This window comes from Odocoileus virginianus, chromosome 30 (genome assembly GCF_023699985.2).
Source record: "Odocoileus virginianus isolate 20LAN1187 ecotype Illinois chromosome 30, Ovbor_1.2, whole genome shotgun sequence".
NCBI lineage: Eukaryota > Metazoa > Chordata > Mammalia > Artiodactyla > Cervidae > Odocoileus > Odocoileus virginianus.
The window spans coordinates 29,420,046-29,560,847 of NC_069703.1; the positions used below are offsets into that span (position 1 = coordinate 29,420,046).

Genomic DNA, 140,802 nt, shown 5'->3' on the forward strand with positions numbered 1-140,802 from the left:
GCCAAAGTATTGGAGTTTCAGCTTCAGCATCAGTCCTTCCAATGAACACCCAGGACTGATCTCCTCTAGGATGGACTGGTTGGATCTCCTTGCAGTCCAAGGGACTCTCAAGATTCCCGTATTGGAACTTGAATAAACAGGAGCATACAGGATGTTCCGTTTTCTATCTGGCTCCCTTCACCCCACAATAATACCTAGAAGATTAATCCCTGTGTTAGTAGCTCCGTCTTTTTCATTGCTGGGTGATATTTAACAGCTTGCTGGCTATTCACGATTGCCCTGTAGTTCTAAAGTCACCCTTCTTGCCTACAGACTGAAAGTGAAGCTGGGCCCTTTAAATTTCCCCCCGGTCAAACAGCAAGCTCAACCTCAGCCGGTAGTGGGCGCTGGAGAGGCGCACTGTCCCTGGCTCGCCCCGCCCCCTGGCTTCGCGCGCGCAAGGGCCTCTGAGCACGTGCAGCGTCTCCCGTGCGCGTGCGCGGCTCCCGTGCAGCGTCTCCCGTGCGCGTGCGCGGCTCCCGTGCGCGTGCGCGGCGTCTCCCACCAGGTCTCTGCGGCCGCGGTGTAGCAGCCGGCATCCTGCACCCCTTAAGGGAGGTTTGGTCGTGTGGTGACTGGTGAGACGCCTCCTGTGAGCAGCCCGTGTTCCATTCCTCAGGGCAGACTTCCGGTGAGTCCCCCAGGCTGGATTTCTAGCAAGTTCCGCGGGTGTGCGGCGCGGATCAGCTTTCCGCCAGAGCCGCAGGCGTGCCTGTTGGTGAGGCCTGGATGCCTGCGCCGGGGTGTGTGTGGGCACTGCTCTGGGGCTCCGCTTCAGCCCAGGGGCTTCTCCTGGGGGTTTTACTTCGGCTTTCGGAGGCGGCTCTGACTTGGGGGCTCTGTCTCAGCTCCGGGTGGGAGGTCTCCTCTGAGCCGGGGCTCTCTCGCCGTTGAGGGTCTGTCTCCGCCTGGTGGGAGGTTTGTTTGGGGGCTCTCAGCTCCGTATTAGCCCCGGGGTCAGGCTGCTCCCCCAGAGCTCTGTGTCGGCCTTTCTTTAGGGATGTACCTCAGTCCTGGGACTCTCTCTGGACTTTCACCGAAGCCCCGAGAGGCTCTCCCCTGGGGGCTGTGTTAGCCCTGGGGTTCGGTGGTGGACACTCGGAGGCTCCATCGCAGCGCTGTGGGTTGTGCCGCTGCTTACTATAGCTGCTGTTCTCACATTCGCTGTGGTTCTCTCTATTAGCCGGGGTTTGTTGGCTCAGCCCCCTGTTACAATTTAATAATTCTTCATTTCAAACGTTCCCTGTTAAAATTACCGTGTGATTTCTTTTTCTCAGTTGGACCCAAACCAACATAGAATTGGTTTCAGGAGAGATAACAGGAGATTGACCTGTAAATATGAGATTTATGGATTAGTTTCCTCGTGTCTTTGGGCTTGAGCATGAGCCCTTGCTAATAGGAAATGGAATGCGGGTAACCCAAGGCGTGTAGTGGCCATACAATTAATGGAGATACGACGCGTGGTAGATAGAGATAAAGCGCCACTCAGGCACATACTTGGGAGCCTGAGTGGTACTGCCCTTGACTGTTAGGGCAGTAATGATGGCTATAAGGACTGTGGGGTGGGGTGGATTCTTTGAAGGGCTCTTGAGTACTTACACAGAGAAAAAAAACAAACTCAGGTCCATTAACTGTCTTCTCATCTGGTGTGAGAACCAGAGAGCTCCATGACAGCCCCTTACAGAAGCTCTTATTTCTTGCAGCCCCAGGGCTGATATTGCTGAAAATCAAATAAAAAATTTAATTGTGCTGGTTGCTGAATTATAACCACAGTTGAATTCATGTCTTGACAAATTGCTCATGTGGAAATTAGGGCATTAACTGGGAAAGAAGGGGGTCCTGAAACGTGGGGGTGGGGACGTCTGTGGGACCCAGGTGAAGCTGATGGTCTCAGACTCCCAAGTGGCTGTGAGCACCCCATGTGGGTTGTGGCAGTTTTCTTTCCAGTGTCTGAGGAGGCTGTTCTTCCTCTGCTTAAAAACCGGGTGATAACCTCAGCAGGGGCAGGTACTTTGAAAGGAGATGCCTGTTTCCCTTAAGATTCACCATAACCAGCCTCTCTTGTCACTAGACTTTAAGGGTCAAATCTCAGTCCATTCCTTGGTGACTGGGACTCAATAGGACCAATGAAGGAAAATACGAAAGAATTGCTGCACTTTGCTAATATATATCAGCAGAAACATGGGAAATGTGTGTGGGAGTTTATTATAAGAGGTTTTGACCCAAGGGGGCAGGATATCACAGTGGATTGGGCTGAATCCATTGCTGTGGATGCCCTGACTAGAGATTCTGGGTTTGATTATTAGCATGTGCAGCAGACGGTGGCTCTGACGGTTTGCTTGGTTGACTCACTGAAGTCTGGACTCAGTAGTACAGTTAATGGGGTTGTGATGTGGAAGAGGGAATTCAAGGGCTTGGGGAGACAGGAATGTTGGGCTGGATGTATTACATGAAACCTGCAGTTCCCAGATCCAAGTTGATACACAGACCCAGAAGCCCTCTGGAGGCCAGGTCCTGTGGAAGAAGGAGCCTGCATCATTGCCACAAGTACTTGCTGTAAATATTCCTCCAAATCTGCCCCACAGGGACTGGCAGCCATTTATCAGAGTGGCTGTGCACTGGGGCACAGGAAATGCCCACGTGGTTCTTAAATTACTAGGCACAGGCTCTGAATTCACACTAATTCCCAGGGACCTGCAGGGCCACTGTGGCCCATACAACAAAGTGGGGGCTTATGATGGGTAAAAGAAAGAGTCTTGGCTCCCATCTGACTCACAGTGGACCTGTTTGGTCCATGGACGCACCCTGAGGTTATTTATGCAGTTTCTGAATGAATACATGGAATAAGCGCACTTTGCAACTGTTTTGTTTTCTTGCCTATCCAGTTATATTTCACATGCAAGTTTTTGGAAGCTAGCTTTAAAGTATAGTCTTTAGGCAACAATATTCCGTGGAACTGTGACTGAATGTGACGCATAATGCAGTCTTAGGACTGTGGGGCTGTTGGTTTCATTCTATGGAGAGAGTGAGAACTTTGCTTGTAAGGATAGCTGTGTCTTCTTAGGTGGAGATACAGAGTTGTGTTGTGATACAGGAGTTCGGTTCCACGTGAGAAGGGCTCACGTGGAGGCCGACTCATCAGAGAGATGGGTATGCTGGATAAACTCACCCTTCTTGGCTGCGGACTGAAAGTGAAGCTGGGCCCTTTAAATTCGCCCCCTTCCACCCCCGGCCACACGGCAAGCTCAGCCTCAGCCTGTAGGGGGCACCAGAGAGCCGCTCGCCCTGCCCCGCCCCCTGGCTCTGGCGCACGCAGGCGCGGGCCCCTGAGCACGTGCAGTGTGTCCAGTGCGCGTGCGCAGCGGTTCCGCGCCGGGTCCCTGCAGCCGCCGTGGAGCAGCCGGCAGCCGCCGTGGAGCAGCCGGCACCCCCCCATCTCTTTAAGGGCGGTTTTGTAGTGCGGAGACTCTGGTGAGACGCCTGGTGTGAGCAGCCCGTGTGGTGTTCCTCAGGGCGGACTTCCGGTGAGTCCTCCAGGCTGGATTTCCAGCAAGTTCCACGGGCGTGCGGTGCTTTCCGCCCGAGCCGCAGGCGTGCCCCGCAGTGAGGTCTGGGTGCCCGCGCCGGGGCGAGTGTTGGGCATTCTTCCATGGGGGTTCTCCTGCCGTCTTGGGGAGCTCCTCTTGGGGCACGCACTTGTCCTGGGCGAGGGGGTGCTCCAGGGGGCTTTGTTCGGTTCCGGCGGTGGTGGTGGAGGCTGTTCTTCGGGGTCTCTGTGTTAGCCCGTGGGCGGGGGTTTCCTTGGTACTGTTCTCTGTAAAGTTCTCTTTTCTTCTTTCTAGCCAGGCCTTGTTAATGCAGCCTGCTGTTACAGTTGATAATTCTTTATATGGAACTTGCTCTGTTTAGATGCGGTGTGCTTTTTCCCTCCTGGTTGGAAAGCGATATACGTTGTACGTATAGATCATAAGTTTGTTTATCCATTTTCATGTTGATACTTCCAATTTAGGGCTCTTATGAGTAATTTGCCATACATATTGTCAAATGGACAAGATTTTCTCTGTGATACGTTTTCATATTGCTTGTATAGATACCTTGAATCAGTTCCATTGTGAAGGCCAGGCTAATGGACTTTAACTTTGGAGGGTGCTGAGGAATTACTGGGAGTTTTATGGTGTTTTTTTTTTTTTTTTGTAGCAGTGATGGGATTCGTTGTGGGTCTAGAAGGATTGCTTGCCCCTGTGTGGGTTGTGGGGGCACCACCCTTCAATTCCCTGAGATGAAGTTCGCAGCTCAGCTTAGGGGCTCTGGCATGTGCTCTGTCTTCTATTTGTAAATCTGTGAAATGGGAATGTTCTCATGCATCTACAGAATTGTTGGCAGGACTGAGTGGGATGATGCCCATGGGGCCTTTGGCATGGGGCTGGCATGGGGTAGTTGTGCCTGGGGCATTGTAGCCACAATGCTGGTTTTGTTGGGTGTTTAAGCTGGGGTTTTCCGGTTTCTCCCTGGCACGAGCTCCCATGTGTCCAGAGATGGAGCCTCGAGGGGCAGACAAGGGTCTCAGCACCCTGCCCGGAGGCACCTCTGGGCCTAGAAAAGGCAGAGCTCCGCTGCCCACTGCTGATCAGTGCCTGGCACTTTTCGACACCTTCTTGTGGCTTCCCTCTGGGGAGTGGACCCACACGGTGGCCTTGGGTTCTGGGCTCTTTGCCCAGCCCCTTGACAACCACCTTAGCTGGCACCCTGCCAGCCTGAGCCCCGAGCCTCCGCACCCCAGCAAGTCAAACGGCCATGATTAGTCAAATAAAATTTCCATCTGTTGAGGAATTTACAAGAGTTATTACTGGCTATAAAACCGATCGGAGGAGAAGGATGGCTCTAAGGGGGTAAGTGCCTCTAATTGTGCGGTAGTGACTTTTAAACAAGGTTGCAGATGTTCTTATCACAGTGATCCAGATCCCGGTGGTGGGCCAGGCCAGGGGGCTGGGCTATGCGGGCCTCCTTCACTGCAGAGGGAGGAAGAAGAGGGCCTTCTGCATTCGAACCTTGGGGGGGTCGTGGCATTTCAGCATGATCCTGGATGCACGCTGCAGGCGCTTAATGAATGCACATTTCTGCTTTCTCTGCTACCCTCCGTCTTCCTCTGGGGCCTGAGGCAGGCTCCTGGTCAGAGGCAGCAGTCTTTCTGGGCCAGGGTCCCGCTGTAATAGACTCCGTGTGACCAGCTGTGTATAACACCCCTGGGCTTCCATAGCTTCATCTCTGAAATGGGACAATTAATTACGAAGTGTCCATCCCAGAGGAACACCGAGAGGAAAGGTGTTTGAGAATGTGGGCCCAGCCTCGTTCTCTTATAATATACGGCTCTGCTCTGGTGCCTGGCTCATCTTATCCCCTCTGTGTCTGGGGTTGGAGGTGACATCTTTCGTCTTGGATGGGGAGGTTCGAGGTGGCCGAGGGACTCCTCTGAAGTCACTGGGATGCCAGGGGCTCCTGAAGTCCAGCCCTCTTCCTTCGTCCTGCCTGAGAGACTGAGAGCAAGACTGTGCTTTGGGGGCAAACTCGAGTTCCTGCTGGCTGGGGTGAGCTGGCGAGATGGGGGTCTTGCTGAAAAGGATTCAAACAGCACTAAGGGTGGAGATAAATTACCTGACCCAGAGAGGGTGGTTCCCAGGGTCCAGACCCCCAAAGGCAGAGCTTGGGCCTGCGACCTGAAGACACACAGTCTCCGGCCTGCTAGGCCAGAGGTCTCTCCGTGGTCACTCTCCGTTCCTCCCTGGCCTTCCCTGCCCACCTTCCAGTCAAGTACAAACTCGCCTGCCCCTCGCTCTAGGGCCTTTTAAAATCGGGGGCACACGCCTGGGCCTATAGCTGGCCGCGCTTTCTTTCCTTAGAGCTGGTTGTCAAATAGCTGACACCTGCGGCCAGGAGCCGTCGACTCCGCCCTTGCTGGCCCTGGCTCCCCTCCGGACAGGTAACTCTGGCGCTGGGCCCCCTTCCCTGCCGGGCACTTTGAGGGGGACCTCTTAGTTGGAGTGTCTGGAGTCCGTTGGGGATGGAGGGGCCGATGCTGATGTGCAGAGCCGAGCCCTGTGGTGGGGCCTGTCCTCAGGGACGCCTTCTCCCTGGGTACCGCCTCCCCCCCCACCCCAGACTGGGTGTTCCTGCAGCTTGTTCCTTTGGGCCGCTGGCGGCTGTGGAGGGGGGAATCCACCACGTGGGGCTTCCGGCTCAGCAGCAGCTCCGTGATCTGCTGCGTGGCCCCGGGGCTCGGTCTCCCATCTCTGGGGCGGGGAAGGTCAGCCTGCCTTCTGGGCTCCTTCTGAGTGTGCGGGGGAGAAGCTGCTGGCAGGAGCAGGTCTCCAGCTCCCTGTTTCCCCGTCTGAGCACGCGAGGACGTCTCTGGGGAGGGGAGGCTTTGGGGCTGGAGTGAGGATCTAGAACTTTCCCTGATACTCCACTAGGGGATGAAAGACCCTGTGATGGAGTAGGCGCCAGGGAAAGGCATTGGTGCCTGTGAGCTTTGAATAACAGTGGGCTTTGGGTCTTGGCATGAACTTCCATTGTGCTGATGACTTCATCCCCAGAGGGGTCTCAGGGTGTCTGAAATAGTGGGGGGGGGGGGCGCTTTGTCAGTGCAACGCCTGTGGTGGCCCTGGCTTGGCCCTTGGCACACGCCTGTGCCCCTCGTCTGTGCCCCACCTAGTCCCCTTCCATTCCCCCTCCCCCCAACTCCTACTCCTTCTGACGTTCATATAGCGACACAGCCATCATCACGCCTTTTACAAAGGATGAGACAGGCCTAGGGGCTGGGGCTGCGGTGGAGAGAGTTGGTTTCAGGCCTGGGAGCTCGGCCTTCCTGTCTCTCTGACATACAGTGTTTACCTACTGAATGTGCCCGCTGACGCCCGATGCTGTAACAGGCAGGAGAAGCCAGCCCATCTGGTGCCCCTGGTGGGTGGGGAGACGGGCAGTGAACAAGCCAACCCAGGCGTGGAAGGATTGCAGGTTATAGCAGCGCTGAGACCACCAGAAGTGGTTGGCGTGGATGAGGGGTGGGGCGGGGGGCCCTCCGCGTTCCCTCAGTCACACTGCATGTTCTTGTCCCCATGGTTCTCCCATCTCAACCTGGGGAAGGACGGGCTTGGCGGTGGGAGCCCCCGCCTGGAGCCTGGCCACTCCGAGCCCCTCCGGGTCCCCTCCCCACCTCCCTTCCCTGGGACGACGACAGTGTGGGACCTCTCGCCTGGAAGGAGAGTCTGGTGAGTCACATCTGGAAAGGATGGTTTGGACGGCACAGAGAATCCCCCTAAGGCTTGGAGTGGCTTTTCTAAGGGTCTGATTTCATCTTTTCATCCCAATTTCTCATTAGCTGGAGGCCTTCTCCGGGGTTTCTGGGCTCATGCCCCGGCCTTGGGCACTGGAAGGCTTAGAGCAAAGTGTTCCTTCATCTTACTCCTCTGTTTTCCCTTCTGCCCGCCACCCCCTGCCCCAAAGAACAGGGGACTGGGGGCTTCCAGCTGAGAGGTGTAGTGGGTGGAGGGCGTCCGCCGTCAGGAAACCCGAGTTTGAGGCAGAGCTCTGTGCTTTACCAGCGGATGGCCCAGAGAGTCTGGGCCGTAGCTTCTGTCTGCTAAGTGGGAGCATAAGCTCCCATCGCCGTCAGCAGGGTTAATGAGACAGTGACTTCTCTCGCACTGTCTATCACGATGACAGTGATTTTTGGCGATGTGTTCCGGATCCGGTAGCAAAGGATGGAAACAGAGCCACGAGGCGTGGAGCCAGCTGAGGCTCCGGAAGCCGGCGGCAGGGCTTGCCGGGTTACCAGGGCCCTCGATGTGCTCACGGCCTCTGGCTGGCCCCTCACTCAGGTGGCCGGCTTTGGTGTGGGGCCCCTCTGTCTTTCCCTCAGAGTCTGGTGCTCATCGCGTTTATCGGTGTCCTCCCCAGCTCTGGATTTCCCCTCTTCTTTTTTGAAAATTGTTTTTTACTTTTGGCCGTGCTGGGTCCTCGTCGCTGCGCAGGCTTTTCTCCGGCGGTGGCGAGCAGGGGCCGCTCTGCAGCTGCGGTGCCCGGCCTGCTCCCTGCAGTGCTTTCTCTGGCAGAGCACGGGCGCCAGGGCTCAGGCTCAGCAGTAGGGGGTCACGGGCCTAGCTGCTCTGCGGGCCGCGGGGTCTTTCTGGATCAGGGATCAGATCTCCCTTGTCAGTCTCCCACACTGGCAGGAAGTTGCCGTGGATTTCCCTTCTTGACCAAAGGAAAGAGTGAGGCCCCTTTCAGTAGGACGCAGAGAAAGTATTAGTCACTCAGTCGTGTCTGACTCTTTGCGACCCCATGGACTGCAGCCTGCCAGGCTCCTCTGTCCATGGGATTCTCCAGGCAAGAATCCTGGAATGGGTGGCCATTTCCTTCTTCAGGGGATCTTCAGACCCAGGGATTGACCCTGGGTCTCCTGCACTGCAGGCAGATTCTTTGCCATCTGAGCCACTCATTCTGTTGCAAGTTCCCTGAGGGTGAAGGCTGGCCTGGGCAAGCAGGTGACTGCACCATGGTCCTGCCTACAGCATCCTTAGTTGGGGTTAGAGACCATGGAGCGCGACACGTGTGCAGCTTCCCCTGGGTGAGGAGTAGCAGGGAAGGCTTCCTGGAGGAGGCTGCATCTGAGTGGACTCTAAACATGAACTGGCAGAAGGCAGGCAGACGAGAGGATTGGAAGAACGACAGGCCAGGAACCAGGAAGGCTTCTGGGCTGGGGCGACCCGTGCTGTGTTCTGCTGGAGGGTCAGGCGTGGGGCAGGGGATGGTGAGCGTTGATGGGGTGGAGCCTTGAATGTCAAGACACGGAGCTTGGGCCCCTGCCGAGGGCGATGGGAGCCAGGGGCGGTTTGAAGCGGGGACAGCGGGGTCAGGCTTGTTGTGTTGTGGCTTTTCTCTCTCCAGCCCAGTCTTCTTCACTGTGTTTTGGGGGCTTTTTTTGCCCTTAAGGGGTCTTTGGTTGTCAGAACTTGGGGGCAGGGGTGCTACTGACACCTTCTGGGTAGAGGCCAGGGATGCGAATAAGTCTGTCACACGGCACAGTATGCCCTTCCCCCACGACAGAGACTTACCTGGCCCCAAATGTCAATATTCCCGGGCCTGTCGATAGCCCTCAGTAATGAGGATTACTGAATGAGTATCTGGGGCAAGGCTGGGCAACTCATATGAAGTTAGCCTAAAATTTGGGAATTTTCTTCCGCTTTGCGTGTTTGTTCCTGCTGCTCTGATGGGTGTGGGCAAGACATTACAGATTCCCACAGGCAGGCCTGTTTGAGACTGGGTGCCCTTGGCCGGGGCAGCCTGTGACCGCAGTGGCGCAGCCTCCGGGGGCGCCCCTCGGCGACCCTCCTTCCGATGCCCCGGTTCCTTCCAGCCGCCGCCTCCTCGCCCCACCCAGGCGCAGCTGATGGTCCACCAGCCCCGCTTAGTATGCAGCCCAGGCCTCGCCTGAGAGCCAGAGCCGGGGTTTTAATGGCTGAATATTTCTTTAAAAAAACTCTGCTTGTCTCCAGGCCCTCATTCCTCCGACTCTGCCCGCTTGGCTCCCTGTGGGAGTTCATGCAGAAACCCGTGTGTTAATAGGACCGCAGTGTGTCTGGGCTGGCTCCCACTTAGCCTCCTGCGGAGAAGGCCTCGCTTCTGTGCCTCTCCTGAGCCCCTGCCCGCAGCCTGAGCTGTGCTAGATCCCAGGCTCCTGTGCAGGCGCTGGGGGCTGGGTGGGCACAGAATGTCCGAGTCTGCTGGGTGCCATGAACGGCGGGCACCGGGACTGCCAGGCCCTGGTCCCGTCTAGGGCACGGTCGTCTATTTGTGACTTGCCCGGCCACTCCCCTCTCCATGAGTGAAATAGACGGAGGCCTTCAGGGCTGTGCTGGGGACAGATCAGCCCATTGGCCCGGCTCTCAAGGCCCTGTGATCGGCCTGCCTCCAGTCCCTCCCACGTCACTGCAGAATTCCTGGGATGCTGCTGAGCTAGGCTCCTGGTAACCTCGTGTGGCTCAGTGTAAAGAATCCGATTGACGGGCAGGAGACGTGGGAGACAGCAGTTTGATCCCTGGGTCAGGAAGACATCCTGGAGGAGGAAATGGCAACCCATTCCAGTATTCTTGCCTGAAAAATCTCGTGGACAGAGGAGCCTGGTGGGCTACAGTCCATGGGGTCACAGAGTCAGACACGACTGAGCAACTGAGTGTGTGCACACGCTTCCCCCCCCCCCCACACACAACAGCCTTATGTAATAATGGGCACACTGTTATTTCCCCCATTTTACCAGAAAGCTGAAACTTGGAGGGGTCACTTGCCCAGGGTCATACCTCTGTTGAGTGGTGGTCCGGGGCTTGGACCCCGGTTGCCCCCGCTGAGCCTGCCACCCTCAGCTGACCTTCCAACCCTAGCAGATCTCCCGTGACTTCCCTGCAGTTGGATGAAATGAGGAGCAGCCTCAATCTGTGGAGTCAAAGGGCAGGATTGGCTTGTGAAGCGGGAATGATGATAATGAACTCACTTAGTCGTGTCCGACTCTCTGCGACCCTGTGTACTATAGTCTACCAGGCTCCTCTGTCCATGGGATTTTCCAGGCAAGAGTCCTGGGGTGGTTTGCCCCCAAGAACTTCCTAGCAGTGGAGCAGTCTGCCTGTGTGCTGGGCTTTCGCGTGAGGTGGTGAGCACCCTCTTGCTGCGGGTATGCAAGCAGGGGGCCGATGGCCATTGTCCAGGTGGGTCAGAGTGGACTTTGCTCATGTGTGTGAGGGCCTGGACTAGAAGCTGTCTGAGATCAAATCCTCTGAGCCTGGAGTTCTCTGCACCGTGGAGTCAAGGCTCCCATTCTCAGGCTGAGGAATTGCACCAGGTTGCCTGTCCTGCCCTTCCCTTCCTCTAACTCCGGGGCAGGTCCAGAGCCGGTCGCCCCTCGCGTCTTGTGCAGTGACTGCACTCCGGGCCTTGGGAGGGGAGGAAGGAGGCTAGGGTCTGGTTCACAGTGTCTGTGTGCCAGGCCCGGGGCACTCAGGGCTCGGGGGGTGATGGGCAGGCAGGTCTGCGTGTGGTCCTCTGGCGTCCAGGTCTCCCAGACCTGCAGAAGCTCCCCCGTGGGGCGGGGCCCGGGCTCTGTGTGTGCCACAGGCTGCCCCGGAGGCCGACGCTGAGGCCTCGATTCAGGGGCCAGGACACAGGTCTCAGCGGGCAGCTGGGCGCTGGTGTGGGGGAGGGCTGCCGTAGGGGCCCAGTTCAGAGGCCAGTGGGATGAGCCGGAGGCTCGTGGGAGGGACCGTGACCCAGGCCTCGGCGGGAGCTGTGCCGGGCGGCCTTCCTCCCGCGCAGGTCCCGGGGCCGGGGTTTGTATCTCCTCCACTTCACCGCCACGTCTTGGTGATTGACCTGGGTCTGGGACAGAGGGGCTCACACTCCATCAGGGGACAGCGCCCTCCTGGCCTCCAGACCACAGCCTCTCCTTGAACCCAGTGGACGAGACCCGGAGCTCACGCCTTCGTGTCTGTACACTCTTCATGCCCCGGGAAGGAGGCGTGCTCTCCAGGAGGGAGGCACGCTAATTATACCCATTTGACAGACTAAGAAACCGAGGCCCAGGGAGGGGAGGGGGAGGCCCAGACCTCGCTCCATGGCTGGCTCCTCCTGCTCCTTTAGGGCTCAGCTTCGGTTTTGCTTCCGGGATCTGTCCTGAGCCCTGGGCCACTGACACAGACTTCAGCCTCCTCGCTTTGTCTGTAGCATGTAGAAATGTCCTGTCTCTCCTGCCCTGGAAGGTGAGGTCTCTGAGGACGGCAGAGCCCGCTGATCTGATGTGACATCTAGGTTCTTTTCTTTCCTGTCGCTTGGCCTGACGGGAGCTGTGAGTTCATTATGACATCGGCGTCATTTTCCCGGGACCCTGATGAGAGGCAGAGGTTCCCCTGTGAGTTTCTGCCCCCGCTCCCAGGTAGTTAAATCTCACCCCAGGTTTTAGATCAGCCGAAGTTCACGCAGCCAGCCCTCCCGAGGGGTAATTACTGTAATTTCCCCTGCATAAGCCTCAGCTCTTGGCTGATATTGTGACCGAAATGTAAGGAGCCGTGACACTCCCTGCCCTTGTAATTGAGGCTTTGGAAGCACAGCCGACATCTCCAAAGGGAGATGGGGGATCATGGCGTGAGTTGGAAGCGTCGTCACCTTTGAACTCTGGCTTTTTGACTTCATGGCTGCTGTGTGCGTAGAACCGTGACTAAGGGGTGGGTGCTTTGGTTCACTGCCCCTGCCCTGTTGTGTTCACGAGGCTGGTCCAGCTTGGGGTCCTGCGGCAGCCCCGTGAGCCCAGAGGGCGCTTGGCCCGGACGGTCGGACGGAGAAGTCGTGTGTCTCCTGAGCTGCGCAGCGTGTCAGCGGCAGCGCCCGGCTTGCGCTGGGGTCTCCTGTCCCCCATCTGGTGTTCCCCTGCTGTCTACCACCCCTTCTTCCCAGCGGCCCCCTTAGTGAGGACCTCCTGAGGATTCTGCCACCCGGCTGACGTTTGAACAGTCACATAAAAGCAAAAATCATAACCTTGGGCAATCATGGCTCATCAGGCACCATCCGCTTCGCCTTGTATAGTAACGCATCTCATCTTCGCAGCCCGCCGTGGTGGAGGCTGTTACTGTCCCCAGTTTACGGAGGAGAAGCTGAAGCCCAGAGTCGGTGTGCTGACCCGGGTGATGGGGCTATGGGGCTGGAACCCAGGCAGTCCCCAGGGCCAGGCCTCGGATCACCCTGCCATGTGAACGGTTCAGAAGGCCAGCCGTCCTGGATGGACTCTGGTTTTTCTTCAGGGACTCCGTTCATTCTCTCAGCCCTTGTTTATGGGTACTGACTGTGGCCCAAGCATCGCCCTCTGTGTTAGGGATTCAGTCCTGAATGGAACAAGGTTCCTGCCCCCGTGGAACTTCTGTTCCAGCTGGGGGAGACAAACCATAAGCAGATGGACAATTCCATCTCAGAGTGGGAGAGCCGTGGAGAAAGATGAGTTAGGAAGGAGGCCCCGTGATGGGTGAGGGAGACCCTAGCTAGAGGGGTGGGGGTGGGTTAGAGACCCGAGGGGAGCCAGCAGTGGGCCATGAGGACGTGATGGGGAGGAGGCTTCCTGCAGCGGGAACAGTGTGTGCAGAGGCCCCGTGGTCGGGCTGTGCGAGGTCCTGCTCAGGGACCCATGTGGGGGTGGGAGGAGGTGAGGTCGGAAAGATGAGAGTGGGGGGTGCTGGGTGGTGGTGGGGGCGTTCGGGCAGAGGAGAACGACCTGACGTGTGCTGCTGGGGAAGGCTGGGGGCGATGCGGCGGCAGAGGAGACAGGCAGAGGTGGTTGCCATGGTCGGGAGGAGACGGGAGGTCCTGGCTGCCTCGGCCACGGTGGTTCTGAGCACGCTGTCCTTAGACACCTCTCCTCTCCCCCTCCTCCGGCGCTGGCTCCCAGCGGCCCTGCCTCGTGTCGGGCCTTCCCTCTGCTCTGGGGAGGCGGGCTGGCTGCCTGTCTGCCCGGGCCCCGGAGCTGCTCTTGTTCCGGACGGTCTCGTCCTTCGGTCTCTGCGTTCCCAGCCCTGTGCTCGTTGGACACTGACTGAAGATCCATGCGTGCTGTGTTTGTCCTACTGGGTCCTCAAGTTTCACTTTCGACACCTGCAGAAATACCTGCTTTATGTGTAATCTGCTCAATTACGTCTCGTTGTTACCTTTTATTTTCTCCAAGCAAGAGGTACCACGCCCACTTGGCTTCTCGGTGCGTTTAGATTCTGTTTGCTGACATGGGGAAATGAAGCTGTGTTACTAAAGCCATTGAAATCCTGGCTTTCTCTCGAAAGCATGAAGGTTGTGGCCTCTGTGTCTACACGGAAGTGGTGCCCATGAGCCCCTCTGATAGGTGTCTGTGGGTCGGCTCTGGGAAACATGTGGGAGCCATGTATGTGACGGGGGTTCTAGCGAATCAGGGAGGGCTCTTTTCTGCAAACTTCAGCAGAAAAGGAATTGACCAGAAGCAAGTTTATGGGATCAGGTTGAACTGAAGGACTGGCTTTAAAAGGCCAGGAGCTCAGGTAACTCTAGGGAGGTGGTCTCTTGGCAAGATCTGTTCAAAGTCTCTGGGACCCCCACCAGGATGGGCACTGTGTATGTGCCCAGTTGTGTCCGACACTTTTGACCCCGTGGACTATAGCCTGCCAGGCTCCTCTGTCCATGGGATTCTCCAGGCAAGAACATGGGAGTGGGCTTCCATTTCCTATGCCAGGGGATCTACCCAACCTAGGGGTTGAACCCACATCTCTTAATTCTCCTTCATTGGCAGGCAGGTTCTTTACCACTTGCACCACCAGGGTGGGCATCCCCAGCTTTTAAGGACCAGGCAGGATGGAAATCCATGTCCTGGGAGAGACAGATCTAACTGAGGGGGCTTTGAGTGTGTGACCAGTCCAGGCTTGGGGGCATTTGGAACTTTGTGATCAGTAGTCCCACCAAGGCTGGATTTTGGAATGGAAGATCAGTCCTGGACAGGAATTTGGGGTGCTGGTGTCAGAAGAAGAGCGGCTGGGCATGTGGCCACTATAAAAGCTAATGTCCCCTCAGAGGATCTCAAAGATGTGTGAGCCACATCCTTCAAGATGCTAAAGGCAGTGGGTGGCGCCTTACGGAATATTAGAGAACAGGACCAAATTTCTCCAGGCGAATGAAGGAGCAGAGGTCAGGGTGGACAGAAGTTGAGGGGCTGCGGGAGGTTGTGGGAACCCTGAATCTGGGTGGTCTTGAGTTGGAGGGGTGAGTGTGGGGAAAGGTGTTCTGAGCGAGGCTCACCACTTGGGTTAAGTCTCAGAGGCGGGGATGTGACTGCCGCATTTAGTGGAGGTGGAGACCAGCTGGTGATCACACGCTGGTGGGGAGCGGGGAGTGTGGCCGGAGCTGCAGGTGGAGGGTGGAACTGATTAGCAGGTGAGGGAGGGTGACTGGCTGGCCGGGGTGGGAGCGGGTTTTGAGGATTCGTAGGTACACTGGTTTATGGGGGACCTGGGGGCTCAGACAGTGAAGAGACCACCTGTGATGCAGGAGACTCAGGTTTGACACCTGGGTCAGGAAGCTCCCCTAGAGAAGGGAGTGGCTTCCCACTCCAGTGTTCCTGACTGGAGAATCCCATGGACAGAGGAGTCTGGTGGGCTGCAGTCCCTGGGGTTGTGAAGAGTCAGACCCGACTCTTGCCTGTGTGCCTGACACTCTGCCAAGTGCTCTGTGTGGCTTTGTCTAGCCTGCACGGCAAGATGACCCAATAGGGCTGCTGTCCCTCCTGCCTGCAGCTGGAGAGACGGGGCTCCGAGAGGTTAAGTGAGCTCGCCGAGGCCACACAGCGAGCAAGTACCAGAGAGGGGATCTGAGCCAGGCCCAGCCGATGTTCTCTGCTCACCTGAGCTGCAGTCACCAGCTGTGAAGTTGGGGGCTGCCTGGCCGCCTGTCCTGGGCTGCGGCCCCATTCTTTCCCCCCAGCCTTTTCTCCCTCCGTGTGCTAGACAGCATTGGGCACGGCCGTGGGCCAGCAGGGGTGGTGGGAGACGGGGGTTGGGGAGGGTCTGAGGAGACATTCTCCCTCTTTCTGCAGAGCTTTCCCTCCTCCTTCCCTGCTCCCTGCAAAGAGATGGAGCGAAGCTGGCAAAGTTGGAGTCAGCAGAAAAATCTAATTTTTACCTTAGACACGTTTATAGCTGACAGATATTAGCCCAGCATCTTGGCTCTCCTTCCAGACAGGTCTGAGCTGAGTCCTGCCGTGCATGTTGGGAGACCAGCTTTGTCATGAATCTACTGTTGCATTTTAGGCACAATGTTTTTCCTCTGTAGGTCTTGGTGTTTCTACCAGTAAAATGGGGGTGCGGGTCCTCGCGTGGGATGTCACAAACTCGGAAGCCTGCAGGGACCCTCCAGGAGAGAGAAGGTGCGGAGGAGGCCGAGGACAGGGGCCTGACATGCAGGTGCCTGCCTGCAGGGACGGTTCCTCGTCAGCGCCAGCTGGTTGCTGCTACCTAGGGTTGCTACCACCCTGTCTTGAGGTTCTTTTCCAAAAAAGGCAGAACTCTGAATTGTGCTGGAAAAAGATTTCAAATTTTAAATGCTAGCAACTTAATTAGAAATTTTGTGGAAGCCAGTAATAGCGGCTCCATGGTCTGATCCTGGCCTGTGGGTTGCTAGCTTGCAGTGCCTGGGCTGTTTTGTTTGGGTTTCTTCTAGCTGGCTGAGATACGGCTCCATTTAATATGCATATAAATAAAAATCAAATATTTGCCTTCCAGATATATTGATTTGTATTTATGGATGAGCTCTGTGGTTTATAATGTGCATCTAAGCTCAGAGTTAATAATGGGGCAGAAACCTCGTTGAGAAACTTTAATCTCAGATTAGGGACCCGTGTGTCTGGACCTCCCTCTGGAGTACTTCCGCCTCTAACGTCTGTCTTTAATCCTTCCTGATGCAGATGTAGCCTAGCCTAGTTTCCATGGCAACAGAGCATGCTAGCGTCTCCCCTCATCCTATATTCACAGCGAAGAGTGGGGAGGGAGGCCTTGAGATTTCCATAACCTGGACAGCGGTCCCAGGGACTTCTGCTTTCTGCTTCTGGGAGACCGTGGGCAGGATGGGTTTATTCTAAGCCAGTGGGCAGCCCGAGAGCAAGATTGATTGGCTCTCATAAAGTTTTAGAGACCTCTGGTGAGAGCTGCTGACTTTATCATATTTGCTGCTGTCCCTGGACTGGAGGGTGCTTGTGGATCGATTTTTTTTTTCTTTTAGTATCCAGAGAGCAGTGGGTTTATAGGCCTATTTAAGGGTGGACTCGGGAACGACCGCAAAGAGCCACAAGGGTTAGACGAGGTTTCGGGGTCACAGTGGCCCCTGAGCTGGCCAGGTGTTCTGGTCATTCCCACGAGGCGCAGCGGAAGCCAGGAGGGCTGATGGGCGCGGGGCAGGTGCGCCACGGTCCGCGGCGTGTGACAGACGTCAGCCCCGGGCTCCGATGGGACGAGGGGCGTGGGTGAGACGCAGACACGGGTCACGTTGTCCGGGTCCCAGTCTGCGCTCCGCCACCGAGAGGCAGCTGGGCGATTGAGCTCCTACTTGTTGTCTGTAAAGTGAAGGTCGCAGTAGTCAGCTCCCCGTGGGTTATGCTGAGGATTGAGATGGTACGTGTAAAGCATCTAGAATAAGAACCTGCAAACTGTTCCTGTAAAGGTTCCAGATAGTAAACATTTGAGCCTTTTTGGGCCTTGGAGTCTCTGCCAAACTCTTCAGCTCTGCCGTAGTAACTTGAAAGCAGCTGTAGCCAATATGTAAATGATGGACAGGGCTGTGTTCCAATAAAACTTTATTTTTATAGACACTGGAATTTGAATTTCATATACTTGCCATGTGTCACCGGGGAGTCCTCTTTTCCGATTCCCTTCCCCTAACCATTTAAACATGCAAAACCCATTCTTGGCTCACAAGCCATACATGTAAAAACAGACAGGCGGGCGGATTTGGCCCACGGGCCAGAGTTTGCTGATTCTTGATGTAGAATAATGCCTATTATATGTTTGTTAAATGTTAGTCACTGAAATTATCTTTATCTTCTTCATCATCCTTTTCATCCCTGGAGGGTGGGTTAAAGGCAGTAAAATATTTGGCCCAGAAAGAGCCGTGGGGAGCCAGGGTGCGTGGTGACTGTACTCAGGGAAGGACAACGGAGTTTGTCCCCACAGCCCCGTGGGGTGTCCTCTGGCTCTGATGACTTTTTGGATCTGAGGCCTCCAGCAGCTCGAGGTGCCTACAGTTGGAGCAGAGTGCCTTGGGCGTGGTGGGCTCCTGCCCCCAGAAGTGCCCAAGCAGAGGCCGGATGCCCCTGCCATCCTGCTGTGGGGTCTGGTCACCGGGAATGGACGCACAGGCGCTGGGGTCTGAGCTGGGTTCCTGCAGCTCTGGCCAGCGACAGGGGAGGTCGGGCAGGTTCCCCTTCTTCCTGGTCCCCTTTCCTGATCTCAGAGCACCTTGCTCTCTTGCTTCTTGAGTAATCTGGACCTGGCATTGCTCCTCTTTAACAGGAGGGAGCTGGGGGGATAGAGGATGAGCTGGCCACATGGCTGGGCCTGCCAGCTAGGCGGGGTGGGGGGCGGGGGGGCAGGACGGGAGCCAAGACTGTGGTCACGGAGCTGGCTCAGACCCCGGCGCTGCGGCTTCTTACCTGTGTGAGCCTCTCTGAGCCTCAGTTTCCCCATCTATGAAGTGGAAGTGTATTACCTCCTTGACAAGGTGGTCACGAGGCTGGAATGGGTGGTGGTTGTCCAGTCGCCCAGTCGTGTCCGGCTCTTTGCCGACTGTTTGCAGCCCCGTGGACTGCAGCACGCCAGACCTCTCTGCCGCTCACTGTGAAATGCGTGAGCGCACGTGAAATGCGGCGTCCCTGCTGATGGACGCCCGGGGCTCCAGCTCTGCCCTCCTGTCCACTCTGGGCCCAGGCTGCTGGGGTGTCCTGGGAGGGTCGGGGGAGCTGCCATTCGGGACGTGGCCGCTCCACTGTGGTTGGCTGTGTCAGTCCTCTCTTGGCCTTGCATGCCGGCATCTTCAGGGCGCGGGTGGGTGGTAGGGATGAAGGGCCTCCAGCCCAGCGCAAACCTCTCTGGGCCCACAGGGCAGTGGGGCTGAGTCTGGGGCAGAGAAACTGACTGAGTCAAGGGTGACGGCGGATGGGTCTGCTGGGTGGGGGGTCCCGGGGTTCATGTGCTGGGCCCCCTGCACACGCAGGACTCCATGGGGGAGTCCGTGAATCCTCAGCTGCTCAGTGAGGGGTGTTTTACCCCATCATGTGGATGCACATGTTGAGGCTGAGCCCAGGTACCCCTCTAGGGCCGCAGAAGAGCAAGGGAGAGCTGAGATTTGAATCTGGGTCTGGCAGCAGGAGCCTGCACCTGCCAACCCGGCATCCGCACCCCTGTCCATCTTTCAGCTGCCGCTGGAGTTTACGGGGGCCTGGTAGTGAGTGTAGCCACTGTTTTGGGGGTGGTGACAGTGCCCCAGGCATTGAGCTAAGCAGCAGTGTGAAAGAGTCGCTGGTCTGCTATGCTGGCTGACTTTATAATCGCCACAATCACTCTGAGCTGTTCCCATTGTGTAGCTGAGAATGAGGCGTGGAGCGGAGGTCATAGCTTGCTCGGGGTGCAGAGTGGAGCAGTAGAGCTGGGACTTAACTCTGAAGCCTCTTCCCACTTGGCTGTCCTGCTGTCACTGGGCACAGGACAGGTGAGCCGTCAACATAAAAACCCAAGGCTGCGGCCAGCGTGACATTACTGGTGAGTCTTGACCCGCCCTGGGCATCATGTTCCCGCCTGTGTGACGGGCACGTGATCCCCATCCTGCTCTTGCCTCACAGGATGGTTTGTGCATGAGAAGAGCCACCCCTTCTCTGTAACAGACCCTTCGATTGCCTCAATACCATCGTGCTACATGAAATCACACAATAAAATCCACAGGGCTTATGGGGAAATGGGGTTAAGAGCACAACAGTCAAGCACATAAAAAATAGAAATCAAATGAAACGGCAGCCGTGTTTTGTCCACCGTTAAGGTTAGGAAACACATAGATGTTAAGCTAATAAGCACGGCACTTCATCTCGAAGGACACCTGGCGTTTGCTCGTGGGCGTGTGTGCCGTCCTGCCTGCTGTCCTCCCACCCACGCAGGTTGCGCGCCTGCCACCAGCGTGCAGGAGGAAGGAAAATGAAAGCAGATGCCGAAAGACAAAGGCAAGAGGATGGAGAGAAAAACATAAACTGGGCCAAAGGGAGAGAGTGGGGAGGGCGTGAGGGGCCCTGGGAAGCGATGGGAGGGAGGCTGCGGCCCCGGGTGTGGGTGGCCCCGTGGTCTAGTGAGGTGCACGGTCTGTCCTCCTACCTGGCTCAGCAGGGTAGGTGTTCTACCGGCTGTTTCTTGTGCGTGAAATCTTGTGGAAGCAAATGTAAAATCTGCACGATGCTCAAATTGTCCCCTAATACAGGGATTGCCCTGGAACAGATTTGCGTTTTCCGAACAAGCGCTCTAGCCGAATTGGCCAGACTTTGAAAAGTTGGGTGTTAGGAGGCGTGGGAGGGGCTCCTAAGTAGGGACTTCCTTGTAAGTGTTGCCTGCCCCCAGGTGGGGGGCTGGCGCTTTGCAGTTCAAGGCTGGGGTGGCCCGGGGGCTTGAGGGAGGTTGCGCCTCCCCTAACATCTGTCTCCCCTGTGACTCCCGTCAGCTGGTTTCTCAGATCTCAAGGTCCCACACGGGGGCCTCTACTAAGTCCAGCCCCCCTCACGCGTCCCCAGCTCCCCGGAGCCTCTGCCGGGAGGCTGGCGCGCCCGGGGCCCGGGGCGTTTCTCCAGTCAGGCCCGGGCCTGCTGCGGTCTGCTTTCCTTATCAGCAGAGCCCACCACAGGGCCTCCACGTGGGCAGTGAGGTCTGGGACGTGGCTCCTCCTCGGAGTGAAGAGGGAGGAGAGAGCACAGAAGGATTGCCCAGGATTTATTAGTCTAATTACATTTTCCTAATGTGGTTGACCCCTGCGCGCAGCAGTGCGCTTATCCAAGCCGCAATCACACCGGCGTTATTGGAGTTTTAATAGGAATCAGCCGGTTATTGTCCTTGCCGCAGCGGACACTGTAGGCGTAACCCCCTCAAGCCCCTTGGGGAGGCAGCAGGCTTGCTTTCTTGGCCAGAATATTATTTTCATCAATAGCAAGGATTAAGCTCCGGCTTTACGTGTTCAGGAGAAGCAGACTTCGTTCAGGCAGCTTCCTGCCACCAGCTGGGTGCCTGCTGGCGCCCCCTGAGGTCAGGAGAGTCCTGGGCTGGAGTTTGGAAGAGTCTGAAGCCGGGGTTCACTGCTCCCCGCAGCCTGCTGCGTGAGCTCAGGCGCGTGGTCACACCTCACCGGTCCCTCATTGACGTGAGAGCCCTTAACAGTGGCAGTGAAGTGAGAATGCCCCGAAAGCACTTCCTCTCAGGTGTGAACAGGTGCTGGCTGTCTCAGAAATGGCTGAGCAAAGGGGTAGCTCAGCCCCACTCACACGCGTGTATTTGTGCCTGAAAGTTTCGCAGCGTTGTATCTGGAATGAGCTTTTCTAGACTGCTGGTTTCTGTCCTAGTTTGCGCCATTTGGGGAGTGGTCTTGCTTGGAGGAGAAAGAGACGGTGTCCCAGGGGCTCTGTGTGGCTCTGGGCGCCCTTCTCAGCCTCTCTGCGCCCAGCTCTCCCTGCCTGTGGGATGGAGGGAGGAGGAGGAGCTCTCCCACAGCGTTAATGGGAGATTAAATGAAGTGGCAGTGCAACGTGGGAGCACAGTGCTTGGCCCAAGCTGGTTGCTGGGGGATTGACAGGGTTTCGAAGCTTCCATTTTCTGGTCAGTGATGCCACCTTTTAGGATGATGAAGAGGGCATGGTGCAGTCGTGTCTGTGTGGTGCCTGGCACGTTGCGAGTAGTCAGAGGTGGGGGTCCGTTCTCACAAGGACCCCAAAGGCGTCTCTTCATTCGCTTTCACAGACGAGCACCATCTGAGGTGCAGACTGCAGGCTGCAGACGGGGAGTTAAAGTCTGGGGTTCTCTGAGCCCCAGGCCTGGACTCACTTGGCTCCAGTGGTGGGGGCAGTAGGGGGCTTTCATGAGCAAAGGCTCAGCGGCCTTGCAGATAGTGGCTTCCTGTATTGGTCCTGGTCTTGCATTTCCCCCTTTGGGCAAAGGGGACACTCTTTGCCCAGCTGAGCAGCTGTGGTACCCTTGGTCTCAGCCACCCTGGGCATCTTGGTTTATTGCTGGCTGAGAGCTGTGCCAAGGCAGGGGTGTGGACTGCCTGGCCCACTGCTACGTCTTCAGGGCCAGACACAGCTCCTGGTACCTAGTAGGTACTCAGTAAATGTCAGACAGACAGGCACCCTGCTGGTGTGGAGCTTCCGGGATGTTGGATGGCCGTCAGTGTAAAGGGGGAAGATGCAGCAGGGAGTGGGACTGGGATTCCGGAGAGCATTTCAGGAAGCTTCCGATTTTAACTCCCCAGGGGCACTGAGAGGGTGCCGTCTGAGTCGAGGCTTCAGAGCGGGGGGAGGCGGTTCCAGCAGCAGGGGCAGGAAGCGCAGAGGTCCCGAGGCAGGCGCGTGCCTTAGCGCGTTTGAGGAGCACGTGGGGCCGGGGATCCTGGGATGCAGTGAGCGGGGTGACGCAGAGCACTCCCTGCTTTGACAGCCGCTGGGGGCACCAGACGGCTTCAGGGGCGCTCGTAGTAAAGAACCTGCTTGCCAGTACAGGTGGATGTAACCGACGCGGGCGTGGTCCCTGGGTTGGGAAGACCCCCTGGGGAAGGGCATGGCCACCCACTCTGGTATTCTTGCCTGGAGAATCCAATGGACAGAGGAGCCTGGCGGCCACAGCCCAGAGGGCTGCGAAAAGTCCGACACGATTGAAGCAGCTTCGCGTGCTTGGGAGCACTGGACTGAGTGGTGATGGCGGCAGTCGGTTCCCAGGGGAGCTGGAAGGAGGCTGAGGAGCACCTCCTGGAAGTCTCCTGCCAGCATCTTCATCCAGTCTCTGGGGACAGGCGTCCCCTAGCGGAATGGGGGCAGGAATGGGGGTCCTGGGAGGGGTCTATGCATCCACGGGTGCACCCTGCCCACCCCACCGATGGGCTTCCGGAGCCTCAGTTAACTCGATGGAAGTGAAGGAAAGAGAGGTGCCTCTTGGGGTGGGGGTGGCCAAGAAGTTCATCAGTCAGCAGCGGGCTGGGCAGGCAGGAGGTTTTGTAGGTTTTGTAGAGAGAAGTGGATGTGGGGTGCCGGAGGCCGGGCAGAATAGTTGGCAAGGTCTGCGCAATCAGCGCAGGCATGCCCGGAGGTGACTCTCAAAGGCAACCGTTGGAGGCTTGGACCAGGGCAGACCTTCAACAGGCTGCAGGCCCTTGCAGGGGCTGTCGCCTGTGACTGTGGACAGAGAACGCTCACAGCCCCTTCCGTTCCCAAAGATACTGCTCTCTGGGCAAGGTGATACTCCCTGACTTAGCTGCACGCCCTGTGTAGGTCTGAGCACTTCTCTCTCGGAGCCCCTTGGGGTTTCTCCCAACCTCCCTTCTTCCTAACCCTCACCTGCCCCGGATGTGTCTCTCTGGTGCGGTGGACAGACAAAGCCTCGTAAAGCCAGCGTGGGGTGGAGAGGGGCTCTTAGAGCTAGAAGGGGCATCGTCGGACAGCGGGGAAGCCTCTGGTCTACCTGGAAGAGTCAGGGAGGGCTTCCTGGAGGAGGCGTCACTCAGTGAAAGGACCGGAAGCAGAAAAGTTACCTGGGAGTGTAAGGTGGGGTGAGAGGAAGGTCACTGCAGGCAGAAGGGCAGTGATAGGAATACAGCGTGTCTGAGAGATGACAGAAGGTTATTCTCTGAGGCTTGGAGAAGAAGAGTCGTGGGAGGTCTCGTACGGACCGATGGCAATGACGGAGAGCCCCCGAGATCTGGTGTGCAGGGAGCATCGCCTCCCGTCCTCAGAGCTGGGAGCAGCCGTCGTTACCCCTGCTGCGGAGATGCCGAGGGGCAGGTGCTGGGGTCACTGGCCACGGCCACACAGGCAGGACGTGACAGGGATGGGGTTTGTGCCTCTAGCCTCTGCTGCCTGACCAAGACTTGGGACCTGTCCCTGAGGCCCACAGGGAGCCACGGAAGGCCTTGGAGCTGTGGACAGAAGTGACAAGACCAGGGGAAGGTCCCAGGGGCGCGACCTGCCCAAGCAGCCTTCCCTTGCCCTTCCCACTGGCTCCGGAAAGACCCTCTTCGGGAGGCGCTGCTGTGGACTTCGACAATGGCAAAGATGATGGCTTTGAACCAGACCCTGTGTCAGCCCCTGGGGCCGTGAAGCTGGGAGGCTCGGTCCCTGGAGTGGCTGCAGGAGCCTCCGTGTTGGTCCTGAGCTTGCCGTGCTCCTGCTCCAGGCGTCCTGGCTTCCCTTCCGCCTCCCCACTTCTTCCTCCTCCCTGCCGCATGTCCCGGTGGCCTCGTTTCCCCTCGCAGGCAGGCGGCACCATCTGCAGCCTCGGCAGTCTGGGCAATCTCGCGCTCATCCTTTTGCCTGGCGCACTTGTGTGAGGGTATTATATAAGCCTGGTTCTAGTACCAGTCCTCATGGTGACCTTGCTTTTCACGTTTTCCCTCCAGGGGGACCTGTGTGTCCCTGTCCTTTTCCTTTTTCTAAGCCAATAACCTAACCACAGCAGAGGAAGTGAAAAATGCAAGTAATATACATGTTTCACCCTGCCAGACCCTCCAGGAAGTCTGAAATTCCGTGTCCTGGCTCTCAAGGAATCTCCTGGCCTCTCCGGAGTGCCACCTGGTGTTGAGCGTCGTGCGGACGCCACCTCCCCCTGCCCATCACCCCCGTGTACCCAGCAGCTCTTGCTCAGTGGGAGCTTGGAATCCCTCTTCCCAGGCGCACTGCCTTCCACGTCTAGGCGCGTCCTGATTCTTTCACTCACGACATCAGACAAATGTGTGCCCAGAGGTGAAAGGCAGCCCTCGTGTCTGAGATCCGTGGCTGTGATGGCAGGTGTGAAAAGTGGCTTTCTTCTCATGCGCCGGCTCTGATAGATGGCCGCTGCTGACCGGAATGGGCTGTGCTCAGTAGGAGAGGGTCCTGTGATAAGTGATGTCTGTCGCGACTGCGAGGGGGGAGCAGAGTGGTGGACGGCGTACTCGAACCTGCCATCTGGGCTGGGGACCTTTCCTCTGGCCTTTTCTTCCTTCATCATGTCTGTGCTGTGGAAGCTGGTGCCACGGGTGGAGGTGCCCGTTGGCTGCTTTGAGAGCTGAATGGGAGACAGGTTCAGGTTTGGGGGAGCAGTTGGGAATTGCTGCATTCTGAGATACATGTTTATCCAATAGCACATGTTCTGCCAGCAGCCAGCATACATTTCGGGGTGAACAGGAAATGGTTCCCCGGGCACCAAGCCTTGAGATTCTTCTAGTCTTGGTGCACAGGGCCTGCTGTCTTCTCAGTGGAGCCTCACGGCGCAGAGAGGCTGCGAGGCTGAAGCACTCTCGGGCCACACCCCAGGGTGTCTTTCAGGCTCCCGGGGAGTGTGGGTGGGGAGGAGCCCGGGACTGGCGGAGCGCAGGGCCTGGTTCTGCCGGGAGCCGTGAAGGCGTCCAGGCTCAACATTTGCCCCTGAGATCCTGGGTCATCTTTCCCCTCCTTGGTGCATATTAAGCCAGAACTGACAGCCAGTCGGTGGACGGTGTGTTGTTGGGTGTGGCTGCGGAATCCGCCAAGGGCCAGGTTCCGGTGAACCATGTACCCCAAGGACCCTGAGATCTTAAGTGGAGTAGTAAAAGAAGAGCTCGCCGGGGGCCCAGTCCCCACGCTGTGCCGTGGGTTTGCTGTGAGGCTTTAGGCAAGTTGCTTCCCCTCTCTCTGCCTGTCTTTCTTCTCTGTACAAGAAGGGGGATGACTAGAGATCTGAGGCCTTTCCTGCTCTGACTGCGGAAGTGGGCTGTCCTGGGCACACGTGGGGTCTGACTGCCCTTAGGTGCAGTGTCTGTGGCTTGAACCCAGGAGCCAGCAGTGGTGAGTCCTGGGAGCCCGCCCTCCCCATCGCTTGCTGACACTCCTGTGGGCTGCAGAAGTGCCACAGCTGAGCGGCCGATGGGGAGACGACAGATGGACCGACGACAGGCCCTTCCGGGTCAGGACAGACATGTCTGCAGGCTGCCTTGCCCCTGGTTTTCCAGGCATGACCTGGGAAAGCCTCTGGTCGCCCCTTCCCCCGCGGGGGCTCCTGTCTCTGCCTCTCCAGCCCTCATCTCCCTGCACCCCTCTGAGATTCCAGCCACGTTCGACAGTTCACGGCTCCGTGTTTGATTTCTCCTCTGGGTATTTGCGCCTGCTGATTCCTCTTTCAGACCTTTCCTTCCTCTGCATGCGTCCGTCCCTTTATTCAGCCGGGGCGGGCCTCGCTGGGAAGCTGTCTCTGCCCTCTGCCCTGCGCCTGGCACCTGGCCTGCGTTAGAGGCAATCCGAGACCCCCAGCACTCACCCCCTTGCTCATTCAAATCTTTGTCTCACTGCTGCATTTTTTAATAAATTTTTTAAGCCTCCTGGCTGCCCTGCGCAGGGGTCAAGGCCATGCCCTCCGCATTGGCAGTGCGGAGTCCTAACCACTGAACCGCCAGCGAGTCTCGGTCTCACTGGACTTGACTGCTGTCAGCGTGTGAGTTTGTGGAAGGCCCCTTTGCTTTCTGGACTTCCCTGGTAGCTCAGACGGTAAAGCGTCTGTCTACAATGCGGGAGACCTGGGTTCGACCCCTGGGTCGGGAAGAGCCCCTGGAGAAGGAAATGGCAACCCACTCCAGTACTCTTGCCTAGAAAATCCCATGGACAGAGGAGCCTGGTGTCCAAGGGGTCGCAAAGAGTCAGACATGACTGAGCGGCTTCACTTTCCCGTTCCCTCACTTCCTGCCCAGACTCCTCATCATCAGGTGAGAAACGGCACCCTCGTCAGCCAGGCAAGGCCAGGGTGTGCTGCTCTGATAAACGTGTCCTGGGGCCTCAGTGGCTGAGACAGTCAGGTCCGGCTCGCCTGCCCAGGTCTGAGATGAACCGGGTGGCTCTCTGGGGTGGCTCCCTCCCTCCTGCTTTGTAACTCAGAGACCGAGGGTGGACCCTGGTTCCACCATCTTGGGGGGCGCTTCGTTATTGTGTGCTCACTCAGTCGTGTCCGGCTCTCTGCGACCCCATGGACTGCAGCCGGCCAGGCTCCTCTGTCCATGGGATTCTCCAGGCAGGAATCCTGGAGCGGGTTGCCGTTTCTTTCTCCGGGGGGTCTTCCCGACCCAGGGGTCAAACCCGGGTCTCTTGTGCCTCCTGCCCTGCGGGCGGGGTCGTTGCTGCTGCGCCCCTGGGAAGCCCCAGGGGCTCCCGGGGTCACTGCTCGGGGGCAGCAGGTGGAGCTGACTCAGTACCTTTGCCCAGGAGGGACGGCTCCTGCTCACGTGTCACAGGCCAGAACCGGTCTCGCCCCGCCCAGGGCTGGGACGTTTCTTCCACGTGCCCGGGGAGGGGGACTGCATCTGGATGAGCCCCGAGGACTCTCATCACAGTCCGGAAGTCCAGATCGGGTCAGTGGCTCTGATTTCGTGACTGGCAGCAGCCAGGAAGGGACATTAACCTGAGCAGACTTGGAACACCTCTGTGTCGTGTTACAGACGGGAGGGCTGCAGTCCAGAGGGGCCGGGGGTACTGCCCGAGACGGCCCCTGGGGTCTGGGGGACAGGGAGCTGTTCCCAGTCCTCCCGTTGTCCAGACACTGTCCTCTCCTCCTCACGGTTCTGATGTGTCGCCTGGTAGTCCTGCTGTCTGATCCTGCTGTGTGATGCAGGCGGGGATGGAGGCGGCGTTGCTGCGGCTCTTGTGAAATTATTTTAAGACCTTGGAAAGCAAATTAGAATTTCAAACCATCCGGCCCTCCTGAAAGCAGACTGGGGGTGTGTTAGAAGTAATTTAGTTTTTACTTTGTTTATTAATAGGATGTGGGAGGGGAGGGTGTGCGTTGGGGCTGAGGGTGCTGGCTTCAGAGCCTGGGTGGATGGAGTCGGCGTGAGCCCTGGAGCAGGGCGGGTGGGGCGAGGGGCACCCTGAGGCTCCGACCGAGAGGCAGCCACGGGGCGTGTCCCGGGGGCTCTGGCCTGCACACGCGTATTCGGGAAGTGAGAAGTGTTAGTCACTCAGTTGTGTCTGACTCTTTGCAACCCCATGGACCTTAGCCCGCCAGGGTCCTCTGTCCACGGGATTCTCCAGGTGAGAGTGCCGGAGTGGGCTGCCATTCCCTTCTCCAGGGGATCTTCCTGACCCAGGGATCGAACCCAGATCTCCTGTGTTGCAGGCAGACTCTTTACCATCTGAGCCACCAGGGAAGCTGTAACGGGTCTGTAATACTTTTCACACAAATAACATTTAAAAACAAACACACAAAACATTTTTAATCTCACGGTACAGTACCTTGCAAAGTACAGTAGTACCAGCTACATCAGCCTCCGAGGTGGCTCAGTGGTAAAGAATCCGCTTGTCAGTGCAGGAGACGTGGGTTTGGTTCCTGGGTTGGGAAGATCCCCTGGAGGAGGAAGTGGCAACCCAGTCCAGTGTTCTTGCCTGGGAAGTCTGGACAGAGGAGCCTGGCAGGCTGCAGTCCATGGGACAGCAGAAGAGTTGGGCATGACTGGGTGGCTGAGCGACCGCTCCCAGCTGCATCACCGTTGCTTCCGGACACGCTGGCTCGAAATAAAGATGCCACCCTGCTGTCCTCTGTGCGGTCCCGTGAAGGACGCCACGGCACAGCCGCTTGCAGAGAAGGCACGCCCGTGACCGTATGTCCGCCAGGCTTGTGAGCTGTTGGACCTGCCAGTGCACGTTTGAACCTTTGAAAGTTTGCAGCTCAAAGGTTCATATGTGGGGGACTTACTGTATTTCCAAATAAGGTCATATTCTGAAGTTCTGGGAGGACGTAGGATTTGAGAGGGATACTATTCAGCCTGCTAGAGAGCCCAGTCACGGTAGGCCTCAGGAGGGCGCAGGCCTCCTAGAGCCATCATGAAATTCAGTGTCTGTTTCCCCCTAGGAGGACACACGACTTCCTGTGATTTGTCAGCCCCAGGATGAGAGAGCGGCAGTCTTGCAGGACCCAGATCTGGCAGATGGGACCGTAGGTCAGAGGACAGGTCGCGGGAAACACAGGAAGAAGGGGGGTTCTGGGGAATTGGCCGCCAGGGAAGGAGCCTGCTGGCGCTAGAGGAGCTCGGTAGAGGGTGCTCTGGAGGGCCGGGCACAGGCCCCCGTTCCGGGGGCCACAGCATCTTCACAATACTGGGACTTCCCTGGCTGTCCAGTGCCGCTGGACTCTGCGCTTTCACTGCTGGGCCCAGATTCAGCGCCTGGTCAGGGGGCTGAGATCCCTCGAGCCACGCAGCATGCCCCCCGACCCCCCAAACATAAGAACATGATTTTCTCACTGTTGTCTCCAGGAGACGGTACTTCCTAGACACGCCTGCTTTGGTGTGTGACTCAGTTCACCTGTGCCTGCCCCACCCTCAGGCCCGTTCCTGGGTTTCCAGAGACCTCAGTTAGGGCCCCCGCTGGAGGAGGAGAGCTTGGAAGCAAGAGGGAGAAGCTGCAAGAAGCACGGCAGGCGGTGTAGACGGCTCGGGTGGGGTTTACGGCAGGCGGTGTAGACGGCTCGGGTGGGGTTTACGGCAGGCGGTGTAGACGGCTCGGGTGGGGTTTACGGCAGGCGGTGTAGACGGCTCGGGTGGGGTTTACGGCAGGCGGTGTAGGCGGCTCGGGTGGGGTTTACGGCAGGCGGTGTAGGCGGCTCGGGTGGGGTTTACGGCAGGCGGTGTAGACGGCTCGGGTGGGGTTTACGGCAGGCGGTGTAGACAGCTCGGGTGGGGTTTACGGCAGGCGGTGTAGACGGCTCGGGTGGGGTTTACGGCAGGCGGTGTAGACGGCTCGGGTGGGGTTTACGGCAGGCGGTGTAGATGGCTCAGGTGGGGTTTGGCGGTTAGGGGCCAGTGGTGGGAAGCCTTGCCTCTGCTTCTGGCATGAGGATTACAGGAGGTAACATGGGTGAAAGTGCTCCCAGGTTTTAAAAGCTAAATTACGTATTTCATCTCTTTTTTGTTAAACTGTACAAAGCATTATCTGTTCACAGTAAGAACACATGCAGATAAGCCCCGAGAAAGAAAATCCCTTTAATCTCATTCCCTGAAGATCGCCCCGGTAACACCTCTGACCACGACCTTGGAAACCTTTTCCTCTGTATTCTGTTTGACAGGAAGGGGATGATAATATTCATAATAGTTTTATGCTTTTAGTAAAGTGTAAAACTCACGCTTTAACCTAAAATATTAAATACTTCTTCATGGGAAGAAATGATGGTCACGAAGCATCTTTTCTGACTGTATAGGATTCTGGTGTCTGGATGTGTGGAGCTTAACCAGTCTTCTGCTCCTGGGGCACGTTGCCCTGTTCCTGTCCTTCTTTGTAAACAATTGTGTTGTGAACACCCTTTTAGCTTTTTTGTAGATGTGCCTCTGTGCAGGGACGTGTGTTGAAAGCCTTGAGCGGTAAAGTGTTCTATGGATTTCCCATCTCAAAGCCTTTATTTGACACTGGGTCTGTGTCAAAAAAAAAAAAAAAAAAGAGCAAGAGAGTTCAGAAAAACACCTATTTCTGCTTTACTGACCACGCCAAAGCCTTTGACTGTGTGGATCACAGTGAACTGTGGAAAATGCTGAAAGAGATGGGAATACCAGATCACCTGACCTGCCTCCTGAGAAATCTGTATGCAGGTCAAGAAGCAACAGTTAGAACTGGACATGGAACAACAGACTGGTTCCAAATAGGAAAAGGAGTACGTCAAGGCTGTATATTGTCACCCTGCTTATTTAACTTACATGCAGAGTACATCATGAGAAACGCTGGGCTGGAAGAAGCACAAGCTGGAATCAAGATTGCCAGGAGAAATATCAATAACCTCAGATATGCAGGTGACACCACCCTTATGGCAGAAAGTGAAGAAGAGCTAAAAAGCCTCTTGATGAAAGTGAAAGAGGAGAGTGGAAAAGTTGACTTAAAGCTCAACATTTAGAAAATAAGGATTGTGGCATCAGGTCCCATCACTTCATGGCAAATAGATGGGGAAACAGTGGCTGACTTTATTTTGGGGGGCTCCAAAATCACTGCAGATGGTGATTGCAGCCATGAAATTAAAAGATGCTTACTCCTTGGAAGGAAAGTTATAACCATTCTAGACAGCATATTTAAAAGCAGAGACATTACTTTGTCACCAAAGGTCCATCTAGTCAAGGCTATGGTTTTTCCAGTGGTCATGTATGGATGTGAGAGTTGGACTGTGAAGAAACCTGAGTGCAGAAGAATTGATGCTTTTGAACTGTGGTGTTGGAGAAGACTCTTGAGAGTCCCTTGGAGTGCAAGGAGATCCATGCAGTCCTTCCTAAGGGAAATCGGTCCTGGGTGTTGATTGGAAAGACTGATGTTGAAGCTGAAGCTCCAATACTTCGGCCACCTGATTCGAAGAGCTGATTCATTTGAAAAGACCCTGATGCTGGGAAAGATTGAGGGCAGGAGGAGAAGGGGACGACAGAGGATGATCTCATTGGACCATCACTGGATGGCATCACTGACTAAATGGGTCTGAGTTTGGGTAAACTCTGGGAGTTGGTGATGACAGGGAGGCCTGGTGTGCTGCGGTTCATGGGGTCGCAAAGAGTTGGACACGACTGAGCAACTGAACTGAACTGTGTGGTGGCGGGGGGGGGGGGGGCATCCCTGGCGGCTCAGCTGGTTAAGAACCCGTTTGCCAATACGGCAGATGGAAGAGACTTGGGTTTGACCCCTGGGTCTGGAAGATCCCCTGGAGGAGGACAGGCAGGCAGCCCACTGCAGTATTCTTGCCTGGAAACTTGCATGGGCAGAGGAGCCCACGGGGGTCACAAAGAGTTGGGCATGACCGAGCACGCCCCCCCATGCTCTGTGTGGGGAATGGGGGCGCCCAGAGCCGAGGGTGACCCCTGGGCTCTTGTGCTTCCTGGGGTCCTGGCTGGGTCTCTGTGTCAGATCACGTGCGCGGGGGCTCTCTCTGAAAGTGGTGGTTGTTATTTTTAAATTTTCTATTGAAGTGTCATTGATTTACAATGCTATGTTAGTTTCAGGTGTACAACGTAGCGATTCCGTGTTTTTATGGATCACGCACCACTTAAAGCTGTTGTGGAAGGTTGGCATTCCCCGTGCCGCGCCTTTATGTCCCTGTGTCTCGTTCATCTTACCTCCAGTGGTGTGTGCCCTCCTAGTTGTACCCCTTAGCCTGTCTTGCCCGTCCCTGCCCCTCTCTCCGTGGGCAGCCGCAGAGTCGTGCTCCATGTCTCAGGGCCGGTCTGGTTCTGTTTTGTGTTTAAAGCATTCATTGCTTTCTGCCTGCGGCCTGGCCTGGCCTGGAATAGAGGAGGCGGCGCCCCATCCCCGCTGACCCTGGCCCCCAGGGTGTCCTGGAGATGAGTCCTTGCTCTCTCGTGAGGTTTAAGGCTCCAGAACTGCGTGGTCACGGCGCGAGGGGTCCCGGCTCCAGGCCTCTTCTCGTGTACGCGTCTGTGCGTGCTCGTGCCCCGCTGCTTCAGTCGTGTCCGACTCTTTGCGACCCCTGCAGTGTAGCCCACCAGGCTCCTCTGTCCGTGGGATTTTCCCCGCAAGGATACTGGAGTGGGCCACCATGCCCTCCTCCAGGGGCTCTTCTGACCCAGGGGTCAAACCCAGGTCTCCCGCGCCTCCTGCACTGGCAGGCGGGTTCTTTACACCGAGCCACTGCGGAAGCCCGTGTGAGTGCTCATTCCCGTTTTAAAGAGAAGTTCTCTTTTCCAGGGGTATGTGTGTCTTGGGTTCCACTAGCCTGGAATTCTGGAATGAACAGTAGCTGTTAGCCTGAGCTGGTTAAAGGGGAGTCTTAGCCAGTTGGCTGAAAGCCTTTGAACTGTTAATCACTTAGAACTTAAGGGTTTCTGGGGTGGGTCCTCTGTCACCCTCTAGATCTAAGTAGGAGTCCGTCTTCCATCCTGCGTCGCGCTGTGTGGATGGGGCAGGTGGTTCAGCCATTCCGGGCCTCTGTTGTCTGGTCTCCGATGTGGGAGGACGGCCTTTCCCTTACGTGCCCGGTAGGAATGGGTAGGGGCTAGTCTCCTTGAGCCCTGTGTGTGAAGAAAAGGGCTGTAGGCTTGGAGGAATGATGTACGTTAACCCATTTCTCCCAGAGTTCAGAAATTGTACTTTTGTTCGTTTGGTCTTCACTGTTTGGAAGGTCCATATAGTCAAAGCTGTGGTTTTTTCCAGTAGTCATGTGCAGATATGAAGTGCTGGACATGAAAAAGGCTGAGTGAATTGTGGTGCTGGAGAAGACTCTTGAGAGTCCCCTGGACTGCAGGGAGATCCAACCAGTCCATCCTGAAGGAAATCAACCCTGGATATTCATTGGAAGAACTGATGCTGAAGTTGAAGCTCCAACACTCCAATACTGATGCGAAGAGCTGATTCATTGGAAAAGACCTTGATGCTGGGAGATTGAAGGCGGGAGGAGAAGGGAGAGGCAGAGGATGAGACGGTTGGATGGCATCACTGCTTCGATGGAGCCGAGTTTGAGCAAACGCCAGGTGATAGTGAAGGACCGGAAGCCTGGTGTGCTGCAACCCATGGGGTTGCAGAGTCAGACACGACTTAACAGCTGAACAGCAGTAGGAAAGAGATTTCAGCACTTCCCAGGTGCTCCTCCAAGTGCTGTCTGTGCATCAGCCTGCCTGCTCCTCAGGAGCTGAGCCCCTCCCGTCTCCCCGTTGTACAGATGGAGGAGACTGAGGCCAGGGCAGCAGCGTGGATGCTGAGCGAGGGCTGTGGCTGAGAGGAGACCCAGGGCAGGGCGTGTGCCCTCGGGGCCTCCGTGAACTGGCCGCGACCCCTGTGCTTGCCGGGTGTGCGGCACTGCCCCACGGGAGCGGATCCGTGCTGCAGGGCACTCTTGCTGCTTGCTTTTTTAAGGCTTGGACTTTATGTGTTGACTGACTTTTGCCGTGCTAAGTCTTCCTTGCTGCTCGGCCTTTCTCTGATCTCGCTCCGTGGGTTCCTCCCTCGGCGCGGTGCGCGCTCTTCTCGCGGCGCCTTCTGTCGCCGAGCACCAGCTCCGGGCGCGTGGACTCCGCGGCTGCAGCGTCCAGGCTCCAGGGCACAGGCTCAGGAGTTGTGGTGCATGGGCTTCATCATTAACAGATGACAAGATTTAGAGGTGGGAAACAACACACAGTTACTATTTCATGGTTTCTGTGGCCAGGAGCCCAGGCATGGTTAGCTGGGCCTTCTGCTCAAGGTCTGATGAGGCTGCAGTGAGGTGGACCGGGCTGTGTTCTCATTTGAAGGCTTGATCAGGGAAGAATCTTTTCAAAACTAGTTTGGGTTTCTGGCAGAATGCAGTCCCCTGTGGTTGGATGACCAAGGATGTAAGTTCTTTCCTGGCTGCTGGCTGGGGCTGCCCCCCAGACTCCCCACAGACCTGGGCCTGTGGCCTCTCCACGGGCAGCTTACAACCAGGCACTTCGCCTCTCCCAGGCCAGTGGGGGGCGTCCCTCTCTTAGCCTGCTGAGACAGAGCGGTGTGTCTGAGACACACCTAGGTGTGAGACAGTCCTGGGTGTACTGTCACACCAGCTTTGTGACTTTGGTTTGTTGGTTTAGCTTTGTCTGTTGGTTAGAAGGAAGCCTGCCTGCCAGGGGAGCGGATTATGCCCTGGAGTGGATCCCTGGGGTCGCGTTCAGGCTTGTCTGCCACAGTGGGTTTGATAGGCTTATTAAAATTGTATGAAATAAGAGTAATTAGCCCAAAGCACTTTCCTGGGTAAAGAACATATAATCCTTTTTGGCTGTTAGATCTCTTTTTGCTTTGTAGTTCCAACCTGTGTTCTGGAGAGTTAAGGGGGCCAGATCAGTAAGGTATTACTTCTTATTTGGAATCTTTTTGCTTTTCTTGTCTGAATTGTATGACCCGAGAGGAAGAGTGAAGAAAGTAGGGGATGAAAGCAAGCATGAAGTCAAGAGGAATGAAGGAGGGAGGGGAACAAACATGAGATTTCCTTGCACACAGAAGTAAATTCTTTTCATAGGCAGTTTTATATAAATGCATAAATATTGCATTATACATTTTGGTGCAATTTTCCTTTCTTTTGTTTATCCCAAATCTTTTGTTTATTGCCCTAACCAGTGACCTCGAGAAGAGAACGACTTCCTGCTCCAGTACTCTTGCCTGGATAATCCCATGGACAGAGGAGCCTGGTGGGCTACAGTCCGTGGGGTCACAAAGAGTTGGACACGACTGAGCAACCGATGCTAACCAGTGACATAAACCTCCCTGATTCCCACTCTGAAACCATGCTAATGCTCTCATGTAGATCCTTTCATATGTCCCCATCATCTCAAAATCATATATAAACATCTTAAATGTTTTCACATTCCTAGATCATCACTCTTTCAAAAGTACTTTGTGGAAATCCTTCGGTACCAAGAGCTACAGTTCTAGTTCATTCTTTTTAGCAGGCGGATAGTATTCCGGAGCCTGGATGTCCTGTAATCTCATTGGCTGCTCCCCCATCAATTGTCATCATTTCCTGTTTGTTATTATAATAAGTAGCGTGAATATAAACATCCACCCACACGCACATCCTTCGGTTTTATTTCTCTGGGGCCTGATTCCAGGAGTTAAGTCACCAGGTCACAAGGTTTGTGTACTTTCAGTTTCAGTAGCTGTTGCCAGCTTGATTTCCCCAGGGGCTGTAGCACTTTCACCCCAGTAATTGGAAACTCATCTTTTCCCTGAATCCCACCAGTAAGACTTGTTATTGGTCTTGTTAGTTTTGCCCAGGTTGAGAGTTATGAAGTGACAGCTCATCATTAGTTTCAATCTGCATCTCCCCCACGAGCAGTAGATCTGAGCTGCTTTTCATCTGTTTGGCCGTTTGGATGCAACCGCCGGTGAATTGCCCGTGTGAATCCTTTGCTCATTTTTCCGAAGGGTCATTCGTCCCTGTCGTGCCGACTTGTCAGCTCTCTGTGTCGTGTAGATATTGACCCTCTTCTGGCCTCTGCGGAGCACTTCTTTTGCAAGAGATGCTGCATTTTCTAAAGTTAACTCTGTGGTTTCTTTTGCCATACAAAAGTTTAGAGTTATCATGTAGTTAGGAATGCTTGTCTTTTTTAAAATAATTTTCTTAAGATTTTTGGTGTGGGCCCTTCTTAAAGTCTTTATTGAGTTTATCACAGTATTATTTCTGTTTTATGTTGTTTTTTTTTGGGTGCAAGGCACGTGGGAAGTTAGCTCCCTGAACAGGGTCGAACCTGTACCCCCTGCATTGGAAGGTGAAGTCTTAACCACTGGACCACCAGTGAGGTCCCAGGAATATTTGTCTATTTGTCTGGGGTTTCTGGGTCTCCACGGTCTTCTTTGGTTAAGAAGGCTTCCTCGCCCGCCCGTGTTTGCTTTCTTTTCACTTCACAGTAAAGTCTAAGAAGCATTTGTCAAGGGTACTACCCAAGCCAGGGGGAGACCGGGGGTAGAGAAGAGGCGTCCCCACCCTGAGGGAGCTCGGTGTCCCCGGGGAATTACAGAGCGGAACACAGGCCAGGGGCTCAGGCTGCTCCCTCCACTCAGAGCCTCCAGTGAGGCCTCAGGGTGCGGGCTTGCCAAGGCCCAGTGCCCTCAGCCCTCAGAGCAGACAGGCGGGGCCTGGAGGGGCCCAAGCCCCCAGGAAGGTCGCTGCCCGCCGTGGGCAGCCGCATCCACGGACCCCGCACGAGTATCATTTTCTCTGTGTTGGATGTCGTGGGGTTGCCTTGGCTGATGCTTTGGGGATGATGGCTGAGTTGGCCAGGTGAGGAACGGGGGGTGCAGGTCCTGGGGGGCAGTGGGAGGGTGCGGCAGGGCTTGTGCTCCCTGAGGGGCCCTGACTGGTGGGAAGAGTGGGGTGCAGGGGAGGCTAGGAAGCTGGAGAAGGGTGCCCAGGACCAGGCCTCAGAAGGTCAAGTGCAGAACAGAAGGAGGCCCAGAGCTGATGCCCAGTGTCGGGGAACGTGGGGAGAGAGTTGAGCAAACGTGACTCCTGTCTGCTGCGTCTGCTGCAGGAGCAGGTGCTTGCCAGCTGGCCTCCTGGCTGGCCTCGGGCACCTCAGGGCTCCTGAGCAGTGGTGGCCAAGTGGGCTCTGTGGGTGCCCAGGAGGGTGTGAAAGGAACCACGGAGAGTGGGAGGCAGAACTAGAAGTTCAGTTCTATTTATATCCTCCTTCCTCCTCTAAAGGTGTATTTTTGTGTGTGTTTAATGATGTACATAAAATTAAGAAGGCAGTGCATGGCTATAATGATAAACATGCACACGGGGATGTGATGCACAGTCACGACTTTGGAGCACGTTGATCTTCGTGGGATGAGTGACTCTGGCCACCCCCAGCAGCCCCAGGAATGAGAGGACCCCTGACACAGACGGGAGGGCTGTTGGCGTGGTTGGGGAGGTCGGGAGTGATTGCGGGAAGGAAACAACTCCTCCCACGCCCCTGGAAGGCTGCCGCTTCTCATCTGTCACCTCCTTGGAGCAGCCCCCTTCCAGTCCCTCTTAGAGTTTATTTTAGCTTCTGTTTTCTTTTTCTTCAGAAAATCTTTTATAATTTGTCATTACTTGGTCTGTTTAACTTCTTGCCTGTGTCCCCACTAGACTGTCAGGAGAGGCCCTGAGAGCGAGAATCAGTGTCTTGAGTCCTGGGGGTCGCGCAGGTGGGTCTCGCTGCCGTCTGCAGCGTGGTAGAGGATGTAGCCAGACGCAGGCGCAAACTCCGGGAGTGAGCGAAGGAAGGGAAGCCTGGCGTCCTGCAGTCCACGGGGTTGCAAAGAGCCGGCTGTGGCTGAGTAGCTGGGCAGCAGCGGCAGCGGCGTTCTCCCTGCCCCCGCAAGGTCGACGTTGCCGCCCCCACCCTGTAGGTGAGGAACTTGGCCTCAGAGGGCGAGTAGCCCGCTCTGGATCTCACAGCCGTGGGGCGACGGGAGCAGGAGGCGGGGGCTCGCCTTTGTGTCTGAGCGTCTGACCCTCGCTGTCGGCTCTGAGCGGCCTGTCGCAGAAGGGTGGACTGAGGCTCGGAGCTGGGAAGTGCCCTGCCCGTGGCCACGCAGCTGGGAAGTGGGAGAGCTGGGGTTTGAACTCAGCTCCGTGTGGGGCCCAGGCATCCTTTTCCTGGTAAAGAGCTCCTTTACCAGAGAAAGCGTCCTCTTTCTGCCCTTCACGGCAGTCCCTTGCTATAACCATCGGTGTGTGGTTGACTTGGGGCTTCCCACGTGGTCCTGGTGGTAAAGAACCCGCTTGCCAGCGCAGGAGGCATAGAGACGTGGCTTTGATCCCTGGGTCGGGAAGATCCCCTGGAGGAGGGCACAACCGCCCCCTCCAGTGTTCTTGCCTGGAGAATCCCATGGACAGAGGAGGCTGGTGGGTCACAGTCCCTAGGATTGCAGAGAGTCAAACCTGACTGAAGCGACTTAGCACACAACACATAGTCGACTTACTGTGTTGTGTTAGTTTCAGGTGTATAGCAGACTGATTCAGGTATATGTGTCTGAATATCTATTATTTTTCCGATCCTTTTCCCTTATGTGGTGGTGGTGGTTTAATTGCTAAGTCATGTCCCACTCTTTGTGACCTCATGGACTGTAGCCCGCCAGGTTCCTCTGTCCCTGGGATTCTCCAGGCAGGAATACTGGATCGGGTTGCCATTCCGTTCTCCAGGGGATCTTCCTGACCCAGGGATCAAACCCAGGTCTCCTGCACTGCAGGCGGGTTCTTTACCAGCTGAGCCACCAGGGGAGCCCCCCTTTCCTTCTCGGTTATTAGAAAATACCGAGGACAGTTCCCTGCGCTACACAGGAACCTTGTTGGGTGCCTGTTTTATATCTGTATAGTAGCATGTATGTGTTCATCTCAGATTCCAAGCAGTTCTTTATTCACAGTCACCTCGGGCTGTGGAGTCCCTGAGGTCTGTCAGGGGCACAGACGGGCTCAGACTGAAAGGCAGGCACTCTGGCAGACACCTCCCTGTGGGCAGGTGACGAGGAAGCCGGCTGGATCGGGCGCCTGGTGGAGGGCGCTGATTCGCGGGCACCAGGCCCTGGAGCCCGGCTGATTTGCCTGCTTGACGAGGAGGGTGATGTTTTATGCATGGCGCCTAATTTTGCCCCGGCAGTCTCTGGCTATATTTAACACCATTAATCATTATTGTTGGCTCCCAGGGGGATGGATCTCTGATTACTGTCAGAAACACATCACACAAGGAAGAGAGGGAGAGAAAAATAAGAGCTTGTCCCCAAGCTGGTTCTTCTGAGCTGGAGATGGGAGGCGTGTTCGCGGCCCCCTTCTCGCTGCCATCTGTGAGGTTCGTGACTCGCGGCTGCCTCGGGCTGGAACCCTGCCCCTCCGTGGCTGGGCTGCAGCCAGGCCCCACTCCTCGGGACCCCACTTCTCCGCATCAGAGCAGCTCAGTTGACTGAGGACAGCCGCCTCGGTCTGAGCTCGGTGAAGGGGCAGCCACACACTTACGGTGCCCACTGTGGGCACGTGTCCCTGCCCAGGGCCAGCTGCCTGGACCCTGTCACTCCAGGTCTCTCCTTCCTAGGAGATGCATTTTAACTCTTCAGTGAAAGTGAAAGCTGCTCAGTCGTGTCCGACTCTGCGACCCCATGGACTATACAGTCCATGGAATTCTCCAGGCCAGAATACTGGAGTGGATAGCCTTTCCCTTCTCCAGGGAATCTTCCCAATCCAGGGGTCGAGCCCAGGTCTCCCACGTTGCAGGCGGTTTCTTTACCAGCTGAGCCACAAGGGAAGCCCAACTCTTCCTAGAGGATGTGACAGATTGGAAACTGAAGCACAGAGTAGGGTTGCACGGGGCTGTGACTGGTTTGATCAAATGTGGACCCCCCCTCCCCACCCCCCCCCCGGCCATTTATAAGAGCTGTTTGAAAGTGATGTGATCGTGTGACTTTGCTTTCAGATATCTGGAAGCGTTTTCTGGTTGCATCAGACCCAAGAAAAAGCCTCATCTTTCTTTTTAAAATCTTTTATGCATTTTCAGAAAAGCCTGCTTTTGAGGTGCTGGGCCTTTACTGCTGCAGTTGCTTCCTGTGCTGCAGCGAGCGTGCCGCTGTGCAGGCTCCTCTCTGCGGTGGCTTCTCGTAGAGGGACGCGGCTCCAGGTGCGTGGGCTTCAGGAGCCGTGGGGCACGGGCTCAGTTGCTCCGAGGCATGTAGGATCCTCCTGGGCCAGGGGTGGAACCCATGTCCGCTGCACTTGGAAGTGGAGTCTTAACCCCTGGACCACCAGGGAAGTCCAGCCCCGCGTGTCTCATCATCAGATGTAACCTCCATGGAGGCCGGGTGGGAGGGCTGCATTTGTTTTCTGTTCCTTTCTGGCCTCAGGTGGGTGAGTGGAGTCTCACTCATCCATCTCCACCGAGCTCCTACTTTACCTGCCCTGTCCTTCCTGCAGGGCCCTGCTCATCCCACCACCACCTGTGTGTTGACATTGGGGACAGTGGCTCCCGTCTCATCCCAGAGTTCACGGGGGCTTCTGTTGAGCAGTGTCCACCCTCCTGCTCGTTTATTCACATAGCCAGTTAACCGAGGAGTGTTCGTGCTTTGTGGGTGAAGGTGGGTTTGAATTTTCCCACCCTTAGTGAAATTCCTTTGTGTTCTCTTCCTGGGCCTTAATGTCCTCAGGTAAGTTTCGCTCTGTTCTGTCCCTTCTAGTTATTAAATTGTAGTCCAGTCTGTTTCAGAGCTGTGGGTCTTGTGCCTCATCTAAGGCTATTCCACTCCCACCACAGGCTTTGCGGCTTTCCCCAGGAGGTGGGGAGGAAGGGCCTACTCTCTGCGGGACCACCGGCTGCAGTGGGCGGGGCCGCCTGTGCTGCCGGGTGGGTTCTGTGCCCTCTGGCGGGCTCCGCCCTCTGACAGCACCCCCTGACGCCCGCTGCTCGGCGACCGTCATCTCCTTGCCTGTCACCTCTCCACGGCCAGCACGCTGCTGTCTGTGAGGCTGCGCTTCTGGACACAGCATGTCAGGAGCGTTGGTGTTTGGGGCTGGCTGTCCTGCCTCCTGGCAAGCCCTGGCAGGGGACAAGAAGGGGTGGTCTGGCCCAGGTTCTAGCAGTTACTTGTCAGCTGTCTGTTGACTCTTAGGGTACTTGGTCGTCCTTGTCTCTTGTTTTGGTTTTGGTGTAATCCCAGGCACCAGGAGAAGGCCCCTCACGTTCTCTTCTTGCCACTTTCTTTCCGTTTCTGGGATTATTTCCACGGGCGGGTGAGGAAATAGAAGCTCAGGGAGGTGCACTTACTCACCCAGGTCTCAGCAGCAAGTGGCGAGTGAGATTTGAACCCAGGCGAGGCTCACCTCAAACCCTTGGTTAAAAGCCTGGATTATGACGCTTCATTTCCTGGATTGGAATCTTGGCTCTGACATTTCCTAGATGAGTGACCTTGGACAGAGTTATTAACTCTGCCTTGATTTCTTTAGCTGTAAAATGTGGATGACAATTCACAGCAATACCAAGGGTGGCTGGGAGGATTGGATACTTTATACTGCAGGACTCGTTATTGCACATTGCACTGGCCCCCGCCCCGCACAAGCTCCGTGGAGAAATGCCCTTCAGGCCTGGGAGTGGCTATTGAGCAGTAGTCACCATGTGGAGTGTTTCCCTTTTTGCTTTGTCTGCTAGGAAGCTCAGTCAGAGTGCTGCAAGTGTGTATAGGCCTTCCTGATCTCATTCTGTTTTTTTCTACGCTTTTTTTTACAGTGATTTTTTTTTTCCATTATGTCTTATTTCCTACCATAAGAACTTATATGACGTTTCCTAAATTCCTCTGTGAAGCTCTGGTTGCCGTTGGAGGGGAAGTCGAGGGTAATGTGAAGATTCTCGTTCTTCCTCCTTAGAGAAAGCGTCTTTAAAAACAGAACTGCTCTTGTTGAAGAGGGCGGTCAGTGATACTAGAAGTTCCCTTTAACCCTTTAAAGGCTGAAGCAGTAGACAATCTGTTGATAAGGTCTGCCAAAGATTACCTCATACATAGGTCCTTGTGTCCATTTACGATTAATGCAGAAAAACCCCCAGTAAGAGGCTTAAGCAACACAGAAGTTGATTCACCCTTAAGTTCAAATAGTTTAGAGGTGGATCTGTCCTGGCGTGGCGCCCCGCTGTGTCGGGATCTGTCTTCCTCTATTTCTGCAGTGTAGTCATTTCATTCTCCAAGATCGTCGTGTTCCAAGGCCTGGGGCTCCAGCTGGCGGAAGGGAGAAGGACAGAAGAGGACACAGTGTCTCCGCCTTAGGGACCCTTGCTCGATGTTGCAGATAGACACCTAGCCCTGTACTCCCGCTAACCAGTTTCAGGACCTCATCTAGCTTCAGCGAAGGCTGGGAAAGGAAGTCTTTATCCCATGCAAACCTGGGCTTCTCCGAGCCTTTATCTTCTACCAAAAACAGCCTCACCACCTCGCAGGGTTCTTGGGAGGATTAAATAAGAATGTGGTAAAACTTAACAGGTGTTCTGCACATGTAAATTTCCTTCTATTTTTAGTTTTCCCTTCCCTCCATTACTTGGGACTAAGAGGGAAGCTTTAGCTACTCCAGGAAAGATTTAGGAGCAATAAAAAAAAGAACACTCTTTGAGAGGGAAGGGCACACACACGTGAATGCTGGGAGAGCAGGTTCCCTTCGGCTCCAGTCGGAGGCTGTAAAACCGCAATGAGAAGCAGGGTGTGGGGCCCGTGTGGACCGCTCAGGGTTGGGTTCTTGTAGAAACGGGGTAAGGACCTGATGACCTTGCCCACCTAGGATTCCCCAGATGGCTGTGATTGCATCCCTGACAGTGTGCGACACTTCAGAAGGCGGTCTGGGTTTGCACGTTGGCGCACGTGACTGTTTTCCAACTGGAGATGAGCTCAGGCAGTCCCAAGACTGCGCAGCAAGCAGTGCCGTGGGGTGCGGTGTGGTGCAGCCCCCTCCCCGTCCCGCCCTCTCCTGTCTCTCGGGGGCCGTTAAGAGCTGAGCTGGTGAGTGGGAACCCAGCGGGCGGCTCGCTCTGTTCAGCGGAGTCTGCTGGGAGCGCAGCTCTTCCCTGGCATCTCACCGCGGCGGGGTGTTGAAGGCAGCGGTGGGTCCTGGTGGACCCCCAGCTGCCCTGGCCGCTGAGCATGCCAGACCCACTCTGCTGGGCACAATGTAATTCCTTGAGGATGAAGGAGCAGAGGAGGAATGGGAGGTAGCTTTGGGAGCGTTTGACTTGATGGCTCTGTGTGTGTGTGTGAATGTTCACAGCCTTTCACAGGAGATTGAAGAACTTTCCAACCTCCAGGCTCACACAGAGCATGGGGCTGGTCTGGGGTTCAAATCCAGGCCCAGCTGGCTCAAGGCACTGACAGTGTGTTTTTTTTGCAAATTAAAAAAAAATTGTTGGAGCACAGTTTATTTGCAGTGAGACTTGGTTTCTTGATGTCCTCTTCTGACCCTTCCAAGTGGACCCCTCTCTGCAGTATGATCGTGTGTTCCGGACTCAGCCTCAACCCAGGAGGAGGGTGTAGATGGCAGCTTGTTGGGCTGTTACCTTGTCCTAGAGTCGGCTGTCGGCCTCCAAGCTGGGACTTTCCAGAATGACAGAGTTGGAATGTCTCCGGGACTCCGGGCGGCCAGGCCAGCTGCAAGGACTGAGGTGGAAGGCGGAGTCTGCCCTGGCCGCTGGCAGGGGCCTGCTGCTCTGGCCTCTCCAGAGTGTAGCCGAGGGGGCTCTCCCTGGCCCAGGGCCGTGGCCGTCACTCTGGGCCCCACGTTCCCCACCACAGGCTTCGAGCCTGGTTTGGGAGCCCCGTGACTAGGAAGCATGGTTCCCGGAGAAAGTGCAGGCCTCGCACCAGACCAGGTTGGAGGCACAAATCCCTGCTGCCTCCCTGATTGTCCAGGGCCGGGCCCCCAGCATCCCAGAGCCTCCGTGTCTGCATCCTCACAGGCAGGATGGCACCCCCTCGGGCTGCTGGGGGACTTGAGGTGATGGCTGAACCCCTCAGTGATAGGTGCTCCATGCGTCGAGGTCGTCAGTTGTAATGTTAAGAACTCCTGTCTCTCCTGTGAAGCTGTGGTTGCTTAGAATTGGGCCCCATCCTTCCTGGTGCCGACCTAGTACCACATGGGCGTCTCCCAAGCCGTGTTCTGCAGATATGAGCGTCCCGGGAAGCAGGGTCTGCAGTGAAACGTGTGTGAGAAATGCTGCATTAAACAGGTTCCAGGGTCCTCCGTGTGCCAGAGAGGCTGTCAGTTTCTCCAGGGGACACAGGGTGAGGGTGTAGCATTTCTCAGACTTGCCAGACAGTCAGACCTTCTTCTCATCCTTCCCGTGGAGTACAGTGTAGAGCATCCCTAAGAGAAGGTTCTGGAAACTTGTAGGCTTGGGCGTGGCTCTGGTGGTGTCCTCCACTTATTAGATGTGTGCAGCCTCTCCAAACCTCAGTTTGCTCATCTGTGAAATGAGAAGAGGGATCCTCCGCTTTCTGGGGGCTCCAAGGATTAAATGATGGGACAAACATAAAGCTGATACCACATCTCCAAGCATGTTGTGGGTCTCCAGCCAGGGCAGTCTTATTACCAGCACAAGGGGGTGTGGGGTGGGGAGCAAGGCATCTTGAGTTGGCTTCAGAGGAGATGAGGTGGGACCTGGCTTAATGAAGATGCTAGAATGCCATGGGGTCTGGATGTGGAAAGGATGGAGGCGAGGGAGGAAGTTCCCCTCTCCCCATGATGGTTTTTCATGTAGCTGAATCCCCGGGTAAGTTCACCATCCTCCTCCTCTCCCCTCACTGCGCTGCGCCAGGGGCACCTGGCTTCCCTTTGAGGAGCTCATAGAGTTAGCTCATTAGTCCAGCTCTTCCTGGAAGGCAGAGGTGAGGTGGTATCAGTTTGTAAGCCTGTGAAGTCTGCGGCGCAGCTAAGCCGCCTCGCCAGCCCGGGCTCTGCCTTCCCTCCTGCCCCAGGCTCTGCAGTGTGAGTGCTGCAGGATGCGGCGTGCGCTGTCACTTCACTCTGCAGACATTCGCCACCTTCGAGGTGCCTGGAGCTGGGACACGGGACAGACGAGGTCCCCCAAGGAGCTGACATCTTGTGGGGAGCTGGGCAGCAGAGGTGCAGTTAGGATGCACAGCTGGGGTGGGGTCTGTGAGGGCAGAGGACCCACTTGATGTTGGGATGCAGGGCCTGGTGGATAGCATCCTGGAGAGGGCGCAGGCTCTCACAGGAAGACTCAGCCAACCTGTGCGGAGTGCAGAGAAGGACAGATGGGAGACATAGACAGACAGACAGGGAGTTTTCCCAGTGGTCATGTGCAGCTTTGGAGCTTAGATGCTCCAAACTGTGGTGTTGGAGGAGACTCTTGAGAGTCCCTTGTTTGCAAGGAGATCCAGCCAGTTCATCCTGAAGGAAATCAACCCTGAATCTTCTGGAAGGATTGATGCTGAAGGTCCAATCCTTTGGCCACCTGATGCAAAGAGCCAACTCATTGGATAAGACCCTGATACTGGGAAAGATTGAGGACGGGAGGAGAAGAGGGCAGCAGGGGACGAGAAGCTAAAACTGCAATCCTTTGGCCACCTGCTGCAAAGAGCTGGCTCATTGGGAAAGACCCTGCTGCTAGGAAAGATGGAAGGCAAGAGGAGAAGAGGGCAGCAGAGAGTGAGATGGTTGGATGGCGTCACCGACTGAGTGGATATGAATCTGAGCAGACTCTGGGAGACGGTGAAGGCCAGGGAAGCCTAGCCTGCTGCAGTCCTTGGGAGTTGCAGAGTCGGACAAGCTTAGCGACCGAGCAACAGCAGCATGGGAATAATAGCTTTGAGAGGCCGCAGAGTTTCCTGGGAGCTGTGGTTTCAAGGCTTGTTCGTCTGAGTCCTGCCCTGATTTCTACCAGGGAGATGGAGACACGTGACTTTTCAAAAGCCAAAACCAACACAAAAACTCCTCCTGTTGCCCCCCGGGGCGAAGCCAGTTCCTGTCGTTCTGCCACCTGCTGGGCAGAGTTCCCGGCCTCTCCCTCTTCGTCTTTGATTCCCGGACTCTGGCCGTCGTCCTGCGGCTCGGAACACACGTGCTTTCGCTGTTGTCCTTCTGTCCCGAGGCGTGTGTGTGCGTAAGAAGCGTGTAGGCTTCTGTGCTAATTTCCATCACTGGTACTATGCTGTTGGAGAGCGTGTTTCATTTAACTGTTGCCCTTCCCCACTGTTTTAAAGATGTCCGTGCGGCGGGTGTGACCCTGGACAAGCGCGCGTTTCACGGGCGCCTCAGGCGCTTGGTCGCTCCCTGAGTGGCGCGTCTCCCTGAGCGGGGCTGCAGGAGGCGTCTGAAGGGGGTGTGGACCCAGGAGGGGAAAAGCTGAGACCGCGGTGTGCCCTTGGCATGCGTCAGGCCCCGCCAGCTGACTCTGCAGAGGGTCCCGGCGGGGCCGGGAGCAGCCTCTCCCTGCGTCCTCACCCGCTTGGTGACTTTCTGGTTCCGCTGACTGAAGTGTGCAAAGCACCTTCTCGCTCTCCTGTGTGGGCCCCGGATGCACTTGTGGCCGAACACCTCTGTGTGCGTGCTGGCTGTTTAATGACTGATCTGCCGGTCACCTTGGCGAATCGATTCCGCATCCAGTTTGTCCGTTTCCCAGTTTGGGGGGCGTTTTTCCTGTTGGTCTGTAAGAGATCCTTCCTTGTCACTTTTAGATGTTGCCAGTATCTTGTCCTGTTTGATAGATTTCTGTTAAATGCATCTGTGCTTTCACCGAATAGAAGTCTATCATTTTTATGTTCTTACATCTCCCACTCTCTTTCTTTTGGCCTTATGAAGTGTGTGTACGCATGTATTTTTCTGTCCTGGTTTTAGAAGTCCTTCCCTACTCCAAGGCCGAAAAGATTCCCCCATGATTTCTTCCCTTAGCTTTCTTTATAGCTCTGTTTTTAAAATTTGGGGCTTTAATCCGTCGGGATTCTGTTCTGTGTTCTGCGTGACCAGCACACAGCTTTACTTTCCCCACGCTGTCCATCAGTGCCGCCCCTGCCCCCACCACCCACATCCCGTCCTTTCGCCTTCGGTTTCTGGAACCACCTGCATCACGCTTTGATTTTCCATACCCAGAAGAGTCTATTTCTGGGCTCTCTCTTCTGTTCTGTTGGTTCATCTGCTTTGTATGTGAGCATCACAGCTGTTTTTATTACTGCACCTCTGGAATCTCTCTTAATCCCTCAGAGGCCAGATGTTTTTCTCTTCCTTTTTGAGATTCAGCACATAAAGGACATTTTCTTCTTCCAGATGAATTTTAGAATTAATTGATCAAATTCTTAAAGAACACCTCACTGTCATTGTTATTGAAATTGCATTAAGTTTTTAAGATTACTTTGGGAAATCAGCATATTAATAATGTTAATCTGACATTTAGGTTTCCTGTTATTTTTTATCTTGGATTTTTTTTTTTTTTTTTGTTATTTAATAGTTTTAAACTTGCCCTGTTCAAGTCTTGGGCAAGTGGGTCAATTCCAAAATAGTTTGTATATATATATATTTGTAGTTTATTTATCTTTGGCTCTGCGGGTCTTTGTTGCTGCGTGGGCTGCTCCAGCTGCGGTCCGCGAACCTCTGCTGCGGAAGCGTGTCTTGGTGCGGAAGCATCCTCCGTGCGGAGCGGGGACTTGAGGAGCGCAGGCTTTAGTACTTGTGGCACTTGAGCTTGGTAGTTGGGCTCACGGGCTCTGGAGCGCTGGCTCAGTCATGGCCCACCGGCTTAGTTGCTCTGTGGCACGTGGGATCTTCCTGGTCCAGGGATCGAATCTGTGTCTCCTGCATTGGCAGGCGGATTCTTTACCACTGAGCCACCAGGGAAGCCCTAGTTTATATTTTTGATCGATAAGATGAATAGTATCTCATCTTCTATTATGTTTCTAGTTGGCTTATGCCGGTGTCGAAGAATGCTGATGATTTTTAAGTTTCTTGTTCCACTATTCAGATTCTGTCAGCTTTTTTTTCTTTTTGTAAATGCTGACATTTTTATCTGAAATGTGAATTCTTTTTTCCTCTCTTCTTCTGATTACCTTGTGTTTTATTTTGTCTTATCCTGCTGAAAATGCCAGGACCTCCAGTGCAATGTGGAATAGTGGTAATAGGGGCCTGACTTCCTTGCCTTATTTCTAATCTTAAAAGGAATAAAGCTAAGATTCTCAGCCAAGGATGGCATTTGATTTAGGTTTTGCTCTGTAGTGTTGATCCAGTTAAGGAACTTCTCTTCAATTTCTTGTTTGAGTTTGAAAAAATAAATAGATGTTAAATTTGATCAAATGCATTTGTCAGTCTTGAGAAATAATTCCTGCGCTTCCGAGTTAAATCCCACTCTGTCTAAAAGTACTTATAAAGGCCGTCTCTGTGCCAGACTGAGTTAGGAGTGCTTTATAAATATTAACTCAATCCTTCTAACAACTTTATGAGCTAGGCACTATTTATTATCCCTTTCTTAGATGAGACAAGGTAGGCACAGAAAGGCTAATTAACCTGCTCGGCGCCCCACAGCCAGTCAGGCCCCACTCTGGCATTTGTGGATCCAGGGGAAGAGTGTAAGTGGATGCTCACATACCAGTTATAAATATTTAAAGTTCTGAAACAAGCTAACAAACTGTTAAGTATATTCCATCCTCCTATCTGAGAAATAGACCTCAATCAAACCCTGCAAGATGCCAATCTATGAGATACCAAGATGACAGAATTTAATTATTTGTACACATTCCAATGTTCTGTTGATAAATCTGAGATATTTGGATGAGTCACAGAGTCATACATAATTCATAATTTATACTTGTATTCCATAAAACTTAGTCTTCTTGCCTCCAATTCAATAAAGTAAATTTTGTAGTGATTCAGACTTTCCTATGGTTTGTGTTGTATTGATAGTAGTGATATAAAACATGAAAATACGGAGCAGAATTATGTTCAGAGTATACAAAATTAAGCTTTAATCAACTATGAGATAAATGCAGAAAAGAATTTCTTCACCTTTCAAAAGGTTTTTCATCTAAAATGTAAAATTGCCTGCAGACCCTAGAAAACAGAATATGTATCAATAAAAGTTTACATGCAAACTTACTTAAAGCTGGAATTTATTTACCCTTTGAAAATATAATTCTAGTGTTCAATATCCATTTAGTTGCCAGTATAAATAATTAGTGTGGTGCTTTCACCCGAGTTGCATCTAGACCCAGGCTTACCTTGCTTTATTGCGCTTCACAGCTGTTGCAGTCTTGATTGCGCGCTCACCCATCCTTGACGGCGGCGGGCCTCCCTCCGCGCACGCGGGCTTCTCGTCATGGAGCGCGGGCTCCAGGCTGCAGGCTCCCGCAGTTGTGGCTCACGGGCTTAGTTGCTGAGAGGCGTGTGAGCTTCCTGGACCAGCGATCGAGTATGTCTCTGCACTGGCAGGTGGGCTCCTGCCACTGGACCCCAGAGAAACGCTGACGCTGCGTGTGTGTGTGTTATAAAGTGATGTGGCAGTCCACTGGACCCCCAGAGAAACGCTGATGCTGCGTGTGTGTGTGTGTTATAAAGTGATGTGGCAGTCCACTGGACCCCCAGAGAAACGCTGATGCTGCGTGTGTGTGTGTTATAAAGTGATGTGGCAGTCCGGCATCAGGCAAGTCTGCCGACACCATTTTCCAACAGCACCTGCTTACTCAGTGTCACTCCATGTCATTTTGGTAATTCTTGCAATACTTCCAGCGTTTTTATCATTATCACATTCATCATGGTGATCCGTGATCAGTGAAGTTTGGTGTTACAGTCGCAAAAAGATTATAACGTGCTGAAGTCTCCAGTGATGGTCAGTGTTTCTTAGCCATAAAGTATTTTTAATGAAGCTATATACATCGATTTTTGAGGCATATGCTGTGGCATGCGTAATAGACTGCAGTGGAGTGTACACATAACTTATATGCACTGGGAAACCAGAAAATTGGTGTGACTCACTTCATTCTGATACTAGCTTTCTTGGGGTGGTCTGGAACAGAACCCACAATATCTCTGAGGCTGCCTGTGCATGTGAGTCCTGTGGTTTTCTCAGTGCTCCTTTCTGTGTTTATTTTTTCCTGCACTGGGTGTTCAGCGCTGCGCACGGGCGTTCTCTGGTTGCGGTGCGCGGGCGTCGCACGCGCTGGCTTCTCTTCCTGCAGAGCGCGGGCTCTGGGGCACGCAGGCGTCACTGTTTGTGGGCCACGGGCTCAGTTGCCTTGTGGCATGCGGAATCCTCCTGGACACTTGGCCACCAGGGAAGGCCCAGTGTTTCAGAATGTTCCTGAGGTGCCACATGAGGCTGTTACGAAAACTGTTCTAATCCGGCAAAATCATGAATACCTTTTGCCTCCTACAGATTAAAACAGAGGGGCCGGGAAGTGGGAGCTCCCAGGCTCCCCAGGCTCTGTGGGACCCTGCTGCGTGAGCCCTGGGCGGTGGGGGGGAGGCTGGACGGTCCGTCCCTTCTCCTCCCGAGCGGCGTCTGCTGCTCCGTTCCTGCTGCAGCTCCGCGCCGGCGCCTCTGGTCCTGCAGCTGCGGCTTCCCTGTCTGTCCAGCAGGAGATGCTGCAGAGCGTCCTCCGGGGCCGGAGTGTCAGTCACGGATGTGGGTGCTGACTTGCGGGGTTTGCTCTGCCGGGGCTGTGATGGAGGGGTGTGCATGTACCTGTTCTAGGCGGGGTCCAGGGCAGGGACCCCGTCCGCTGGGCCTCAGGGTGTTACTGCAGCCAGCGCGGCGTGGACGGGTTGAGATTGGAGCCCGGCTGTCCGGCTCCCCCCGCCCTGCTCGGCGCAGCGCCGCACGCCTGTCCGCCCGCTGTTCTCAGGTGGCGCACACTTGGCGAGCTGATCCTTCACTTTAAACGATCTGCCCATGAGTGAAATGGGCCTGTGGTTTCCTTTATTGTATTATCTCATTGTGACGCTCAGTCCTTACCAGCCTCATGTAATGTTTGGTAGCTTTCCTTTTTTCTGATGCCCTGTAAGCTGGGTATAATCAGTTTTCAGAGTTGGAGTTTTAGTTGCTTTGCGATGCTGCGCGACTCTGCCGCAGAGCAGCGGTTGAGCTAAGGGTGTTTACGGGGCGTCCTCCCCGTTGGGGCTCATCACAGGGCGCTGAGTGCAGTTCCCCGTGCTGCGCGGAAGGGCCTGTTGTTTATCCTCTCTTGTTTATACAGCTTGCATCTGCTGACCCCAAACTCCCAGCCCTTCCCCTCAAGCCCCCTTGCCCTTGGCAACCACAAGTCTCTTTTCTATGTCTGTGAGTCTGTCTCTAATTTGTAGATAAGTTCATTTCTGTCATATTTTAGATTCCACGTAGTTGTCTTTGTCTGACAGTTTCACTTAGTATGATAATCTCCAGGTCCGTCCATGTTGCTCCAGATGGCGTTATTCATCCTCTTTCATGGCTGAGTCATGGTTTAACATATGTATGTACACTTCTTCTTTGTGGGCATAATCAGTTTGGTAGAACTCACCCATACAGTCATCTTAAGTTACGGTCCTTAGGTCAAGGAATCTCTGATTACCATTTCAGTTTATTGAATAGTTTATTTGGTCCACTGTTGGCAGTTTATATTTTCTGGAAACTTTGTTGGTTTTCAGATCTGTGTGGGGGACCCAGAGAGAAGACGCAGCGTTGGCCTTTGTCTGTCTCTGGTGGACGGGGCCTGGCCGTCTTCTCCTCGGGGCTGCTGCCTCCCAACAGGGCGCCCAGCCACTGTCCATCTCCGACTGGCTTCTCCTCGGTTTCAGCGTCCACGTCCACGTCCTCCCGTGGCCCCAGCAGGACGGGATCTGGGAGAGGGCCGCTTGCCAGAGTTCAGTGGCTGGTGTTGCATCTCTCTCTCATCAGGACTGTGTTAGTCATTAACACAGGGACGTTAAGAGATGCCATATTGCTTCAGGGCCCTGCAGGAGCGAGTTCTTCAGGTCGTTAGAGACGCCTGTTAGCGATGAGGCTGCTAGCGGTGTAGGTAGGGGAGAGGGCCGTGTGTGTGGCACCTGTTGTTCCGAAATTAAATCAGTAAGCCCACCGAGCAACATTTTTAAAGATATATGTAGAGAGAGATGGGCTTCCCAGGTGGTGCTGGTGGTAAGGAACTCGCCTTCCAATGCAGGAAATGTGGGTTTGGTTCCTGGATCAGAAAGATTTCCCCGGAGGAGGGCCTGGCGACCCACTCCAGGATTCTTGCCTGGAGAGGAGTCTGGCGGGTCACGGTCCATGGGGCCGCAAAGAGCTGGAGCTGACTGAAGCTGCTTTATCTCACGCAGACAGAGGGAGATGCACGTAGAGAATGAGAACAGAAGGTCAAGGCAGGGTTTAACCAGCACTGCTGGGCTCACATTCCAGCGTTGCCACGCCCTGCAGTGTGCCCCTGGGCGCTGAGCCTGGGTTTTCTCATCTGTAAGTTAGCAAGTAGGCCCGAGTACTTACGCTTAGAGCACCTGTAAGCCCTGGGTGAAACAATACACACACAACATAAGGTGCCGGGTCAGTCAGGAGTCTAACCGCCTCCAGCTGGCTGAAAACAAGGAAACTGACGGAAAGAGCTGGAAGCCTCAGAAGTAGCTGGCTTCAGGAACAGTTTGGTCCAGAAGTCGCTGGTGTCGCACTGGGGCCCTGTTTTCCATGACTTTCTTGGCCCTGCCCTTCTTCAGGATCTGCCCCGTCCTCAGGCGGAGGCTGTGGCCATCTCGGGGCTGACAGTCCTGCGGGGCCGTGGGGGGCTCTTCGGTCAGATCACAGGCGCTCACAGTGCTGGGACAAGCTCATCGGGCTAAACCTGCTGTCTTCAGGATCTGCCCCGTCCTCAGGCGGAGGCTGTGGCCATCTCGGGGCTGACAGTCGTGCGGGGCCGTGGGGGGCTCTTCGGTCAGATCACAGGCGCTCAGAGCGCTGGGACACGCCTCTGAGCTGAGAGCCCAGTGAGCCCAGTGCACGCCTCGGTGGGGGCAGAGGGGCGGGCGGGCCCCGAGTCCGGAGCAGGGGCTGTTGGCTGGGGAGGGGGCACGGGCACTGGGGAGGCAGCAGCTGGCCGCCCCGACGGTTCAGCGGCCTCCGGCGGGCCTTCCTGCGCCTGCCTCTGCCTCATCTTCCGGTGTCGTCGCCATGGCCAGCGTGATTCTCCTCTCGGGAGCCGTCAGTGGCAGCGTCCCCCGGGCGGAAGCTAGTCACCGTGGCTTCCTGGCCTCAGACACTCCGCACCCTTACTGCCCGGCTGCCCCCGGAGCCCGCACTCCGGGCACTCTCTGCCAGCCTCTGGGTGCCTCGTGCTGGGGGCCTTCGCCGCCTGCCTCCCCAGACCCCTCGACACTGCGTGCCACCACTTCTTTCAGGCCTCATGCAAACGGCATCTTTTCAGAGAGGCCTTTTCTGATCAGCTTGTCTGAAGTAAGAACTTTTTTCTCCCATAATACCTGCCACCGTCCCGTGCTGTATTTTCCTTTATAGCCAATGTTTTAGAAAACAAACGCTTCCTAACACACACACCCACTCACAGACACCTGTGCTGTCTTCCTGACCACAGGCAGGCCTCAGAGGTGTGGCAGGTCTGGTTTCAGGCCGTGGCAGCAAAGCCGCTGTTGAAGCAAAGCGGGGCACGTGGGTGTCCTGGTTTCCCGGTGCACATGGAGGTCATGTTCACTCTCTGCTCTAGTGAGGGCTTTCCGGGGGCACAGACGGCAAAGAGCCTGCCTGCAATGCAGAAAACCTGGATTCAGCCCCTGGGTCAGAAAGACCCTTTGGAGAAGGAATCGGCAACCCACTCCAGTATTCTTGCCTGGAGAATTCCATGGACAGAGGAGCCTGGCAGGCTTATAGCTCATGGGATCACAGAGTTGAACATAACTGAGTGACTAACTTAAACTTTTTAATTTCATGCTGTAGTCAGGTGTGCAGTAATGCTGTGTCTAAAAAGCCAATGTACATACCTTACTTAAAAGTATTTTATTTGAAGAAATACTAGCCATAATCTGGACCTTTAGTGAGTCATAATATTTTTTTTTAAAAAATTAACTGATTTATTTAGCTGTACCAGGTCTAAGTTGCAGCCTGTGGGATCTAGTTCCCTGACCAGAGATGCTGGGCCCCCAGCAGTGGGAGCGTGGAGTCTTATTAGCCACTGGACCACCAGGGAAGTTTCGTGAGTCATAATCTCTTTGCAATAATAACATTAATGATCACTGGTCACAGATCACTGTGACAAATACAACAATAATGAAAACATTTGAAAAATTAAAATAATTGTCAAAATATGACATGGAGACATGAAGTGAGCAGATGCTCTTGGCAAAATCATACCCATAGACTTGTTCGAAACAGGATTGCCACAGCCCTTCAATCTGTAAAAATGAAGTATCTCCAAAATGCAGTCGAGTGAGCTCTGCTCATATCTGCAGATCCCAGCACAGGCCTGGCACACATAGTAGGTGCTCAGTAAATATTTGCCACAGGTAGTAGCTCTAACCCCCACCACATCCTCCTAACAGTCCGGGAGCACTTCCTTTCTCTCTCTCATCTGCCTGCCCTTGTCCTAGGGCCAGGGCGGGAGGGCCCAGGAAGCAGACGTCCCCTGACCCAGTGATCTGGGCTATGTGGCTGGGGCATCGGTGTGTGTCCACTCTGGTTCTTGGGGGTGGCTGGTTAAAGTCATTGCTCCCCCGGCTGCTTCCTTTTCCTCCTCACTCTAAGCTGCCAGGATCTTATTAGCCCTGTTTACACGGCTGGGATGTCGAGCGATTAATTTTTAATGGCTTGGTTTATTGCATGTTTGAACGGTTTATTGAGTAATTCCCACATTTAAGTGATTAATTCCCCAGAGTTCAGAACGACTGGTTAGTTTTACATTAATCAGGGTTTCTGAATGCCAAGAGACAATCAATCAATCCTTCCTGCCAGGGAGAGTAATGTTAAAATACCTCAAGGCACAATGAGGTTAAGAAAAGGAGTAATTAAAACCCTGTCTTCCCCTCATGCAAATTTGATGTCTCTTTCTGTCTCTCTGAGCTGCGTCCTGTGCCCCCAACCCTTTGCACAGTAAAGGTTCAGACAGTAAAGCCTCTGCAACGCAGAAGACCCGGGTTTGATCCCTGGGTCAGGAAGATCCCCTGGAGAAGGAAATGACAACCCACTCCAGTACCCTTGCCTGGAAAATCCTATGGACAGAGGAGCCTGGTGGGCTACAGTCCATGGGGTTGCAGAGTCAGACACAACTGAGCGACTTCACGTTCACTTTGGACCCACATGCTCCTTGGAAGGATCAACACCACCCTTTTAAAAACTTTATTTGTGTGTTTCTGCCTGCACTGGGTCTTCATTGCTGCCTGCGGGCTTTCTCGAGTTGCAGGTGGCTGCTCACTGCAGTGGCTTCTCTTGTTGTGGAGCGCAGGCTCTAGGCACGCGGGCTTCAGTGTTGGGGGTGTGCGGCCTTCATTGCCCTGGGGCACGTGGAGTCTTCCCAGACCATGGATCGAACCCCTGTCCTTGGCATTGGCAGGTGAGCTCTTAACCGCTGGGCCACCAGGGAAGTCTCTCCACTTCACCTTTGTCCTTAGGCTTCTTGTAATGAGTTTCAGCCCTCCTGCCTCTGGCAGGTGGGGCCTGCCAGCACCTCGCCCCCAGGGAGGGGACTTGTGAGCCCATGTCCTCGGCCCATTGTGTAGGGACCCTGGCTTCTGTGCTCCCAGCTTGGTTCCTGCTTTGCAGGGAAGCTGGGCCAGGTCTGGTCTCGAGATAAAATGTCTGGTTTCACCTGGTAGGCAGACAAAGCCTGAGGGAGCCTGGGATGGATCCCCCCATAGGGACCAGGGGAGGGTGCTGGGGTGGGCTCTGCCTTCGGACCCTGCCACAGACGCCACAGACTGCCATGGCCTGGCCAGCTTTGAGCAGGAAAGGGCTGTGAGCTGTTTCAGCATCTGTTTGAGTTTCCTGTGGCTGCTGCTGTAACAAGAGACCACAAACGTCATGCTTAAAATTGCAGATTTAGTACCTTATTGTTTGGAGGTCAGAGCACAGAATGGGTCTCACTGGGCTAAAAGCAGGGCTGTGTTCCTTGGGAGGCTCTGGAGAAGGGTCCGATTCTTTGCCTGTTTTGGTTTCTGGAGGCTGCCTGCATTCCTTGGCTTGTGGCCCCTCCTCTGTCTTCAGAGCCAGCAGCGCTGTTGCGTCTTCACACCCTTCTCTGCCTCCGTCTTCCTGCCTCTAAAAGGTCGTTGTGGTTCCTCTGGAGAATCCAGGTAGCTCTCCCTAACGCATGGCTAAGTGATTAGGAACCCTCGTTGTCCTTTGCCCCGGATCCCAGCACGTTCACGGTGGGTGGGATGTGGACGTCTTTGTGCTGTGCTGAACCCAGCAGCTGTGGGATGAGAAGCAAGGTGGCTGCCTGGTGAGAGGCCTGGACTCGGGAGCCAGAGACTGTGGGTTCTGACCCTAGTCCGGCTCCTCAAAAGCTGTGGGAAACAGGGTGAGTTTTCTGTGGCTCCGTTTCCTTAGACATAAAATAGACCAGTGATAGTGCCTCCTTCACAGATGGGCTGTGCTCTGAAATGAGGACAGAAGTGCCCTGCAGGATGCCTAGGTTGTGGGAAGCACACTCCGCGTTCTCTAGCAGCAGAGGGTCCTGGAGATGGATCCGGAGATGGATTATGGGTACATACATGAATGAACACCAGGATGATAGCACCCACCCCCTGGCACCAACCATCCGCTAACCTCTCCAAGCTGTATAAGAGCCCCTGAGATTGGATCAGCCAAAAAGCTCATTTGGTTATTTATGTAGGGTATTATGGAAAAACTTGAACAAATTTTTTGGCCAACCCAATAGATAGAAGTCCCAAGTGGAGAAGTCCTTGCAGAATGTTCATAACCACAGAGCAGTTCACAGGGGCCCCGGGTGGAGCCCCGAGGGGCAGACCCTCAGAGACCCTCTGTGTTCAGACACTGCAGACCCTGGGGAGGGGAGAGGTGGTGGCTGGAGGTGAGAAGAGACCCCGGGCAGACAGTTACCGGGAGCAGGCGCAGTCGGGGCACCACAGGTTTAGCAAAAGCCAGTGTGTTCAGGTTTGCGTCCTGTTGCCTGCAGATGGTATTACTAATCCTTTGAGCATCCATGAAAGGGAGATTCTCTCATCTGAAAACTACGGCTTGGAGAATTGAGTAACCTAAGGTCACGTGGTTAATCACGGTGGTAGGAGCTGGGCCTCTGGAAACCCAGGCGTGGGTGTGACTGCTGATTGCCCTGAAGCCAGGGTGTCCTCCGCTGACTCCTCCGCTGATTCCTCCGCTTCTCTAAACGTTAATTGCTCTGTCCTTAAGCCAGAGATATGACTAGAGTTCCGTGCCCCGTCCTGGGGTTGCGCAGGTTAGCGGGCTCCTCTGCGGCCAGCACCGCATGCGCAGCGAGCGCTCAGCGCGTGTTGTGTGGTCCTTGGAGGCGTGAGCTGCCAGGTGGAAGCTGTCTGGTGTGATGTTGGCTTTGGGAGGGAAGGCTTGATTGGGATCTCAGAGACCGCTGAGGTGGGGTGGGAGAGAGCTGCAGACGGAAGAGGCGCAGGAAGGCCCGGTTTTTAAAGCAGCGCCTGCTGCAGCCCAGCTCTAGCGTCAGGTGTGTGGAGAGGAGAGGAGGCGGGGAGGCCGGCCGGGGGCCGGGACCGGGGGCCTCTGCACATGAGGGTGAGCGCGGATTTCATCTTGTGGCCTGTGTGTGGGCCTGCTCGGGCGCTCGGTCGTGTCCATCTCTTTGCGACCCCCCCGTGGACTAGCCCACCAGGCTCCTCTGTCCATGGGATTCAGGCAAGAATACTGCAGTGGGTTGCCATTTCCTCCTCCAGGGGCTCTTCCCAACCCAGGGATGGAACCCACATCTCTTGCATCTCCTGCATGGCAGGCAGGTTCTTTACGCCTGGCACCACCTGGGAAGCCTCCTTCCTGGCTGTGGGAGCTGTTAATGGGTTTTGAGTGGGCAGGGAGCCAGAAGCCTGCAGCAGGGTCTGCTGTTTGAGGGACATGGGCGCGGAGTCCATGTGGAACAGTGGCGCTGCCAGCGAGTTGGTGTATTCTAAGAAATGCATCATTCAGCCCAGATGGATTTAACAAAAGTATGCCAGTGATGTGATGGGGACATGGAAGCAAAAGACCAGAACTCGTCCACCTTGGACTCTAGATTCCTGTTTGTGAGAGGGAGCTAGGTAGCTAGACAGAAAAGTGAGTGAGTGCTTACTTGGGTGAGTGCTGTGCAAATGATAAGAGCAGCTAGTGTAAAATCGGCTGAGGACAGAGTGAGTGGTCCAGTGAAGCCTTCTCTGTGGGGTGACCCTTGAACTGAGCCTGGAAGGGTGGTTTCCTGTAGAGCTGGGACGGGTGTTTCAGACAGAAAGGGACGCATATGCCGGACCCCACGGGAGGAGGGGACAGGCTGTGGTCCAGGGACAGAGGAACAGGAAAGATCAGTGGGGCTGGAGACCGGCGATGTGGAGAAGCAGGCACGGGTTTAATAGTACAGAGTCTAGATTTACTTGTGATTTTACTTTCTGCCTCCACTGGATTATTGCAATCAGCATAAGCCCTTAGCATATTATTTCTTATCTTAAAAAAACCCAAACCTCCTGGGGTCCCATACCTCTTCACATCTGTTGTATTTCTTTGCTTCTTTTCATAGTAGAACTCATCAAAATTGTCTACCGGCTGTCTCCAATATAAACTAATTTCCCTCCTCTCATCCTTTTTTTTTCAAAGCTTTTAATTTTAAGAATTGTTCATGCCTAGAGGTGTAAGAATAGTTCCATGCACCTCAGAATGCACCCTTCACCCATATTCAGTAGTTATTTTTTTGACCACATTTGCTTTGAGGCTTTTTCTATCTATACATGCTTTTTCCCCTGATCTACTTGAAAGTAAATTGCATGACATTCTACCTGTAAATACCTCTTCACAGATCTTCTTAAAATCAAGGATATTCTCTTTCAAAACCACAATATAGTGATCAAGGGCAGGAAATTTAACATTGAAAATATAACCCATATTCACATTTTACCCATAGTTCCTGAAATGTGCTTTTTAAAAATTTATGTGCAGTAAGAGTCACTCTTTTTGATGTGTAGTTCTACATTTTGACAAATGCACACAGGTATGTAACCAGCGCTGCTGCCAAGATATAATCTAGTCCCACCCCGCGCTGCTCCCCCTCCCCCTGTGTGGTCTGCGCGTTCCCGCACCCCCAGCCCTTGGCAGTAGCTGACCTGTCCTCTGTCCTCAGAGCTGTGTCTTTTCCACAGTGCCAGATCAGTGGAAATTGCGGCAGATAGGTCCAGCTTCCTTCACTCGGGGGCTGATTTTGGAAGTCAGTCACTGTGCTGTTTGCTTCGGTCGTCAGTTTCCTTTCGTTACTGAGGGGAAGGAACACCGTGGAATGAGGGTACCCGAGTTTGTTTGTTCATTCACCAGCTGAAGAACTGGTGAACAGCTAGTTCCAGTTCTTAGTGACCTGCATTGGTATAAAGTGGTTTTTACATTGGCACAAAGGCTTGTATGCGAACCTACGCTTTTACTGCTCTTCAGAGGAGAATTGCTGGTGTGAGTGTATGTGTTTAACTTTGTAAGAAACGTCCAAGCTCTTTCCCTGATTGTACCTTTGTGTATTCCCACCAGCAGCTTGTGAGAGTTCCAATTTCTCTAACCTTGCAGCAGTTGGTATTGTACTTAAATTTTATTTTAGCCTTTCTAGTGTGTATGTAGTAGCATCTCACTGTGGTTTTAATTAGCATTTCCGTCGTGATATTTAGCATCTTTTTGTGTGCTCACCATCTATAAAGCCCCTTTGATGGCATGTTCACATCTTTGGCCCAGTTTTAAAATATTCATTTCCTGTCATCTTTTTAATTTTAAATTGACATATACTTGACTTATTATATTAATTTCAGGTGTACAACATAATGATTCAGTATTTGTATACATTGCAAAATGTTCACCACAGTAAGTCTGGATACCATCTGTCACCATACAAAGTCACAAAAAATTCTTTTTGTGATGAGAACTTTCAAGATTTATTCTTAGTAACTTTCAGATAGGCAGTACAGTATTGCTGGCTACACTCACTGTGCTGAACATTAAATCCCTGTGACTCACTCACTTTATAGCCTCTTCACCCCTTTACCCATTTTGCCCTCCCCTCTGGCAGCCCCCAGTCTGTTCTCTGTGAATGAGTTTTGTTCATTGTTTTTATATTTCACATAAAAGTGAAATCGTACAGTATTTGTCTTTCTCTGTCTTATTTCACTTAACATAATGCCCTCAAGGTCTATCTATATCATCACAATGGCAAACTTACTTTTTTTCTGGCTGGGTACCATTCCATTGTGCACACGCGCATGCACACACACGCACGCACCTTTTTCTATTCATTTGTTCACACTTCTCCCAACCTGCTTCTTTAAAAGTAGACCCAAAGCCTCTAGATGTGTGGTGTGCCTGTAGCCTGCCCCTCTGGCCGAAGCTCCAGGGCAAGTGACCAGGCCTTTTTCACAGGGAGCCTGGGAGTGTGTTCCGGTCTGAGGGCTGTGCAGTGCCCTGCAGGTGGTATCCTGCCAAGAAATGTCTTTGATTGCTTCAGGTCCATGGGGCCCGGAAATGCGAGCCCCTCTTGGACACCAGAGCCAGGCGCTCAGGGGATGTCCCCTGTGGGAGCTAAGTGTGCCCACCAGCTTTAGCAGGGCCACGGGGGAGTGTGAGGCTGGGCACGCCTGCCGGCTTTAGCAGGGGCAGGGGGTAGCATGGAGGCGGGGCCTGTCCCCTGGAGCTCGCGGGGTAGAGAGGGCATCCGCACAGGAGGCTGGCTGGTGCCTCCATCCTGGGGAGAGCCCCGCAGGCCCCCGTCCCTGCCGCAGACGCTGCACGGCTGACCGGTCAGTGTCTCGTGTGTGTCCAGGTGCTGGCACACTCACTGCTTTTGCCTGGGGTCCTGAGGCGAGTGAGGCTGCCCACGAGCCCTTTCAGGGTGGATTCTCTGGCTAGACAGTTACCCTGTCCGTCCTACTTCTAGCATCTCCGTCCTTGTCCTAGAACACAACGGGGAATCTCTCTTATTTTGGGGGGGCCTCTTTCGGGTTCACAGTTCAGCCCCTGCTCCAGCTGGCACTGTTTCCCTGCCTTCCCACGGGGCTCCTCCTCACCCCACAAGTCTCCATCAGTCCTCTTGGCCCAGCGAAGCCCGACACATCCTTTTTGCAAACGTGTATGTCTCAGGCTTGGCATGACCCCCCAAAATAAAACGGAAAACATGTTACAGAGTGGGGTGTCCACTCCCTCTGGGACGTGAGTTCTGTTGGTATTCAAAGCCAGGTGCGGTGGGGTGTGTCGTCTCCAGGGCAGGCCCCAGGGTTGGGGTGCCCGGTGTGAGATACAGACCCCTCTCTCTTCAGAGAGAAGCGCCCTACTTGTGAGATCCCCCAGCTGTGGGCCTCTGGGCCGGGGGTGGGGTTTTGGGTGAGACAGCGTCTCTGCCTCTTATCCTTTGTTGTCGAGGAGCAGTTGAGCTAGTTTGCAGAGGGAATTGTCCCGCATGTAGCTGTAGATTTGGTGTGTCCTGTGGGAGAGGGTGAATTCAGGGTCTTCCTGCACTACCATCTTGAACCACCTCCATTTCTTTTCTTATTATTGATTTTTTGATAGCTCTTTATATTCTGGACACAAGTCCTATGTCAGAAGTTTGACTTGCAAATACAGTTGACCCTTGAACAACATGGAGGCCAGAGACACCGGCCCTGCACAGTTGAAACTCTGAATGTAGCTCTACAGGTGGTCCTCTCTGCCCACCTTTTGCATCTTTGGATTCAGCCGTGGGCTGCATAGCCTTGTTGTGGGTGTTTATTGAAAAAACCTGCCTCTGAGTGGACCTGTGCGGGGCAGAGTTCTGTATCATTCAAGGGTAAACTGTATTTTCTACCGTCCTGTGACTTGTCTTTTGAATTTTAATTAATAGTGTCTTTCAAAAAGCAGGAGTTTTTAATTCTGATGAAGTCTCGGATACAAATGTTTCCTTTTATGGGCTCTGCTTTTGATGTTTTATCTGAGAACACTTAGATGTTCTTAGGTAAAGTCATAGAGATTTTCTCTTTTGTTTTCTCCTGTAAGTCTTACAGGTTTTTTTTTGTTGTTGTTGTTTTATAATTATGGTTTACATAATTCATTCTGACTTAATGTTTGTATTAGAGGTGAAGAATGGGTTGAGGGTTTTTTTTTAAACCTCTCAGAGGGATTCAGTTTTTTCCAGCATCGTTTGTTGAATAGACTGTCTTTCATCACTGAAATGTCCTTGCGTCTTTGTCACAATCAGTTGGCTATATTTGTCGCAGTCTGTTCCTGGGTGCTGTTTTCCACTGATCTGAGTGCCCGTCCTTTCACCAGTACTATACTTTCTTGATTACTATAGGTTTATAGTAGGTCTTGGAATCACATTGTATTAGTCTTCCAACTTTGTTCTTCTTTTTCAGAATTATTTTGACTAATGTAGTTTCTTTGTCTTCCTATATAAATTTTAGAATCATCTTGTTGATATCTGAAACAATAATCTTACTGGGATTTTGAGTGAGTGAGTGAAAGTTGCTAAGTTGTGTCCATCTCTTTGCAGCCCCATGGACTGAAGCCTGCCAGGCTTCTCTCTGCATGGCGTTCTCCAGGCCAGAACACTGGAGTGGGCAGCCATTCCCTTCTCCAGGAGATCTCCCCGACCCAGGGACCGATCCCACGTCTCCTGCATTGCAGGCGGACTATGTACTATCTTAGCCCCCAGGGAAGCTTGACTTTGGTTGGGATTAAATCTAAGGGTCAATTTAGGGAGAATTAACATCTTAATGATGTTGAATCATCTAATCCATGAACACAGCATACCTATTTATTTATTTAGGTTTTCTTTGATTTCTTTCATCAGTGTTTGTTTGTAGTTGTTAGCATATTGTATTCAGTATAACATGTTTTGTTAGATTTATACCAAAGTATTTTATAGTTTTTGATGTTGTAAAAAATTTTGATTTCAAGCTGTTTATTGCTAGCTTATAAAATACAGTTGATTTTTAAAATATTGAACTTACAGTAATCATGGGAGTTGTCCAAGCCCAGTTATTACTACTATTTTTTTGTAAGTTCTTTGGGATTTTCTGTATAGACGGTTGTGTCTTCTGCAAACAGGAACAGTTTTATTTATTCTTTTCCAGTGTATATGCTCTTTATTGCATGATTTCCTCACTTTATAGTGCTGGCTAGAACTTCCAGCAACTGAGTGTTGAGAATTGACCTCCTTGCCTTAGTCCTGGTCTCAGGAGGAAACTTAAGTGTGTTATTTGAAGGGTTTTTTTTTTTTTGCAGATGCCTTTTTTTAGGTTAATAAAATTCTCTTTTATCCCTAGTAATTGAGAGTTTTTATTATAAGTTTATGTTGAATTTTGTCCAATTGTTTTTTGCATCCACTGAGATGGTCGTGTAGTTTTTCTTCTTTCTTCTGTCAATAGGTTGAATTATATTAATTTAAAAATCTTAAACCAGCTTTACATTTCTGGGAAAAGCCCCATTTAGTTGATGAGTGTTGGGAATATCTCCTGGAGAAGGAAATGGCAACCCACTGCAGTGTTCTTGCCTGGGAAATCCCATGGACAGACGAGCCTGGCAGGCTACAGCCCCTGGGGTCACAAAGAGTTGGACATGGACACAACTTAGTGACCAAACAACAAAATTAACAAATTATTCTTTTTATGTATTGCTGAGTTTGCTGATCTTCTATTCAGGATTTTGTTCATCAGAGACTTTGATTTGTATTTTTCTTTTTTTATAGTATCTTTGATTTGGTCACCAAGGTCACACTGCCCTCACGAGATATGGTACTTTATCTTTGGCTTTCTGGAAGGTGTTGTATACAATTAGAATCACTTTTTCCTTTAAATTTTTGGTAGCATTTAGCAGTGAAGCTATTTGGTCTAGAGTTCTCTTCATTGGGAAGTTTTAAACACCAAATCTCTTTAATAGTCATAGTGCTGTTCAGGTTATATATTCCTTCCTCAAGAAGGAATATAATTTTATTAACCTTCCTCTCTCTATATATTCTATATATTCTATAACTTGACTAGATTATGTCTTTGAAGGAATTTCTTCTTTTCACCTATATTGTCAAATTGATAGTCACAAAATTGTTCATTATCATTTCTTGTTATTCTTTCATGTGTGTAGTGTCAAAGTAATGTCACCTCATTCCTGATAGCAATCCTTTGTGTCTTACCTCTTTTTTTCCTCAATCTAACTAGAGGTTTATCAATTTATTAATCATTTCAAAGAACTAGCTTCTGGTTTTATTGACTTTTCTCTATTGGTTTCCTATTGATTTTGTTCTTTATTTCCATCCACTGCTTGCTTTGAATTTAATGCATTCTTCTTTTTTCCAGCTTCTAAAGATGGAAGCTTATTTGAAACATGTTTTTCTTTTTAAAATATAAACATTTAATGCTATAAATGGTGCTAGAGAAGACTCTTGAGAGTCAGGTAGACTGCAGGGAGATCACAATAGTAAATCCTAGAGGGAACTAATCCTGAATATTTATTGGAGGGACTGATGCTGAACCTTAAACTCCAGTACTCTGACCACCTGATGTGAAGAGCCGACTCATAAGAAAAGACCCTGATGCTGGGAACGAGTGAGGGTAGGAGGAGAAGGGGACGACAGAGGGTGAGATGGTTGGATGGCACCACTGACTCGATGGACATGAGCATGAGTAAACTCCAGGAGATGGTGAAGGACAGGGAAGCCTGGTGTGCTGCATCCACGGGGTCACAGAGAGTCAGACACGACTGAGCGACTGAACTGCAATGCTGTAACCCCTCCGAGCCCTGTTTCAGCCGCGTGTCCCAAGGTTTTAGATTCTGCTTCAGTTTGCATTCAGTTTAAGTATTCTATGATTTTTTTCTTTGACCCAGGCACCCTTTTAACTTAATTTTCCTGTGTTCGGAGATTTTCCAGATACCATTCTGATTGTGACTTCTTTTAATTCCTTTATGATCGAAGGACATGCTTTATATGCCTCAAGTCAATGCTGCGAGAGAAAAGAGGACCCAGAACAAGCAACAACCTCGCCCTTGCGCGGTTGCTTCTCTCAGTTTGACTTTCCTCCTCAGTCTGTGGTTTGTTTTCCTTTTGCTTTTCAAGTCTCCAGGTAGCTGCTTTTTGTATGTTTTCAAACTTGTTAGTCATCTTTCATGGTAGAGAGGGCTATAGTGCACTTACTCCATCTTGACTGGGACCAGAAATATGTTACTGATGCTCTTTGTGGGAATCCGTTTCTCAGTGGTCCAGGATCAGAAAACCTACGTCGTGTTGGGGGCCTTGTCCGTTAATTCTCAGCGCTCCCGTAGCCTTGCTTTTTGTTTTGTGGAGTGCTGGTGTTTCTGCAGAGCAGACTCGGTTCTGTGGAATCTCTCCCACTCCTCAGACCTTTCTCCTCGCCTTTCCAGTGAAACTCTCTTGCCTGATGGCTTCTGTGTTGCTTCATCCAGTCGGTCTTTATCTTCATCTTGATTCCTCAGCACATGCAGTTCTTCTCTTCTTGAAACATTTTTTCTGCTTGGCCTTTGAGACAGTCCCTCTGGGTTCCTGCTCACCTCCGTGGCTGCTGCTTCTCATCCTCTTTATTGGTCCCTCTCAACGCCCAGCCTCCAGACCTTAGAGCCCCTCAGACATCCGTTTTCCTCTGCACTGAGTCCCTGCGTGATCTCATCCATCCCCAGAATCTGCAGTTCCACCCATTCTTTAGGGCTCCCCAGGTGGCGCTAGTGGTAAAGAGTCCGCCTGACAATGCAGGAGACACGGGTGGGTTCGATCCCTGGGTCAGAAGATCCCCTGGAGGAGGAAGTGTCAACCCACTCCAGTATTCCTGCCTGGAGAATCCCATGGACAGAGGAACCTCACGGGCTGTGGTCCACGGGGTCACAAAGCATCAGACGCGACTGAAGCAACTGATTCTCAATTACAGCTCCAGCTCAGGCAACTGTAAACTCTGCCTCAAGACCTCCTCCTGTGTGTCTGGTAGACATCTCAGACTTCCATCATGTCCAAAATCAAGTTCCCCATTTCCTCCCTATCCCAACCTGTTCCTTCCATAGGCTTCATCTTAGTGAACGCAGACATCATTCTTCTGGCTTTTGGGGTAAAAATCTTGGCATTGCACTTTATTCCTCATCTTGTCTCCCATTCTGTCATATCCATCTTTCTTAAATACACCCAGACTCAGACCACTTCTCGCCTTCTCGGCAGTTCCCAGCTTAGTGCAGGCCGCCGTCACCTTTCACATCTTTCCTCCTCCTGCTTCTCCTCTCGCCCTCATGGTCTGTGCTTCACATGAGCCCAGTTGTCCTTCTTACAGCCCAAGTCAGATAATATTCATTCCCCAAATCAAACCCTTGGTGGTTTCTCTTAGCTCGAAGCGTAATACAGACACCCCCTGAAGGCCCCATCCGAGATCAGCACCCTTCCCCTTGCTCACCATGTCCCCCACTGGCTTCTGGGCTGCTCTTAGATCACAGCTGGCAGTTTTTGCCCCGGGGCCTTTGCACTTGCTGTTTCTTTCGCTTGGAATGCTTTCCCAGGTAATCAACATGCCTCATTCTCTCGCTGAATTCGTTTCTCTGCACAGCTGTCACTCTGTAAAGAGGCCCTGTTTAGAATAACGCCAGGCCTCTGTGCCCCTTACACTCCCTGTTGCTTTTACCAGATTTTCTTTTTCTTTATTGTGCTAATCCCTCCTGGCATGCATGACACATTTGATCAGGTGCCATGATCTGACAGTCTTTCTCTGTAGACTGTAAGCTCTAGGAGGGCCAGAACCCTTTCAGAATGATCTGCATCCATAATGCTCAGTAGGGGTTTGTTTTGTACAATAGGTGACTCAGTAAAATGCTTTTGAACGTGTACATTTTAGTCTCTGTCCTGGGGATGGGCTCCTTGGAGCCATTCAGACTTTCTTCCTTCAGTCATGGTCCAGGAGGCGGATGGCCCCTTGCTCCCCATCCTCAAGTTCCCAGGTCAGGGCAGCTGGGCCACCCACCTGGAGGCCCCTAAGTGAGCAACTCGATCAACCATCGCAGTGGACGTTAGCCTGCCCGCATCTGCTGTGATTCCAAATGCCGAGGCGGGCGCCAGGGGCGAGGAAGCGGTTACCAGTTGCCCCGCTCTTGAGGTGCAGAGAAGTCGGTGCTACAGCCTGCGTCCCGGAAGTCATCCAGGTGCCCATTTCCCCATCACTCTGGGTCCCAGCAGGCAAGGGAGGAGACCGGCGCCTTGCTTCCGTCTTGCTCCTTCTCTCCACTCTCCCCCATCTGTTGTTAGAGCTAATTCAAGGAAGCCTAATCATGGCCCCAAGGCTAGTGACAGCGGGCGGCTGCTGGCCAGGGCCAGGTGGCGGCTGCCACGCTCTGTAGCGGCAGGTTGACACAGCTGCTGCTCAGAAACGGAAGCAGGCGCAGCGCTGGTGGAGTGGCGGCTCCGGGGTGTGGCCTCGGGCGGAACTGCCCCCGGGCGTGTCTCTCACGCGAGACACCCACGTGCATCCTTGGTACCAAGGCTGCTGAGCGTGTGACGGTTTGCCTTCTGCCAGGGGGATTCCATGTATCTTTCATTGTCTCCACACCCACTGGGTTTGCTTCTTAGTTTTTACTTAGAGTAAAAGCCACTCTTTTTACTGTATGGATGTGAGAGTTTTGACAAATGCATGCAGTTGTGTACCCACCACTACAGTCAGAATAGAACATCGCCCTCCAGGGCCTCCCTGCCCCTTGGGGTCAGCCCGTCTCCACCTCTGGCTGCTGACAGCCACTGGTTTGTTTTGTCTTTACAGCTTTGCCTTTTCCAGAACGTCGTGTGAATGGGAGCCCCTCCAGCACGCACCTCTTGAGTCTGACTTCTTTCATCCGGCTTCATCATCTCTCGAGTCTGACTTCTTTCATCTGGCTTCATGCGTTTGAGAATTGCTCATGTTGCTGTGTTTTTCACTTATCCCTTTTTACTGCTGAGCGTTAATCTATCGAATGGAGATTTGTCTGTACCTCTCCAGTTGATACTTAGGTTGTTTCTACACTTGAGTGATTATGAGTGAAGCTTCTAAAAACGTGTACATGTGTTTCAGATTGTTGATATTTGATCATTTTTGATGGACTCACATGACTGTTTTGCCTCTTTCAACCTAAACTTCAACCTTGCAGCTCTCGATAGATAAGAGAGCGTCTGCTGCAGAGGTGGTCGCCAGTTGTTATTGTCATCGTCATATTCCTCTTGCTGCTCCTGTTGTTTCACTGTTACTATCGAGGGCGGTGGCCCCTGCAGCTGAAGCTTCGTCTTCCACGTGTCCTCAGTCAGGCAGCCAAAGTCCGCCAAGTCCATCCTGTGTGACCAGCTTCTTAGGAGTCTGCAGAATGTGAGCGGGCCTGGGGGGGCAGAAGTGCCCACTTGGTGTGGGCGAGAGCACCAAGTGCAGGAGGAGGAGCTTGGTGGGAAGCGGGGCGAGTGGATCGGCTGGACGTCCCAGGTGGGGCCTGGTAGGTGGACTTTGTAGAATGGGAGTTTGGGAAGAACCTTCCAGGTGCAGGTTTCAGCTTGTTCAAAGGCCTGGAAGGTGAGCAGAGCAGATGAATTCAGGGGAGCCTGAGGTTTGACTGGGGTGGAGAAGCCAGTGGCGGCCTAGAGTTGGTTCATAACCACCCCTGTCCTCTCCCTCCACAGGTGGCCCGTGAGCAGACCTCCCCCCCACCTCTGCCATGTCTGCGAGAAGCATCATCATCGACCATGGCTCTGCCTTTCTGAAGGCTGGCTTGTCGGGCTGGAATGAGCCCCAGCTGGTCTTGCCCAGTGTCGTGAACTACATCCCCTGCCAGGAGAACCCGGGCCCCAGCTATGCCCGGCGGCGTGTGAGTCTCGGCATCGACATCTGCCGACCCGACACCTTCAGCTATCCCGTGCAGCGGGGCCGCGTCATCAACTGGGAGGGTGTGGAGCACATCTGGTCATTTATCCTGCAGAGGCACCGGCTGGAGCATGAGGACTTGCCTGTGATCATCACAGAGAGCCCCCTGAGGGAGCCTGCGGACCGCCAGAAGACCCTGGAGGTGAGGTCTTCTCGGGCTGCCCCTCCAGGGAGCGGGCCTGACACTGTCCAGACCTGCAGGGGCACAGGAGCTCCGCCTTCTAAAGCACTGACGGAGTCTGACTGCGCCCCGCGGGTGTGCCCGGCGCTCGTGTTAGGTGAGAGGGGCTCACAGAGCCGCTCCCGGAGGAGGAGGCACGGCAGGCCAATGCTCTCATGAACAGGGTGCTGTCGGGGGGGGCGGGACGCGGGGTACTCATGGGCTCCATAAATGTTCACAGAGCATCTTCCAGTCCTCAAAGAGCTTATGTTCTGCAGGAAGACTTGACTGTGAACAAGTTAACAAAAATCCCAGGTAGTAATCAGTTCTAAAACTACAATGCAATGGGGTAAAAACTGACTGAGGGGAAGAACGGGAGCCCCTTTGAAAATGGTGATCAGGGAGGCCTTCTCTGGGAGGCTGGAGCCCAGCAAAGCAGGGACGGTGGTGACAGGGAGACGGGCCGGATCTCACAGGTCTGGTAGGCTGTGGGATGTGGTTGGATTTACTCTAAATCAAGGGTTGGAAAACTATAGCCAGTTGGCCAAGTGTGGCTTACCATCTGTCTTTATGAGTAAAGATTTGTTGACACATAGCCACGCCTGCTCATTTACATATCACCTGTGGCTGCTTTCACCCCATAGCAGCAGAACTGAGTCTTTGGAAAGAGACCGCAGCTCATGAAGCCTAGAAGATACTTAGGTTGTAGGTCTGCTAGATACAGTTCTATCTAGATTGCAATTTCCCATCAACAGCAGATGTTTCAGTGTATCAAATATTGCATAGGATATAAAGTGAAGTGAAAGTGAAGTCGCCCAGTCGTGTCCAACTCTTTGCGACCCCGTGGACTATACCCTACCAGGGTTCTCCATCCAGGGGATTTTCCAGGCAAGAGTACTGGAGTGGGCTGCCATTTCCTTCTCCAGAGGATCTTCCTGACCCAGGGATTGAACCCAGGTCTCCTGTGTTGTAGGCAGACGCTTTACCATCTGAGCCAGCAGAGAAGTCCTGGGATATAGTGAAGCATTATTTGTTGTCCGTCGGAAATTCAGATTTAATTGGGCCTCTTGTATTTTTATTTGGTACATCTGACACCCTGAACCATTTATAGGAAATGTTCACCAACCTCTGCTTTGAGTGAATATGGAGCTCCCGGAGGGCTTTAAGTGGGGTGAGGGGTCGCATTTGATTTTTATTTGGAAAAGGGGACCTTGGCTTCTGTATGGGGAATGGATAGTAAGGGGACAACAGTCTGAGCATATGAACGGGTGGAACGCCCTCCCACTGAGGCGAGAAGATGGGCCTGCAAAGGTGGCCAAGTGTCCAGAGGCTCCAGAGTGGGGCTGTTAGAGCCTCTCTGCGTCTGTGGTGTCAGAGCGCTGGGGACGCAGCCAGTGCTGGGCAGGTGGGGAGGAGGGGGTGGGGTGCTCTGTAAAGACCGAGGGGGTGGCAGGCAGGGGAGAATCAGCCGGGAACGCGCCGAGCGCCGAAGGTCAGAGCTCCAGCTTTGTCTTGGTGTTTGGAAAGTATTTATCTTAAAAGACAGGCTTCAGCGTGTCAGGAGGTGAGTGTGTCTCCCTCCCCTGCCCCCTTCCCTCCTTGCTGCCCCACCTTTCAGGAGGCCGTGTCTGTGTGCAGCACGGGTTTCTGCTCTCATCTCTTCTTTCTTCTTAAAAAAAAAAAAAAAAATGGTCCAGGGGCTTCCCGGCTGGCTCGGTGGTGAAGAATCCACCTGCCAATGCAGGAGACGCGGGTTCGACTTCCGGTCCAGGAAGGTCCCACGTGCCGTGGAGCAGCTAAGCCCGAGCTCCACAGGCCTGAGCCTGAGCTCGGGGCCCGGGAGCCGCAACCCCCGAGCCCACAGGCCGCAGCCGGGGAGCAGAGAGGCTGCCGCAGTGGGGCCTGCGCTCTGCCCCTGGCGGGCAGCCCGGCCACCGCAGCCAGAGAAGAGCCTGTGCAGCCGCAGAGACCCAGCACGGCCAGAGACAGAGACAGCTCAGGCCGCACCTCCAGCCCTTGGCCTGGTCCCGGCTTGTGCCGCGCTGCTCACACGACCCGCTGCCTCAGCGCCTGTGTTCACACGCTGAGGCACTTCCCACCCCTCCGCCGAACGGCCCTCTGAAAGGCCATCGTCAAGCAAGCTCCCGAGGGCCAGCCTGGCTCTTTCTGATCCCCCAGAACCCTCCCTGAGTCCCCCCCCCAGAACCCTCCCTGAGTCCCCCCGGCGTGAGCCGCAGGGGACTGGCCGGTCCCTGGAGGACCTGTGTCTGTGCCGACTTGAGCTTTGCCTGGCATGGTCCTGGGGAAACACAGATGAGGGCGTTCTGGGGAGAGCATGCTGAGCGTCTGTCTTCTCCCCTCCTGCAGATCATGTTCGAGTTGCTGGGTGTGCCGTCCGTCCTCCTGGCCGACCAGCGGGAGATGTCGCTGTACGCGTCTGGCCTGCTGACGGGCGTGGTGGTGGACTCGGGCTGTGGCCTGACCCGCGTGCAGCCCTTCCACCTGGGCCGCCCGCTGTGGCCCGGGGCGAAGACGCTGGAGTTCGCGGGCCAGGACCTCTCGGCCTATCTCTTCAAGAGCCTCTTCAAGGAAGCTTACAATCGCCACAACCTGTTCCAGCTGGACACCGTGGCCAGCACCCAGATGTATAAGTGCTACGTGCCACTGAATCTGGGGGAGGAGCTGGAGTTCTATCAGAGCCTGCCGCACAGCGCCGACAGGAGCAACAGCTACCAGCTCCCAGACGGCACCCCCGTGGAGCTGACCGCCATGCAGCGGCTGGCCCCCGAGATGTTCTTCAGCCCCCAGGTGTTCAACCTGCAGGGGCCCAGCCTCCCCCAGGCCGTCGTGGAGTCCATCGAGGCCTGTGAGCCCAGCCTGCGCCCGCTGCTCACCTCCCACGTGGTGCCCTGCGGGGGAAACACCCTCTACCCGGGCTTCACCACGCGTCTCTACCAGCTGGTGGCCAGCCATTTCTCCTCCACCAGGGCCTCCGTGTTTGCGGGTTCCAACAGGCACTTCAGCGTCTGGCTGGGAGCGTCCGTCGTGGCTCACCTGTCGACTTACAAGTCCGAGTGGTTGACCAAGGAGGAGTACAGTGAGCGCTTCAGGATGTGACCAGCGGCCTGCTCCCGCGGCCCAGCTCCCCTCCGACGGGCGTGGGTGGGCTCATCCCAGCGAGAGGCTGGGCTGGGGTGGGGTTAGCTGGCTTCAGGATGTGACCAGTGGTCTGCTCCTGCGGCCCAGCTCCCCTCCGACGGGCGTGGGTGGGCTCATCCCAGCGAGAGGCTGGGCTGGGGTGGGGTTAGCTGGCTTCAGGATGTGACCAGCGGCCTGCTCCCGCACGGGCGTGGGTGGGCTCATCCCAGCGAGAGGCTGGGCTGGGGTGGGGTTAGCTGGCTTTGGAATTCAAAGGTCATGGGAGATTTTTCTAGGTTCTAGGGTTTTATCTTGCTTCAAGAGTGGGATCCACCCCATAGGAGGACAGGGTACCACCCTGGAAACCCTTTGGGGGGGCTGGTCTGTCACTGGGATGGAGCGGCTAGCTGCCATCTCCACGCTTAACAGTTGCTTGTTTTTTCCTGGCATTTCTCTTGGCGGTCCCATTCTTTTGATTGAGTAGGTTTTAATGGGGGCAGGCAAGGGAGAATTATTTTTGAATAGGGGATAGGGTGGGTGGGGATGGGAGAGTTGAAGTTTGTAGACCTACCCCTCCTTCCAGCTGAGTGGGGGTTGGTGCAGGAAGCCTGGCGCGCCCTTCCTGCCCTTGGGCCCCTGGCCGGGGACTTGTTTTCCATGTGCAAATAAATACCTTGTTTGGAAGTGCTGGCTTCTGTGGTCATGGATGGGGCAGGGTGGGCAGTCCCTTTGGGGGGACCCAAGGAGTGTGAGCACGTGAGTGTCGGGGTGGGGCCCGGGCCGCCCGTGGGGGCTTCGCGGGCCTGAGAGCAGTGATTCCCCGGAGCCCAGTGGGCGAGGGCCTGGAGCACCCTTCTCTGACGGCTGTGTCCTCCCCACTCATTCTGGATGTCCTGGTGCTCTGCGGAAGTTGGCGTTCCTGTTTATATAATGTTTATTCAGTCAATACTGGAGAACCTACCATGTGCCTGGTGTTCTGCTGGGCACTGGGGACTTCAGGATGAAAAGACGCATGAGGTTTCTGGTTCAGGAGGTTGTCATCTCCTGCAGGGACACACGTGACAGGTACTGGCATGCGTGGGGATGCTGAGGGCTTGCTTCCAGCTTGCTCTGAGAAAGCGAATGTTGTGATACAGCCCTTGAATGTTTTGGTTTCCCACTGCGTATAAAAGGCTTCCCCTGGTGGTTCAGATGGTAAAGAATCTACCGGCAATATAGGAGACCCGAGTTCAATCCCTGGGTTGGGACGGTCCCCTCGAGGAGGCCTTGGCCACCCACTCCAGCATTCTTGCCTGGAGAATCCCATGGCCAGAGGAGCCTGGTGGGCTACAGTCCATGAGGTTGCAAAGAGTCAGACATGACTGAGTGACTAAACGACATCAGCAGCGCATGTGAAAGTTACGTTTATACTGCAGGCTATTCAGTGTGAAGTATCATTATATCCAAAATACATACACAACTTAATTTAAAACTACTTGATTGCTGGGACTTCCTGGTGGCCCAGTGGTTGAAAGTCCACCTTGCGATGCAGGGGATGTGGGTCGATCCCCGTCAGGAACGTAAGATCCCACGTTCCTCGGGGCTGCTCAGCGCGCACTGCCGCAGAAGCCGCTGCCTGCCACCGTGGCGGGGCCGCGCCGCGGCTGAGAGCCGGCGCCGCCGAAACAAGAAAAGCGTTGCACTGCTAATACGTGCCCTTACCTGAGCCCTCAACATACTGCGGTAGTAACGTCACATATCGCTGACCACACATCACCGTTACAAACGCAGTAATAATGGTGAGAAAGTCTGAAAGGTGGTGAGACTTGCCAGACTGTGGTCCAGGGTGAGCAAACACTGGTGAAAACGGCCACCTTAGACTCGCTCAGGGCAGGGCTGCCGCGGACCCTCAGTTTGTTAAAAAAAACAAACGCAGTTATTTGTGAAGCCAGGAAAATGAGGTGTGTCTGTCAGGAAATCTGGTTTAGGTGCTGATGAATGAAACGGATTAAGTGTTCGAGGTCACATGGTCCGGGTGTGGCAGGACGCCTGGTTCCAATGGGGCGGCCGGGCTGGAGGTTTCTGGGGACTGGGTGGCTGTGCCCCCCGCTCCGCAACACGCTGTGGGGTCGTCCTTGGGGTTAGGACCACGTGACCACACACAGGTGCCAGCCAGTTCAGCGTGTGCCCGTGCCTGCTCCTTACAGTTGCCCTGTGAGCCCCGGGATGCAGGGGCCCTGATGGGGGAGGGGAGCGCGGCAGGGGGGCGGAGGGGGGAGTCTCCTGCCTGAGCCCACCAGCCTGCCCGGCCCGGGACGCCAGGAGGAACCTGCTGTGTTCAGCACTGCGGTCTGGGGATGGTCACAGCGGCTTTTTGCTTATTCTAATGATAGAGAGAAAGGAATCCTAGCTTACTATTTATTTAAGGTAGAAAGCAGGAGGACAAGGGGATGACAGAGGATGAGCTGGTTGGAGGGCATCACCGACCGATGGACATGAGCTTGAGCATACTCCGGGAGGCGGTGGAGGACAGGGAGGCCTGGTGTGCTGAAGGCCGTGGGGCCGCAGAGTCAGGCACGACTGAGCGGCTGAAAAACAACAGCAGCAAAAAACAACTTTCCCCTCGTGAACAGAGGTGGGCTTCACGTCAGATCTGGGCTCTCAGCGCTCTGGTGTGGCTGCTTCCGGAGGGAGACTGGTCCCCCCATGCTTCGTTCCCATCTGCCCCTCGACATCAGGGAACCAAAAGGATGGGGCGGGCTGACGCCCAGGGCACCCTGGTGGTCCCGGAATTTGTTGTTCAGCCAGTCAGTCATGTTCAGCTCTTTGCGATCCCGTGGACTGCAGCGCGCCAGGCCTCCCTGTCCTTCACTATCTCCAGGAGCTTGCTCAAACTCATGTCCATCGAGTCGGTGATGCCATCCAACCATCTTGTCCTCTGTCGCCCCCTTCTCCTTCTGCCCTCAATCTTTCCCAGCATCAGGGTCTTTTCCAATAAGTCCAGTGAATCAGGCTGCCAAAGTATTGGAGTTCCAGCTTTAGCATAAATCCTTCCAATGTGTATTCAGGGTTGATTTCCTTTAGGATTGACTGGTTTGATCTCTTTGCTGTCCAAGGGACTCTTCAAGAGTTCCAGGAATAGGAGGAGGTGAGTCAAACTCGCCTCATCTTTGACACATGAACCGCTTTCTCTCATCCACATCCTTAGCCCTGAACCTTAGCCGTCAGTGGTTCCCAGAGGCAGAAGTGGGGCCTCAAATGCCCCATGGTCTTGGAGTCAGACTTGAGTAACAGGCTGGCCCTGCTAGTGATGAAGCTACCTTGGGCTTCTGCATCTTCTCTGAGTCAATCAGGTGAACAGTAGGAGTAGAACGTCCTCCTCTCCAAGGTTTGGGGTTGAGGATGAACCAAAACAATGGGTGAGAAGTCACACTGAAAATGAGAAAGTGCATTGAAATATATTCTTTAAAATTTACAAGTTGTTGTTTCTCTCCTATTAATCAGGAGTATTAATAGCAACAGCAGTCACTATGCCTTGTCAGGCATTGTGGTGAGTGCTTTACAAAAGGAATTGCATTTAATCCTTGCATACACACTGTGAAATAAGTGATGTTTGACCTACTGAACTTCAGACATACTAAGCACCTCAAGTTCACACACATGCTAAAGCTAATAATGAACTGCCAGTTAGGAATGGATTCAGCATTCCTGGAGGAAAACGAGACTAAAAGTGGCTGAAACATATTGGGATGTTTCTTTTTTTTCCATCTCAGGTAGCAAGTAGGCAGTCCAGTGGAACAGTGGCATGTCTGTATAGTCAGGGACTCTTCCACTTTTAGTTGCCTTGTGGTCACAAAATAGCTGCAGCAGCTCCTGGTATCACACCCACCATCCATACAGGAAAAGGTAGGTTGAAAAGAGTGTGACATTTATAGGAAAGTGTCATTCAGCCAATTTCACAGTCTTCAGCATGTGTCCCTTGGCAGAAGAGGGATTTGAATCTATGTCTATCCATACTAGGGCCCATATTGTTGTCCACAGTTTCAGACTACCTTCCCAATTTTCTGGGCCTTGTTGGACCCCCTGACCTGAGAGATGGAGATGTGTGATTTTTCCAGGCTTGAGTGAAAGCTGCTTTTGAATTGAAATCAAGGTGTTGGCATATCAGGCAATAATCTCTGTGCTCCAAACTGGCTTATTTGTGTACTCTTGGCAGAAGGGGGGAAATGCAGAAATGAGTATGAGAGAAAAGAGTTTGTTGGAGAAGAGCTGGGAAGGGGTATTTTTTATTCCTTGTGTAGCTCTGGGCAACTGTCATCAGAACTCTCTTTCTCATTTTATTCTGAATGTAACATTTAACCTTTCTGTTCAAGCATCAAATCTGGCTGCCTGGTGTATAATTATGAACTTTTCTTTGCTTTCTCTCCCCTCCCCCCACCCTGAAAGCTTTTAAAACTCCCTTGCTGGGTACCATCTCTCTCCTTCGACTGCCCAATTAAATTAAAAATAGCACCTCCGTGGGGCTGTGCGGGACCATCAACCTAACGTAGGCCTGGTAGGGCAGTGAGTGGTGCCCAGGAAATGCCTGCCGGCTCGGGCACGGCCTGGCAGCCGCTCAGAGCTGGGGGAAGCTTATCCTCTGTGAGGGGTCTGGGGCTGCCTGCCAGGGCAGCCAGGTGCAGGGGAGCGGGAGGCAGGGTCTTGGCAACGGCAGAAGGGGCTGGGTGGGGCTGGCAGAGGGGACAAAGGGAAGAGCCCCCGGGGGGCCGTTCACAGCTGTGAGGCTTCAGTCGTGCCAGTTTATATTGCCAGTTTCTGTTGGGGCTTGGCACCCTTGTACTTGGGTTTGGGTGGGATTTGGATGCCCAAGTTTCCTGAGATAACCCCGATAGAAGCTTTAGGTTCTGTTGATACAGAAAACAAAGTCAGTGTTAACACTCAGTACCTTCCTGGTGGCTCAGATGAAGAATCTGCCTACAAGGCAGGAGACCTGAGTTCAGTCCTTGGGTGGAGAAGATCCCCTGGAGAAGGGAAATGGCAACCCACTCCAGTATTCTTGCTTGGAGAACCCCGTGCACAGAGGAGCCTGGTGGGCTACAGTCCATAGGGTTGCAAAGAGTCAGACACGACTGAAGCGACTTAGCACGTGTGCATGCATCCCCTCCTGGCCCTGGAAGAGATGTTCAGTGTCTCTCCCACCTCTTGGCCCCCTTTCCCTGGAGAGGAAGATGATGGAATGGATAAGGGGTCAGACTCTGAAGCCGAACTGTCTGGATTAAGGTTGTTGCTGCGTTGCTTTCTAGCTCTGTTGCCTTGAAGGAAATTACATAACCTCCTGTGCCTCAGTTTTCCCATCTGAAAAATTGACCCAATAAAGACATCTACCTCAGTGTGGTTTTGCTGATTACCGGATGGTTTTGATGAGTTAACATATGTAAAACACTTAGAAAGTGCCAGACCCAAAAAGTTAGCTATTATTATATCTGTATTCACCAACCCATATTGAACAAGTCCTGAGGCAAAAAGACCCTGACTTTTCTGTTGATTTTAACTTGGTCACATGCAAGGTAGAGATACAAAACATCAGAAAATGGCTACTTTACCTCCAGGGCATTAAAGGGTAATTGAGTGCTGGAGCAGATTCACATTCCATACACAAAGGTGTCACAGGGATGGAGAGAAGCTGGCTGCAGGGAGTGGCAGGAAGTGGTTCTTGAGATGACTTTCACCAGAGGAGCAGTACTTAGCACAAGCTCTCCCTTCTGTTTGGAATGCCTGTCCCTGCTATCAATAGCATAGCAGCTTTTGACCTAGAGAAAACGCTGGCTTAAAACTCAGCTTTCAAAAAATGAAGATCATGGCATCCAGTCCCATCACTTTGTGGCAATAGATGGGGAAATGTGGATACAGTGTCAGATTTCATTTTCTTGGGCTCCACAATCAATGCGGATGGTGACTGCAGCCATGAAATTAAAACATGCTTTCTCCTTGGAAGAAAAGCTATGACAGACCTAGACAGTGTATTAAAAAGCAGAGACATCACTTTGCTGACAAGGTCCATCTAGTCAAAGCTATGGTTTTTCCAGCAGTGATGTATGGATGTGAAAGTTGGACCATGAAGAAGGCTGAGCACTGAAGAATTGATACCTTTGAACTGTGTGTTGGAGAAGACTCTTGAGAATCCCTTGGACTGCAAGGAGATCAAACCATTCAATTCTTAAGAAAATCCACCCTGAATATTCATTGGAAGGACTGATGCTGAAGCTGAAACTCCAATGCTTTGGCCACCTGATGCGAAGAACTGACTCATTGGAAAAGACCCTGATGCTGGGAAAGATTGAGGGCAGGAGGAGAAGGGGATGACAGAGGATGAGATGGTTGGATGGCATCACCGACTCAATGGATATGAGTTTGAGCAAGCTCTGGGAGATGGTGAAGGACAGGGAAGCCTGGTGTGCTTGTTTATGGACTTGCTGAGAGTCAGACGTGACTTAGCAACTGAACAGTGAACAGCGACCATAAAGTGTGGGATTAAATAGACGGAATATTTAGAATGGCTAGAGAATGAGAGCTGTGGGGAGTGGGGCGAAATGAAGGTGGAGGTTGGTAGGGCCAGCTCTTGAAGGACGTTGAGTGTCACACCAAGGAGTGAATAATTCATCCCGAGGGTGATGGGGAGGCCTATCCGAATTGGAAGCAGAGTCATGACATCACCTGAAGAGCTGGAACTCTGGGAATAGCCTGGAGAATGGCCCAGAGAGGGATCTGAGCAGAGCAATACTATAGATGATGAAAATGTGTATTCCATTAGACTCTAGGATAAACTTTGTCCAGGATGCTTTAGAGTGGGAATTTGGTATTGACAATACCTGGGGTTGTGGGTTTAGGGGACCAAAAAGCATCTTCCTGTCATCTGGCTGAGGTCTAGTTGTTGTCAGTTATAGAGCAACTTATCCTGGATGATGACTGGAGAGGCAGCCCCCAGTGTGGGGCGTGGGGAGAGTCATCTCCAAGGAAATGAATTCAGGTTGAGAACAAGACATGCCCTGTACTAACTGAGACCGGAGCTTGGCTCCAGGGGCTTTTTCAGCACTGTGAATGCCGGACAGCTCCCTGGCCTCTCACTTTCCACCTCATTCATGGTCTCCTCTTCCGGAGAACCAATCCCTGCTGAGAAAGAAGGAACGTAGCTGTGTTTTCCTAAGAGTTCTGGTCAGAGTCAGGCAGACTTGACTTGTTCTCAGGGGAACAGAGTCTCTGTTCCCCACTTGGCTGCTGAGTCTCCTGGGACAAAGGACAGCCCCCCACTTTGGTTCTGTGGCCTCCACTCTAGGGAGGGGATGATAGTACCCACCTCACTGGGCTGATATGGGCTTTAAGTTATTTATTCATTCAGTGAATAATTTATTAGCCATGTACTTCGTGGTGAGCCTTTTCTTAGATTGAAGAATGTTTCTGAAGCGGCTTAACACAGCGCCTGGCACATAGTAGGTGCTCGTTAAGGGTTAATTTTCTGCCTGAGTTGTTCATCTGTAACGAAGAGCCAGGATCAAAGGCTCCAAGCGCAACCAACCACATTACAGGCGTCACAGAGCATACCCCAAAAGCTCACGTGCTGCGGGCAAACTTCTTTTTTCACCCTGTCCTTTTGATGAACTTTTCCAGTAAGGTGTTATGATCTTGATATATAACCACTCTCAGGGCTCTTTGGAGCTTTAAAGCGGCCCTAAAATCAGAGTGTGAGAGGTGGGTCCAAACTCTTCTTAAATAAGATAGAATTCATTGGAATCTTTTGCCTAAATTCAGGCCACTTCTGACTGCCAGTTCTGTGGCCAACCCCTCGACTTTCACCTCTGTCCCTGGGAGAAAATGATGCTTAACACAAGAACGCGGGTGGGGTTGAAGATACAGGCTCATTCAATTCATTCATTGAACCCCAGCTGGATGGTTCATGCTGCTTGGGACATAGAGGACAGACCTGGACCCCACCGCCCAGGATTCGATAAGGGGTGGACAGGCAGCGTAGCCAGAACCATCTCCTCTAACCCTGACTGCGGGAGTCACTGCTTGGCCAGCAAACCAGGCTCCTGGAGCAGGTGGGGGAGCCCAGCAGCACCCTTCCTGCTGGAGACATTCGGCTGGGGGAAGGAGTTGGCCGTAATCCGTGTTTAATTTCTCTGGGGCCTCCATTATAAATTCCATAACTCCACCAGTCAAAACATGACTAATTCCTGGGACTGCAGCCCCCACCAGGGAGTAGAAAGCCCGGCGCTGTTTTGCTGCCTTTTATCACCACTAATAAAGGCTTGGCAGTCAGAATTTAGCGGCTGTGGGTGGTTTTCTTATGCATGTGAGTTCCTCCCCCTCCCCCCACAGGATTGCTCAAGAATAAATGCTTGCTGGGCTAGTTTTCTACCAGCTTGTAATATTCCCAGCCTGAAAAGCTGTGGGTCTGGGGGAAGTTTGCAGAGAAGGGGCCGCAGTGCTCAGGGTTAATTGGGTCTTCAGTGATTCTGACAAGGGCAGGATGCTGTGTGATTTACAGAGAAAAGAACGGGCTTGTTGAAAGTAAACAGGGCAAAATTGCAGGTGTGACGCTTCCCCTGCTGGCGCGCTCCGTCACCCAGCCAGCGTCACAGCCCGGGAGAGTGGGCCGTGCTGCCCTGGGCCCGCGGCTTCAGCTTCCTGAGCGTCAAGCTCCTTATCTGTGAAATGCTGCAGACACGCAGTCAGCCCTGTCTGTCCTGCAAGGCTTGCGTGAGTATGCACTTAGTGAAGTGCCTGGCCCCTCGGAAGAAAGCCAACTAAGCAAGGTTGGGGGGAAAAAATCCCCCACGGTCATGCCATTTTATCTAACACCTTAGTCATTATATATTCATTAAAAATGTTCCCCGAGGGCCTTGCTAAGGTATTAGTTTGTTGTCTTTGCAATAGGCAACCAACTTGGCTTTCATCTCTAAACATAGAGCATGTTTCCAACCTGCTCGGCCCCCCACCTGGAGTTAAGGTGGTCTCTGTAGGTGGGAAATGGTTGGTGGGTGGAGCTTTGCTGCGGGGACCCGGGGGCACGTGGATGGAGGGTGTGCGTGTTGGGAGCTGGCCCTGCCTCAGAGGAGAAGGCTGAGACTGCTGGTTGTTGTTCAGGTGCTCAGTCGTGTCCGACTCTGCGACCCCGTGGACTGCAGCACACCAGGCCTCCCTGTCCTTCACCGATTCCTGGAGTTTACTCAGACTCGTGTCCATTGAGTCGGTGATGCCATCCAACCATCTCATCCTCTGTCGTCCCCTTCTCCTCACGCCTTCAATCTTTCCCAGCATCAGGGTCTTTGCGAATGTCAGTTCTTCGCATCAGGTGGCCAAAGTACTGGAGCTTCAGCTTCAGCATCAGTCCTTCCAATGAATATTCGGGACTGATCTTTAGGATGGACTGGTTTGATCTTGCAGTCCAAGGGACTCTCAAGAGTCTTCTCCAGGGGCCCGGGGCTAATGATGGTGTGATGATGAGAGGTGGGCCTGGGTGGTGAGCTCTGGGAGGGGCCTTCCGGGGAACGAGGGCCAATCAGCGAGGAATTGTAAGGGCCGAGAGAGCAGTTAGAGAGACCTGGGCTCCAGCTCGGCTGCTGTCATTTTCTGGCAGTACTGAAACCGCACCGCAGCTTGGACGGAACTCGACCCCAGCCAGAACTCAGACTGGGACTTGAGCACCAGCCCCTGACTTAGGCAGGGACTCGACTCCACTGCCCTTTGACTGCGAGTGCTTACCTGGTGCCAGGACTGAAGCTCAGAGAGAATTCAGCGTGGGGCTGGGAGGTGAGGAGTGAGTTTATCAGCACAGGAAGTTTGTGAGAGATTCAAGTGGGCAGGCACGGGAGCGCAGCCCCGAGAACAAGGAGAACTACGTTTTCATATCAAAGAAAAAGTGAGGCGGGGAGAAGACCACCCTCTTCCTCAGCCCGAGGCAGACGTCAGGTCTTTTGTTAGTTCCTCCTTTGACCCTCCAAGGTCGAACTGGGACTGTCATGGTGCTATTTACTTCATATGTTCATCAGCGAAAGGGCAGTAGCATTAAATAAAATATGGTAATCAATCTCAGGTTTCAGGATCAAGTCCCCTTTTACCTAGTTTTTTCCCTTCCCCTGTATCTCTGTCCTGACTACATACGGAAAGTCTGCTTTTCAAGGACCATTAACTCCCTGACCTCTCGAAACAAGACCCAGGCCCTCATCTACTGTCTTGTGCTTTAACTGATCAGGCTTCGTGGCTTGAGTGTGCCTGGACCTTGGATGCAACTGGGCTTCCTTCAAGGTGGTATAGATTGTTGCTAGGTGACTGGATTCTTTTCTTCAGTAGTTACTAGCTTACAACGGTCTCTCAAACTCCCTTAAAATTCCCACTCTGTCTTTAATCCCCTAGTGGGACTCCTAAACTACTTAATTATCCCACCGTACCCCTCTGAGTGTGACCTTAGGCTGATTCTCAGTATCTCTGAGCTTCACCCTCCTTCTCTGGGAAATGGGGATTGTAATATTACCTACCTTATGGCGGATAGAGTTGCGCGAGCTACTGCAAGCAAAGTGCTTAGCACAGTGCCTGGCACATAGTAAACGTGCAGTGAATGTTGGTTGCTCTTATTATTGCTGTGATTGTGATGGTGGTAAATTATTACGTTTCTTTGCAGCTGGTCTAATGGGGGAGTCACTGGCATGAACAGCCACTGTTGTGGTTCTGGGGTGATTGGCCATGCCAGGGGCCGTGGGTTCTCTTTCCAGGTGTGGTTGGACCCCCTGCGAAGGATCAGTCCCCCACGCTTTGCCCAGCGCATCTTAGACCAGCCTTAGCAGAGCTGGTCTTGAACTTGCCCTGAGGTGGTTAATAGCTTTAACGTGAAAAGCCTCTTTTCTTCTAGCTTCTGGGGGATTAGGGTGAAGAAGGAGAATGTTAGTGTCAGCCACGGGTGCCTCTAGGCAAAACTGTTGACCTGGGGGCCAGGACCTTGAAATCCAGATTCACCTTGGATGAGCCCGAGTAGCAATAAATAATCTTCCTGTTGTCTTTGCTTTCAAACACATCCAGAAGCAGTCACGTCTCACCTGCTCTGCAGCTGCCGCGGCGGGCCTTCCTCTCTCCCCTGGGTTCCGGCGCGGGCCCCCAGCCTGCCTGAGCGTTTCCAGCGTTGCCCCCTACGCATGCGGTGGCCAAGGCCTGTTAAACGTGATGTCACATCGCTCTCTGCTTGGAAAGGCCTCCCTGCTGAAAGCTGGCCACTGGCTTGCATCTCCCTCGGAGTAAAAGCCGCAGTACCCGCGGTGTCTGTGAGTCCCGCTGGAGGCGCGCGGACCCCTCGCCCCCTCCCGCCCTGCCCCCCGGTGGGGCCCCCCCGGCCGTCCTCGACTTTGTCTGGTGAGCTGTGGCCCCGACCTTTGCACCCCGCTGTTCCCTCTGCCTGGAGCATCTTCCCCAGACATCTGCTAGCTCCTTCCCTTGCTTCTTCAACTACCCAAGTACCACCTTGCTAGAGAGGCTTCCCTGGCCCCCGCACCCCACCTGAAACACTGGCAGGCCCCACACCCCGTTCTTGCCTCTCGCTGCCTTGCTTTTGACATTTGTCTCCCCGCTAGAAAGTGAGCTTCATGAATGCAGGGCCTCGTACTGTGCTCACTGCTGAAGCCCCAGTGCCTAGAGCCGTGCCCGTGCACCCCCAGTGAATGTTTGTTGAATGAATGAATGATCACATCATCCTTCCTTGAGAGCAGTTGTGCCGTCTACAGAGAATGGGCGGTTCAGTTCAGTTCAGTCGCTCAGTCGTGTCTGACTCTTTGCGACCCCATGGACTGCAGCACGCCGGGCCTCCCTGTCCATCACCAACTTCCAGACCTTGCTCAAACTCATGTCCGTCGACTCAGTGATGCCATCCAACCGTCTCATTCACTCTTCTCCAGTAGCGTATTGGGCCCCTCCCCACCTGGGGAGTTCATCTTTCAGTGTCCTATCTTTTTGCCTTTTTATACTGGTCATGGGGTTCTCAAGGCAAGAATGCTGAAGTGGTTTGCCATTCCTTTCCCCAGTGGACCATGTTTGGTCAGAACTCTCCACCATGACCCGTCCATCTTGGGTGGCCCTACACGGCATGGCTCATGGTTTCACAGTTAGACAGGCTGCGGTTCGTGTGGTCAGTTTGGTTCGTTTTCTGTGGAGAGTGGGCAGCCACTGCCTTCTCCCCTGCACCAAGCAGGAGTGTGCGGCTCCAAATACCAGCAGGTGTATTCGGATGAGCTGGTCACAGTTTTCTGCCATGAGTTAAACACTGGTGTGATCTTGTGGGTACATTTATTGAACTGACTTTTGAAGAGGTTTGAAAGCCTCTTACCAGCAGGATTGTGTATTTAGGTAGCTGCCTGACAGACCTTTCTGTAATAAGATATGGGTTTGATTATAGAGATGAAGAAATCCAAAGAAGTGACAGGATACCCTCAAGATTACCTCCTTATTAGTAGCAGCATGCGTGCATGCTAAGTTGCTTCAGTCATGTCTGACTCTTGGCAACTATGGACTGTAGCCCAGAACAAGGGCTAAATCAGGTCATCTCATTTAGCCACCCTCATATACTGGGCTTTCCAGATGGCGCTAGTGGTAAAGAACCCGCCTGCCCATGCAGGAGGCATAAGAGATGCGGGTTCCATCCCTGGGTTGGGATGATCCCTGGAGGAGGGCATGGAAACCCACTGCAGTATTCTTACCTGGAGAATCCCATGGACAGAGGAGCCTGGCGGGGTACAGTCCATGGGGTTGCAAAGAGTCAGACATGACCGAAGCGACTTAGCATGCATGCGTATCCATTTACTGAGCACCTACTAAGTCTTAAGCTCTGAAGATTCACAGATGGATGGCTCCTGTCCATGAAGGGCTCACTGTCTAGACCCTCAGTCTTACCACCTAAGCCTCCCATCCCAAATCACATCATTTAAAGCTCTGTCAACCTTCCTCCCAAATGCTGGAGTATTTCAAGCACACCCTCCATCTAAACGTTTCCACCACCTTCCGCCGTCACTGCCCCGACGACTCCTGCTCATTTTCCATTTCCCTTCCAATTCAGTCTGGCTCAAAACACCATCCCTGGACTTCCATGGTGGTCCAGCAGTTAGCAATCCTTCCAATGTAGGGTTCGAGCTCTGGTCAGGGAACTAAGATCCCACATTCTTTGGGGCCCCTAAGCCCGCCTGCCCACGTGCTCTGGAGCTCGGGCGCCACAACTAAAGAGAAGCCCACAGGCCACAAAGAAGGACCCGCATGCCTCAGCAAGCACGCCCCCGCATGCTGCAGTTAAGACCCAGCACGGCCAGAGATGATAAACAAAGGCGCCGTTCCCGGCCCAGCTCAGTCTGCGCCTGGCCCTTGCAGGCCATGAGTTGGGGCGAGGCCGGTCCTTCTCGGGTATGCGTGGGAGGCTGAGTGCTGTATCTCTCAACTTGACCGTGGCTACTGGAAATGCGTCTCCCAGTCGAGGGGCAACAGAACAGCTCTGTGGAGAGCCCCGAGTCTGTGTTGTTACGTGGGAAACCCAGCCACAAGTCTGGGCTCACGGTGAGCCTCGGGGTTCTCGTCTATAAATGAGGATGAGGAAACGCTCCATCATTACTGGGAGGTAGGGAGAGTCACAGTGTGTGAGGGGTCCATCACGGCTCCTGGCCTGTTGAGAGTGGGCAGTGCAAAGCCCGTGGGGGCTGGTGGACGGCGTGCTTCCTGGAGCCCAAAGGCCGGGTTCAAATCCTGCCTTTGTGGCTCTCCAGCGTGTTGACCTTGGAGGAGTCACTTGGCCTGTCTCTGCCTCATTTACAGGCTGCAGTGGACGTCTGCCCAAACGCTGGTGGGAGTCCCTGAGAGTCTGTGGGTGTCTTGTAATAAACCCGTTAATGGCTTACGGAAAAGACTGGAATCTTATAGAAAAAGAAAATAGGAGCAGCTCCCTGATTTACAAATGGGGAAACTGAGGTCCAGGGAGGCAGAACAGAGACCCTGCCGTCTCTCAGTCCCGAGTCGCTGTGTCTGCTGTCCCCCGGGGCTGGCCGCGCCCCGGGACCCTGTGACACTTCTGAGAGCTTGTCCCTGGGGCGGGGCTGGAGTCAGCCTCGTGCTCCACGGCTTCATTCCCCCCAAATGAGAAAAAATGCCTTGGATACGCTTTGTTTCACAGCCACCCCTCATCTGCAAACCCTGTAATTCTCCGAGAGAAAGGAGGGGGGAAAAATGCCGACGTAGTCTGCCCGACTCCTGGGCCAAGATTTAGTGATGGGAACTGTAGTGAGGTCTCGCATTACTGAGCCTTCATTACTTTTACAAAATATGTTCCGGTGGGTTCACCCGCAGCTATAAAGCGCTGTTGTAAATAATTAAACTCCGCTTGTCAAGGGGGCCGATGGGGGGCTGGAGAAACCGCGACTTCAAGGAGCAGGGGGCCGGCGGAGGGGAGGTCGGGACCCATGGGCTGTCTGCTCCCTGTGACCTTGAACAGCACTTTCCTCCGTCTGAGCCCCAGCTCCCCAGGTGCTGATGCGGAGGTCGGAGCAGGTGGTCTCCAAAGCCCCTGCCGGCTCTGACAGTCAGCGATACTCTGTTCCACCGATCATGCCTTTTGGGGAGGGCGGTTCTATGCATCCTTCCATTAATCCAAGTTCTGGGCGCGCTGTCAGACCCCTGGAGAGCAAGTGGGCATGGCACACGCAGTCTCAGCTCATGGTTCAGTGGAGAAAGACCTCCAGGAAACTGATCACAACACTAGGATAAGCCAGGGCAGGGGAGAGCCCCAGAAGGCTTCCTGGAGGAGGTGCTCTTGGACTTGCCCTGAGACGATGGGTCGGAGTTAGACAAAGGGGGGCTTTTGAGGAAGGGATCGTCCCGTGCAAGGGTGCAGAGGAGGACCTAAAAATTAGTAGGCTGGTGGCCAATTCTGTCAAGGGCAAAGGTGGCCTGGGAGTGTTGGTGGGTGATAGGAGCTGATCTGGTGGTCTTGAATGTCAGGCTGAGGGATGTGCTTTATCACAAAGGCAATGGGGCTTCCACAGGTCTGTGCCTCCACCTCGGCAGAGCAGTTAGGGTCAGGTACCCTCACCCCCTGCCCATCCGCCCCATTTACTCCTCCACTTCGGCAAAGCAGAGTTAGGATCAGGTACCCTCGCCCCCGCCAATCCCCCCAGTTTACTCCTTCCTTGGATTTGGTGGAGTGTAGTCACTTTTTCTGGAGGAGGGCTTGGCAAGCACTCGAGTATTCTTGCCTGGAGAGTCCCATGGACAGAGGAGCCTGGTGGGCTACAGTCCATGGGGTCGCAGAATCACACACACACACACACACACACACACACACACACACACACTCGCTTTTTCAGGCTGCTTGACAAAATATCATAGCCTGGGGGCTTAAACAGCAGGAGTTTCTCCGCTCACGGGTCCTGGAGGCTGGGCGCCCCAGGCTGGGCGGGGGCAGGGCTGGTGTCCAAGGCCCCCCGACTCGCAGGCGGCACCGTCTCTGCGCCTCACACGGTCTCTGCTCCGCCCATCCCGGTGTCTCTCTGTGTCCCAGTTTCCTCTTCTCACAGGTACCCCCGTCAGAGTGGGCCAAGGACTCACTGACCGCATCTAACAGGGTCACTCCCGCCTGCAGCTGGTCCCTGGGGTTCCCGCCATCCTCCACCCACGTTGCAGTCCCCGGCTGCCTTGTGCGGGGGCCTCCTTGCTCCTCCAGGGACCTTTCTGATCTGCCCTCCCCCTGCGCCCCGCGATGCCCGCATCGGCCACTGAGAGACTCTGTGCTGGACCCACACCGGGCCTTAGGTGGCCCCCCCGCCCGCACCGTCGTCTTGACGATTTCCGAATCGCTCCTCCCCGTTGTGCTCCTACCATCCAAGCACCCGGGGGTCTCACATCAAACTCTCTTGCCGAAGATCCCCCTCCCTGGGCTTGAGGGAAGGACGGGCACCCCACCTTCTCTTGGTAGGGGCGGAGCCCTCAGAATTCCAACAGCTCTTCCCCGCCCCCCTAATCTCCAGCCCCCTCGGTCTTTCCACCCCCTTCTAAGCCGGAGGTGGGAGCGCAGGGCGGCGGGGCCAGTTCCCACCACCTTCTGTGTAAACCCTGCTTGGCTGCCTCATGCCTCATCTCAGATGCGGGTGTGCTTGGCATTTGCTACCTGTTGTTTTTGAACCTCATCCCAAATGGAGACCCAAATAGTTCCGTTTTCACATCCGTTTAACATACCCTCAGACATACCATGAGCATTCCCACCCCAGGACCTTTGCATGCACTGTGCTGTTTCCTCTTCCCCTGCCTAAACACCCTGTCCCCAAACCCCTGCGTGGCTGAGGCCTCGTATACCAGCCTCAAATGTCTCCCCTCGTCATCACGTCCCCCTCCCCAGCTGGTCACACTGTCAGATCACCGTGCTCTTTCCCTCTGGAGAATGCGTATCTTGTGAATTGCCTGTCTTCAGGCCACACCCTCTTCCTGCACTGACTTGCCACATTCGCTCCATGAGACTTCGTCGGTTTTGTTCACTCATCCCAGAGGTGACGGTGGTGCCTGGCACAAAGCTGACACTCAGTAAGAGTATGTTTGGGTGATCTTTCCCCTTCCTCTGACCAGTCAGCGCGGGGGGTCTGCAATCTGGCCCGTAGGGTGTGATCAGGGCCTGGAGACATCTCGGAGGGTCCAGGTAACGGGGACTGCAGAGCTCCGTCCATCCGTTTGATGTCGATGGCAAAGGCGAGTCAGTGCTCAGAGCGGCTCGAGCCAGCCTGTCCAGCTCTTGCTGGGTCCTCTTCTACCCTGGATGAGTCAGGAGCTGGACCACAGATGCTCAGACTCCAGGCAGGAACCCTCGGGCCCGGGGAGGTGTCAGCGAATATTGAAACAGGAGGAAGCGGGGGACTGAGGAGTCAGTGTGCTGCTGACCAGCCCCTGCCCAGGTGGGGGCCATGCAAGGCCCCCCTGTCACTGGGAGTGGAAGGGGGCCCAGCTGTGAGCTGGCTTGCCTGGGGCGGGGAAAGTGGAGCTCCCCGCAGGGGAGAACCAGCCTTCACAGCAGGCGGCCCAATGGGAGAGGCTGATCAGACTAGGGATGGGTGGGCAGGAGACAGGGGTGTAGAAAGATCTCCGGGGCAGGGGGCAGTCGGGCAGAGAAAGCCAGTCTAGCCAAGGGAGGAGAAGATGGAGATCCGCTTCCTCAGGGCTATGGCCCTGGTCTCAGCTTTCCTTGGCTCCAGGCCGCGTGGGGAGAGTGGCCTGGTGGCCTGGGACGCGGGACCCAGCCTAAAGCTCACAGGCATTGCCGCTACTCCTAACCGTAATGAGATTAGAGTTTTAAACAAGGCTGTTTGCTTGGTGGGCAGTGGTGCAGCTGAGCAGCCGTTCGTGGCGCGTCCGCTGTGTGCTCGCTGCTGTGCCAGCCACCAGAGGTGACGGGCATGCGCCTCCCCAGGGTGCGGGCAGACACCTCCAGGCACACTGCCAGCCCTCACCTGGGCGTCAGTGTTCCAGCGGGGGCGGCGGCTGGTGGACGGGCGGCTTCCTCGCCCGTCCGTGAGGGGCGGCAGTCCTGAGTGTGCCCCATGCAGTCTCCCGGAGGGCCCCGGTGGGGTGGGGCCCGTTTCTCCCGGGGAAGTGCTCAGCGCTCACCTTCGTGGCCTCCCTTCCCCCTTCCTCTCCCTTCTGACCCCCTTGCTGGGCACGTTGTGTCCTGGGATCACCTCCTTCATAAGTGACCTGCACCCAAGTCCTTGTCTGCTTTGGACGGAACCCCTGAGAAAGAAAGGTGGTTGGGAGAGTAGGAGAAGATGGAGTCTTCTGTTTTTCTTACGGCGGAATCGCAAGTTCAGAGAGGTGAAGCAGCTTCGCCTGTGTCACCCGGCCAGGAGGGGAGGAGCCTGGCTCAGAACCCAGGCCTGTTCTGTCCACAAGGTCCAGATGCTAATCTGGAGAGCAGAAAGTACAGCTGGCACTCTGGAGCCTCGCTAGCCTCTTGCTTGTGGGGCAGCAAAAGGTCCCTGGGCTTGGCTTCCAGAAGATTCTGCAAGGGGCAGAATTCAAAAGAGATACTGAAAGTGAAAGTGATAGTTGCTCAGTCTGTCTGACTCTGTGACCCCGTGGACTGTAGCCCACCAGGCTCCTCCGTCCCTGGGATTCTCCAGGCAAGAATATCGGCGTGGGTTGCCATTCCCTTCTCTGGGGCATCTTCCCGACCCAGGGATTGAACGAGCTCTCCTGCACTGCAGGCAGACTCTTTCCTTTCTGAGCCCCCAAGAGACCCCGTGGACCCCAGATTCAGGGGCTGAGAGGCTAACGCTGTGTGTGTTAAAATGAGGAGAGTCAAGGGCCCGGGTGTCGAGCCACGGCCAGGGGCAGGGGCGGCAGCTGTGGGGTCGGAGAGGGAGGGCCACGCAGCAGGAGCCCTGCAGGTGGGGATGTGGAGTTAAACGCCGACAAGGCGGGAGGGTGAGCGAGGAGGCCCGGCCCTCCCCCGCACAGATGGCGCAATTAGGAGGTTGGACAGATTCTCTGCTCAAGACGCCACTGGGGGAAACGAAACAGTTCTGCGGGGGGTCTTTTCTCTATTTTAAAAGCAGCCGGCAGTGTGTAATTCCTTCAAGTAAATTGTGTATTTAAGTGCTCAGGGCGGAGATGCAGCCGCGGCACTGGCTTCTCTGTGGAAATTAGAAAGATGCGGGGCCCTTGTCTCGGGCGCTCCCACGGGGGGCGGCGGGGGCAGATGGCACCCCTTGTATTGTCTCCCAAGGCAGCGGGGGTCCGCCCCGTGCCCCCTTCTGAGATGACTGTGCCTGACCCCCCGGCAGAGGACAGTCTCCCCAGGACTCCTCAGGGCTCAGACCGCCCCCACTGCCCCTGTGTCTGCGCCAAATGGCAGGACACCAAGCGTTTGTGGAAGTCCGGGAGGGTGGGGGCCCCATCGACAGAAGAAGGCCTCCCCGGGGCATTTATTTTTTTATTTTTATTTTTTATTAGTTGGAGGCTAATTACTTCACAGTATTGTAGTGGTTTTTGTCATACATTGACATGAATCAGCCATGGATTTACATGTGTTCCCCATCCCGATCCCCCCTCCCACCTCCCTCTCTACCAGATCCCTCTGGGTCTTCCCAGTGCACCAGGCCCGAGCACTTGTCTCATGCATCCAACCTGGGCTGGTGATCTGTTTCACCCTAGATAATATACATGTTTCGATGCTGTTCTCTTGAAACATCCCACCCTCGCCTTCTCCCACAGAGTCCACAAGTCTTTTCTATACATCTGTGTCTCTTTTTCTGTTTTGCATATAGGGTTATCGTTACCATCTTTCTAAATTCCATATATATGTGTTAGTATACTGTAATGGTCTTTATCTTTCTGGCTTACTTCGCTCTGTATAATGGGCTCCAGTTTCATCCATCTCATTAGAACTGATTCAAGTGAATTCTTTTTAATGTCTGAGTAATATTCCATGGTGTATATGTACCACAGCTTCCTCATCCATTCGTCTGCTGATGGGCATCTGGGTTGCTTCCATGTCCTGGCTATGATAAACAGTGCTGCGATGAACATTGGGGTGCACGTGTCTCTTTCAGATCTGGTTTCCTCGGTGTGTATGCCCAGGAGTGGGATTGCTGGGTCATATGGCAGTTCTATTTCCAGCTTTTTAAGAAATCTCCACACTGTTTTCCATAGTGGCTGTACTAATTTGCATTCCCACCAACAGTGTAAGAGGGTTCCCTTTTCTCCACACCCTCTCCAGCATTTATTGCTTGTAGACTTTTGGATAGCAGCCATCCTGACTGGCACGTAATGGTACCTCATTGTGGTTTTGATTTGCATTTCTCTGATAATGAGTGATGTTGACCATCTTTTCATGTGTTTTTTAGCCATCTGTATGTCTTCCTTGGAGAAATGTCTGTTTAGTTCTTTGGCCCATTTTTTGATTGGGTCATTTATTTTTCTGGAGTTGAGCTGGAGGAGTTGCTTGTATATTTTTGAGATTAATCCTTTGTCTGTTGCTTCGTTTGCTATTATTTTCTCCCAATCTGAGGGCTGTCTTTTCACCTTGCTTATAGTTTCCTTTGTTGTGCAAAAGCTTTTAAGTTTCATTAGGTCCCATTTGTTTATTTTTGCTTTTGTTTCTAATATTCTGGGATGTGGGTCATAGAGGATCCTGCTGTGATTTATGTCGGAGAGTGTTTTGCCTATGTTCTCCTCTAGGAGTTTTATAGTTTCTGGTCTTACATTTAGATCTTTAATCCATTTTGAGTTTATTTTTGTATATGGTGTTAGAAAGTGTTCTAGTTTCATTCTTTTACAGGTTGTTGACCAGTTTTCCCAGCACCACTTGGTAAAGAGGTAGTCTTTTTTCCATTGTATATCCTTGCCTCCTTTGTCTAAGATAAGGTGACCATAGGTTCGTGGATTTATCTCTGGGCTTTCTATTCTGTTCCATTGATCTATATTTCTGTCTTTGTGCCAGTACCATACTGTCTTGATGACTGTGGCTTTGTAGTATAGTCTGAAGTCAGGCAGGTTGATTCCTCCAGTTCCATTCTTCTTTCTCAAGATTACTTTGGCTATTTGAGGTTTTTTTGTATTTTCATACAAATTGTGAAATTATTTGTTCTAGTTCTGTGAAAAATACCGTTGGTAGCTTGATAGGGATTGCATTGAATCTATAGATTGCTTTCGGTAGTGTAGCCATTTTGACAATATTGATTCTTCTAATCCATGAACACGGTATATTTCTCCATCTGTTTGTGTCCTCTTTGATTTCTTTCATCAGTGTTTTATAGTTTTCTATGTATAAGTCTTTTGTTTCTTTAGGTAGATATACTCCTAAGTATTTTATTCGAAATCTCTTGCATTTCTATACACTAGCAATGAGAAAACAGAAAGAGAAATTAAGGAAACAATACCATTCACCATTGCTACCCGGGGCATTTAAAGAAGATTCTTGGAGCAGCGCCAGGCACACAGTAGGTGTCTAGGAGACGCCAGCCCTGTGTCCCCGACTCTCTCAGCCCTGCTTCCACCCGGTGACCTCTGGGGCAGGGTGGGGGTGGGCTACACTCGGGGCCTGGGGGGCCACGGGGGTGTCATCTGTTCTCCCCCTGAGCCAGCCCCTGGCCCGCATGCCCCCAGCTCCCTCTCCGCGGCCCAGACACCACCAGCAGGTGGAGGAGGCGGGTGAGACCGGAGCCCGCCATTCAGACCCGCTGTCTGTATTGAAAGGAGCGGGATTGCGGTTTACTTCAAGGGCAGGGACACAGTGAAGAGTCCTGGGGACCCCCCACCCTGGTCCCTTTCAAGAGGGCAAATTTGCTGTTCCCCTCCGGAACCTGGGATGGACGGATGGGGGTAGGATTCCAGGGAGATTGAGTTCGTGTGTGTGTGTGTGTGTGTGTGCGTGCGCATATGTGTGTGTGTGTCTCTGTGTGTGTGCATATGTGTGTGTCTCTGTGTGTGCATATGTGTGTGTGTCTGTGCGCATGCACATATGTGTGTGTGTCTCTGTGTGTGTGTATATGTGTGTGTCTGTGTGTGTGCATATGTGTGTGTGTCTGTGTGCGTGCGCATGTGTGTGTGTGTCTCTGTGTGTGTGCATATGTGTGTGTGTGTGTGTGTGTGCATATGTGTGTGTGTGGTGGTGTGTGTGCATATGTGCATCTCTCTCTCTGTGTGTGTGCATATGTGTGTGTGTCTCTGTGTGTGTGCATGTGTGTGTGTGTCTGTGTGTGCATATGTGTGTGTGCGCGTGCATATGTGTGTGTCTCTGTGCGCATATGTGTGTATGTGTCTGTGTGTGTGCATATGTGTGTGTCTCTGTGTGTGCGCATATGTGTGTATGTATCTCTGTGTGTGCATATGTGTGTGTCTGTGTGTGCACATGTGTGTGCACACACGTGTTACAGCGCCCTCCTCTGTGTCTCTGTCTCTGTGTGATATGTGTGTGTCTCTGTGTGTGCACATATGTGTGTGTGCATGTGTGTCTCTGTGTGTGCGCATATGTGTGTCTCTCTCTGTGTGCATGTGTGTGTGTGTCTGTGTGTGTGCATATGTGTGTGTGTGCATATGTGTGTGTGTCTCTGTGTGTGCACATATGTGTGTGTGTGTGTGTGTGTGCACGCGCGTGTTATAGCGCCCTCCTCTGTGTCTCTGTCTCTGTGTCTGACGCCCCACCTCTCTGGCCGTCTAAGGACACTATCCCCCGCGCCTGTGCGCCCCAGCCGCCTCACCTGGATGTCACAGGTGCTCACACAGGGACTACTGGCTGTCCGAGAAACAGGCCCTGGGCCAGCCCCCGGCTTCTTCTCTCTGCAAGCTGCAGCCAGACCAGACCCCTGGAGGCAGGCTCCGCTGGCCTCCCCAGAGCAGGCAGCCCTGAGCTGAGCGCGCCCGGGTCGCCCTTCACCGGATCCCTTCCTCACTTCTCTCCTGCTCCCCGGACACCCTGGGCAGGCTCTGTGGGGCGGTGGGGTGGAGGGTTCCACCTGGGGGTGGGGTCACAGGAGACCTGAACACCAGCTTATCTTGGGGCCCTTTGGCTACTGTGGGCTCCAATGCCAAGCCGTCTCCCCAGGAACCTGGAAAATGTGGAGCGACTTCCACCCCAGCCAGGGCCCTGGAACACGAGACAGACGCCTGTGGATAAATGGTGAGCTGCCTCTGACCGCTGAGGCAGCTGGGCTGGGTGGGTGGGCAGGCTTGGGGTGGGGTGCGATTTTCCTCCTTAGGGAATGTTCCAAACTCACAGACTTCCCTCTTCCAGGGACTCCTGGACTCTCAGATGAGATGCTGGCTGCCCCAGGCTGAGGAGGTGTGGGGACATTAATGACACTGGGAGGCCCAGGTTCCAGTTCTGTTCTCTGCCCCTGTGAGCCTGATAAAGGCCCTGAGGGGAACTGGCCTGAGTTTCTCGACCTGTATCCTGGGGCCAAATGTCTGCTAAGGGTCTTCAGCGCAGGTGACACAAGCGCTCCCATGAGACGCCCTTGGCCGCGTTCTGCCTCTCAGGCGTTACGCGGGGGCCTTGGTGAAGGGCGGTGGTTTGCTGCGAGCATGGAGCCCCAGGCAGTGGGCTTTATTTCGTGCACTGCATAGCACACAGCTCCTGGCACTCAAGAGGTGTTCCAAGTATTTTTGTGGAATTTAACATTCTGCGAGGGCAGGGATTTTTGTATGTTTTATTCACTGCTATATCCATGGAAGAGTCTCAACAGGTGTTCTAGAATGAATGAAGGATGGCTCCCTGGATGTCTTTGGAGTTGAGGGGTTCGGATGGAGCTCTAACACTCACCTCCTCTCTTTACTCAAAGGAACTGCACTGAATCCCTGGCCCGAGTCTTCAGCTCTGCCTGGTCCCGCCACGCCCTCCCTGCCCTGGGCCAGTTCAGCCTGGTCCCGGAGTCAGCTCTGGCCCAGCCGCCCTAACTGCCCAGCCTGCTCCCCCCTGTCTTCCGGCTCCCGTGGCCGGCGGGAGGTGGTGGGAGGCAAGGTTGGACCAAGGGTTGGAATGACTGCTCCGGACTCAGCTTCCCAGGTGGACCAAGGCACTCAGGAAGCCCAAGTTGAACGGGCCCCTGGAGATCTGGACCAACCTCCCCACTGTCAGTAAGGGGACGCCAAGCCCCAGCTTGGGGAAACGTCACGTATCAGCCCCTTGTGATGCAGCGTCAGGATAGGGACTGATGGATTTCAGTCCATCAAGAAGCTTGTCAGCTGAAGCGTCTGAAGACCTCCCAGCCCAGATCCTTTCTCCATGGCCCCAGCCCTTGTAGCAGTTCCTGTCGCCTCTCCCCGGAAGGCGGCGGGGCTCCTGGTGGCCTGCTGTTCCCGCCTGGCCTCTGCGTGGCAGCCACCTGCCATCGGCAAGCAAGGCCGCAAGCCCCCTTCTAGCGGCTGCCTGCCCGCCGCCCCTCCAGCCTTCTCTCCACCCAGCTGCCAGAGCGAGGGTTTAAAAATACAAATTAGACCATGACACTCCCTGCTTAGGATCCTCCGGGGTTCCCCCCTGCAGTTAGAATAAAATCCCTTCAACAGGAGTCGACAACCTTTTCTGTAAGAATCAGATAGTAAATATTTTTGGTTTCGCGGACCATATGGTCTTTGTTGCAACCATGCCAAAAAGAAAAAAAAAACCAAAGCACAAAAGGAGCCACAGTTCACAGGTGACTAGATAGATGTGGCGGTGTTCCAATAAAACTTTATTCACAAGAAAGGCAGTGGGCTGCATTTGGCCCCGGGACTGGAGTCTGCTGATCCGTGACCTACAAGGTCTTGCACAATCGAGTCACCAGCTTCCTCTCCTGCCTCATCACCACCGTTCTCCTCCTGTCTCTGCCCAAGCCACTCCATCCACCCTGATATCTCTCAAGAATTGCAGGCTTACCCCCATCCCAGGGGCTTTGCATTTGCTCTTCCCTCTGGCTGCAATAATTTCCCACAGATCTTTGTAAGATGGACTCTGTGTCAAAGTGCAGATCTCAGGGCAAAAGTCAGCTCCTCAGAAAGCCTTTCATGGCCTGTGTGGCTCATAAGCATCCCTCCCTGCTGATTCTTGCTTCATCTGCCCTGTTATACTTTCTTCAGAGCATCTCTCAGAGCTGTCTGAGACGCTGCCTCCTGGGCTGCAGTCCTCATGCTGCCCCAGATAACACTTACACTGCAGCTCCCAAGTTATGCATCTTCAGAGCACAGACTTTGCTTAATCATTTATTTGTTAATCCACCCATCCATCTATCCATCATCCAACCGTCAGTCATTCATCGACCTGTCCGTCCGTCATCCATCTATCCATTTATCCATTTACCCAACCTTCATCCATCCATCCATCCATCCATCCACCCACCCATCCATGCATCTACTTGTCCATCCATCCACCCATCCATCGTCTAACCCTCGCTTCCAGAATAAGCTTCACCAGGGCATCATTTTGCCTGTCTTGACCACTAACCTGGCCCCACTATCAAGAATCATGGGAGACAGAGGACATGGGACATGCTCACAAACGTGTGCTAATTGCCTAACTAACTGCTCATCAAGGTCACAGAGGTGCTGTGTGACCAGGTCAGGACAGGCCTGCTCTGGCTTAGAGGGAAACTCAGGGAACCTCTTCAGGTTCCCCCAGCCCCCACCCCAATGCAGTAGCTCTCCACCTGCTGGAAAAGTCTTTGCCAGCTTCTGGGCCAACCTGTCCTACTCCAAGGTAAAATGAATCTTAGGAATTCAGGAGTCACCACCTCTGGGAGCCTTCACATGAACACAGTTCTGGTTGCGTCAAGGAAGCTGTGCTCCGGAGGCTGAAACGCTGTTGAAGCCCTTGAAAATGAAATGTCTCCCATACGAGTGTTTAATTATCCTTTTATAGGACAGCAACTGGGCATTAGGATTTTTTTATAATTATTAATAGGGTATTAAACAATGAATTATCATGAACAATTAAAATTAATTGCATTTCTTGGAGTTAATTAAATTATTTCTTTAATAGAACAAGTGCCTGAGCAGACATAAAAATGAAGAACCAGTCCTATGCAAGTATGCAGGGGCGCGTGTGATGAGGCAGGGCGCGTTCCCTCTCCCACCAGGGGAGGGGATCAGAGAACAGGCCGGGTCCTTGGGAATCCCACCATCTCCTGGGAGGAGGATGAGCTGGACCCGGGTGGACCCAGGCCGTCTGCTCAGCCTCCTGACTTGAACCTTCACCCATCAGGCCCAGCTCAGAGCCTGATGCCTCCCTCCCTTCATTTCCTTTCTTTGTTCCTCTTAAGCCCTTTCTTCTCTGTCATGATCCAGGAATGTCCTAGGCCCTGGAAACAGAGAGACAAGTCAGTCAAAACCCATCCCTGCTAAAGTTTACGGCCAAGCAGAGAGACCAGCACTGTGTTAATGATGGATGAGAGTCAGACAGCTGGGCTTCCACCTTGGACTCTGCCTCTTACCAGCTGCATGACCTCGCGCAAGTCACTTTCTCTGAGCCTCAGTTCCACCATATGTCAATTAATCCCTACACCGTGGAGCTGTTCGGGAACCAAATGAATTACTACATGTGAAGCATTCAGTGCCAGTGCTTAGAACCCAGTGGAGTGACCGTGAACGTGTGAGCTGCTCAGTCACATCTGACTCTGTGACCGCATGGATGTAGCCCACCAGGCTCCTCTGTCCCTGGAATTCTCCAGGCAAGACTACTGGGATGGGTAGCCATTCCCTTCTCCAGGGACCTTCCTGACCCAGGGATCAAACCTGGGTCTCCCACATTGCAGGCAGATTCTTTCAGAAGAATCTTTTAAGAGAATTAAGAGAAATTTTCTAGAAAGAAAGTCCTTATCTGAATCTTGAAACATGAGTGGACCTTGGCTAGGTTGAGATGTGAAGGAAAAGGTTTCCAGGCAGAGGGAACAGCATGTGTGAAAACTCAGAGGCTTTGCAGGGGCAGTGCCAGGAAATGCACTGGTTCCTGTTCCAGCAGCATTGCCTGAAAGTTGCAGGGTGGGGAAGGGCGTGGCGTGGGGACCAACAGCGTCCTGTATCCTGTGCAGGCTTCTCCCACACTGCGCTGGGGCTGGGGTGCAGTCCTGAAGGAAGAGGGCAGAGGTGCTGGGAGGTCATCCCTGAGGCTAGATCCTGAGAGGCAGGGTGGCTTCTCTTTTGCTCTGGGGTCACTTGCCTGGGGGGAAGCCTGCTGCCCTCTCACGCAGCCCTTTGGGGAGGACCCTGTGCTGAGCAGCTGAGGCCTTCAGCCAACAGCCATGTGAGTGAGTGTCTGAGAAGTGGATCCTTCAGCCCCATGCCAGCCTGCCCGTGGCCACCCGCCCCAGTCGACACATCGACTGCAGCTTCAAGAGAGACCTAGAGTTGGAAACACCCAGCTGAGTTGAACCCCCAGAACCTGGGTGAGATCATCGATGTTTCTCATTGCTTTAAGCCACCTACCTTCTGGGATAATTTGTTACACAGCAGTTGATACCTAATACAAGTGCTTAGTGGAATCACAGTTGTGAAGGGTCTAGTGGGAAGCACTTTCCATGGGAGATGATGCAGATTTGCAGATCAGGAAGATCACTCCGGCTGCATCAGAGAGGATGGAGTGAGGAAAGATAACAGTTGCTAGCTATTGCTCATTTATTATGTGTCAGGCACAGTTACGACTTCTTCATATATATTAACTCAATCCTCTGAACAACCCTATAATGTGGGTACTATTACTATGCTAATTTAATTTTAATTTTTAATTGAAGTATAGTTGACTTACAATGTTGTGTTAGCTTCTGATGTGCAGTAAAGTGATTTAAAAGAACTAAAGTCAAGAAGAACTAAAGAACCTCTTGATGAAGGTGAAAGAGGAGAGTGAAAAAACTGTCTTAAAACTCAATATTCAGAAAACTAAGATCATGGCATCTGGTCCCATCACTTCATAGCAAATAGATGGGGAAACAGTGGAAACAGTGACAGACTTTTTTGGGGGGCTCCAAAATCACTGCAGATGGTGACTGCAACCATGAAATTAAAAGACGCTTTCTCCTTGGAAGAAAAGCTAGATAGCATTTTAAAAAGCAGAGACGTTACTTTGCCAACAAAGGTCCGTCTAGTCAAAGCTGTGGTTTTTCCAGTGGTCATGTATGGATGTGAGAGCTGGACTTGAAAGAAAGCTGAGCCCCAAAGAATTGATGCTTTTGAACTGTGGTGTTGGAGAAGACTCTTGAGAGTCCCTTGGACTGCAAGGAGATCCAACCAGTCAATCCTACAGGACATCAGTCCTGGGTGTTCATTGGAGGGACTGATGCTGAAGCTGAAACTCCAATCCTTTGGCCACCTGATGAGAAGAGCTGACTCATTTGAAAAGACTCTGATGCTGGGAAAGATTGAAGGCGGGAGGAGGAGGGGACGACAGAGGATGAGATGGTTGGATGGCACCACCGACTCGATGGACATGAGTTTGGGTAAACTCCGGGAGTTGGTGATGGACAGGGAGGCCTGGCGTGCTGCAGTCCATGGGGTCTCAGAGTCGGACACGACTGAGGGACTGCACTGAGCTGACACATGAATACCACATCGTCTCTGTTCATTCACCTGTCGATGGACGGTCACATTGTTTCCGCGTCCTGGCTATTGTAAGCCGTGCTGTCATGAACACAGGGCTGCATGTGTCTCTATAAATCCTAGTTTTGCTCAGATACACGCCTGGAAGTAGGGTTGTTGAATCACATGTGTGTGTGTGTTTGTATTCAGTTGGTCAGTCGTGTCCGTCTCTCTGTGACCCCGTGGTCTGCAGCCGGCCAGGCTCCTCGGTCCATGGGGATTCTCCAGGCAAGCTCACTGGAGTAGGTTGCCCTGCCCTCCTCCAGGGAATTTTCCCAACCCAGGGATCGAACCCAGGTCTCCCACATTGCAGGTGGATTCTTTATCTACCGAGCCACCTGGGAAACCCAGAGCATATGACAGCTCTATTTTTAGCTTTTTGGGGGAACCTCCATATGATTTTCCATGGTGGCTGCACCAATTTGCATTCCCACCAACAGTGTAGGAACGCTCCCTTTTCTCCACACCCCCTCCGGCATTTGTTATTTGTATGCTATTTAATGCTGGCCATTCTGACCGTTGTGTGAAGTGGAACTTCACTGTAGTTTTTTTTGCGTTTCTCTAGTAATTATATTCAAATTTTAAAGACAAGTAAATTGAGAAAGGTTGGAAAACTTGCTCAACATCCCACAACTAGTAGCTTAAGGTGAAGCTAGGTTTTGAACCCAGGCAGTTTAACTGTATGTTCTGCATCCTTCCTGGAGGCTGGGAAGACTGCCGATGTCAGAGATGTAAGCACAGGAGCTCAGGTGTGTCCTGGGTGTGGGAGTGGCAGAGAGTTAGAGTTGAGAGATGTGTGAGGACTGGAGTTGGCAGGACTTGGTCCCCGGCCGGACAGAAGAGTGATGGGGCGGCGACACCCACAGGCTCCGCTGTGGCCCGCACCTTGGGTCCAGGGTTGAGGTGGTTCCACCCTGCGATGGCGAAGCCGGAGGAGGGGTGGGTTTGCGGGCAGAGTGCGGACGACCTTGGGGATGTGATGAGTTAGCGATCCTGAAGGGCATCCAGGTAGCTCAAGGGAGACGGCGGTCTGAGATCAGATATTCCCTGTATCCCACGGCTCCCCCTTCTTAGTTCTTTTTTTTTTTTTTTTGCTAAAATAATATTTTGAGGAAAGTTTAATTTTACATTGGAGATTATAATTTTCTTTCTTTCTTTGTTTCTTTTTTCCCTAAAGGGTTTTTTTTTTAAGACCTAAGAGTGACCCACACGCCTTTCTCCCTGACATTCCCCCAGAGCCCAGGCCTTGGATCTGGGTCATCTTGGGTCCCCCTTGCCCAGCATGCAGCTGGGACCCAGAGACTGCAGGGGATGCGTGTGGAAGGCGTGGCTGAGCCCTGCGCTCAGCTCTATGCTACGTGCTGCTCCCGGGTGGGTGCGGTGGGGAGCGCGGCGGGCAGGTGGGAGCCTGGAGCCACGCGGCGGAGCCTGACAGCCAGCTCAGAAGTGTGGCCGGGCCCAGGTCTCTACCCCATTGGCTGGCCTCTCCCCAGCTCAGCTCATCCAAATCGGGCTTCCTGGAGCCTGTGGGGTTACATCACCACCCCTTCTGTCACGCTGAGGGGGCTGCCAGGGCCGGGGTCCCCTGCTCACAGCACCAGTGCCTGGCTCCTGGCTGATGCTCAGGGACTTATCTCCTGGGCCCGGGAGGGGCTGGGAAGACCCCCTCCAGACACGTCAGGGGCCTCTCCTCCCACCAGCCCTCCCCTGCAGGGTCGGAGTGCCGGCCTTGGGGTTTATCTCCTGTGCGTCCCTGGAATGGCTCTGCTGCTCCAGGCCCCATGCTGGCTCTGATAGCACGTGGCTCCTTGTAGGAGTTTCCTGGGACAGATGGCCAGGTCCACGTGGGCAGCTTCCCCTCACATAATCACATGGACTGGCCGAGACCCAGACGTTCCCACCTGTCCAAAGGATTCCATCAAGTGACTGGGTACCAGGTTTTTGAGGGGCTTAGGTGAGCAACCCTGAACTGGAGAACTTTCTAGAAAACCATCAAGAGACCAGAGGGATCATTTACAGCAGGGATGCTGAGCACGGGGGAGCTGGGGCAGGGAGGACTTGGCTCCCTGGGGTCATCTGGCGATGCATGGTTATCGTTGGAGGCTGGGCGATGCTACAGGCCTGCAGGGAGAGGCCAGGGGGGCTGATGACAGCCTCCTGTGATGCACAGGAAAGCCGCGCAGTGCAGAATGGTCAGCCCCAAGTTCAACAGCGCCACGGTGGGGAAACCCAGCCCTGGGCAGCCACAGCATCCGGGAAGGCAGTGCTACTGTAGGAGCCCTGGCACACTCTCTCCAGGTTCCGAGCAGATGTGAGCTCCCAAGCCCTGCTCCTGGGACAGTCCCCAGGGCCGCCGTCTGCTCTGATCTGCCGTGACGACTCAAACCTGGGAAAGAGAGGCTCCCCAAGAGCAAGGGTGGGCGGCCTGCGGCCATCCTCTGCTCCACACCCCATCCCCTGGGCTTGGGGAGAAGTTTTCAAACTGTGTTTCCAGAACCTCCCTGTGGGACCTGGGGGAAGCTGAGAGGGTGGGTGTCTGGGGCTCCTCCTTGCCCCGGCAACTATTATTTTCAAATCCCGGAGCTGTGTGTAGATGAGGAGGAATTTCTAAGCCACCTAGTGTGGTGTGCCAAACACTGTAACTTTATTTTTCTCTCACTGAACAGAATTTCTGTCCCAAGCTCCCTTTCTGCCTGAGGGCAGCAAATGTAATCTCAGACAATTCCAGGTAAATTCGGTCCTTTTGAGTTCACGCTTGGTTTGACTCAGGGCTGCGGTCCCTCTCTGCTCCTCAGGGCGCTGAGTTCCGGAGGCATCCGGCATCCTGTGCCTGCCGTCAGCATCCGTCCACGCGGGGCCCCTCCACGGGGGGCAGTGTCCGGTGGGCGCTCGGCGGGCTGGCTCCTCTTCAGGGGCACCCACATGCTCTCAGGTCTCCAGGAATTCGATTCGCGCCTCCTCTCTGCTTCCCTCCTCTTCCTCCCTTCCCCCGCCCCCCCTTCCCCCGCCTGCTGACGGCGAAAGTGTCAGTCGCTCAGCCCTGTCGACCCTGCAATCCCACTGGCCCTAGCCCGCCAGGCTCTCTGTCCAGGGGATTCTGGAGCGGGTTGCCATTTCCTTCTCCAGGGCATCTTTCCAACCCAGGGATCGAACCTGGGTCTCCTGCATTGCAGGCAGATTCTTTACCGTCTGAGGCAGCAGGGAAGGCCCCTCCCTGGTGGAATCCAACAAGTCTCTCTGCTCCTCCAGGCAGAAGCCCAGAGGTCAATCCCAATTCTCCAAGGGCAGCAGCCTGCACGAGCTGTGTTTGCAAAGCGCCTTTGGAATCCCTGGCTGGTTCCAGACACTCAGGCGAGCTGTGTGGGGCAGAGCTGTAAGCTTCCGTGTAGCGAGAGCCCAGCCCTCCCCCTCGCCCAGGTACTATCCGGAGGCCCCGCCGCAGAGCCTGCCCGTCCCTGAAGTCACTCTGGGCCTCTCGGGAGGCTAGGTATGGCTGGGGGAGTGCATGCCTAGGGGGCCAGGGGGAGATAACTGTCTTTTCCCCGGGGGTGGGGGTGCCCACTGGATCTCAGAGCAGGATGGGCATTTGTCTAGGTCATTCTGCTGCAAAATGATGGAGGCTGCTTAGCCTTTCCAACATCCGGGGAAGGGTGGCAGGGGGATGAAGGCAGAGTCTTCCCCACATCAGTCGCAAAGATTGCCCCGTGTGAGCCGGATCGCTGGGTGCAGAGGTGTGACTTTCCCCCTCTCCCCTACCACTTCCCACAGAGGGGAGATGGACCTACTCTGTGCCATGATCTCTTCAACCCACCCAGTGAATCTACAAGACGGACATGGTTAGCTTATAAAATTATTTCCATCTTGCAGATGAAGAAACCGAGGCTCGTCAGAGTGGTATGCCCACGTCCCACTGTAAAGTGATGACAGAGATGGGAGTTTTAAAAATTGCCATTGCTTTGTTTTTTAAACATATCCTCATTAAGACAGTTTAAGCAAATGCTAATGTATGTGAACATGATTAGACTGCCTCGTCTTGCTTTGTCTTCTGTCCTTCACATCGGCTTCCTGTCTTAGGCTTCAGTGGTGCTTGCAGACCTATAAATACATACAAATGTACACACGCGTACAGAGAGGCACTGGGTGAAATGTGGGAGCAGCTATGCTATTCCATAACTTTTTCTTTAATGTGTTTTTTCCTTAATGGTATCCTTTTGCTTGAAAATGTATTCTGAACACCTCAGGTCAATGTGATGGATATAGGCTACAACTTTTATAGTTTTCAAGTGGCTGACAGCATGATCTCCAGTGTTCAATCTGTCCTTTGAATGCTCCTCCCTGCTGTTTCAAGGTTTCTGCTCTTACAATCCTGTGATAGCTACCCTGCGAGGGACGCCCATCGTTAATGGTGCTTTAATGTCTGAGGATCGATTCTAGAAGCGGGACTGCAGGTCAAGGGTTATAAACATTTTATGTTTTCATAGATATCAGAGGCAGGATTTGAATTCAAGAATATCTGACTCCAGTGCGTGAGAAAGACCCAGGACACAAGAAGGTGGCACGACCCCTGGGTACCATCCTGACAGTCCAGCCTCCTGCCTCACCTACGAGGACCATCTGCCTGGGGCGCAGGGAGGCTGGCCTCCCAGCTGGGCAGGAGCCTCTGGTCCTCTGACCACGGCTTGGTCCATCCTCTGAAGCAGCCCACGAGGGGAAGGGTGAGCGGGGTGACATTTCCGTTCTGCAGACAGGGGCTCCCAGACTCCAAGTGGGGGGGGGCAAGGTGGGGATGGAGGTTCGGGGGCTGAGCAGAGGGGAGACTCGCAAAGACCACGCAGCTGGTCAGTTAAGCCTGGGAATGGAACTCCAAAGTGCGGGTCCAAAGCAGTGTCAGTGGGGCAGTGAAGACTCCTCTCGGTTCCCTCGGGGTGGGGCCAGGGGCAGGCAAGCCTCCCAACCCTCTGCCCTGCCTGTGGCCTGGTCCAGGGGTGGGCTCTGGGCCGCCTTTGGAGGGAGGACTTGGCTGGACTGCGGGCTGTGCTGCCCGGAGCAAGGGGGTGGATTCCCTTTGGTTCCAGCTTTTGGGGAGACTGGGGATGGCCGTGGATGGCACCTGTTCATGAGGTGATGGATGTGATGCTTGTCTTGAAGAGAGAAGCCCCAGGAGGCGGCACCAGGGACCGGGCCAGATGCCGGGAGGGGGAGGTGGGGCCCCCACCCCTCCGTCATGAAGTAACTGACAGGTGGGGGGCTGGGAAGGCAGGCTGAGCAGGGCGGGGCCACGTGGGGAGGGCGAGCTGGGCTCCAGGCTGGCGAAGGAGGCGCAGATTCCCTCTGCAAGGGGCTGGTCTGACGAGCCTGAGAGGAGGGGAACACCTTCCACCCTCGGGAGCCCCTGGCCTGGTGAGGTCAGTAGCCCTGGCCCTTGGACACCTCCCAGCCTCGTGGAGATGATGGGATAAAGGCAGAAAATGACAGCTTTCCATCACCGAGAAGCCTGCCTCAAACACGGAAAGACGCACCGCCAAGGACTGACGTGATGAGCGACGCGGCCTGGGGGCGAGAGCACGGGATTCGGAGTCTGGTGGGAATCCCACCCAACCTCCCAGAAGCCGTGTGACCTGGAGTACGCGACCCCGTGTGACCTTGAGTACGTGACCCCGTGTGACCTTGAGTACGTGACCCCGTGTGACCTGGAGTACATGACCCCGTGTGACCTTGAGTACGCGACCCCGTGTGACCTTGAGTACGTGACCCCGTGTGACCTGGAGTACGTGACCCCGTGTGACCCTGAGTACGTGACCCCGTGTGACCTGGAGTACGAGACCTGCCTCTCTGAGCCGGTTTTCGCACCACACACAGGGAAGTTACTGAGTGAGTTAATACTCAGGTAGCCCCAAGTACCATGATTGACTGTGAGTGCCCAAATCACGGGAGCTACTCCAATCTTAATTGGGCAGGTTTAAACCATGGAGTAACAGGCAAATTTGGCCTTGGAGTACAGAACGAAGCAGGGCAAAGGCTAATAGAGTTTTGCCAAGAGAACGCACTGGTCGTAGCAAACACCCTCTTCCAACAACACAAGAGAAGACTCTACACATGGACATCAACAGATGGTCAACACCAAAATCAGACTGATTATATTCTTTGCAGCCAAAGATGGAGAATCTCTATACAGTCAGCAAAAACAAGACTGGGAGCTGACTGTGGCTCAGATTATGAACTCCTTATTGCAAAATTCAGACTGAAGTTGAAGAAAGTGGAGAAAACCACTCGACCATTCAGGTATGACCTAAATCAAATCCCTTATGACTATACAGTGGAAGTGAGAAATAGATTTAAGGGACTAGATCTGATAGACAGAGTGCCTGATGAACTATGGACGGAGATTCGTGACACTGTACAGGAGACAGGGATCAAGACCATCGCCAAGAAAAAGAAAAGCAAAAAAGCAAAATGGTTGTCTGAGGAGGCCTTACAAATAGCTGTGAAAAGAAGAGAAGCAAAAAGCAAAGGAGAAAAGGAAAGATATTCCCATCTGAAAGCAGAGTTCCAAAGAATAGCAAGGAGAGACAAGAAAGCCTTCCTCAGATGATCAAGTGCAAAGAAATAGAGGAAAACAACAGAATGGGAAAGACTAGAGATCTCTTCAAGAAAATTAGAGATACCAAGGGAACATTTCATGCAAAGATGGGTTCAATAAAGGACAGAAATGTTAAGGACCTAACAGAAGCAGAAAATATTAAGAAGAGGGGGCAAGAATACACAGAAGAACTGTACAAAAAAGATCTTCACGACCCAGATAATCACAATGGTGTGATCACTCACCTAGAGAAAGACATCCTGGAATGTAAATTCAAGTGGGCCTTAGGAAGCATCACTACGAACAAAGCTAGTGGAGGTGATGGAATTCCAGTTGAGCTATTTCAAATCCTGAAAGATGATGCAGTGAAAGTGCTGCACTCAATATATCAGCAAATTTGGAAAACTCAGCAGTGGCCACAGGACTGGAAAAGGTCAGTTTTCATTCCAATGCCAAAGAAAGGCAATGCCAAAGAATGCTCAATTGCACTCATCTCACACACTAGCAAAGTAATGCTCAAAATTCTCCAAGCCAGGAGTATTCAGCAATACGTGAACTGTGAACTACAAGATGTTCAAGCTGGTTTTAGAAAAGGCAGAGGAACCAGAGATCAAACTGCCAACATCCACTGAATCATCGAAAAAGCAAGAGAGTTCCAGAAAAACATCTATTTCTGCTTTATTGACTATGCCAAAGCCTTTGACTGTGTGGATCACAATAAACTGTGGAAAATTCTGAAAGAGATGGGATTACCAGACCACCTGACCTGCCTCTTGAGAAACCTATATGCAGGTCAGGAAGCAACAGTTAGAACTGGACATGGAACAACAGACTGGTTCCAAATAGGAAAAGGAGTACGTCAAGGCTGTATATTGTCACTCTGCTTATTTAACTTATATGCAGAGTACATGATGAGAAACGCTGGGCTGGAAGAAGCACAAGCTGGAATCAAGATTGCTGGGAGAAATATCAATAACCTCAGATATGCAGATGACACCACCTTTATGGCAGAAAGTGAAGAACTAAAGAGCCTCTTGATGAAAGTGAAAGAGGAGAGTGAAAAAGTTGGCTTAAAGCTCAACATTCAGAAAACTAAGATCACGGCCTCCAATCCCATCACTTCATGGCAAATACATGGGGAAACAGTGGAAGCAGTGTCAGACTTTATTTTTCTGGGCTCCAAAATCACTGCAGATGGTGACTGGAGCCAAGAAATTAAAAGACAGTTACCCCTTGGAAGGAAAGTTATGACCAACCTAGACAACATATTATAAAGCAGAGATATTACTTTGCCAACAAAGGTCCGTCTGGTCAAGGCTATGGTTTTTCTAGTAGTCATGTATGGATGTGAGAGTTGGGCTTGAAAGAAAGCTGAGTGCCGAAGAATTGATGCTTTTGAACTGTGGTGTTGGAGAAGACTCTTGAGAGTCCCTTGGACTGCAAGGAGATCCAACCAGTCCATCCTGAAGGAGATCAGTCCTGGGTGTTCATTGGAAGGACTGATGTTGAAGCTGAAACTCCAATACTTTGGCCACCTGATGCGAAAAGCTGACTCATTTGAAAAGACCCTGATGCTGGGAAAGATTGAAGGCAGGAGGAGAAGGGGACGACAGAGGAGGAGATGCTTGGATGGCATCACAGACTCGATGGACATGGGTTTGAGTAAACTCCGGGAGTTGGTGATGGACAGGGAGGCCTGGCGTGCTGCAGTTCATGGGGTCGCAGAGTCGGACACGACTGAGCGACTGAACTGGACTGAAATCAGGGAGGGCTTCCTGCAGGAGGAGAACCCCGAGGCCAGACTGTGGTGACTTGAGCTTCTTTCTAAGCTCTTTCTGAGATCCTGGGGGATCTCTGCCTTTTCCGGCCTTGCTGCTTTGCCTCGTATGTCTCCTGGGCGGCCGAGCCAAGCTGTTCAGGGGCGGTGATTTCTTCAAAGTCAGAGGACACGTTTAAATGGAAGGTTGCAATGAAGGGAATTAAAGGAGACAGAAGGTGCCCACAGAGGGTCCAGCTCATAGTGGGGGAGCCACTGGGTCTGGGAGCCCGTGCCCCATGTCGGGAACACTGCCTGCATTGCCACCTCGGTCGTCTCTGCCCACCTGACCTGGTCACGGTTCACACAGACGAATCGGAAGCAGGAGTCGGGCCAGGCTGCCAGAGCCGGAGGGTTAGGAACCAGTCCAGACGGGTGATGCGGCCACAGACAGGAACTGCAGAGGGCGGGAGAGGTTTGGAAGGCGGACTGGGAGCCAGGCCCGCTGCTGGGAGCCCCTCTTCGCAGACGGCCAGCCGGCCTAAGGGCTGCGCGCCACCTGACGCGCCTCCCCGGTGGGTCTCTCTGGCCATGACCTCCAGGCTGCCTGACCTGAAGGACTCATGATTCGGGTCCTTTTTGTCTGTTTAAACTCCAGTTCAGTTCAGTTCAGTCGCTCAGTCACGTCCGACTCTCTGTGACCCCACGGACTGCAGCACGCCAGGCTTCCCTGTCCATCACCATCTCCCAGAGTTTGCTCAAACTCATGTCCATTGCGCCGGTGATGCCATCCAACCATCTCATCCTCTGTTGTCCCCTTTTCCTCCCGCCTTCACTTCTCAGGAGGCAGGTCAGGTGGTCTGGTATTCCCATCTCTTTAGGAGTTTTCCACAGTTTGTTGTGATCCACACAGTCAAAGGCTTTGGCATAGTCAATAAGGCAGAAATAGATGTTTTTCTGGAACTTTCTTGCTTTTTCGATGATCTGATGGAAACTCCAGGCCCCGCCATGTGCGGCTGGGGCCCCAGGTGGAGCTGAAGAGCGCTGTTACTGTGACAGAGGGACCCTGATGTCACCGCAGCAACACGTCTGAACCAGATGGAAGCCCGCGGGAAGGGAGACCCGGGATCCGGCCTGGCAGGAGACTAGGCTTTGGCTGAGCAGGGCGGGGACGTGGGAGGGTCACCGCGTGTCCTGTCCCTCGCGTTTTCATTCACTTGAAATTCCTCTGCCTTGGATGCTGTGCCAATTATGTGCATTATCACCCACCCTGTGAGTGGGTGCGATTGTTATTCCCACTTTGCAGACGAGGAAACAGGTTCAGAGAGGTTCAGTCACTTTCCTCAGTCACACAGCTACCTGGCGATTGGGCCAGGATTCAGGTGTAAGCCTGGAAAATCCCAAAGACAGTGTTCCAAGCAGGCTGGTCCCAGAGAGAGAGCTCGTGGACAGGCGGGGGTCAAGCCTTCCTGGGAGCATTGCTGCTGGGTGGGAGACCATGGAAATGGAATTGGGATGCTGGGGTCCTCTCCTCGGGTGGGCCCTGTCCGTACCTTCACCCCTTCCGCAGACTTGGCATACGTCTCTGTGTCAGGGCTCTTCCGGCTTAAAGGCGTGGTGCTTCGGGCACAGGGAAGGGTCCGGCATAGCCGTTCGGGTCTCCCGACTGTGGCCCCGTGCCTTGGAGCACTCCGCACGCTCCCCGCCCTGCACCCCACAAGGGGGAACGGGGGCGCTCGTGACACTCACCCTCCTTCCAGGGACTGAGCCCGCTCGGGGTCCGTCCTCGCCTTGAACGTGCCACCTGGGTCTCCTTGTGGCCCTACTTCAGGCTCTCCCCTTTGCCTGCACAGCTCTCGGTTTGGGCTCTGGGGGTCCTCTCCCACCTCCACCTGCTCCCCACCCCTCGGAGCGTTTCTCCGGCCTGACGTGGTCCCCGACCCCACGCCTGAGCCCCCGGCTCCTAGTGCCTCCAGAGGAGTCCGGTTCCTGCCTGGAGGGACCGTCTGCCTGGTTTTCGGAGCTCCGTGTTGACCAGAGCAGAGACGGGAGGGTTAAGGCAAGCGTGGCGCCTGGGAGGAGAGAGAAAAAACAGCCCCGAGCCTCTTCCGTTGCAATCCCTGCCCTCTGGGACAGGGCTGCTCTCAGACAAATGGGCCAAGGAGCACGACGGTGTGTAATGACAGCGTTATTTCAGAGCGATTATCTGGGATAACAGTAATTATGTCCAAGAACAGAGAAGGTCAAACGGGCTGGCCCCACCACTCGACTCCAAGGAAACTCTTGCCAAGAAAAGGCTGTGTGTGCAGGGCTGGAGGCAGGCCCGGGGAGGCGGGGAATCGGGGGAGGGCGTACGGGCAGGGGTCAGAACCTGCTCTCAACCAGGGTCTCAGGTGGGAGTGCCCGGGGCTGAGCCTCCGAGACAGCTTGGTTGTCCATTTCTTGTGTCAGCCCGTCTCCGGTTGGTGCCTGGTCCCCGTCTGGGTGTGACTTTCTTTCACTGGGACCTTAAAAGGTGCCTCTGAAAACGGACCTTTCCCGGTGCCCGCAGCTGGACGAGCCTGCCTTCTGGCCTTCATGTCTGCTCTCCCTTCCTTCTCTGTCTCCATCACGATGCTGTCCGCTTGCTCACGCATCTGCTCATCCGTCCCGTCACTTAGCGTCTCTCAACCCAAAGGCCTGGAAAGCTCTTCCATACTCCTCCCCACCTAGTCACTCGTGGGCTTATTCATCCCCCGTCTGTGCTCCCTTTTCTATCGTCCACCTGCCCACACTTTCAATATTCCACTGGCTCAGGTCCACTCTTAGCCCTTCCATGTGCTCTTGTTAATACCCATCTAGCATCCGTTCTGCCTGTCCACACGTCTGCCTGTCCATCCACCGCCTGCCTTTCACTCACCACCCTTCCCCCTGCCTACCGGTTCTTCCATCACCCATCTCTCATCTCGTCCCTCCCTTCCCTGTTTTTCTCCCCGTCCGTTCCTCCATTCCTTCCCGTATCCCTCCACCATTCACTGTCCTTCCTTCCATCCTTCCACCCACCATCTGCTGTTTGCAGCCTGCCCTTCCGTCCCTCTGCCTTCCCATACTTCACCTTCATCGTTACAGCTGTCCACCTGGCCACTCGTCCGTCCTCATGCCCACTCATCCTTTCTCACCACGTCTCTGTATCCACACGTTTTCCCATCCCCGTGAATCCATTCACCTCCTGTGTGAACCTCTAGCTCCTCAGTTCTCTGCTGATCCCCATTATTTCCTGCCTCTTTCAGTTCATGCTAGTCTACATCATGCCACTGGCAGCCTTCTCCTCATCTCTGATTGCTGAAATCATACTCACCCTCCGAGGTTTATTCTAGGGTAACTATTTCAGGCAAGTGCAGCATACACGCATCTGCAGCCAAAGAGAGCGCTGTGATTTGGGCTTTAGCTTTTCACTGACTGCTTGACCTTGGGAAGGATACTCAACCGCCCCAAGCCTCCACTGCCTGGTAAATTAAGGCAGTTGATGATATCTACTGTGTAAAGTAGTTAAATAAGATTACCTTTAAGGCGCCCAGCACATACCTGGGCTTCGTCGGTGGCTCAGCAGGAAAAGAATCCACCTGCAATGCAGGAGACACAGGAGACGCAGGTTCGATCCCTGGGTCGGGAAGATCTCCTGGAGATGGAAATGGCAACCCACTCCAGTATACTTGCTGCAGAAATCCCACGGACAGAGGAGCCTGGGCTATGGTGCGCTATGGTCTATGGAGTCGCAAAGAGTCAGAATCCACTGAAGCAACAGAGCACGCGTGCGTGTATCTGGCACCCCGAGATTCTCCACAGACGCTCAGCTCCACTGAGGAAGAAATGCAAAACGAATGCAAGATGCTCCTGGCCTCTCAGGGTATAAAATGCAGATGAGGTGGTTGGCGGGGCTAGGCTTGTTTCCCAAGTCTGACTTTTACTTTTGTTCTCTGCTTTGCATCGTCTCCACTCGAATTTTTTATACACCCACCAGAGACCCTGAAAGCAGAGATGAAGAGTGTGCAGTGTGGATAGGAGGCTATGGCTAAGTGAACTTCACCTCAGCAGGGGGCCCAGGGTGAAGCCATGGGCATCATGCCAATTGCTCTTTAGAGACAGAAGGACCTGCTCTGACATGGGTAGCGATGACTACAGGGAGCCGGGCTTTGATATTTCCCAAGGGAGGTGGATATCTGTGCGAAAGCCCTGTACCTGGACCCTGTGGTCACAGAGGCCCCTCTGTCAAGATGAGCAAGGCAGCTGGACCCCAAAAGGAAAGTGCACTGAATTTTCTACCTCTCGCAGGGGAGCTCAAAGATTCCAAAGCTGGTGCTGTTTCCTGTAGTGAAATGCCCTTTTGGAGTGAAGACGGCTTTCTCTTAGTCATCCTGGGTATAGTGGAGAATCATAAAGCCATCCTTTGGTTTGTGACCACATCCAAGGCTGTAATATGCTGGTAACTGTGAAAACAGTCTCTCCAGGATACTAATAAAAGCAGGAACAGGTTTGTAGCGGTTGCCGGTTTCTGCGGTGTAAACACTCCCGCTATGCCTGACTGCAAGCTACCAGCTTCACAAAGAGGTGAAATCTTCGAAGGTGGAGTTGGGAGAGATGAGCAGTGAGATGTCATCAGAAAGCAGTTTCATCACAGATGCAATGGGCAATGAAACCTTCAGAGCAGAGATAGTAAAATACAGCAAATAATTATGATGTGGTTAATTTGGAGAATGTGTTATCTTTGCTTTTCATGCAGTTTATTTCACGGTAAGTTTGTAGAGTTTAATTTTAAAATAATGACTATGTTAAAACAACCGGCTCAAAAAATTCCTGAAAATTTGACAATCAGCTCTCATGAGCTCTGCTTATTTTAGTTCAAATAAATTTGTTTTTCCCCCGAAGATGAGAGCATTGTGCAGAAGTCTGAGCTGGAGAAATGGAGAAAAGCACCTTGGCTTTGAACTTCTGCTGTGTTACTCTCCGGCATGAGTAATCCACAGGGCTGACCCTGTGCCATGTTCATGAAGAATAGACGGGAAAGTGTGAGTTTCCCGCATCATTTGGTTAAGAGGCAAATGGTGGGATGGACTTTGACCTCCGTAAAGCCTGGGTTATAGTTCAGGTTTTACCATTTGATAGCAGTGTGACTTTGGGCAAGTTACTTAACCTCTCTGAGCTCCTTGAGTAAATTAGACAATTTATTAATTCAATGAATATTTATTGAGTACCTACTATGTGCCAGGTACTAGAAATAGAGCAGTCAATAGCTAAATAAAAACCTTTCTGTACATATAGCTCATACTCTTAGTGAAGGATCCAGTTGTCTGCCATATAGTAGATATTTGCCTGTTATTTATATATGACTGATACTACTTAGATTTGTTACATGGACATGATCATTTCCTCCTCCTGCAGAAGTTTGATGAAGTGACAGTGGGCTAGACTCTGGTCTTTTTAAAATCAAAGACATGGTGCCACCAAAAGCAGAGTGTGCTCTTCCGTAGGGGTTTGGTATCTGCGGCTTTTCTTTTTTTAAAGTTTTATCTTATTGGAGCGTAGTTTATGTTGCGTTAGCTTCTACTGCACAGTGAAGTGATTCAGTTATATATACTACGTGTGCGTGTTTATATATAATATATACATACACATAACTCCACTTTTCTTTAACACAGGACATTGACTATAGCTCCCTGTGCTGAAGGGGAGGCCCTGTTGCTCACCGTTTCCGTCTGCAGCGGTTCACATCTGCTGACCCCAAGCTCCCATTCATCCCGTCCCTACCACACTGCCTCTTGCCAGCCACGTCTGTTTTCAGTGTCTGTGGGTCTGTTTCTGTCTCACTGATAAGTTCATTTGTGTTATATTTTAGAGTCTACATGTCAGTGATATCACAGAGTGTTTGACGTTTGTCACTTTTAAAAATAGAAGCCGACTACTTGCTCTGGTGTGTTATGTCTTACCTGGGTTTCACCTCATCTGTTTCTTAATCATCCATCAGTCCATCTGCTCATCCGTTCATCATCCAGCCATGTATCCATTCAAGAGGTGTGCACCTCCAATTCCAATATTTCCTTTTATGAAAAAGTAGCTTAATTAATGTACATTTTGGGTTGGTGGCTCAGAAGGTGAAGGATCTGCCTGCAATGCAGGAGACCTGAGTTTGATCCCTGGGTTGGGAAGATTCCCTGGAGAAGGGAATGGCAACCCACTTCAGGATTCTGGCCTGGAGAATTCCATGGACAGAGGAGCCTGGCAGGCTATATAGTCCATGGGGTCACAGAGACTTGAACACAACTGAGCAAATTTTACTTTCACTTTTTGGGTTGGGACGATCCACTGGAGGAGGGCACGGCAACCTACTCCAGTATTCTTGTCTGGAGAATCCCATGGACAGAGGAGCCTGGCGGGCTATAGTCCATGCGGTCGCAAACAGCTGGACACGGCTAAAGTGAAATAGCATGCGTGCGTTGGCCTTTCCCCAGTCTGCCCCAGGACAGGTGGAGTTGTCTATCTGATGGGTGAATGTGGCTCAGGCAGTCTCTTCCTTCCCCTCTTTTTCCTGCTTGAGTCTTGGGAGCAGGCATAATTCCTTAACCCTCTGAGACTTTCACTGTCCACTACGGCAGCCTTCACCACATGAGGCTATCAGCATGTGACATGTTGCTAGCCCAAACTGAGATGTGCTCTTAGTGTAAAACGCACTCTGGAATTTGAACACTTGGTGTGAAAACAGAATGTAAAACATCTCATGAGTATTTTTTGTTGTTGCTTATGTATTAAAGTGATCACATTTTGGAGCTATTGGGTTAAACAGAAAGTTTTTAAATGAGTTTTTTTGTTTGTTTTTTATCATGGCTACTAAACATTTAGGCTTGTGTTGTGTTTCCGTTGGACAATGCTAGTTGAGACGCGGGCTTTGTTCCCGCGACGGGGCTTGGGGGTGTGGCTTGTCCTCACTGAGTCGTCTGCGACAAGGTGGGTCGGTCTGCTTCATTCCGGGGTTCATTGAGCAGACTGTTTGGCTCTCACAGAAAGCTGTGCTCTGCTCTCCAAATTAGCCTTTATTGGGACCAGAGGTGACGTGTTCCAAATTAGCCTTTATTGGGACCAGAGGTGACGTGTCGGCCTCCATCTCCTACTCCTTTGTCTTATTTTCCAGTGTGTTCAGAACTTGGGTGGAGGAGAGGAAAACTATTTCTGGGTCTCATTAAGGACCCCCTGCTGTTCATCCAAACAGTACATACCAACCATTTACTGTGTGTCTGCCCTGTGCTGGAAACCACGCATAAAGCAGTCAAACCATTCAGCACCCTGCCTGGCCTCCAAACTGAGACTTTTGGACAGTGATGATCACGTGGGAAAAACTCACACATATACATAGGTCTTAAGTTTTGCTTATGATTTCAGTGAGCTGCTTAGATTTCTGGAAGGCATCCACGGGCCTGCTATGGGTCCTAGAACTCCTGGTTGAAATCTCTTTAGAGCAGGGCTTGCCAGCCTCAGTGCTGTTGGCATTTGGGATTGGATAATTCTTTTATAATATTTGTTCTTATTTATTTATTCATTTGGCTGCGCCAGGGCTTAGTTGAAGCATGCAGGATCTTTTGTTGCAGCATATAGGATCTAGTCCCCTGACGAGGGGTCGAACCCACGCCCCTGTGTTGGCAGAGTGGAGTTCTAGGCACTGGACTACCAGGGAAGTCCTGAATGGGTAATTCCTTATATAGAGCTCGCCAGCACCTTGTAGGGTGTTTAGAGGCATCCCTAATCTCACTTGATGCTGGGAGCATGCCCCCAAGTTAATGAAAACCAAAAAATGTCACCAGACATTGCCAAATGCCCCCTGAGGGGTCAAACAAGCCTGGCTGATACCCCTGAGCTGGACGGACCCTCCGCTGCCTGGGTGCAGATGCCAGCATCGTGGGGTTGCCCTGTTGCTAAAGGGGTGTGGGCTCCGTGCGTTCTTAGCCTGGCCCCCTCATCCTACCCCCGACCCCCAGTGCTTGGTCTGGCCTCCCCTGTCCCGCCCGGTGCCGGGCGCATAGCCGTTTGGGTGAATGGAGACAGAAGGAAGGGATAGAGGCCCCTTTATGTTCCCCTCTCATGACACGCAAAGCTCCCTAGGACCCAGTCCTCAATCTGCGATCAGGCCCTAGGGACGTGCCACCTCTAACTGTCTGTAACAGACAGGCTGAACCCTCTCCCTCACCTCCCAGCTGGAAATCGCTGCTTCTGAACCAGTGAGATGAGGATGTCCCCGAACAGCCTCCAGCCAGACGTGCCCGGACCTCCCCTGGCCTCTGCCTGCCTCTCCCGCCTCCGGCGGCTGTGAGTCCCACAGACACGGGCGGTGCGCAGACGTCCTGCCTGGGGGCCCGCAGACCCCTCCCCGGCTCTGCGAGCGGCGCTGCTGCCTTCGGAGCAGACCCAGGGTTGGGCATTTTCACGGTCTCCAGAGAGCCGGCCTCCCAGGGCTCCCGGGAACGCGGCTGACCCTGGAGCTGGGTGAGAACTGGCTGTGCATTGAGTGAATGTCACAGAAACCAAGCAACAAAGAGAACAGGTCAGACAGAGCTGACCCGGTTCTCAGATCCCAGTTTTGACACTCATCTCGCGTGTGATCGCCAGGAAGTGCCTTCCCCTGAACCCCTCTTTCTCCTTTGGAAACGGGAGTGTGGGTTGATTTTCTCCAAGGCCCTTCCGCCCTGAAGTTGGAGGTTATTTTTGGTCCCTGTGGCTGGCATTGGCTTTTGCTTCGCTTTGTCCAGGCAAGTTTACTTTCCCTCGTATGGCGAACGGAGCGAAAATGATTCCACTTCAGCTCTTCTGCTGTGTTTTGAGGTTTTTCCCCCCCAGACTTCTGCTACCTTCTGCACCCTCTCAGTTTTGATTTCTAGGATCAGCAGCCATCCAACCAGTGGGAGTTATCTTATTTCATCCACCCTCAGTTTCCCCATCTGCACAATGGACATAATAAGTAGTTCCTGTCTAATAGAATGATGATAGTCGTATTTCTCTTTGTGGGGGAAAGAGACTGGCAAGATGTCTTGCTCAAGGTTATGGAACAGCAGGTGGTGGAGCTGGGATTAAACCCGGGGAGACTGAGGTCCAGAGCCCAGGCTCTGACCCATCTGGGGACATGGGCTTCCAAGTCCGAGAATATTCTTTCCAAAACCCCTGGGAGAAACTTACTGTGAGCTTGCATGGAAGGCACGTGGTATGCAGGATGAAGGCGGGTCCACAGACGGGAGTGTGTTAAGGGCTCACCTGTTACCCAGAAACCTGAGGGTCTGCATATGTGACGCCGTGTTCACCCCCAAAATGTGTGGAGTGCTTAGGCTGTGTCTGGCCCTATGGGAACAAAATCTCTGCCTCTGCGGTGCTGAACATCTGACAATAGGAGCCAGATAATGATGATAAGGATACACACGTGTGAGAAGGAGGTACAGTGGGGGGTGAAGGACGAGCAGAGATCTCGAGTGAGGAAAAGGGAGGGGCGATTTCAAACGGGGAGTCTGGCGTGTGCCGCTGCGTCGCTCAGTCGTGTCCGACTCTGCGACCCACGGACTGAAGCCCACCAGGCTCCTCTGTCCGTGGGATTCTCCAGGCAAGAATACTGGAGGGGGCTGCTGTGCCGTCCTCCAGGGGATCGTCCCGCCCCAAGGATCGAACCTGAGTCTCTCCTATCTCCTGCACTGGTGGGGTTCACCAGCTGAGGCACCGGGGAAGCCCATCAATAGTTCAGCAAAAATCGGAAGGAGGTGAGGGAGTTGGCTTGTGTCAGAGCGAAGGCCCCGTGGCGGGCCTGTGCTCGGCTGGTGGAGGGAACCGCCAGGAGACCGGTGGGGCTGGAGTGGGAGGGGCGAGTGTTGCAGGGGCCGGAGAAGGTGAGGGCAGTGACGGAGGGAGACCAGTTAGGGCTGTGAGGGGCAGAACAGGGACGTGCGCCCTGATTCCGGGTGAGGTGGGGGCCACGGAGGGCTCTGGGAAGAGGGGACGTGGAGGCGTGAGAGTCAGAGCGGCTCATCTGGGGGCCCCGCCTGGATGGAAGGTGCTCTAGGACTCCTTCCCTGTGGTCTCTGCACAGAGGTCCGGCGCAGGAGTAGCCCCCTCTCCAGGAAGCCCCAGAAGCATCTGAAACACCGCACTCAAGGCCAGGGGATGCCTGCTTTGGGCTCAGCTGCCCGGCTCCTTGGACGTGCCAGCTCCCGAGACTGAGCTTCCCCTCCCTCGGCCCTCTGTGGCCCTGGGCTTTTCATCTCATGCTTTGTCCCCTTGGGCAATTATTTATTATTTCCTTCTCCACAGTGTTTCTGAGACACGGCTCTTATGAAAGATGCTACACTGAATAAAGTGGGACGGCATCATAATTCACCCTGGATCCTGCTGAAATATTTGAACGACAACACATCACTGTCCAATTTTGCTGCTCTCCGCTTCGAGGGAGAGGCAGGAAACCCCCGCTCGGGTGTTCTGAGCTCTTTGCAGCATGGAATGAAGCGGGTTTAGCAGCCGCAGTACTGAGCGGAGGCACAGGATGGGGGCCCGTGGCCGATCACGGCTGAGAGGGCCTTTGGTCCTGCTGCCCTGCCTCCTCCTTCAGCCTGGAAGGGCCTGCAGGAAGGCGATCTGGCTCTTCTCTTTCCTGTGGCTCCCCTGGTGCCTGGTCCGGGATGCTGAATGAGAGGGTGTGCCGGAACGCAGCTCCGGAGTCAGGCTGGCTTGGTTTAAACCCCAGCCCGACCTCTTGGTAACTGGCTCCTCTTGGACCAGACCCTTAGGGCTCAGCCTAGGACCCAGATGTTGTTCAGGTGCTCAGTCGTATCTGACTCTTTGCGACCCCGTGGACTACAGCACTCCAGGCCTCCCTGTCCTTCAATTCCCGGAGTTTGCTCAATTGCGTCCATTGAGTCAGTGATGTCATCCAACCATCTCATCCTCTGTCGTCCCCTTCTCCCACCTTCAGTCTTTCACAGCATCACAGTCTTTTCAAATGAGTCAGCTCTTCTCATCAGGTGGCCAAAGTATTGGAGTTTCAGCTTCAACATCAGTCCTTCCAATGAACACCCAGGACTGAGTTTCTTTAGGATGGACTGGTTGGATCTCCTTGCAGTCCAAGGGACTCTCAAGAGTCTTCTCCAACACCACAGTTCAAAAGCATCAATTCTTCTGCGCTCAGCTTTCTTTCAAGTCCAACTCTCACATCCATACATGACTACTGGAAAAACCATAGCCTTGACTAGACGGACCTTTGTTGGCAAAGTAATGTCTCTGCTTTTTAATACACTCTCTAGGCTGGTCGAAAAATTTCTTCCAAGGAGCAAGTGTCTTTTAATTTCATGACTGCAGTCACCATCTGCAGTGACTTTGGAGCCTGAAAAAATTAAGCCTGTCACTGTTTCCATTGTTTCCCCATGAAGTGATGGGACCAGATGCCATGATTGAATTTGAGTTTTAAGCCAGCTTTTTCACTCTCCTCTTTCACTTTCATCAAGAGGCTCTTTAGTCTCTCTTTGCTTTCTGCCATAAGGGTGGTGTCATCTGTGTATCTAAAGTTATTGATATTTCTCCCGGCGATCTTGATTCCAGCTTGTGCTTCATCCAGCCTGGCATTTCAGGCACACATTTCATGATGTGCTATGCATATAAGTTAAATAAGCAGGGTGATAGTATGCAGATGACTAACTACCAAGAACTAGACTAGCTAACTATATACATTATCACTTGGATCATCATATGATAATTTGGATTAGTTAGCTCTGGCTGAATAACTAGTGAACCCCAAATTCAGTAGCTTAGAGCAACAAGCAATTATCCTTTCATACAGTTTCTGAGGGTGGGGTATCTACTGATGGTTGCGGCTCAGCCGGATGGCTCAGTCTCTCATGAGGTTTTTTTCATTTTCAAGATGCTAGCTGGGTCCACAGTCGTCTGAGGGCTTGCCTGTGACTGAAGGACTTGCTTTCTCAGTGGCACCCTCACGGGCAGTCCCAGGAGGCCTCCTTCGTCATGACATGGACCTGTTCACAGGCTCACGACGGGGCAATGGGGCACGAATGACCAAGAGAATCACTAGGATGGAAGTCACATGCTTTTAATACATTTACAGAACAATCATCACCACAATCCAATCTGAGAACATTGCAAGCTTCCCCTGTGGTCAGATGGCAGAGAATCTGCCTGCAATGCAGGAGACCTGGGTTTGATCCCTGGGTCAGGAAGATCCCCTGGAGAAGGGCATGACTATCTGCTCCAGTATTCCTGCCTGGAGAATCCCAAGGACTGAGGAGCCTGGCGGGCTGCAGTCCATGGGGTCGAGAAGAGTCAGACACCACGCGGTGAGTTTCACTTTTCGTCCTCCCCACAAGTTACCCCGTGTGCCTTTGCGGTTAACCCCTGTCCCCCCACTCTCAGCGCTAGGAGGCCACTATTCTGCCTTCTATCTACATACCAGTCATTTCATACAAATGGAATCATGGGATATAGTGTTTTCTGCCTGGATTCTTTCACCTAGGGAAATGTTTTTATTGTTATTTTTACCACCAGTTTGTTTGAAATCTATTTCATTGGGGATTTATATAACACAATGTAAAAGTGAGCATCTTCCTTCACTTCCATTCTGAGGGTTTCACAGAGTGTATGGTCTATCAGATATAAACTTCAGTGTGAAAATAAATGCCATATGATGATTTATTTTAAACCAAAGAGTTAGCGCTATGGTTTTTTACTCATTTTTTTTGGTTGTTATTGAAGTATAGTTGATTTACAATGTTGTGTTAGTTTTAGGTGTATAGCAAAATGATTCCCGTGTGTGCGTGCATGCTTAGTCACGCAGTCGTGTCTGACTCTTTGTGACCCCGTGGACTGTAGCCCGCCAGGCTCCTCTGTCCATGGGAATTCTCTGGGCAAGAATACTGGAGTGGGTTGCCATTTACTCCTCCAGGAAATGAATAGACTATATATATATATATATATATTCCAGCAAAATGTTTTTGAGATTCATCCTTGTTGCTGCATGATCAAGACCTCATTCCTTTTTCTGGCCAAGGAACGTTCCATTGTATGGATGTACCACATTTTGCTCATCCGTTCATCTGTCGATGGACATTTGGATTGTTTTCACTTTTTGCCTGTGATGAGTAACTCACATACAGGTCTTTGTGTGGACGTATGTTTTCGTTTCTCCCTGTGAGTGGGAATTGCTGGGTCACGATGCATTAAGTTTATCTTTTCACAGGGATGGCCGAGCTCTCCTCCGCCTTGGCTGCACCATTTCCGTTCCCACCAGCTACAGGCCCGGGCTCCGCTTTCTCTGTATCACATCCACGCTTGGCATGATCTGTCTTCTTGATGAAAGTCATTCTAGTGGGTGTGTAGCTGTGTCTCATTGCATTTCATTTGCATTTCCCGGATGATTAATTGTGTTGAACATCTTCTCATGGGCTTGTTAGCTATTCATATATCTTCTTTGATGAAATGTCTATTCTTATCTTTTGCCTATTGGGCTTTTTATCTTATTGTTAAGTTATAAAGATTCTTTATATGTTCTGAACGAAGCCCATTATCAGATGTATGACTTACAAATGTTGTCTCCCGGCCTGTGCTTTGTCTTCTTATGCTCTTGGCGGTCTCTTCTTAAGTGTGGAAGTTTTTAATTGTGGTGAAGTCCAACTTAACAAGTTCTTTTCCTTTGTTGATCCTGCTGTTTGGGGATAATCTGTTATGTGACACTTTACTGTCACTTTAAGAGCTCTGTCCAACTCAAGGTCATGGAGATTTTCTCCTATGTCTTCTAAGTGTTTTATAGTTTTAGTTCTTACAGTTAGATCCACGATACATTTTGGATTAACTTTGGGATATGGTGTAAGGTCAATGTCTGAATTCTTTCATTGAAAAGGTTATCATTTCTTCATTGGTGTCTTAGAATCTTTGTTGAAAATCAGTTCACTGTAAATGTAAAGATTCATTCCTGGACTTTTAGTTGTGCTCGTTGATCCATATGTTTATCTTTGTGCCCATACCACACTGCCCTATTTACTGTGTCTGTCTAGTGAGTTTTGAAGTCTTGCATTGTAAATCCTTCAACTTTGTGTTTTTAAGAATGGTTTGGCTGTTCTAGCTCCTTTGTACGTCCATATAAATTTGAGGATCAGCTTGTCTATTTCTCCAAAAGGCCTGCTAGGATCTAGGCAGCACCTTTATTAACATGAGACTCTTGGAAGTCTTATGTTATCAATGTGCCGTGTTCTCTCAGCCTTGGCTCGGCGTGGGATGGGACCAGCGCCCCAGAGGTGAAATCACTGGGGACTATCTTGAAACCTGACTACCACCTAATGGACGTGAACATGCATGTTCACAGGAAATAGTGAAGACTTGGTTTGGCAGAAGGACTTTCCCACTAGCACTCCAGGCTACCCATCGACTTCCTCGTTTTTCTCCCATCTTTCTGACGATGCGCAGGTGGCAGTCAAGGTCCAGGGCTCGGGGTGGCGGTCCACCAGAGATGGGGGGCACAGGAAGCTGGGCTGTCGTCTAAGTTCAAGTTTGCTTGGTGGATACTTGATACTTGGATATTTGAAAGCGGGTCTTTGTCCTTTCCCATCAGATTGGGAACCCCTATGAGCAATTACTCAGCATCTCTAAAGACTGTCAGGTGAAGGTTTGGTTCCAGCAGTGGTAGTAGATTGTCTCAGTGAGTTGGGATTGCCACAGGTAACTTGCTACTGATAAATAATAAGGTGCCAGCTATTGTCACCTTCAGTTCAGTTCAGTCACTCAGTCGTGTCCGACTCTTTGTGACCCCATGAACCGCAGCACGCCAGGCTTCCCTGTCCATCACCAACTCCCGGAGTTTACTCAAACTCACGTCCATTGAGTCGGTGATGCCATCCAGCCATCTCATCCTCTGTTGTCCCCTTCTCCTCCTGCCTTCAATCTTTCCCAGCATCAGGGTCTTTCAAATGAGTCAGCTTTTCACATCAGGTGGCCAAAGTATTGGAGCTTCAGCTTCAACATCAGTCCTTCCAAGGAACACCCAGGACTGGTCTCCTTTAGGATGGACTGGTGGGATCTCCCTGTTGTCCAAGGGACTCTCAAGAGTCTTTCCAGCACCACAATTCAAAAGCATCAATTCTTTGGTGCTCAACTTTCTTTATAGTCCAACTCTCACATTCATACATGACCACTGGAGAAACCGTAGCCTTGACTAGATGGACCTTTGTTGGCGAAGTAATGTCTCTGCTTTATAATATGCTGTCTAGGTTGGTCATAACTTTCCTTCCAAGGAGTAAGTGTCTTTTAATTTCATGGCTGCAATCACCATCTGCAGTGATTTTGGAGCCCCCAAAATAAAGTCAGCTACTGTTTCCACTGTTTCCCCATATATTTGCCATGAAGTGATGGGACCAGATGTCATGATCTTAGCATGTTTTCTAAGATGAGCTGAATGTTTTCTGAATGTTGAGCTTTAAGCCAACTTTTCACTCTCCTCTTTCACTTTCATCAAGAAGCTCTTTAGCTCTTCTTCACTTTCTGCCGTAAGGGTAGTGTCATCTGCATATCTGAGGTTATTGATATTTCTCCCAGAAATCTTGATTCCAGCTTGTGCTTACTCCAGCCCAGCATTTCTCATGATGTACTCTGCATAGACGTTAAATAAGCAGGGTGACAATATACAGCCTTGACGTACTCCTTTTCCTATTTGGAACCAGTCTGTTGTTCCATGTCCAGTTCTAACTGTTGCTTCCTGACCTGCATACAGATTTCTCAGGAGGTAGGTCAGGTGGTCTGGTATTCCCATCTCTTTCAGAATTTTCCACAGTTTATTGTGATCCACACAGTCAAAGCCTTTGGCATAGTCAATAAAGCAGAAATAGATGTTTTTCTGGAACTCTCTTGCTTTTTCGATGATCCGGAGAATGTTGGCAATTTAATCTCTGGTTCCTCTGCCTTTTCTAAAACCAGCTTGAACATCTGGAAGTTCACAGTTCACACATTGCTGAAGCCCGGCTTGGAGAATTTTGAGCATTACTTTACTAGCATGTGAGATGAGTGCAATTGTGTGGTAGTTTGAACATTCTTTGGCATTGCCTTTCTTTGGGATTGGAATGAAAACTGACCTTTTCCAGTCCTGTGGCCACTGCTGAGTTTTCCAAATTTGCTGATATATTGAGTGCAGCACTTTCACAGCGTCATCTTTCAGGATTTGAAATAGCTCAACTGGAATTCCATCACCTCCACTAGCTTTGTTCGTAGTGATGCTTCCTAAGGCCCACTTGACTTCACATTCCAGGATGTCTTTCTCTAGGTGAGTGATCACACCATCATGATTATCTGGGTCATGAAGATCTTTTTTGTACAGTTCTTCTGTGTATTCTTGCCACCTCTTCTTAATATCTTCTGCTTCTGTTAGGTCCATACCGTTTCTGTCCTTTATTGAGCCCACCTTTGCATGAAATGTTCCCTTGGTATCTCTAATTTTCTTGAAGATATCTCTAGTTTTTCCTATTCTATTGTTTTCCTCTATTTCTTTGCACTGATTACCCAGGAAGGCTTTCTTATCTCTCCTTGCTATTCTTTGGAACTCTGCATTCAATGGGAGCATCTTTCCTTTTCTCCTTTGCTTTTTGCTTCTCTTCTTTTCACAGCTATTTGTAAGGCCTCCTCAGACAGCATTTTGCTTTTTTGCATGTCTTTTTCTTGGCGATGGTCTTGCTCCCTGTCTCCCGTACAATGTCACGAATCTCCGTCCACAGTTCATCAGGCTCTCTGTCTATCAGGTCTCGTCCCTTGAATCTATTTCTCACTCCCACTGTAATTGCCACCTTAGGGCCACATAACAAATCATCCCCAAACGCAGGCATATTGCAACTAGAAGCATTTATTCTCATGTTCACAAGGCTGTGCTTCAGCTGATGAGATAGTGGGTCCGATGTCTCCATTTCTGCTTGCAGGTCAGGTAGGCTGGGCTCCAGGCTGCAAGCTGGGCCCAGGTCTGTCTGGTGTGTGCTCCTACTGGAGCTTGGGCTGAAGGACAGCAGTTGTCAGGATACAACGAAGGAGTAAAACATGCAGTGCCTTTGAGGCTTTGTCCTGGAATTGCCACACACACATACCTCCTGACCACAGCGCATCAGCCAAGCTAAGTCACATGACCAAGGCCACATCCACGGGGGAGGAAATGCAGTCCAGTCTTTCCAGTGGGTGTTTCTGCAGAAACATATGACTGTGAGTATGGAAGTGCAATCTTAATAAGGGGTGGGCATGAAGGGTTGTGAATGTACAATCCATCATAGGTACCAAAGCGAGAGAATGATTTGCCTTCGAAAGAAAAAGTTAGACTGGATGCCGGCTAGCTAGACTGGATGCCGGCCCATCCATAGTGGGAGTGTGCTCAGCCGTCACTTGCACTGTGGGCTTTCTTGGGGGAATGGAGCTGAGTTACATCTAATGGCCTCGTGAGGATTCATCTGGGACCCCTTGCCATCCTCCAGGAGCTGCAGGGCACGGCTGTGCGTCACACGTGTGAACACTGTGTTCTCTGGGCACCAGTGTGGGCAAAGGGTGCAGGACCCCCGTCCCCGCTGTTGATGGCATCATCAGGCCGCCTGCCCTGGACCGACCCTGTGCTAAGTGAGGGCTCAGTTACTCCTCACAGAACTCTGAGAGATGGGCTAAGCAGTCTTTCCATTTCACAGACCCGGAGGCCAAATCTCAGAGGGATGAAGTCAGTTCTCATCACCCAGCTGGGCCTGGGACACAGACTGCGTGATTGAGAATGCGGGGCAGTGCGCACCGGGGTGAGGGTACTGGGCCTTCCCCTGGGTGGCTGGTTTGAGCTCCCGCCTGAAGACAGACTCGGGGACTGTGGAGCTGTCTGTCTGGCAATAGGATGGGTGTCCTCCTCCTGAACAAGGGGAGTGAGCTTCCCCGCTTTGGGGGTATTGACCCAGAGCAAGATGGTCCCCCTTATGGGATGCCAGAGAGAAATTTGGAGGAGCTGGAGGCTCAAGCTGTTCATATAGGAAGTTCCTTCCGATGCTGGGCTTTCAAGGTCATTTGGTCAGATAAGGCCATGGCCACAGCTCGAAGCCAGGTCTCCTGACTCCCAGATTCTGTAACCGTGGACTGTCACTTGGCGAAGGTTGCCCCTGGAGGGCAGGCCGTCAACCTCCCCATTTTACAGAGCTGACTAACCGCGGACCGGAGAGGAGGCTGCAGGAGGCGCTCTCCAGACTTAATGACAAGGCTGGACTTGAACTCAGGGGCCGAGCGACCGCAGCCTCTCCTGTCCGGGCCAGGAGGAGTTAACAGGATAACTGACTGACAGGCACATTCAGCCACAGCTCTTCTTGTTTAGAGATGCAAATGCCCTGCAGGGCCACATTTTTACATGGCACAAATCACTCTTTTTCTCCCTTCCCTCTAAGACTTGTCTGGGATTGTTTGTACTATAAAAACCGGAGGGAATTGAGCCATTTGCTTGAACAGTCTTGCTAAATCTGGCCTCTGGGACGCAGCCTGCCTCAGCAATGAGGACCCTGCCCACCCCGGCCCTCCCGCCTTCCGCTGGCGGGGATGGTGCCTCAGGGCAGGCCTGGGCCAACAGGGGTCCCTGCAGGGCGCACTGCCCTTACACGGGCGGAAGGCCGAGGCAGGAGTCTTCAGGTCCCAATTCTCTCTCCTGTTCGGAAACCAAGGGCAGATCTCAAGTCTCCAACCGCTTGCATTTCCTCACTTACATTCTCTGAGTCCCATCACCTCTGTTTCTATGCGGTTAGCAGGGCCGTCAGCGATCCCCCAGGGATCACGGGCCATCCTGTGTGCTCTGAGGAACCCCCTTATGGTATGCAAAGTCGTCATTAGCAATGGGGGGCCTTACCTTTATTTCACAGAAAAGGAAACTGAGGCTTAGGGAGTTGAAGGACCCTGTAGAATGATAGGAGGCTGCCATTTACTAAAAGTGAAAGTGAAAGTCTCTCAGTTGTGTCCGCCTTTTTGTGACCCCATGAACTATACAGCCCGTGGAATTCTCCAGGCCAGAATACTGGAGTGGGTAGCTTTTCCCTTCTCCAGGGGGTCTTCCCGACCCAGGAATCGAATGGGGGTCTCCTGCATTGCAGGCGGATTCTTTACCAACTGAGCTATCAGGGAAGCCCTATTTATTAAAAAGTAGTTGCATATTGGCTATTTCACATGGTTCAACTTAATCGCTTTCCTTGGGTCATATAACGACCCTTTGTCTAGTGACCACAAAACCATCTACCATGTTTTAGCTTGACCCTCTTACTGGTGATTTCCTTTCATCGGAGTCATTGGCTCCTGTTTTGATGAAGAGTGTGACTATATGTGGGGCTTACCTGGTAGCTCAGCTGATAAAGAATGTGCCTGCAAAGCAAGAGACCCCAGTTCAATTCCTGGGTTGGGAAGATCTCCTGGAGAAGGGATAGGCTACCCGCTCCTGTATTCTTGGGCTTCTCTGGGGGCTCAGACAGGCCTGCATTTCCATAAGTCATATACTTCATAGCAGTTACCTAGCCTCAGCCAACATATATCCTTGGGCTCTTCCGTACCCTCAAGGCATAAACCTTACTTCAGCTATCCCCTTGTGCAGCTGTATTAGGTACCTGTTGCTGTGTAAGAAATGACCCCAGACTTAGTGATGTAGAATGACAGACGCTCATTATCTCACAGTTTCTATGGAGCAGGAAGTCCAGAACAGCTGGACCGGGTGTTTCTGGCTCGAGGTCTCTCGTGAGGTTGCCCTCAAGATGTTGGACAGGGCTGTAGTTAGCTGATAGCTTGAGCTGGGCTGGGGGGGTCCCGCTTCTAAGAAGGCTCACTTGCTCGGCTGTCGGCAGGAAGCCCCGGGTTCTCCCCAAAGGCTCTCTTCATAAGGTTGCTTGTGTCTGCTTATAGCATGGCACACGGCCTCCCCCAGAGCAACTGGTCCAAACGAGAGGAAGGTGGAAACCGCCCTCCTGTGCCTGTGATGGCCTCCCCTTGGAAGTTGTTTCCTCTGTATTCTGTATGTTAGAAGCAAGTCATTAAGTGCAACCTGCACAGGGAAGAACGTTAGATTCTGTAAAGGAATATTACTAAATGTGTGATGCTTTCAGACCAGCATATTCAGCCCCGGTCTAGACGCTGGCAGTACACAAGGGTGGGAGAAACTTCCTGGTGCTCGCTTTGGAGCTTTGTCCTTAAGCCGACCACCTTGAACATTTCTCTTTGAGCAACTGTTCCTTCACTGAAACAGTGAGAGTGCTGACCCCTCCCTCCTGTGCAGGCTCACAGATGAGAATGTGATATGGGCAGACTCTGGTCCTGCTCTCCAGGCGGGCCAACCCAGTTCTCTCCTGGGAGGATTGCATTATTAACTGACTCCGCAGGAGATGGGCTAGGCCACGGAGCTTGGCTAATGGAAAGCTGTAGGGTATTGTGGGATGGTTACTGGACTGGGGAAAGGAGAGACTGGGTTTCCTTCTGATCTGCACAAATGGACTTCAGGACTCTTCCATATCAAGACTCTCTGGGCACTCACAGCAGAAAACCCAGCCCAAACTGGCTTAAGTAGAAATAAGAAATGTAATAGCTTATATAAATAAAGAAGATCAGGCTTCAGGAGCCACTTGAGGGAAGCACTTGATGATATGGAGGTGGTGGCGGCTAGCTGGTCACCTAAGGTCCAGGCTGCTTCTTTCTTAGTACAGACTGGTTGCCAAGAGGCAGATATTGGCCAGGAACTACACTTCCCAGATCCCTTTGCATTCAGGTGTGGTCATGTGACCAGTCCTCACCAGTGGAATAGAGTGGAACTGGCAGGAGTCACTTCCAGACCCAGGAGCTTCAGAAGCAGATAGGCATCCTCGACTCCAACGTCCCCCAAGGGCTGAATGCAGAGAATTCCAAGGCGTTAGGGGAAGGTGTGGCCTAAGATAGAAGGATTCTGGACCTCTAGTCACCAGAAAGACCTACATCAGACTGTTAAGTGAACAAGAAGTAACTTTTTAGTGGGCTAAGCCACTGAGATTTTGAGAGTGTTTCCTTGGTGGCTCAGTCAGTAAAGAATCTGCTTGCAATGCAGGAGACCTGGGTTCCATCCCTGGTCAGGGGAGATCCCCTGGAGAAGGGAATGGCAACCCACTCCAGTATTCTTACCTTGGAAATCCCATGGACAGAGGAGACTGGTGGGCTACAGTCCAAAGGGTTGCAAGAGTCAGACACAGTGACTAAACCACCGAGATTTGGAGTTTCATTTGTTATGAAAGTGAAAGTCACTCCATCGTGTCCGACTCTTTGTGACCCCCATGGACTATACAGTCCATGGAATTCTCCAGGCCAGAATAGTGGAGTGCCGTAGGCTTTCCCTTCTCCAGGGGATCTTTCCAACCCAGGGATCAAACCGAGGTCTCCAGCACTGCAGGCAGATACTTCACCAGCTAAGCCTCAAGGGAAGCCCAAGAATACTGGAGTGGGTAGCCTATCCCTTCTCCAGAGGACCTTCCCAACCCAGGAATTGAACCAGGGTCTCCTGCATTGCAGCTGGATTCTTTAACAACTGAGCCATCAAGGAAGCCCATAGCAGTTAGCATTACCTTAACTGATACAGACATTATCAGAATCTCCTCTTTCTCCAGCTGTTCATTTTTAGGCTCCGTAGGATGGCAGTATGGCTATCAGCAGCTCTAAACATCTGCTTCCCAAGTTCAAGGCCAGCAAGAAGGATTGTGTACTGCACTCTTAAAAGCATGAACGATGTCTCAGATCTTGTATGTTGTTGCTTAAGTTTGTGAGTTTATCCCAGAATGAATTACTGTGTCCAGGAGTCTGTAGGACTTGGGTTGGTCAGTCCAGCCACATGTCTGTTCCTGGAGTCAATGGCACATGGGCTGAGGTTGGAGGCGGGGACTAGATGCTGGGCGTTTGTCCATCACAGTGTACTTGGGGAGCACGCATTAACTCCCTGGGCCCCGGGGCTCATTGTTTTGCGTGCCCACCCACTCATTCTGACTCTTTGAAACCCTGTGGACTGTAACCCTCCAGGCTCCTCTGTCCATGGGCTTTTCCCAGCAAGAATACAAGTTGCCCTTTCCTCTTCCAGGAGATCTTCCCAACCCAGGGGTTGAACCCGCACCTCTTGCATCTCCTACACTGCGGGCAGATTCCTTGCTGCTAAGCCACCAGGGAAGCCCTGGGCCCCAGCAGGCTGGACACCAGCGTGTCCCCGAGGGACTGTCAGGATGGAATGGCCTTGGAGAGCTGCTCAGCCTTGACGTTCACGAGGTGGGGGTGCTCAGGTCTCCTTTCAGCTGGGATGCATGGCACTGGCTCATCCGGCTCTGGGCTGTCTCTCCCAGCTGAGCGTTTCCTGTATCTTCCATCCTTTTGTTCCTCTTCTCAGCTACACAGGGCACTTTCTGGAAGGACATCAATGTCTGGGCCCGAAGCACGCGGTTTTGAACATCACTCGCTCGGTCTCGCCTGCTGCCAGCACTCTGGTTGGTTCCGCTGCCATTCCCAGTCCTTTGATCGGAGGAGATTGATCAGAGCCTGCTTCTCCCCCTCACAGGCAGCAGCTTTCAAACCTCGAGGCAGCGTTTTTCTGTTCTCGCCTGCATTGCTGGTCCAACCTCGCCTAATGGGAACATGGTCTGTGAGGCCCTTTCACATGGCAGATAATGAGGGGGATGGTTCTTTCAAACACCTCCTCCCGGAGGCCTTCCAGACTGCCCCCATCCAGGCTGAGCTCTCTGAAGTCCTATGTGACTTCTGCTTTGACACCTAATTGTAGCTTGTCCTTTAAGCGAACAGTTTCCTACTTTTTTGCCTTGTGTAAAGTTCCTTCAGGACAAGAATACATTTTTCTCCTTCTCTTGTGTTCCCCATGGGTCCTTGGGCAGAGCTGAGCACGGCCAAGGAAATGAAATAAAATCAAGATGACATTTGTTTAACATGGACGAACTGTCAGACACCCCACCGGGTGTGTTTGCATTTGGTTCTCACCAGCGGTCCCTGTGAATTGGATATTCAGATCCATACTTTTACACAAAGAAACGGACACTTCAGACAGTCTGTGTCACATGCCCAAGGTCACATAAAGAATAAGAGAAGGGATGATGGTTCAGATGGTTCACTCAGCATTTATGTCTCCTAGCGCCACGCTCTGGGCCAGACTTTGGGAGAAATAGTGAGCTGAAGGGGGTCTCTAAGACTTAGTGGTTAAGGATGGGATCAAATTGCTGTCATGTTGCCTCAACAACTTTTGAGCTGTGTCACCCTGGATGAGGCATTTCCTCTTTCCAGTCCCAGCTGTCTGTGTGCAGGGACGCTGGAGGATGTCCAGGGCCTCCGTTAACCCCACTGCTTCAGTTACCAGTCCCCTAGACAGCCCTTAGTTGGCACTTACTGTATGCCTGAAAAGATTTTAGGTGCTTAGGAAGTACTAATGCATTTCTTGTGCATACAGCCCTATGGGGCAGGTGCCATTACAATCCCTATTTTACAGATGGGAAAACTGAGTCCCAAGAGAGGCCAAGGGACTGGTCTAAGCATTAGAGCTGGGATTCAAGCCCAGTTCATCCAGCTCTGGAGTCCCTTAGCCTCTGTGCTCAGCTGTCTGTTTATTTAATAAATAGTGGCTTGAACTGGATTGAATTAAATCACCTGAATGATTTTTGCCAGACCTGCTTGGGGTGAGTTTTCATGAGTCCCTGTGGGGCTGAGCTGACTACATCCATCTTTTCCTTGGACTCTGACTCAGGGAATGAAGTCAGGCTCTCACAAGGGAGGCCCTGACAAGACTCCAGGCAGCCTGGGTAGCAGGGATGAGGGATGCTCCCAGCCTGCCCCGGTCCAGAGGCTCTGAAGCACAGTGCTCTCCTTAGATCTGGGCTAGCGGTGCCAGGTGCTGCCAAGCCCTTTCTGCAACTGGAACCCTCCAGCACCCCAGCACCCTTATTCCCTCCACCCTCCCATAATCGTCAAGCAAAATGCTCCCACTTTAAGGCAGCCTGCAGGCTGTCTCACTGGTGCCTGCACTTAAGGCTTTCCCCACAAAGTGGTTTTCCAAGGAGTCTTGTTTGATCTTGTGGGTCTCTTTACCCCTCTACTTGACTGGCAGAGATCAGATACTGCCTCTGACAAATCTTGGGATTACTGCACAGTCCATGGCAGGGCTGATGCTTGCAGCTGAGGCAGGAGGAACCAAAATTGGCCAGCTGGCGATGACTCGGCTTGGGGACGGATCCAAACATGGCTTGTTCCTGGGGGCTTTTTCTTTCCTTTGTGGCTCTAGCTATTTGCAATTCAAGGCACCCTTTGAGGATGACTCTGCTCCCAAAAGAAATGGTGATGTTTGAGGAGAACACAAATCGTGTGGACCCTCCCTGCCTGCCATCCTCCAGTCCAGTGTGGACCCTCCCTGCCTGCCATCCTCCACCGCTGGGCCCCTTTCCTTTCTCTTTTGTATGAAATATTTCCACATGCAGAAAGGTCTAAAGAATACTATTTACCAAGCCCCGTTTACCTCCCATTTCAAAAATGCAATTACCTACTGCAGTACTCTTGCCTGGAAAATCCCAAGGACGGAGGAGCCTGGTCAGCTACAGTCCATGGCGTCACAAAGAGTCGGACACGACTGAGCGACGACCTGTTAAAGTGTTTCTAGGTCCTTTGTTTGAAAGAGGCAGGTTGGCCTAACTACCTCCATCTCACAGAAACTCCGGTTGGGAGAGGCGGGCTGTGGCCGCCATCGGCCACACAGCCCGGAAGCGGCGGCGCCAGGACGCGTTCCTGTAGCCCCTGCCCTTCTCCCCCTGGAACGGGGCTGCTGGGACAAGGGGCGGCTTTGCTGTCGCTGAGTCAGCCCTTGGCCGAGGGCTGCGTCTCCTCTGCGTCCTCCGGGCCTGGCACCTGCTGTGCTGGGTTAGTCGCTCAGTCGTGTCTGAGTCTTTGTGACCCCACGAACTGTAGCCCGCCAGGCTCTTCTCTCCATGGGATTTCCCGAGCAAGATTGCTGGAGGGGGTCACCATTTGCTTCTCCAGGGGATCTTCCTGATCCAGTGATGGAACCTGGGTCTCTTGCAGATGGTCTCCTGCATTGCAGGTATATTCTTCACCTACTGAACCACCAGGGCACCTGCTGACTCTCGGTAGAAGCTTGTGTGAAACTCATTATGGTCATGATCACCAGGGTTGGTCTGGGAGAGGCATCAGAATAGCCTCTCAGAGTCTGTACTGTATAGGTTTCTGGGGCTGCTGTAACAAAGGACTGCAAACAGGTGTCTTAAAGCAACAGAAACTTATACTCTCCCAGGTCTGGAGTCTAAAACCAAGGGGTCTGTGGGGCTAAGCTTCCTCCAAAGGTTCTAGAGGACGATCCTTCCTTGTCTGGGAGATGGTTGTCTTCTTTGTCTGGGATTCTTTGGCTTCTAGCTGCTTGGTGCTGACCTCTGCCCACATCATCACCTGGGCGCTCACCCCCACCTCCTCCCCAATGCAGTAGTTCCTCTGTGTCTCTGCAAGTCTCTGTACCCTTGTAAGAGTTGGATTTAGGGCCACCACAACCCAGTATGATCTTACATTAATTAATTAATCTGCAAAGACCCTGTTTATCAGCAAGGTCATCTTCCGAGGTTCTAGAGGGACGTGAAATTGAGGGAGATGCTAATGAATCCTGTACAGATTCTAATCCAGCTCTTACCAGCTGTGTGTCCTTTTCTCATGGGCAGAAATGAGGCTGACGGAGTCTACTTGGGGTGGGGCTTGTGAAATTAAGTGTAATAATTAATGGTGCCTCCACACCTGGCATACTGCAGACGCCAAATAGAGCAGTGATTTTTTCTTATTACTGTTATCTCTATTACTAAACAAAATGTGACGTGGAAGAACGGTAATGTTTATGCTTAGAAGGGGGTATATTTAGATGGTGATGAATTCCAATGGGGTGAACACTGTTGATTTATTTATGTATTTATAATTACTGGGGTTTAAGGGAGAACAGCAAAGGACATCTCGCTGTGCGCCAGTCTTGGAACCAGTTGAGAAACAGATGCCCGAGGCAGACGGAAGGAGGTCAGGCGTCAGCGTGACGGTTGATGAGGGGTCTGGAGGAGGGCTGGGCTTGGTCCAGGGGGCCTCCTACTGGAAGGCGCCCTTTGCTGGCAGAGCAGGGGAGGAGGCGGGTGGAGTGAGTCAAAGCAAGTGCGATGCCTGCTCCCCCTTCACCAGTGCAGGGTGGTGGGTGGGAGGGTCTTGCTGGGGAGGGGAGATGCAGTCTTCTCAGGGACGGGAAACCAGGGAAGGCCATCTCCCTTCCTCGCCAAGTGAGTCTGGAGCTATCACTTTTTCACTGGGAACATGTAGCACGTGACTTTGCCTCTCTGAGCCTCGGTTTTCTCATCTGTAAAATGGAAATTATGGGAGATCTTTGTTCTTCAGTCTGTGTGTGAATGAGATGATTGAATACCTGGAAAGTACTTGGAACAATACCTAGCTCAAAAGAAGAGCTTAATTAATATCGGCTTCTACTTTTAATTACCCACCTCATCAATACAGCATGTGGCTTGGGATCAGCGGAAGGGCCAGGGACTGAAATTGTATCCTGATGCTTCTGTAATACCATCTGGTTTTGGGAGGAAGCAGGACATAGTGATCCCCTGACCCTTGAGTTTCCGGAGAAAAGGCATTTGGGGTGAAGCTCCAGGCTGTAAAGCGTGGTCTGCAGTGAAGAGATGCCTGATGTTACTGTGACACGTGAGAGCTGTGGGCAGAGCCTGGCTCCGTGGCTTGGAGAATGCCCAGCTTTCGGTAGGGTCTCAGGCAGCCCGTCTTGTGAACACGGAGAGGACCATGCCGGGGGTGTTGGGAAGGTGGGCAGGAGGACGACATCACCCGGGGAAGACTCCCCATCTCTCTGCAGCACGGAGGGTGCGGGAGAGACGGAGAGGAGGAGGCAGTGCTGGCTCGCTGGCCGGAGGCGTTCCCGCTCTGTGAATCCAGTGCTGCAGAAATCAGTACTCAGAAATCAGGCCCCATGCTCAGAGAGTTGCAGAACTCAGGTCTATCACGCCGGCGGGCCCAGAGGAGTTAACAGTCCAAGCTCTGAGCCCCGAACAAAGGGGTTACAGGGTTTTTATAGACAGAGTGTAGTGGGCAACACTAGCTGCTAATAGGCTGGTTTAAACTAAGGGGTTTCGCGCACTTGGGATCAGTCAAGATGGGGAGGGGGATGCCAGACCTTTACATAGTCAGGCACGATTAAACAGGTTTTCGGGGGCTGGGCGATTGCAAAGAGCAAGACAAGGGTGAGTGAGATAAGCTCCAGTTCCTAGTATTGTACGTCCCCACTTTCTGAGACTGCGTGACCTATCCGATTCAGACTTTGCAAGGAGCAAGGCGAGTTACAGAGGCGGAAGGGGCAGGAGGTTGTGTGAAATTTTAACTTTTCCTCGTCACCATCACGTCGTCTGAGCAGCTGGCTGTTGCCTGGAATTGACCATTCCAGGGCCGAGATGCTCGTGGCGCAGCTGTGCGGGGCCGGACCCTGGGCAGAGTCTGTAGGCTGAGTGGCTGGGCGCCGACCCTGCGCTCAGGGGAGCAGACGGCGGCAGAGAGCGCAGCCTCAGAGGCTCACGTCCAGGGTGTGGTGTCCACGGCTGCGCGGGGATCCACAGAAACAAGAGGCCCTCTGAGTGCGTGACCTCGCAAGATACCCCGAAGTCAAGCAGAAGCAGTGTCGTCTGAGGAGGAGTTTTGAATTCTCCAGGTTCTTTTCCTATCTGAGGGCTTCCGCGTGGCTGAGATGGTAAAGCGTCCACTGTGATGCGGGAGACCTGGGCTCAATCTCTGGGTCGGGAAGATCCCTGGAGAAAGGAATGACTACCCACTCCAGTATTCTTGCTTGTAAAACTGCATGGGCGGAAGAGCCTGGCAGGCTACAGTCCATGGGGTCGCAGAGAGTCAGACGTGACTGAGCGACTAACACGTCCCTGTCTGGATAAGGGAGAAACTGCTGGAATTTGAATCCTTGGGTGTTACTGAATCTTGCTGAGCCTCAATCTCATCATCCATACAGTGGAGAGGAGTGTGAAATACCTTCCTCTTCAGTGGGGATGTGATTGAAAAATACTGCCTGTCCTATCAGTAAACAAAAGATGCTGTATCCATCAACCTATCCCTTTATAGACTCCCAGAAGGTGAGCCCCGAGGGAAAGGAGGGTGGAAACAGGATGCCCAGCATCTGGCAGTCAGCTGCGGCAGCCAGCCCGCGGTGTACCGGACAGACTCAGCATGAGCGCTCAGGATACCGGCCCCAGAGAGCTAAGGTGCCTGTCGAAGGAGCGCTTTCCGTGAGCCCAGCTCTTGCAGCTTCCATACATAGAAAAGTGCTAAATTCCTTACCTTGTGATATCTGTTTTCTTTGATTGACAGTCACGTTTCGACATTCCAATCACTTGGTCTTTGTTGCAAAAACTCCTAATAGCCTGGCTTCCCACCCCCACCTGCCTCTTCAGAGTAGCCCCGCAGAGCTGTCTGAGACCTCTGTCTCCTAGGCCTGAAGTCCTTAGAAAGTCTGCCAAAGAAGACACAATTCTGAACTTTTAGGTTGCGCGTTATTTTCTTTTTTCAGTCAGCAGGAATGTTATGAAGATTAGCAGAGAAAATGACATGACGGTCTCAGAATACTGCCTGGCGCAGAGTAAGGGCTTAGTGAATGTTAGTTGTGGACAGTGGTCAGTGATGGGGAGGGCAGTGACGATGGCGATGGTGGTGGTGGGGATGGTCGTGACAGTGGTGATGAAGTTCTGGGCCTCAGACTGGATCCTGGTGATGTAGAAATTTATCAAAGGCAGGAAAGATAAGCATATACTCGGTCGTTACCATTCTTTGTGTGACCAGGGCAATTGCAAAGGAACGTCGAACTGAAGTGGTCAGCTTTAAAAAATCAATTATTTGTCATATCTGTAAGGAAGTGAAAGACATTGGATGGAGGGGAATTTCCATGTGCAGTGACTTGGAAATTCATCAGAACACAGGGTGTTCACGCTTGCTGGAGCACGAAGCCTGGGCTGGGGCTGGAGCAGTAAGTGTGGGCCGGAGAGGTCGCCAGGGCACTGAGGACCACACCAGGGGGTCGGGCCTCATCCTTTCTGTGACGGGAGGCTCTGAGCTGCGGGGCTGGAGGAGACTCTCGACAGCCCCTTGGACAGCGAGGAGGTCCAACCAGTGCACCCTAAAGGAAATCAGCCCTGATATTCACTGGAAGGACTGATGTTGAAGCTGAAACTCCAATACTTTGGCCACCTCATGTGAAGAACTGACTCATTTGAAAAGACCCTGATGCTGGGAAAGATTGAGGGCGGGAGGAGAAGGGGACGACAGAGGATGAGATGGTTGGATGGCATCACCGACTTGATGGACATGAGTTTGAGCAAACTCCGGGAGTTGGTGATGGACGGGGAGGCCTGGCGTGCTGCAGTCCATGGGGGTGCAGAGTCGGCATGACTGAGCGACTGAACTGAACTGAACTGACATCATGGCATGATCAGATCCGCTGGGACTAGAGGTCCAGAGCTTCCTGATGGGATCAACTCCCGTGTGTGGGGGCGGTGATGGTGGCGGTGGGAGAGTTAGATGGCCCAGAGACCCATGAAGAATGGATATTATCCTGTAGTTGGTCTTCAGCGCCCGGATGTGCAGTGAGTCTGGGAGCTGGTAAAGGACCTCGGAGAAACCACGATGGTGGCTGGGCCACCGAGTGGGTCCTCTGGTTTCTGTTCAGCTCCCTGGCCTCACTGCCTGCTCCAGAAGGCTCAGGTCTCTTTCCAGACTGACTTGTCTCTGAACACGGGCTGACCCTGAGCCAGGGCCCCAGCTATACGATGAGACTTGACTAACATCCTTCGTTCATGCCATGGGCACATGCTGAGCACCAGGCATTGTTCTGGGCCCTGGAGATCACAGTGGTGAATGGGACACTGTTTGGGCCCGCATGGCGCTTCGATTCCAGGGGCCATGCCCCCTTTGACCTCAACCCTGGCCACAAACGGATCCCCACCATTGGTCACAGTCTCGGCCTGCAGCCTGGTCCTCAGTGGAAGTCAGTCAAGGGCACGACCTTCACGGCTCCGCCTTCCACAGGCTCCACGGGCACCACTGCTCTCGTCAGCAGGTGGGAAGTGGTTGAGGGAGTCTGGACACCTTGCTATAAGCCACATGCGGGGCTGGAGGAACCACTCCATGTCTTTTCCAGCAAGAGTTGGATCTGGTCACCTCTTGGTGGTTTCGCCCTCTGACTACCCCGGAGTGCAGAGGGGCCCCCCCTGGTGCGTTTACCCGTGTGCTTGTGCTAATGGTTGGTGGAGGGAACCTTCTCCGGGGTCTGCAGGGACTGCACTTCCCAGACTGAGCATCTCCTCCCAGAGACCACGCCCTCCTGGAGGGCAGGGCATGGTCTAACCACCATGTGCCCAGCCCAAGACATGGAATGTTCTAGAGGCTCTGCCACTACTGTGTATTGAGCGAGTGAACAAATGGGCTGGAATGAGGCTCAGGGCAGACAGGCTGATCCAGTCAATTCTTGCTCCTTGCTTGGAGCCAGCATCTCGCCCTCCTCACTGCTTTCCTGAAGTTCTGGGCAGCAGACCTGGTGGAAATATAGAGAGTTATCTAAATGCTAAATAGCGGCAGTAACAGCAGCGATGGGCTCCATGAACAACGTGCAGGCTTGCTGGCCACCTCCTGCCTCCCCGCCTCCCCGCTCCGGGTGCTGCTCTAGATGGTCTGCCGGCCCTGTGAGCGCTCACGCTCCGCAGGGCCAGTGAGCCGTGCCGAGGGCTGTGGCGGCAGAGATGCAGGGGCTGCCCAAGCCGCGGCCTCGGAGGGGCGGCTGTCTGTCCAGCCGGGCGGGGTGGGGGTGCCAGCCCTTCTGCGGCCGAGCAGACGTCCAGTGCCCACGCCCACCCTCAGTTTCCTCATTTGCACCTGAAAAGAATTTCAGCTCAGCAGGCATAACCTCCTTGCGTATTTCAGATTCTCAGAGAAAACCTGACACGTTCTCCATTTTATAGACAGAGAAACTGGGGCTCAGAGCAGGGGAGAGACCCCCCACCCCCAGTGCCCAGCTAGTAAGTGTTATAAATAGGATTTGGCTCCAGGCCACCTGGCTGTGAACCTCTGCTGACTGCCAAACACGGGGGGCAGGGCTGGATCAGAGGTTTGCAAAATGTTTGTAGTGGAGGGAAGCTTTGTTCAAACAAAACCTTACAGGGAAATTCTCCACAGAAAACAGATAAAAGCAAAGTGGCTCTGATTGAAGCTGGAGGAGGGTGGGTGGGCGGGAAGGGGGTCAGGGAGCCCTTCCTGCCTCTATTGCCCTGGATACCCCTTGCAGCAGGCAGGGCCCCATGGGGACTGAACTGGGGTCAAGGCTTCCTCGCGGTGAGCTTGGGGTCACTTGGAGGGTCGTGATGACCTGACAGCTCAGGAGTCCATCCTCCCTACGGGATGTCCCAGGCAGGACACCTGAGAGTTACCACCTGTTTCCCCATAACCAGGGGCTCTGGATTCTCTAGGCCGGGCCCCTCCAGCCCCATCCTCCCGCGGGGGCAGCCTGGAGTCTGCCCGGCTTTCACTCTCTGCTGGCAGAAGCAGAGGGGATTGTGGGAGGATCTTTGTTCTCCATTCTCCCCCAGGGTTGTCGCGCAGCATCTGTACGGGGCTCATCGCGAGCTGGGACCCGCTCAGAGGGCGCCCGGGGCCTGGCCTGTGGGTGTCAGGCCAGAGCTGGGCGGAAGTGAGGTCGGAGGTCGGATGGGGCCAGCATGGCGACACATCTGGCCTGGGGGTGGGGGTTTAGTCGCCCAGTTGTGTCTGACTCTTGCGGTCCCACGGACTGCAGCCCGCCAGGCTCCTCCGTCCATGGGAGTCTCCAGGCAAGAGTACCAGAGTGGCTTGCCATTTCCTCCTCCAGGGGGTCTTCCCCGCCCAGGGATGGAGCCCACGTCTCCTGCGTGGCAGCCTAATTCTTACTGCGGAGCCAGCAGGGAAGCGCCGGGATCAGGCCTAGGGAGGTGCATACAGCTCCAGGCCTGGGGGCTTCAGCATTCGAGCAAGCGTTTTCTTGGGGCTGGTCCTGGAGATGCGGGACAAGCTCCGAAGCGGCCCTCAGGGCCTCGGTGAAGGGGACGCGGCCCCTGACGAGGGGGAGGTCAGTGGGGGGGCAGAGAGGCCTCTCAGGCTGACAGCCCCTCCAGGGGCTCAGGCTCTGCGGCAAAGTCATTTTGGAGGCCGACTCAAATCCCCCTAAAGTGAGGCTAGCCGT

At 53.1% G+C, this 140,802-nt stretch overlaps 1 protein-coding gene across 4 annotated transcripts; it reads left to right on the forward strand.

Annotated features, from left to right (window-relative positions):
- The first annotated feature begins 516 nt into the window (after positions 1–516).
- Positions 517–72,750, forward strand: ACTL8 (actin like 8). Of its 4 annotated transcripts, none has more exons than XM_020899250.2 (4): positions 517–670; positions 67,647–68,222; positions 68,528–68,910; positions 71,296–72,750. In XM_020899250.2, the coding sequence occupies exons 3-4, from the start codon at positions 68,563–68,565 to the stop codon at positions 72,043–72,045; spliced, it is 1,098 nt and encodes a 365-aa protein (XP_020754909.2). In that variant the 5' UTR covers positions 517–670; positions 67,647–68,222; positions 68,528–68,562; the 3' UTR covers positions 72,046–72,750. The 4 variants fall into 4 exon arrangements, with proteins under 4 accessions (XP_020754909.2, XP_070314540.1, XP_020754908.2 ...); XM_070458439.1 differs by lacking the exon at positions 67,647–68,222 and having other exon boundaries at positions 68,528–68,712; positions 68,824–68,910; XM_020899249.2 differs by lacking the exon at positions 67,647–68,222.
- Positions 72,751–140,802: the final 68,052 nt, after the last annotated feature.

Bases quoted from the DNA above. Each gene is read 5' to 3' on its own strand.
- ACTL8 (XM_020899250.2), top strand. From the start codon at position 68,563: ATGTCTGCGAGAAGCATCATCATCGACCATGGCTCTGCCTTTCTGAAG. The intron at 68,911-71,295 runs GTGAGGTCTTCT...CCCCTCCTGCAG, and splicing joins ACCGCCAGAAGACCCTGGAG to ATCATGTTCGAGTTGCTGGG.